At 41.2% G+C, this 104817-nt stretch overlaps 3 protein-coding genes across 3 annotated transcripts; 2 read left to right on the top strand and 1 right to left on the bottom strand.

Annotated features, from left to right (window-relative positions):
- Positions 1-23705: 23705 nt before the first annotated feature.
- Positions 23706-53675, top strand: LOC306739207 (junctophilin-1-like). The gene is made up of 7 exons (XM_079221173.1): positions 23706-24270; positions 37003-37762; positions 44654-44772; positions 48084-48347; positions 50304-50734; positions 51550-51646; positions 53175-53675. The coding sequence occupies exons 1-6, from the start codon at positions 23892-23894 to the stop codon at positions 51628-51630; spliced, it is 2034 nt and encodes a 677-aa protein (XP_079077299.1). The 5' UTR covers positions 23706-23891; the 3' UTR covers positions 51631-51646; positions 53175-53675.
- A 13782-nt stretch (positions 53676-67457) lies between these two features.
- Positions 67458-80812, bottom strand: tgs1 (trimethylguanosine synthase 1). Its single transcript, XM_079227420.1, has 16 exons — positions 80643-80812; positions 80387-80454; positions 80183-80313; positions 79985-80069; positions 79683-79760; positions 79325-79547; positions 78996-79213; positions 78255-78384; positions 77876-77962; positions 76601-76757; positions 72412-72799; positions 72044-72208; positions 71782-71928; positions 70420-70648; positions 70007-70085; positions 67458-68278 (listed from the first exon to the last, which is right to left on the bottom strand). The coding sequence occupies exons 1-16, from the start codon at positions 80753-80755 to the stop codon at positions 68162-68164; spliced, it is 2415 nt and encodes an 804-aa protein (XP_079083546.1). The 5' UTR covers positions 80756-80812; the 3' UTR covers positions 67458-68161.
- Positions 80813-82141: 1329 nt separating this feature from the next.
- Positions 82142-91997, top strand: tmem68 (transmembrane protein 68; the record flags this gene model as incomplete). Its single annotated transcript, XM_079217947.1, has 8 exons — positions 82142-82201; positions 83155-83328; positions 84173-84272; positions 85596-85763; positions 87809-88002; positions 88235-88295; positions 88891-89030; positions 91893-91997. 8 exons carry the CDS (start codon positions 82142-82144, stop codon positions 91995-91997), a joined length of 1002 nt encoding a protein of 333 aa, XP_079074073.1.
- Between the last annotated feature and the right edge of the window lie 12820 nt (positions 91998-104817).

The raw sequence follows: 104817 nt of genomic DNA, 5'->3' as shown, positions 1-104817 counted from the left end.
GTTTTATGTAAACCACTGAGGAGCGAAAGAATGATATCAAAATCTCAAAACGCCAAAATCAAACAGTAATAGACCCACCCTCCAGTGTCACATTTAATTTGGGGTATGTTGTCTCCTTGGCTTGTTAAGGAGAAGATAGGAAATTAGGAAATTAGCAAGCAAGAGAGATGCTCGCTACCTTTTACATGCTTTAGACATTCTGAAAATCAGAAGATCGTTGTAGCTCCAAGAAGATCAAGCATCAACAGAATGAACCATGTGGATCAGGCCATCAGAAGGTTTTGAAGGCCAGCCCTCTAAAGACATGTTGTAAACTTTAAGCATTGTACTATCTTTATCCGTATCCTTTGCAAAGATCAGCCAGTTTATGATATATTATTAATTTGGTATTCAATAGTGCATACCAATCCCTTCCTCCTGCTCTGGTACTCGTGTTTCTTCCCCGCTGTCACCTCCTGAGGTGGACTTTCACTGCTTGGTGATGTGTCCCATCACTGTTTCTCTACACTGTCCAGACACAGGAATGTGAGAGGAGAGGCTTGTGTGCAAATAAGTCCTGTATTTGTGTGGTTAGCTGCATCGAGAAATATCCATCCAGAAATTCCAAGGTGAGAGAAGAGATGAATTAATTCGCACCACATGTAAACTGGCCAGGGAGACACGTTTCAGATGAAGCAGCAGATGCTGAGGCTCTTTAGCGTCTTACACTTTCACTCTTTTAGCTTTTCAGCTGTGCAGTCTGGTTTGAACAATGTTTCTGTTTGAAAACATAAATATCTTTTGGCTTCTGTGTCCTGTGCTGCTAGGACTACATAATATATTCCAGCTGTGTGTATCTGTTTGATAAATACGTTTCTGAGCCTGGCTGCATGTGTGCAGTGAAGAATCCTTTTTAAATCTGGCCTTCAGGCTCTCTAGTCATCTAAATGTGTTGAGACAGCACGACTCCCAGCTACAGCTTCTGATGGTATCTGCATTGTCAAGGAGCAATGAGATGACACACACCTGAACCAGCATGGGACTCTTGATAGAATCAGAGGAACCAGCACTGAGCTGCGGCTTCCTGTGCTCAGTCAGTATTTCATCGAGCTTTCAAGCTCATGCAGTTCATATTAGCAGTAGTATGGTGGCATTATACACGACACAGCACACACACAGTGTACATGAAAAACAATTTACAAAATCCTCTCCAAATCGTTTAACTCATGTTTTTTTTGGCAACTGAATACAGTTAAACCCTCACATTTATTTTTAACATTGGCAAAATGTTTACTGTAACCAGCTACCTAATACTATGGTGACATATTTTGATATAAATTGACATGCAAGATGTTTTTACTGTGTTATTGTATGTATTATTTTATTAAATACAGGCTAATATACTTCAAGTTGCCTTTTAGTTTAGTAGACGACAGACTTATGAAGACAGGGTAAATGGATTTGCTCCGACATCCAAAGAAAAAACTGAGTGTTTTTTCTTCTCTCCACCAGTATTTTTCTATCCAAGAGTTGACTCTGTTGACTTTGTTGTCTTTGTTTATTCACTGCAGATTTAATTTTATTGTGAACTCAATGTTCTTCTTTAGCCTGCTAATGTAACCTTGTATCGCGTTCATAGGTATTAGTTTTGAACTGGCTGTGAGATTATATGGGCCATCTCATCCCTTCTCCTTCTGGGATGAGATCTTTCACATGGAATTCCTTTGAGGACTTTGCGTGCAGTAGTTGCCTTCCTCTATATTGAGAACAGATAGATGTACACATGTTGTAAGTGCTTGAATCCATATTTGTTGGCATTTAGCCTTGCAGAAATAACATTTTCACAAAAATAGTTTGCTCTCTGGCTTGCTTGCTGCCACATAACTGTACAGGCCTGTGTTATAGTACTTAATAATCTTTCCTTTATTAATCGTAGATGACACTCATTTGCTAGATCAATATCTATATTGTATATTGTATGTTCTGTTGTTTGGAACCGATTGAAATTGAGGTCCAAGAAAATCTATTGATCGTGTGAGCAAAAGTCATTATTTTAATGGTTACTTTGTTTTTCTTTCCAGAAATTGAAACAGCTGCATAAAAAAACACACACAGCATTGCAAAAAAATGAAGGTTTCCTATTTGATGTGTACAGGCTCAAAGAAATAGATTTTTTAATTGCAAAGAATTTTTCTGTAAGTGGCATTTTGTTCTCTGCTTTTGTTGCTGTTGCTACTGCAGCAATTAGTATAAAGTATTTAGCAGTATGTTCCATTTCTCCATCCAAACTATTTTGTAAACCACCATGAACTCTTGCCAACAGGGTGGCCATTGGGAAGTTTGATGAAAACTCTACATGATAACAGAAAAGACCTCTACATCTCAAAGTCCCCGGTTCAATTGCCGTCTGGTACATAATCCACTCTCTTTTCATGCAGGAATTGGCCAGAAAATAACAACTTCTCTTTTTATGTGTACTAGAAAGTGTGACACCATTACTATAAGGATAGACTGTCCGAAATGGTGTGTTATTACCATTTGTAGGTTGCATTGTATTGAGACTATTGTAGTAATGATCTAATTTATATCGTTTTTATTTCATTTTTTAGAGGTTGTAGAGTGAGATGTGGCAGTGAGGGTGGGTTAAAGTGGGGAACATCTGATGAGTGGATATGTGTGGGCTGTGAGTGATAGCACATTAACAAATCAGGGGTAATAAACAGCCAGTGCTCTATCAATCCTAACTGCATGCCGCTCTCCTCCTCCTTCCCTTCTTCCTTCCTTTCCCTCCCATGTTTTCTAATCTAATATTGACCTCCCACTAATTCTCTCTGTCTTCGTGCGATGCGTCATCATCTCTCTGTAGAACAAATCCCATCAGTCTTAACTGAAGACTGCAGCCTACAAGATGAAAGGTTGAAGAGGAACAAGAAGAGCAATCAGTGGGAAAAAGATTGGGAACAATAAGCACATATGGTCATTTGTATACAGATTACTCCGACTTTTATTTCTAGATATGAATGATTTTCATTATGTATTGTTGCACGTTATCAATGCACATCTTTTTTTCTCCATTACTGATATTTTCACTGTAGTACTGTTTCTGAGAACTGTTGAATTGACTGGTGACCACAGAAAGGGAAAAAAGCTTATTACAAACCAGTAGGCGGTATGAAAATAGCTCTTCAATACTTGACACCTGGGTAAGTAGTAACCACGTTGAGTATAAGGGGGCTGTCATAACTGCTGCTGTTTGGCTCAAATAAACAGCAAGTGTTATGATGATGACTGTTGAAGCATGGTGCGGGTGGTGGGTACGGCGGGACAGTTTATATTCTCCCAGCGAGACGTATAGGCTCTGCACTGGCTAGTCTGGACTCAAATATCGACTCTTGGGCATACAGCCCTCGGCGTCTTAATACCAGCACACAAGTCACCCTTTAGCTTCTGTATAAGACCTGAAACTAAATCCAATGTAAATCCACATCTGTCATTATTAGTCCCAGTAGGATTGTTGTTTTCATTATTGTAAGGAGGTCTATAGAGGCCACTAGCAGCATTATAGGCTTTGTCAGTGGTTCATTATATTGTTTACACATTAATTATCTCCACCAGGCATAGCCTGAGGAGATTATGTGTTCTGTCGTGTGTGTGTGTGTGTGTGTGTGTGTGTGTGTGTGTGTGTGTGTGTGTGTGTGTGTGTGTGTGTGTGTGTGTGTGTGTGTGTGAGTGCGTGTGTGTGTGTGTGTGTCAGAACATATTTTATTGACGACATATGTATTGACTGTTTTATGATATCACTGACTGCTGACTCTGTACAACTGGCCGTTAGGAACCGCATGTGATCACCGACTACTTCAGTTTACCAGCAGCCACAGTCTTTGCAACCTTAACTAATACGTTGTCACGGGTTAGATTGTGAAAATGAGAAAAATAACAGCTTCAATTCCTGAGGACCCACGTCAGCATTAGTGACAGTTGTTTCTCGTTAAATAACCTTATCATTCCCTCAAACGATGCATAACCAAGATGTGAATCCGAGGATTTTCAATGCCGACTGAAAACTAATAATAACACGACAGACACACTTGACAAGAATGAGTCTCACTCCACTCCACCATGAAATATGTCGGTTGTGCAATAAACTGGCAAACATCTGTGACGGGAGTGCAATGGACCGAAGGGCGGGAGAGGGCAACATCTATAGTGGCTGAATGTGATCAATGGCATCAATAGCACCTTTAAATGATTCACACATAGATTCCATACTGATTTTATGTCTAATGGAATTTCCTCTCACCCTTCTCTTGTCCCCTGCTGAACATTTAAACTGATTTATTTCATCCACACAATAAAGTAGAGGTGCCATGATCCCACACACTCTTCCACTTCAATGTCAGCCTGATTCACGTATGGTCTTTCACCCAGGAGACCGTTACTCGTGTCGCATGTGAAAACAAAAGTCAAAGTTTATATCGAACTACAGTACATAGGCTTATACTGTTTGTCCCTGGGCTTTGTCTATATTGTTGTATTGTGTGATTTTGTCTTTTTAGGGTCAATGTGTTTGTGTACCTGGCTGCAACCAATCTTTCCCTGGCGGGATAATAAAACGTGTTTACTTCCGGCATGAGTTGACAACATGGCTGGCTGTTATTTCTTTGTGGTTTCTTTGATTGCAGGTCTAGACATTAAAGAGACACATCTTTAAGAATGAGATGTTGATTGAATATTTGATGATCAATATTTCTATATGAACATATAGCTACTAGCTTGTTTTATCCAGACTTAAGGGGATATTGACTGTTTACATGCACATCCGTATTCCACCATTATTTCAAATATGACAATATTCAGAATTTGATATTCCATTTGGATATTCTGAATTGGATCTTACTCCTAATTGAGCGTTTTCCGATTAAGACAAGCGGGATATGTTGATATTATTCAGGTGTTCTGATCATTCTTTGGACATGTATACAGCTCATTCACAATGTGCGTCTCAATAGAGGTTTTTAGGGCACTCTTTCCTGTTCTCCACCAGCTCGGTGTGTTGTACACAAACCAACCAGCCAATAGTTTGCAAAGCTGGAGTGGAGACGCATTCCAAAAAGAAATGATGAGATGTCTGGTCGAAAGAAGAAACAGACCTACTTTTGAGCATTATGAAGGACTTGGATTGTAACAGGTTTTGGAGCTGTGCAAATATCGCAATGGCCAATCTAAGAGAAGGTGGTTGAAGGGAAGAAAGTGGGAGGCTGTGGGAGGCTGTGGGAGGCTGTGGGAGGCCGTATTCACACGGTCGAACAAGTCTGCCACCGAGGGGAAACTGGGACAAGCTGATACTTACTTTCCACTTTTCCATATTTTGACGTGATAAGCGACATGTCAGGGCATCAACCCGTCAAACACAGCTGAGAAGTGTAGATGTGGGATTCACTGGACCGGAGGTGATGAGGTCATAGGGTTGTTTTACATGAATCGTAATATGCATGGGTTCATGTAAACAGGAATATGTGTAGAATAACCATTTCCATTAACCATTTAAACATTGTATTTAGAATATGGACAAAAACTGGAGCAAACTGCAATATTTGGTGCATGTACAATGAGTTATTGTGTCTGGAAGAAAATGCTGCTGTTGAATCATTAAATGAATGAAATTGTATTCACCTCCATTCTGTTATGGTGGAGGCATGCACTCCAATTCAGTTCAAAGCCTGGACAAATAAAACCAAAGCTATCTGCATAGAAATAGAAAGAGAGGAGACATCTCTCTGATGAACTAATTACTATCAACTGTCACTTCCAATGAAAAGTTGTCAGAAGGTGTTTTTTATCAGCTTGTAACAAAAAGACCTGACTGCTGTGACATTGAGTCAGTCCTCTACAGTGGTGCAGATTACTCTCTAGTTGCATAGCTGGAGGCATGGACAAGACACAGGGCGTATGGCTGCCACCCTCTGACACACAGATGGCAAGACTAATTATTAGAGCACATGCCTGCAGCACACACACACACACACACACACACACACACACACACACACACACACACACACACACACACACACACATAAAACACAACACAGTTTCCTGTGAAGCGTCTGTTGCACAGCTAAACCCACGTACAGTGAGAACACCCCACATCCACTCCTGTTTCACTGGGGCACGGCCACTGGAGAGAAGAAAGAGGGAAGCTTTGTTAACGCACAATATCACAAAGAAAGGAGTGTAGGAATAAGGCCTGTTGTTATTGATTACTTTTATCAATCGATGGAAAATCTAAAAATCCATTTACTGTTTAAGTCAGTCTGAAGAAGATTCTTCCACAAATATATATAATTCCTGCTTTTCGGTGTTTAATGTACTTTCCACTCAGATGTTCATCAGGTTGAAGACTGCTGGGTTTCAGCATCACCCAGAAATCTACAGGAGCGACGTATCAAAAGGTGCTCATCATTTTTCATGCGTTTCTCTACGAAAGCCAGCAACCCGCGTGTGCAATCTGGGGTCCAGTCAACAGCCGGGCTCAAACGGCCGATCATCTGATTAGAGCACGAGCCAGTCCTAAAAACCTGTTTCCATGTGATCCAATACTCGGTCTCTCTTTCTCCCTCGCTCACTCTCTCTCTCTCTCACTCACACACACACACACACACACACACACACACACACACACACACACACACACACACACACACACACACACACTTACACATACAGATGGGACACAAGACATGATGGTGCATGATACCACTAAAAGTGGAATGACCCTGTTAATGCAGTGAAAAAAAATCATGAGAAACGCACCTGCTATGCATAAGTGCACGCACACACACACGCACACACACACACACACACACACACACACACACACACACACACACACAAAACAGATTTAAAGGAGTCAGGTTGCCAGGCAACACACCATAATGCTGCTTTTTTGGGTGCAGATTCAGGCCACTTGATAGAGGCCTCTGTCCTCTCCATTTCTTTCTGGAGGTTGACATTGTGTGCTGCTGCAAGACGTAGAATGGTAAGTGGTGGTGAGAAATCACAGACTCATGTTGCACTGCGAGTAGCTCCAGTGATTCACCATTTTATGTGAGGGGGCATAAAGAGTGACTAACATGTTCCTTATAAGGAAGTAATGAGCAGTTCTTTGTTCTGGGTCATTTAGCGGCTTATCCAGAGTTAACCCGAGTCATTTAGAAAGTATTCCGTATGCAGAGACAACGTCTCTGGTTCATAAACACGGCATTCAGTTCTAAAGTACATGTAATTATCTGCTCTCATCACTCAGTCAGAGTTCCTACATCAGTATTCACAAATTAGCAGTTATTACATGATTTATAAATAACAGAGGGTTGGTTGGGTCAAACAAACACAAGTCAATGTTGACTTATTTTACCGTAGTTTTAACTTATGTACTTATTTTACATAACAAACACACTTATTGTAACCCAAACCACGATATTGTCCGAAACCAACCAAGTATTTTTGTTGCCTAAGTAAATCTAAAAAATAAGTAAACCTATGTTGAAAGACTTTTTCAATACAGCATGATGATTTAGAGTCAAACAGACCATAAAAGCAGGGTATGCCTTAGGGAGGGGCTACTTTGTTAATGACAGGTCTCTACCAGAGACATATACATGTCTCTACGTTACTCCTCCGAATTCCAAATATGGTAACTTCGATTCCCTGGTTGCAAAAAGTCAAGACGACGACGTCCGTGATCCAAGATGAGGACAACTAAAACTGCAGTCCCCCAACCAATGGGTGACGTTGCGACGACTACAACAGTCTATGAGCTAGGCGGTAAATAGAGCGCCAAAGTTAATGAGTTAGGATTGAGATGTGTTGGCTAATAGTTACAAAGCAATATGTGGGTTTTATTTAGTTAGTTTTGCAACTTTGTTGGTATTGTAAAAAGAAAACAACAAGATGGTAAGAGACAAGAACAACTCTTAGGTCCATGTAAAGTGTTAGTGTATGAAAGGTTTCCCCTCAAGACAGTATTTTAGAATACCTAGTTTAAAGATGTACCTCTGAATCATCCTAAACTTTGAACAGCCTGCACAATCCATTTCTTATAGTCTTATATATTACAATAATAATTGTAAGTAACCCAATTTGTGTTCTGGCTTTAACAACAATAATGTTTGTTGATTTTGTTGCATGTTTATACCTGCCTTAAGTTAAATGTATTTTGTTTCCTGTTTTAAGATAAGATCCTTTTATTTTAAAGGAAGTTGCACTGTGTGCAGAGTTAATGTAAAACAAACGGAAAATATGGTCAGTAAGTATATGGAGACAGTAAGTTATTAGTACAAATAACTGATCAACTCAGACATCTAATAATGTTTAGCTGTTAAGTTTAACTGAAATAAAGTCCTCTGGGGAGGACAGTGACGATTTCAAACACACACACACACACACACACACACACACACACACACACACACATACACACACACACACACACACTCACACACACACACACACACACACACACACACAACCACCTCCTCTCCCATCTATTTTACAGCAATACAGCTTTGTAGAGCTGATATCCAAATGGTCTTTGGAACGTTAAATCCGCCAGCCCCAAATGGGTGTTTCTGTGTTGACGTAGGTGAACCTAATTAAATGTGCCAGGATCAACTGTGTGTGTACGTGTGTACGTGTGTACATGTGCGCATACGCATGTGTACTTTTTTAATTAAGTCAGTTGGCACCTCTGGGATAGTGTCAACGCAGAGGTGACAGAGACCTCCTGGACAGTGACTAAACACACTGTGTTTTCAATTACCCGCTCATGCAGTGTGTGTGTGTGTGTGTGTGTGTGTGTGTGTGTGTGTGTGTGTGTGTGTGTGTGTGTGTGTGTGTGTGTGTGTGTGTGTGTGTGTGTGTGTGTGCGTGTGTGTGTGTGTGTAGCTGTTAATGTGTGTGGGTATGCATGCGGGGGTGGGGGATAATGGCTTCAGGTGTCACACCATATCGGTCCGTCTTTTTATTAGACCCTGACTGTAACAAGTAATTAACTTCCCGCCGAGAACATGTTTGTTCCTCTGCAGATGTCACATAGAGAGATATTAGCAAGCCACGGGTCAGAATATACTTTTCCATACCAGAGGCGAGGGAAAACGTGGGGGTGGGGGGGTGAATAGAATAGGGCTTTAGCTATTGCTATACATTTCAAATGATTAGGAAATACATTATATTTCATTTACATACTTGCTTTGATTTTTCAAATTTGGTTTAAATAGTTCTGTTATTTATTATAAACTGCTTAGAGCTAGTGTAAGGACGTTAAACAGGTCATAAATCCTTCTCTAATATCTATTTTATTTTGCTGTCAAAATGTACGTGTCCTTTAAGTCTCGTTCTCATTCACATGAACTGAGGATGAAAAATGTACACTGAAATTGGCTATTAATGCATTTTATAACTTTTCAGAAATAATAATAATAATAACTGGAAGTCGATTTATTATCCGCTAACTTACAGATGTCTCGTTCCCAATGCACGTCTGTCGATTTGGCCGGTGAGATCCCATCGCTCGTTTATGTTTGTTTTTACAGGTCTTTAAGACTGCCTTTTTTTAATAATGTTTTCTTCCTACTTAACTGTGGCTCACAAATTTGTTTTTGCTTTTTTATGCTTATCACTTTAATTAAAATAAAAGGGTACCCCAATAAAAATGGTGCTATAAAGGACTAAGAACTTAATGTTGGATGACTATGCATAAATGTAACTGTAGCCAATATATTGTATTTACAAAATATAAAACTACAATTAGATGGAGTTGTGTTTTTAATGAGCTCTGTGTTCTCTGGAACAAACTTTATTCTAACTTGAGCCCAACTTCACATATGCGCATTTGCGCATTATAGTCTGCATGCTCTCTTCTGTGCTGAAACAGTATGTGAGATTAAACTCTTTTAACCTCCTGCTGTGCAAGAATAAACAGGAAAGTATTTTTCCTTTTCCTTTTGTCTGAGAAAAGCAAACACCAATACATTAGCATTCAAACGCATGACAGGATCAGAGCTTTTGTACACTATGTTCCTAATGCAGACACGTGCAAGCTGAGGACAATGTAAAGAAGAATAAATAATCATAATTGACCATTTGCAATTCAATGTGGACAATGAGTCCTCTCTGGCTCTGAGGTTAGCTTTTGTTCTTGAAAACTAACATTACTAATCTCTAAAATCTATCATTTTGTAAATAAAACCATTTAATCCGACTCTATAGCAGGTGATTTTATTACACTTACATGATGTCCATCTCTTCAAATCCTGCTGGCTTTGCTTTAGACAACACCTGTCCATATGCTGCAGAGCCAGTCACCCCTTCTTCCTCCATATGCTGTTGGGTCTCAACAACTTGATATTATTCTTCATAACAGTCGTGCCAAATATCAGATTCCAGCATTATAACATAGCTGGTTTTCGTCCAAACACAGTGGTGTCCTCTTTGACATTCTTAGAGGCCTGCCAGGAGATACGAATAGGTCCAAGTTGACCTATTTTACATAAATTACGTTTCGTAACCAAAAGTCATGTCTGACTTATTTTAAATTACTAAAATATGCAAATCCTTTCAACCCAATCTATGTCTATTGTCTTTCCTTAGACATAGATTGGGTTGAAAGGCGAAAGTCATTGTGTTACCTCAACCTAATTTGTTTCCCTGGTGACGGAACATCATGTCAACACATTACGTGCCACCACCAAGTTAAACGGTGGTGGTCATTTCACTACTACACACTGTACTTTGTGTGTAGTACTCAGTACAAAGTGGTCCGGGTTGAGCAGCAGGTTTAACAGCTGAGAGAGGAGAGGGTAGAGGGAGGAGATGTGCAACTTCAGTAATCTTCAACCCGATTCCTACATATTTAGTGTGGAGTGTATGTTTATGATTGACATTAACTGTTACTTCCGGATGTATTTGATCATAAACTAAAGTATTAGACACATTGAAACATGAACCTGGTGATGGCGCTACAGTGAAAAGTCAAGGGATAACCAACGCTATTTCAATTCATCCTCTACCAAATGTCACAGTTATCCAACCAGTTGACGTTTCCCTTTTCAAACCAAAAACGCCAATTTCGTGGTTGTCCGAGAGGAGATGTGGGGGGGCGGCAGCAGTGAGCATCAGATCAAACAGTCAAACTAGGCAATGTTGAACAAAAATTAACTAATATTCTGTTTCTGCATGGCAGAAACACATTCTAGTGGACTGTTTAGCTGAAAAATAATACATTTTGTCACCCGGCCGCCATGTTGAAAGCAGTTCAGCCAAAGACCAAATTATGGAGCAGCATCAAGGCCATGGAGTAGATGATAAGCATCTGATGGGCATCAACACTCTGGCTGGGTCGCCTGGACAAGACTGTCTGATGTTGAGACCCAATGACCTGCAGTTGCAGGACTGATGGTGTGCCCCAGTGCACAATCCTAAATGAGAGCAGACCTGGATTGATTTGTGGGCCACAGGCTGGACAATGGAGGAGCGATGACGAAAGGAAGCACACTTAGCTAAGTGGAAAGCACCAAGGGTGTTTCTTTTTGCTGAAGACATCGTCAATGAACAGAGACATTTTAGAAATACAGACATACAGTATAGGGAGACTGTCAAGATCACAGCAGAGCAGGTCGTCAGCTGGCGAATCTTTTCAACCAGTTTTATTTCCTCACATCCCATGGTGCTGCCTGGGTGGAAGACAATCAAATCTCATTTGTGAAAACCTCTCCTCTCCTCCAGCTGGGCTGTAATAGGACACTCAAGAATCAATCTGGAAGAAGAAGAAAAAACATTATTGCCGAAGAGACGACGTAAAGGGTTGCCTTTGGTTCATTGAAATACAGTGAGGGAATTATTTCAAATCTAAATGTTAAAATATATTAGATGTAATTTCTGTTCTCAGAAAGATTACCATCAATTTAAACCTTCCCATTGCTTCAACATTGGGGGTGAAAATGGCAACAAAAAAAAGAGAAAGAAACGGCAAAATTCAGGCGCCAGGCGACCATTAAAAATATAATGGAACATAATGGAGTAAGGCTTCCCTTGTCCTTCATCCTCCTCCCCACCACTGCCTCCAGACAGTGTGCTCTGTGCTTCCTGGAGAGGGCTTAGTTGTTGTGTGTCCACTCGAGTATTTTATTTATTTGGACCCAAGGTACCTGTATGAGTCCACCCTCTGGGACAGCGGGACTCCTATTCCTACCTAGTCCACCACCAGCTCTTTGGGCTCGCCTCATTGACCTTTAGGTGATTGTTGTTGCACCATGTGACAAAGCTCTCAAGTCAGTCCTCAGTACTCTTTAATGTCTTCAGTTATGCATCTGACAATCGAGGGCTCAACTGGAAGAAGAAGTCAGTAGAGTGTGTGGTGGTGGGACTGCAGCCAGACTGGCTGTGTTAAAGTAAAATGAATCAAGGAGATGGCGATAGCTCAGTCGTGACAGCAAAGGAAATGATGATCAGTCGGGTACACAATGACGGACTGGGCACTTCTCTTCTTCTCCTATATTTGCTTAGAGAGACCACTGATGATGACAAAAGGACGGTGGACGGAATTAGTCTGCAAGTCTGAACAAGAATCAACATGAACACTTAAAAGGACGTGATAGAAAGCAGTACCGTGCAAGTAAACAGTTTGTACTGCAGCAAGTTTGTGTGTCAGCTGTCGGAGAAAAGAGAGAGTGAGAGAGCGCAGCTGTTGCCGTGTGTTGATAGTGTGAAAAAGTGATGCACCAATATAATGTAATGATGAATGAGGGTTCACAAGTCCCAAATCTGCTGGTTTAAAATGTGGCGGAGGTGCTACCATCCTGATCATGTGCACACACATGCATGTAGCGTCGCTTCAACTGGCTCAAGCAAACACTTTATACAAGCAAAATAGTTTGGGATTCAATCAGGATTATAATGGTAATTCATTGATATTAGTCTTCATTTTCATTTCCAATTTTCTTTAGTGGTCCCACTAATATGTGTTCCTAGAAGTAGCATTTCATGACAAGATATTTTTGAGAAAATGACCACAAATACTGATGTACACAAAAGCTCTAATATATCATTTTATGTTACTGGCAAAATATTCTTTTTCACAATGGTAAATCTCCTGTTGGTATTTTAAAAACATAATTGTATTTTAGTAATCCACTACAAGACACTTTCATACTCTTTTTTTTCTAATCTATTTTGATCATTTCACTTTCTAATTTAAAATAATTTGCTTTTACCAGTGGTGTATGTAGCAGTTGTATTCTAAGATAGCAGGCTAGTGCAATTAACTAATGTCACGTTTTATAGATGTTAGCTAATAGAATGAATACAACTCCCTGTTCAGATAGGCTGCACGGCTTCGTAAAAAAGTGGAGTGATTGAGGAGTCAGCAGGCAGTCGATAAAGGATAAAAAAGCAGGAAAGAAAGGCAATAAAAGGGGTTTTGTGAACGTCTGAGCAACCGTTCCCACGAGAGGTCCTTGAGCCAGCAGCTGTAAATGGCCTCCCAAAATATAATGCAATTTATTGAAGCGGAATGCAAATGAATCATGGACAGACGCAGATGAGCACACTCTTTTAATCGCTCACTCACTCAGACACAAGCAATCAATCACATCATCCTCCTGGCAGGGATAATGACAAATCCACAGAGTGCAGTGCTTGTTAGAACAGTGGTTTCCATAAAGACACCCATCAGAGTTGTGTTAAAAGCTGGGGGTCGGGAATGTAATTCATTAAGCAGGATACACCTCTGGTGTAAATGCATTTCAAGTCCAAGTCGCAGACTCGAGTCCTGTGTGATGCTGGGATACCGATGATGTGTCTTTTTTGCAATTTTTTTTAAGAGGTAAAACCTTTTAACTTTTTACTTCAATTGTTTGACCCAGCAACTCTGTTCCAGTAATTCATTTAGCAGAAATAACGACAAGTTTGGATAATTTTCAGTCTTGAGTGTAGCATGGCGGAATTAGCCAGCTGTCCACTAGTTAGCTAGTCAGGTTGTTGATCCCACCAGGCTTCCATGCTACACTGATGACAGAAAATGAGCTGAACAATGTTGTCACTCATCTATTGATAGCAGTGTGCTTTCCTTTGCTGTGACAAGAGTGTGTGGGTGAAGCATTACATTGAATTCATGTTCTCTGGCTCTCTGTGCTTTGTAACATTTCAACCGAACTGCTCGATTCAGTTGTTTCTGTAAAACCTCCCCTCAGTGAGCCCACTTGTCATAAATCTGTTTTGTTTACTGCAACGGTCGCAATGGCAATGATACGCATCAAAATGGCCGCCACTCTGACCATCCAACTATTGATTTAAATGGGAATGTCCCTTTACTCCTATTTTATTTCTATGGTTTGAACACCATCCTGCTGAACTGGATCCTGGACTTTCTGAACCCGACTACTGCTCTGCTAAACACAGCTCAAACCACATTGTTAAGTTGGCTGATCACACAACGTTACACCTGTTAGGAGTCTGCGTTCAGAGTTGAGGTGAGGCGGCTGGCAATAATCTGATTTCTGATTTTGAAAGGTACATTTTTTACCGGTTGGATGAACATTTTTTCAACATAATCTTGTCCCGTCCGTCCCCAGAAGCCTCCTACAGTTCCTTTTTTTTTAAAGTAGTTTTTGCAAGCATTATAATTTATTGTTAATAAATTGCTATTTAGTTTATTCATCCTTTACCCATGACTCTTTTTCCCTGAGTTTCTTTACACTGTTACTCTGGTCATTTATTCTCGCTTCAAGGGAATTTAAGACGCATTTATACCACACAGGGAAGAAAAAAAATGTTGGCCACCTCTTTTTAGACATTTTTTTCATGCTTTGCTGCACATGAATTATTTCTATTGCGTGCCGTCTTTTGTGGCATAATATTCAGGGTTGTTACTGACAGGCATTTCCGTCCTATCTGTGAGCTGGGAGCAGGAAAGCTGACTTTAAGAAATTCAGCTATACTCATTCATTCACATGGGCTACTCTTAACTTCTCACAGACTGGCACCCACCCAACCCAAATTAGTCAGCACAGCACTCACAAATCACTTCCTTGTGGTCTTTGCAACATGGTTGTGTGCCGCTGTTTTGTGGTGGTGTGGGTCGACAGATGTGTCTCCTCCAGCAGGTTTCTAGGGGCGTTTTCAGCTGAGGCGCTTCTGTTTGTGGGGAAACCTTTTTGAGCGCCCATCAGCTCGTGGAGGTCGGGCGACCTCTTTTCTTTTCTCCAGCCGTGGACCCAACAGCTGAAGGCCAAGGAAATTGTGACGCTTGTGAGATCTTCTGGCCGTGGTCACTAGCTCATGCCATCTTCATTATTTTCATGGTCCACTTGTGCTTTTTAGTTGTTCTGATTAATAAGCGGCAAAAAAACAATTCCTCCTCAGTCATCACATCAGTAGCTTCAAGTACAATCTTCATTTTCAGGGCCGCTCTCGTTCCAACCCTCCAGTATCTCAGTGCTGCTTCGCTCTAAACCTGACAAGATCATGTTTCTGTGCCTGTGAGCTCTTACAAACACCCTGTTTCATCTGTCTGTATTAATTCGAAGAGACAACAGCGCCATCATGAGGCCAAATGGGAAAGCACCTGCCATCACTTCCATAAAAAATATTAACACTCTTACATGTTTTTGAGAAACACATTGGACAAACAATGCATTTGATATTTTTTAACACCAGAATAGTAGTTGAAACAAAGAGGTTGAGTCATATTTGAGCATTTGAGTGCTTCAGTAAAGGAAATTTATGAATCAGACAGGGTGAGTTATCGTCCTCGGTCACTAAAGACTCAAGGTGTTCCATTTATTGGCCTCCACACTTTTCTTTCTTTTTTTTCTTTCAAGCCAATCTCCAGACTCACTCTCCTCATAATCTCTCATATAGTCTCTCCTTTCTTGTTTAAATACAGATGGCTTGTTGCCGCCATCTAGTGTCACAGGTGTACTTTACTTCAACTAAAGCAAGGTAATACTACATTTGTTATCCTCCTGTCACTAACGAGGTAACATGAGCTAACATGCAGCTGGCTCTCTGATGTTCTGTTGCAGTAAGGCCTGGCTCCATCGCTGCATCCAAGATGAAGCTGGACTGACAGAGAGCAGCTGGACTCTGTGTTTATCTCATGATGTTGGTGCTCAAACACAGTCAGAGGTGATGGACAATGTTTTACTCAAGTTTAAATTGTAATGTGAAGATGTCGACCATAGAATTTCCCAGAGAATTGTTTTTGTTTCTGCTGATTCATTATGATAAAATAAAAAATAAAAATGCACGAAAGGAATGTTTCACTGTTTTTGTATTGTTTGTCAAGTTTTTCTTGAGTTGAAAATGGGTTACATCTCAGTGTTTCCCCTACCATTATAATAGCGGGGCCCCCCTGTAATTTTCTGGATAGCGCCAGATCACAAGTCGTCATTTAAGGTTCTCTTTCCTATAGAACAAGTCTACACCTTGTTCTGTTATTAAACAAACTAAACAGCCATATTTTATTGATCTTATCCACATGACAGTCATTTATGTCTCTCTACATGGTCACGTTAATACGTGTCCTCTGCCAGATTGTCTTGTCCATTGTGCCAAACGCTCCAGCATATCTTTGTACTTTTTGCCTACCTGTTCTGACCCCGTTTATGCCTGTCTTGCCGACCTTGGATTTTGCCTGCCCCTTATCGGATTTGTTCGCCTGTTTGTTTCATCTCCTGGTTTTGACCCCTGCCTGAATACACGACTAAAGAACTTTGCCTGCCACCTGCTTCTGAGTTGTGCTTGTGAACTCGATTGTCCACTGTGCCTCACACCTGAAGGTTTTTTCCTTTTTTCCCTGTGAAAGTTCAGTATGAATGGGTGTGAATAAATGAATGATGACATGTAGAGTGAAAGCCCTTTACAAATACAGGCCCATTTACTACATGGGTCCTCCAACAGAAAATCCAACTCTGTATTAACTAACAGCAGGGTAAGAATACGCAAAATTCAACCATATTGCGGAAACTCTGAGAGACGGTGCAAAGAACAGGTTATTTTTTAATCTTCTCGTGTAGCATCAGCCTAGTTTCCATTTGCCACCTGTGTGTTTACTGTGACACTAACCGGGGGCTGTACGACTCATGTACATTTTGATAGTTTGTTTATTGGGCTTCATCCAAAGTGACCAAAACAAGAAAACAACTCATATTTTATCAAACCTTAATCGTAGATGTGGACGAACAAATGCAAATCCATTTTCCATTTGATCATTTGTTATGAAGCTCTAACCCTAATAACCCTAACCCCTAATCCTATTTATTGTTTGAGTTGTGTTTAGAGGTTGTACATCGGGATTATATATTATTGTAGCCCTGATGTTTAATTTGATACCTAACATGTTTGTTTTTTTGGGGGGGAGGGATTTAGACCATGATTTTTTTTCTTGATTTTCCTGATATAAAAGGGTTCCCCAATTGGGGGAACAGAATTAGTCAATCTCGTGACAACAGATTGTATATATACTATACCAGGATACAATGCTGTTGTAAAACACTGCTTCGGTCCTTATCTTTAAACCCCTCTTGCCCTTTTTTATTTTTGGAGTGAGATAACTTCAACATGATGTAGTGTGTGTAGTTTTAATACTCTTCAGCCAAACCTGGCTACAGTAGAAAGCAGATCGGACGGGAAGGTTTGATTGCTGCACAGATCTGCTCCAACTCTCAGTGCTGTAGTTCATCAAGGTCTCCTTTGAGTCAGGTTTCTCCTCTTCAGATATGTCTCTCTCTGTAAAGAAGAAAATCAGGGGTTACATGAGGTTGGAGTCTACTGGAGCTGAGCTCCACTTCCTGACGTCCAAATACCGTGTTGGAGCTCAGCTCTGTCACCAAATGAAACGTTTGGCAACCATCCACTTTCAGGCAGTGTCACATGCCCTAATGCACAGAAACAAATGCCCCGCCGAAGAAGAGGAAGACACAAAGTCAGTCATTGATGAAAAATCGGATTTTAGTCGCTGAAGTCAATACGCAGCAGCAGGATCAATATGTTTGTCTCCAAATTGAGAGGTGCTATGGGCATTTTACACACATGGCAAAGCATTGCAAGCTTAATATTCATAAATTGAAATAAAATATGAATTAACTATGTTTTCATTAGGGTGTGTGTGTGTGTGTGTGTGTGTGTGTGTGTGTGTGTGTGTGTGTGTGTGTGTGTGTGTGTGTGTGTGTGGTAGGAGAGCTGACAGCCTCTACTTACTACCATAAAAAGAAAAACTCAGACTGTGTTGTTTGTTGAACTTTTTGGCAAAGTAAATATAAAAAAATCTGTTCCTAGACAACTAAATCATAGCAACTGCAAAACAAACACTGCCCTCTTGCTTTTACTTTGGCAAGATGCACGAGGTGACTGCTATCAGAAAAATGCAGAGTAGTGAGATCTCAATAATCTTTTGATAGAAAACCCAAACTGCTCAGATTTCTATGATCAGTAACTCTACTGGCGACTTCACATCTCATGTAAGCAGCTAGCACATAACCAGCAGGTTATTCTGAAGCTTTCTTTCTGATTTCCAAACCTAAGAAACCAGTGGTGGCCGGCCAATATGGGGCACCGGGGCTTGGCCCCACCCACCTTGAGCCACCAAAAAAAATTAACAAAAATTATAATATTTATAATATTATTAATTATAAAAAATATAATAATATTAATGAATGATACACATTGTCAATATTTGTGTTTTTGAGCTATGGAATATAATATACCCAGTAATATTTGTAAAATAGGATGTCTGCGCCAAATATATGCTTTTCCTGCTTTTCCTGCTCTGCTCATGCACGTCCTCTCTGCTCCAGTGCACGTCTCTAATGCTCGTGCACGTCGTGGGGCTCAATCGATTCTGCCCAAGGAAGATGGGTCTAATACGCAGTTTAGCCAATCACTGATTAAAGAAATTAATGAATGACATACAATTTATCCAATCAGCGTCCTAAAAAAGACTTCTGGGAGGGCTATTCTCATCAAGCCCCAGGGCTGCGCGTTCACGTGTCTCTGTCTCCTCGGGCAGACGAGGCGCGCGCCACCCATGATACCAACATGACAGCAGCGAGCAGAAGCCACTGGTCTTCACAGAAAACCAAACGCTAACTCTGTATAATCTCTCCTGCAACACCCGTTTGAGAGAAGATCTTTGACTGAGAAACTACAAGTAAAACACCTGGTCCCAGATCAACCGGACCGGTGGAAAAGCCGAAAAGCAATGCAGATTTCGGTCCTTGCTTTCTGTGCCTGAGCCGATTTAAATACTTCTTTTACACTACTGTGTAATGTTGCACAATACTAAAAAGGTAGCGCGGTACCCGTAAGTTAAAAAAAAATATGATTTTGCATATTGTTCGTATCAATACTTTTTTAAAATAGCACGGATCAGAGCACAGTCACTGCTCCCTCTCTCTCTCTCTCTCTCTCTCTCTCTCTCTCTCTCTCTCTCTCTCTCTCTCTCTCTCTCTCTCTCTCTCATACAGAGACGGGCTCAAGGGGGCGAGGCTGCAGCTCACAGAGCAGCAGTGTGTGTGCTCACAGAGTGATAGCTGTGGAGACATGCACAAGCTTTTGCCGTGCCGACCGTCTTCAACTTGTTGGAACAAAGCTCTCCCAGTTGATATGATATGATGATATGATGATATGATGGCGTGTAGTCCAGTAAAGCAGCAGTTTGTAGAATCCAACTGTTTCTGACTGGAGTTCTGTTGCACAGGGTCCCAATCAGGCCACCTGATGCTTGTGTCTGTTCTTTATATATATATATATATATATATATATATATATATATATATATATATATATATATATATATATATATATATAGTTTATAGTTTGAAGCTGTAGTTTGAAGTTAAGTGTTTTGTATTTATTTATTTATATTTAAAGTATACTTTAAATAGTTAATATATTGATCAATTTGAAGAAAAAAAATCTGCCTTAGTATCGGTTCAGGCACCGTCTAGGCACCGGTATCGTTTTAAAAGTATCGTTTTTGCACCGGTATCGAAAAGAAAAAAAAACTTTGCCCATCCCTAATTATAATATACTGAATTGTATTAATAAGATGTCCTTATTATGTCAAAGTGTTGGGATAAATGTTAAATATTTAACTGCAAAGTAGTAATGCGTGATACCTTTTTTTTTTTACATTGAATCATACTGGGATTAGATGGCCCCACCAAAAGAATTTGCCACCAGCCACCACTGTAAGGAACTATAGGAAGCTTTAATGGCGTGTTTAACTTGAACAATAACAGCATGTAACATTAAATAGCCTGCTGCTCACTGATGAAATCATTGTTTCTATATTAGCGCCATGACGCAGCTCTACTGCGTTTTCACTGGCTGATAAAATACAGAGGGAGAGTGAGTGGTCGAGAAACACTGAACAGGAACAGGAGTGTGCAGCTCTCTTACTCGCGGCTCCACTTCCCATTTTGACTTTGGTGATGGATGTCTAAGAACTTGCAGCCAAGTTGGCCCCTTCAGCTGTTCCAACTGTTATTAATGGGAATGGGAACAGTTACTTTTCACCTCGGGACAGAATCAATGTTTGAACCTTACTAAATACCATCATGAACAACACAAACTGAACTAGAGCAGTGCTGTTGAGCATGATAGCCAGAAAGCCATCACACTCATCTGTGTTTCTTCAGCTAACTGTCTTCCAAGGGCCAAAATGCATCTTTTATACACTTCCTGGTTTGGTTATCTGCTGCCTGGCTCGGCTCTCTGTTAAGTTAGCTATTTGCAAGCTAATGTTTAGCTATAAGTTAGCAAGCTACTGCAGTCTGCTTACTTTAAGGCACTTGCTTTTTTTTCAGAAATATCGTTAGCCTAAAGCTGACATTTTCTACACACTTAACATTAGGCATATTGAGATTCATTCTGCCCCACGTCTTATGGCCTGTATCCTCCATTGTTTGGTTTGGCTGCATAGCGAAAACTTGGTTCTGGGTTCTTTATCCTGTTGGTTCAACATTGCGGTTCGATCCCCTGCTCTCATGTCGATGTGTCCTTGGGCAAGACACTCAACCCCAAATTGCTCCAGAGGCTGTGCCATCGGTGTATGAATGAGTGTCAATGTGAATTAGTTTAGATCCTGATGGGCAGGTATCTTGCATGGTAGCCTCCTGCCATCAGTGTATACATGTGTGTGAATAGATGACTGATGACATGTAGTGTTAAGCACTTTGAGTGGTGGGAAGACTAGAGAAGCTCTAATGCAAGTCCCTTACAGCAGCTTTTAGGTTTTATTCTGTTGACAAGATGTCATCTACACACAATGCAAAGTCAATGAAGAGCAATACATTGTTTCCCCTCAGTATACACTTGTTACATGCGTAGTCTGTTTTCAAAATAAACTTCGATCTTCACAGGAAGTTAGACGTTAGGCTTGGGAAACAAAACCACTGAGTTAGATTTAGGAAAAGGCTCTCATGCTGAAGCTATTTGGGGTGATGTGCTAAGGGGATGCTACGGTCAACCCAGAAAATAAGGCATATTTAATAGGCTGCATAGTTTTGTTGTTTGTATTTTTTGCCTTTTTGGGGGTAATGTTTTGTAAAAGTAGTAGTAAAATAGTATTAGTATATAACATAACATTATATGACATTCAATCTGCATTAAAAAAGGTTTTGGGAACCGTGCAAATGCTTTGACAATAAAATGACACATCAACATACAGACGTGTTCCTCTAAATGTAATATCTACGTCACTGCAGAACATTTTGGAAAATCTGAGTCGGCTGAAAACTTGAGAACTCAGCAGCAGGCTGATCTGTGAAACTAGATTTTCCAGAAGATGGCAGTATTTGGCAATGTATTGAGATGACAGTCCCTCATTGAGTTGTCCTTGTATCCAGAGCAGCTGTCATTCTGTGAACTGTTGTTGTCTTCATTCTTTTGCTGGTTTGAGTTTAGAAGTCATGAATATGACTCCATTGGGCCGTACAATCTTCTTTTTGGCATCTATTACTTTTGACAGCGGGCAGCACAGAGATAGCAGGTTCTGTACTGCTGTATAAAGTCACAAAAAGTATAAACTAAGAGGAATCCAGAGGCCTCAAATTGTTTAATGTAATTTACCATGATTTGGGGAATGAAAGCAGTACTGTGGTTTTAGCTGGAGGCCTTCCTCATATGTTCTGATTGATCCTCTCCTGCAGTTTGGATTGTTAACACAGCAACCACAGTATCAGATAAAGTCATTATCAATATAGAAGTAACGACATACACTCTTGTGAACTTGTTGTATGGGGGGAAATGTGCATTGCTGGAATTGAATTAGCCCAAAAAATAAGATTGCATTTGAATGTATTACAAGTCCACCAAAGAATAAAACGGAATCTTTCATCATTAATACATATTAGCAATGACTTTCAAATGATGACAGGCAACAGTAGCTTAATAGTATTTACTACGATTCCTGGTACATGTAGATGTATGTATATATAATCATCAATCAACTAACATGGATGTTGGTGCATATGAAAGATCATATATTTCAGTGAAATATATTGTTCAGTTGCTTCATGCATTAGCATCTGTTACATACTGTTTTGTTTTACATAGCATTGTATAATATTAACACTGTGTTCCTAGAAATCGATTACAGATGTTTCTCTCAGCAATAAATTGATATGTGTATGTTCGTTGTTGTATACTAATTGATGACACAGATCTCAGACCTTCATGAAAACTGTTGATCACCCTCTTCTGTGATTGTGTGACAGGCCTACGGACTCGCATGAAGCTGGTCGCAGTTAGTCGGAAAAGTACAGGCTGAGTCCTTTTTCTGCTTTCAAAATAAAAGCACATTTCCTAATAAATAATGTTGCTATAGTTATTGCCAGCTATTTGAATAACAATGTATTTTTTCAACAATTCGTTTCTTGAAGGTGGCCTTTTTTCCACCGTCGTTCTGGTGGCCATATTACATGTGCAGTTTGGGTGAACAGTGAGAACAGCTGGTGTCATTTCTAAATTTAGAAATCAGCCATGTTACACAGCTTTGAACAGGGTAAGCCAATGTACATTTCAGTTACACACAATTTCTGCAGACAGAAATTGCCATATTTTTGAAAATGTTATTTTATCAAGCGATTAAAAAACAACAACTGAAAAACAAAGAAACAAGGCTGGATTACCAAACAGGCCAAGTGGATAACTGACATTAGGTCTTCTTACTCTTAGGGGTACTATAAGCTCCAAATCTCTAGAGGGGCCTTCTGTCAAGATACAATACCTTTAATCAAATTACTGAAAACTAATTCACACACAGCAATACAGAGGCCAGTCATTTTAAAAAAGCGCTAATGTTTGGATTGTGGACAGTTTATTGCTGCGTTGTAGTTCACATTGCTTTATTTTATGAACAACCAGTTTTTCAGTTGAATTTCCGGGTAATGTGTCACAATGTCACTATTGTGGTGATGATGAATCCCTATATATCCTAACTGTTGTTGTTTCACCTCCTGCTGTCAGACCTGAGCCTTGCAATACTCGAAAGCAGCAGTTGAATGGCCGGCTTTTATTATGAAACCTCACAAACAGGAAGCCCCTCTCGTTTCATCGCGTGCATTTTAGTAGCCTTCACTTCAGGGTGGGAGATTCTTCCAGCACTCAGCAGTGTAGCGACTCTGGCAGCCGTGGCGGCCGCCTCTCACCCTCCCACGTCCCGCTTTCAGTAGCCGTCACTGCACTGCTGATGCACCCAGCCGCCATCACTCCCCGTTCCCTCACACCTCCGCTGGGAGCTCCTCTTCACACCGGGGCTTCCCTGTCACCATCACTGCGCATCTGAGAACAACTCGCACACTCTGGACTTCATAATAAGCCACCGCGTAGCACTTTTTACCCTCCGTTTCTGAATGACGGGCGGTCGGTTCGACTTTGACGATGGTGGCACCTACTGCGGAGGCTGGGAGGAAGGCAAAGCCCACGGCCAGGGTGTGTGCACCGGTCCCAAAGGCCAGGGCGAGTACTCGGGTTCGTGGTCCAACGGCTTCGAGGTGGTCGGGGTCTACACCTGGCCCAGCGGGAACCTGTTCCAGGGCTACTGGGCGCAAGGGAAACGCCACGGACTCGGCGTAGAAACCAAGGGAAGGTGGATATACCGGGGAGAGTGGACTCACGGGTTCAAGGGCCGGTACGGACTCCGGCAGAGCCTGAACACACCGGCCAGGTACGAAGGCACCTGGAGTAACGGACTGCAGGACGGCTATGGCGTGGAGACGTACGGTGATGGAGGTGAGAAGGGGGGCATCATTGGGGACATAGATCCTGATGCAAGTAGATGATTTTTTTCAATGTTGGAACATATTTATTCTATTTTTAGAGACGACACTGTATCAAAAACATTGTGCTCGTGCCCACTGACCACACATCAACCACATGCCCTCATTAACAAACCCACGTTGACACGCACAAGTGCGACATTGGGTTTGTACTGAACATATGCTTATACTACTATTCAGTTCTATTAAGAAGCTGTAGAATATATGAGGCAAGTGATGTAATTAACTTAGGAAATTCTACATTTTGCCCAGGCTTGATTTGTTTTGCAAAATGAGGTGATAATATCAACCATAAACGTGTCCTATGGTGCAGTGATTTGTGTAAAGTATATCAATAACACTTTATAAAGAGACTGAAGAAAATTAAAACTCATCACGTTTTACACTTCATAAATATATATATATATATATATATATATATATATATATATATTGTATTACTCAGAATGCCCTTTACTATGGTATTTTGGCATATGGCATCTTTCTCGAAAATATTTCATCATGAAACACTGTAGAAGAAGAATATTTTATTATTCCCTCTGGAGGAAATTATAATTGTTTTGTCATTTTATACACACACACACACACACACACACACACACACACACACACACACACACACACAGAGAGAGAGGCCGGATATGCGCACATGCATTAATGAGAGATGTCAGAGGGAGGGGCCCCCAGCATCGAGGGTCCGGTGCCTTGCTCAAGGGCACCACTGTAGTGCCCTGGAGGTGAACTGGAACCTCTACAAGTCCACATTCTATCCTTGGTCTAAGCTGGACTTGAACAGATGACCCCCATTTTATTTTATTTTTTTAACTTTGCTCTGACTCCACTTTAATGTGTTGTAATGCTCCATTTTACCAGAGCCCTCTGGAAACACCTGTTGTGGAACCTAACTTTGACTAAAATGTAATCTCCCAGAGCTGCTGCCGCCCTATTTTTCCTAATGTCCCTTCTCATGTAAATAAACACAGTACACAGAGACAGAAAGCACACTTCTGGAGCTTTGAAGCCTCACGTAGCCTAACAAGTCTGCTCAGCTACCTAGCTAGGCCAGCTTATTACCCAGCATCAAAGAGAAGCGTCTGTGTTAGCATTGGTAGCTAGCTCCCATTGACTTGAGCGTTCACAGAGAAAGTCTGTCTGTCTTTTTGATCTTCAGAGTTGTGTCTTTCTCTGAGGAACATCTTTAGAATCAAAACACTATCAAGATGACTCTGATTTAATTAGCTTGTAACATGATGTGAAGTAAAAAAAAGTGACATTATGGAATAATAACAGACTTTTGAAAAGGGCATTTTGAAAACAAATGTAATCTAGTAAACTGTTATTATGAGAATAATATGAATAATTTTATGTACACAATGTATTATAATTATCCTGTATTTCATAACTATTGTTTTCTTGAATATACTGTAGTTTATTCATCCATTTACCTTTGCCACCACTTATTTGGTAGTTGTTTAGTTATTTGTATACCATATAAAATAAAATACGATTTTCCTGTATTAGTCCCGCAGTGGGAAAATTGCAGGATTACATTAATATAAATAAACAGTAAAACAGTAAATAATCCACAATAGCAATGTTATATATACAATAATCCACACAAGCAATGTTATTATACTGTTCTCTTGATCCACAGACTGTATGAGCTTGTAGGATTTCTTAATGTTCAATATGCAAATAAAATTCATCCATTTACCAACATTATTAATGATGTACCTCCCAATATTAACTTGTCATACATTTTTTTATAAATTCATTATCTTAATACCATTTAATAAAACTGCCAATAGTCAAAAACCAATAGCATTAACCAAGAGGTACAGCAATGAATCTGCCCTCAGTCCAGTCCAGAAAGTATAATTAACCAGGAGTGAACCAATACTTAAACTGAACTGAACTGAATGAACTGAGAGACACCAACAGGAGGTCAGCCATGTTCTGGAAGTAAAGGGGAGAGACTTTTTTATTTTGCAGTGGTCAATGTACTCTCACAATAAAAGCCCTAGACATATACACTATGTAACTGTTTACCAGAGGAAACTGGGGAGCATTTTGCTAAGAGGAAACTCTAAATCTATTTAAAATTAGTATCCATTCAAAAATCCTTTTGAAAATAGTTATTTGATAAATATTCAATGAAATATAATTGTAAGTTCATAAACTGCATTTTATATATTCTATATTAAATCAAACACTGATGGCACAGCGCTGTGTATTACATCTCATCAAAAAATGCTTTGCACTGGTCAGGGCGTAAAAAAAGGGGGTACATTATTGAAAAAAGGTTGAGAACCACTGGCTTAGGCGACAGAGCAGTTGACCTCAGACAGACTGCCATAAGCTGCTCTGGGACAACAGGATCCTTAGTTGGTCCTCCGTCTGCACAAATCTATTAATTTATAGAAAAAGAGCTGCCGTCGCAACTTTCGAAAATTTGGATTGCTGTCGGTATGAATTTGAATGTGAAATGTTCAAGTATTTTGCATTTTCGTGTTTATTCCCCATGCCCTCGCTGTGGAAAGGCCTTTATGCTAGCAGTAGCAATAGTGGTCACGAGTTGCATCATCAATGGTAACAGTTTTAGCAGTACGAGTGATGAGTCGTTTATTAAAATAGAACATTTAATTCAATTCAGTTTATTTTGTATAGCCCACAATCACAAATTACAAATTTGCCTCAGAGGGCTTTACAATTGGTACACATACGACATCCTCTGTCCCGGGACCTCACATAGGATCAGGAAAAACTCCCCAAAAAACTGAAAAAAAACTTTCACAGGGAAAAAAGGGAAGAAAGCAGCAGAGGATGATCCCTCTATCAGGATGGACAGAAGCAATATATGTCATGTGTACAGAATGAACAATGTAGCAGAGTTATGAATATGGCAGAAATGATTTAGTTAATATAGGCAGAGTAAAACAATTCATTGCTCTCCATTGATTTCTCTTGTGTGAAGGTGGCTCCTTGTCACTTTTGTCTGCAGACAGAAATAAACGCCTCAAAGCTGTTGTGTGGTGGGATGCACTAGCAACAGGGTAAAGAAACCAGAACTAAGTGTATATAAGCTTTTATATAAGCTTGTTTTACCGAAGCGCTAAGACATGAGTTCAGCAGGACGAATGGGAAAACTGCGGATTCCTGACACTTACTTTGTTCTTAATGTTACGTGTGCAGCAATTATTCTGTCCTAATGTCAGTTTTAGGTTAAACTAAATTTCTGTAAATGCTAAACTATTTTGGCAGTATGCAACTGGTGTTATAGTGGACTACACCAGAAAGCCTTGCAGTGTTATATTTGCAAGTGCCTTAACTAACTACAGTCCCTTGCTAAGACCTAGCTAACATTTGTTGTCTAACAGCTAACAACTGCATGCCTGGTATGTGGGATGCTAAAATGTTGTGTTTTTAGCTAGTATTTCAGTCCTTGGTTGCGTATTGTGGGGTGGATTATTTTCCCCTGTGATGGGTGTGGTTTTCAGGGTATGACATGTTGCGCTCTGTCTCTATTGAAAAGTAACAGTTTAATTGAAATTAGAGATGAATTCCTATTGGAAACTGCTGAAGTGAGTTTCACATGAGTTATTATGGTCTTATAATGAATGGAACCACTCCGTCATTGTTTTAACCTCCCTGAGGTTCCACTCATTTGTCAAACTCCATCATGGCAAGATAGTTCCTCCGGTTCCCTCCTCAGGTAAACACTGTTAGCTCTGTCAGTACCTTGGAATGAATTTGAAAGCAAAACATGAAGTGATTGGTCCTTGAGTTTGAGTCGATTCAGTCATTTGGGTGCAATTGGCTATGACAGACATGCACAGTTGATTTTGTGCATTTAAAGTGACACTCTGATTTGGCATTTTAAGAGCAGTTTATTAATTATGATTATAATACGGGTAGATCAAATCAAGCATTCTGATTGGTTGAGAGTAAGTCACGAGGTGTAGTTTATTCAGCCATAAAGTACTGTACAGCCTGTTTACATTTAGAGCGTTCCAAATCAGTGCGCACTTAAAATAACAGCTAGATTTAAATTGCGCAACCGTTAGTTGTTATTTCAAGCTTGACAGTTACCAAACATGTTTCACGTAAACTTTGATGTTGTAACGTCCGCAGTAACGACTCGCAGACGTTGGTTTCCTTAACTTGCAGGTGTATTGCTTGAGTGTTCACAGTATTGCAACGAGGCTCTTCGCTAACAGTAACGTTAGCTCAAACGGAACAGCTAACAAGCTCACGTAGCATCCCCCACACTAGCATAACGAACGACAACACAACGTCACTTCCTCCCTAAAATGAGATGAGGAATGAAAAGGGTTTGACAACAAAATTGTGATAATTTCTAGTGAGAGATAATTAGGTCGGTCATTTCCCGACGCGAGGCAAGTTCTCTAAACATCATGGAGGAGAAAAATGACGGAGAAAAGACGGACAGAAGCAGCGAGAGCACTTCTTTACATCGTTGGCTGCGTGTCATCCTCCACCTGCTTCCAACCGACCTGGTCAGTAAATCTCTGATTTCCCGTATGTGCGTCCCGTATGCGCCATACACATACGGGACTATTTTCTCTGTCGCTGAAATGCGATACACAACGTTTGGTGGCTACAACTATTTTGTGCTGAAAGGGAGCTTACTATTACTATTCATAAAGTTGCAGGTACCCGTATTATGAAAGCAATAAGGTACGAGAGGCAGTACTGTATCTACAATAATGTACAGTTCAAGAGTTTGCCGGCCCTGCACTGCGCGTCGGGCCTAACAACTCCCTACATTGTTGCACGACACAGTACTGCCTCTCGTACCTTATTGCTTAAATACAACTCCTCTTGCAGAAACACTTGACGTGGTGATGTCTTCGGAGGCTGTGGAGCAGCTTTGTCAAGTCTGACTAAACAATACTGATGTCTTCAGGGGCATCTCAGCTTTGACTTAAAGACTTTATCCTTTTGTTTTTGTGGTGAAAGTTGGGTGTGAACCAGGCAGGCAGGGTCAAACAAAAGATGATATTTAGTTGCATCATGAGAAGTGTAGGATCCAGCATTTTTGAAACTTGAGTTACATCATACTATTCACGCCAAACACAAAGCCAATTTTCACCTCATGTTACCAGTGCGAGTTTGGCCAGATGGACAATTTGTGTTTATCTACCGTATTTCTGTGAGAGGAGGGGCTTACCTCCATTTAGAGACCAACAACATTTCTTTGCCCCATTTCTTTCTGTCATCAACCATGGCCGAAATAACCGCTGTTGCTGCTTTGTTACTGTTGTGGCATTCCCAGATCTGTCAGAAAATCAAACGCTGTTGTGTCTAGGTTCATATCATCACCTGGAGGTGTTTTAGTAAAACAACTAAGAAAAACAACTTCTAAATTACGCATGCATATTTGCCAGCGACGGCATACATTACATACATTTTCGTATGGTCTTACAATTGTGAACTAAAGCTACAGTAGAGCTCTGAGTGCCACCAGAGGGCTGCAATACATGTTTGCTCAAGTTACTGACTCAACAACGTCAGAACGTTAGTGACAACAGGAGAATCTCAACGCTGATAGGCTTTCATGACACACTTTCAATGAGATTTCTCACTCAAGTTGAAATATTTCAATTATTGTGCCCAAGTAAAACCCTGTGCTGTATCACATTCATGTACTGCAGTAAAGGGTCTGTGGAGCTACTTTTACCCACTACTGGTTATATGAAACCATTTCTGGGGGCCCCTCTCTCTTCTACTCCCTCTAACTTTAGCTCTGCCCTGCACCTTGATGTGGCAGGAATTAATCCACTTTACTTTGACAAATTGTTCTTAGCCAAAGCATTAGGGTATTGCCAATCAGACATTGTCAGACTGCTCACTGAATGAAAACAGTGCTAGGGTAATATTAGCCTGTTGAGCTAAGATTACGCATTTACCATTTATTGTGTACAATTCAGTTTCAATGTATTGCAGGGGTAGTCATGGACTTTTCACTGAAACTAAGTTCATGTTTTATTAAATTTGTACGTCATTTTCTCTTAAGGAAATAAGGCAATTTAGCAAATAAAAAGGGGTGAAGTACTGAACCAAATGACTTGGCCTAAAACGGCTCACATGATTAATACAACATCATTAATTACTTCAGTTTAATAACAGTGCCAGGTCACTCAGCTGCTCTGACTCATCAGAAATGCAGTTCTCAAGTAGTCCTCTTTTCGTTTTGTCTCTGTTAAGATCCTGAACCTGCTGGAAGTTTTGAGTTTTGCAGAAACATGGTGTGGTGAATACAGTATATTAGTAATATTGTAGCCAATGAATAATACTGCAACAGTAAATAGAGCTACATAGAGTACGCCTGTGTTTCAATTCACATTCACATGGGGGTAACACTTGATACTTGACTTAGAAGTAGAGGCTGAAAAACAATGGCTCGACCAGAGGTTCCTGACCTGGGGATTGGGGTCACGAGTCAAATCTGAGGGGTCGCAAGACTCTTAAAGGAATTCTTCACCCCCGCAAGTGATCATTTCTCTATTAATTACTCACCCTGTGTTACTAATACTGAAGTCATTGGACATTTTTGTATTGAGGTCCCATCCAAATTGAGCTTTATACCTCCATATCTACTGGCTACTTGGGTGGAAGATTCATGGTAACTAAACCTGCCAGCAGACACTGAGATCCACTTCTCTTTTTTTTAGCAAGGATGCCGCTTAATGAATGAGTTCACTCCAAAATGCTTCCGGTTTTCACTATGTGAATTGCCCAGATGAGCTTTGTTTTGAGAGAAACCTCTAGAATATTGACCACTGTGGCAGAGGCGTATACCACAGCGCAAGATAGCTGCTTGGAGTTATGTTTGGGCAGCCAACATACTTCCCAGTGTCTCAAGTTACTTCCATCTTTTAAAATAGCTCATTCTCACATTCTCCAGTTGAAGCCATAAGGACCAGTCTGAGCTTTACTTACTTTTTTATCACCCAATGACGCTAACTGGTGGTGCTTTTAGAATAGACTAATACTAATACCCTTATCTATATTTCTTATCGGTCGGTTCCTGATCGATTCTCTTGTCAGTTCTTTTTGATTATATTGTGAGATATATTTTTTTACATGACTGTAAACAAATAGTCTTTCTTGAGCAGCAATACAAGAAGTTCCAAAATCTTTAAAAATCCATTTGTAGCTAAACAATTAGCAAAGGGATTTGTTTTTTTATTTATTTACCTACTCTCATTAGCAAACGCCTATGACATCAGTAATGTTACCTGCATAAGACGAAGATGGACAGCTGCTCGCCAAACAGTTGAAAATTGCTGATTTATGTTCTGCATGTTTGCCAAATAATTGTTGTGATAAATAGCTGTTATTACCTCCTTTACTTGTGATGGTTTTATTGCATTTGTGATAACAAATCAGAATCAGCAACTACTGGAGTAAAATGTAGCCTCACTTTCATCATTTTGTTCTCTCTGCCATGATGTGTGTCTCGCGTTGTAATGAGCCGGAGTCGGTGTGTGTGTCAATGTAGCACAACTCCGCCCTTCGTGCAAAGACAGAGACAGAGGGAGGAGGTTTGCAACCATAGACTGTGTATAAGAGGTGGACGTATTCATCGTGACGTCACTCATTGGCTTGTGGACTGCCGTTATGTGAAACATCGGTAGTGAACATATATACCTGATCAGGTAAAGAACTGAGTACCTCATCAGTAGTGAACAAAGTACCTGAGCCGGTAGTGAACAGTGTACCTCATCGGTAGTGAACAGAGTACCTGAGCCGGTAGTGAACAGAATACTTCAGCTGATAGTGGACGTTGGCCTTTAAGAGCTTTTTCTCTCAAAAAAGCTGCTGATGGAAACCAGGTTGAATAAGATAAGCCACTGGTTTGATTTTAGGTGTAATATAAAGAATTATATTATATCTGCCAGATGTAAGCCTAGTGGGAGATAATGTGTTCAGTTGCATGTCTGTCCGCTGCAAATCTTACATACTGCTGGACCCATCAGCCTAATATGTTTGGTGCTCATTTATGACTGTATCCTCAAGGACCTCTTGACGTTGCGATGATTCACTCTTTTTGAAGAACCTTTGATGGACAGTTTTAAGCCGTTTTATTGACTGCTGACTCCTCAGCCGGCATTTCTGGCAACCGGCTGAAAACAGGTCTTTCCTGTCTGTGGCCTTTGTTGAGGCTCAAAAATTGACATCCATAGAAAACGTTGGTCTTATTTTGAACCAGATCAATTCCATACCAGACCTGTTTGGATCCACTAAAGTTAGGGACAATACAAGAGGAATTCCATTTTTTTTTGTTTTCTTCGCCGCCAGACTGTAAAGGAGCAGGGATGGACAACTGAGTGAGATACAACTCTTCTTTGTTTGGGAGGGGATAGGGAGACACACCTGGTGGAGATCTGCCCTCTCTTCTGTGAGGGCACTTCTCTCGTTTGAAATGCTTCTTGTTTCATGGGCCCATTAAAATGCCAGTACATCAACACATGTGTTGTATCCTACAGTTGTCACTGAACTGCTGTAAAGCGTGTCAACACATACTTCATACCCTGATTTTTATGAAGGCGATAATAATATCAATATTTGGGACACCACATTTGGAGTGATACTTTTGACACAAGTAGTAGCCTACATACATACAGGCAAGGCTCCAGACCTTTTACTCCACCTCCTGAACCGTCAGTAGAGGTTATTTCATCCATCAATAAGTCAGTGTAAACCGTCAGATATTCTAAAAGTTATCCTTTTACATTGCTATTGTCTATAGTGGAGCATAAAAACACATGATTCGAATGAAAAGGCAATAATCATTGCAATTAATAAATACAAAATATATAAATATTTGCTTTAATAAAAAATCATCGCATTAGTAGTTTTAGATGATTATAGACTATGCTGTTATTACAGTTTAATTTATTCTCATAATATGTATTGTTGTATTTATCGCAACAAGATTTTACAAGTCGAGTGTTTACTTTTGCTAAAAGATGCGACTCATCTTCTCCTCATCAGTAAATACAAACTTCTATCAATTTCGAATGTGAACATATACCAGATGTGTGTGTTGCATGTATAAACAACATAACTCATAACTTGCCCAGCACTTTCCAGACCTTTTCTAGTCTCCCTCAGACACTCTGAGAGGCCTTTTATCTTCTGTATTGTTGGATATTTATTGAAAACCAGAGGACCATCTCTTGGAACAAATCAACATCTACATGATCGTTATTCGAAAAACATCTGAAAAGGACTTTGAATAGCAAAGTTGAATAACACTTCATGGATTTCATTATGTATCTCAACTTGTACATTCAAACCTCAATATTATTTGTTCATTGTATTCTCCTTACTCTTGAAATTGTGATGAATTATATTTCTGTTTCTTTGTTTTTATCTTCTTTCCTATTTGTCAGGTATGATTATTGATATTGAATTGATACGTCTGCTGCACTGTGCATTGTGCAAATCAATAAATAATTGATGTGCAAATCAATAAATATATCTCAATTTGAATCTGGGCAATTATTAGTTTATTTGTTGGAATGATCAGTCACTCATGAAATAAGAATCAAAAAGTAAATCTCTGTGATTAATATAAGTGGTGTTTGAACAGTTTTTTTTTGGATGAATTTTCCTGCATTGCAAATTCTGATTTGAAAGTTTAATTTGAGTGACCTCATTGTTACTTTTTAATCACATAAACACAGGGCCGTCCTGGATAATGTAGCAGAACTATAGGCAGGCCTATTAGGATGCTGCTGCTGCAGGGCTCCAGACAGCAGAGATAATGACGAAAGCCCAATTAAACTAAAGTGTTTATACAAATGAAGAAACACAAGAAAAAGCTGAACGATACAGAGTTGAGTACATATAGTACCCTCAGGCAGTACAATTCAATTCAGTTTATTTTGTATTGCCCAAATTCACAAATACAAGTTTGCTTCGGAGGGCTTTGCAATCTGTACACAAAACATCCCCTGTCCGGGACCTCACATCGGATCAGGAAAAACAGCACATGAATATGACAGAAATTATTCATATAATGAGTAGTAAGCATGGACCACGATCCAGATAACCACGATCCATGTCAGCAGAAGAAAGAGGAGGGGCATCAGCAGGGTCGCTATGGCAGGAGGTAGGAGACGGGAGCTCCATGGAAACTTGAGGCGAGGAAGCACAGAGGCTCCCGGAAAGAAGTAGAGTTAGTAATGTGCCTTGAAGAGACAAGGATTTATCCAGAAGGAGAGAGAGAAGAGGAGCGAGGAGCTTAGTGTATCCTAAGATGTCCCCCAGCAGTCTAGGCTAGCAGCATATCTAGGGGCTGAAATGTTTACAGTCCTAGTTTGAGTTAAGTGGTCCTTTAAATCGAGATGAAAATGTTTACTCTTTAAGATCACACTGTATGTATAATTGTGCACCTTTTCAACAATTATGAAAAACGATTTTAAAATCCAATGATCTTTTCTGCTAAACTAAATATTAGGGCGCTTATGTAATCTGGTACCAGCCTAAAATCATGATTTCCATCCATCAATCAATCTGCAGCTTTTAGCTAAGTTTCCCACCACATTCTGACCCACCTCTTAGCAGTCCAATCAAATGCAAATGATTTGATTTGTTACTATTATCCATTCAAATATTCTGTTCCAGTTGGAAATATGTCAATATGTTGAAGACTCTTATACTGGGAATACTGGGGGCAAAATTGGTTTTATTAAAACCGATTTTTGTAGTTTTAATAAAGCAGTTAAACCATCATCCTTTCTGTGGCAACTTCATAATAAAAGTCTCCAGTTAAATGCTTTTAATGTTTAGCTGCAGCAGTTTTTTCTCAAGCTGCCTCAGTGTTTGAGCATGTTGTCTGTTAGTTGTCCCCTGAACACTGAAGTGGAAGTCCAGCTTCACTAGCAGGAATGGCATTTGCACTGTATATTTGAATTGCTCAGAGAAACAGTGAAGGGGTCAGTAAAGTCAAGCTCACGATGAATCGATCAACATCAGCAAACGGTGGAAAATGCTTCTCAGTTTCCGGGTGCTGGTTGCACCAACAAGACAAGAAGGCCTTCTCCCTCTAAAACCGGGTGTAAATCTTCAGCCCAGTCAGCACCAGGCGGAAAGTCAAAATCGGAACAATCATTTATCGCCTCACGGCCGAAGCCAGCTGAAACCTCGGTAGTTAAACACTGTCTCTTTGCATCTGAATGACGTGAAACTGACATCTTATAAAACAATTCAATTAAATGTATTTTGTGTAGCCTACAGTCACAAATTACAAACTTGCCTCAGAGGGCTTTACAATCTGTACACATGCGACATCCTCTGACCTTTGGCCCTCACATCGGTTCAGGAAGAACTCCCCAAAAAAACCTTTAACAGAGAGAAAAAGGGAAGAAACCTTCGGGAGAGCAACAGAGGAGAATCCTCTTTCAGGACGACAGGAGTACAATAGAGGTCATGTGACCAGAATGAACAACGTAACAGAGTTACATCACATTCAATGCTTATAACAGAGACTGAACAGCAGTGTGTGACGGGTGAGGTGAGACTCCCAAACTACAGTCTAGGTAAACTAAATAATATACGTCACGATGAAAAGATATGATTGAAAACTATTGACACACAAGCAAACAGTTTTTCGTGCTCCGGGGTCGAGGGCTGTGCTGAGGAAATATTGAGCTGAATTTGATATCCAATTTTGAGTCGGCTTATGTCTTCAATAAATGAAAGGTTGCTTATTTAATAGCTTAGGCTCACCAGCACAAATAACACTGATGGTTTGAATGTTCATGATCAAGTGGATCTGGCCTGCATGTTATCAGAGGTGAAGTTAACATTTGTGTGGACAATTAGATACACGATAGTGAGATTTATGTTTGTTTTTCAGTTGTTTTCTGTTTTCATTACAGACCGCAAATGTTGTTGATCCAGTTTAAACTGTTACAATCCTTAGATTTCCTTCTCTCTTTCTCTGATCATCCATGATTATATATCATAATAATAATACTTACTGTTATTATAAATAATGTTAAAGAAACAGCACATCTGAGAAGAAAGAAAGGTAGTTTCTTATTGTTTGCTTAAAAATGACTCAAATGATTAATTGATTAAAGTTGTTGCTGATTAATTTCTGTTGTTGCATGTCTTGTTGTGTCAAAGTTGTTAGTTATTACATTATTATTATTAACCATAACGTCTACTATTAATAGTTATCCCTTTCATTCAAGTAATAAAACATAACATATTATCATCCAATATTGTTGGATGTAAAATATAATACTATAATATTGATTAATATCTAATACAATAGATAAATAAATCTTTTTTTTTCAAAACTCCCAAAAGCTGAAATTCTAAATACTTTACAAGAGTGAGCATGTGTTCATATATCAAAGCCTGCATGTCCCAGAACAGGTTCTGGCTATTCAGAAGGTTCATGTTTTGCCAGAGCAGATTTTTAGTTTTTCTATCCGATTAATCGAAAAAATAATCAACCGATTAATCGATTATTAAAATAAGCGTTAGTTGCAGCCCTAGTCGCCTGGTTGTTCCATGAATGCTTCCGTTCAATGACTTCTGTCGTGTATTTGTGATTCTGTTACCTATTCGACTCTCTTTTCTTAAATATCTGTATTTTACAGTTCCCTCACTGTCGTCTCTCCCTCCGTTCTCTCTGTAGGTACGTACCAGGGTCAGTGGACCGGTGGGATGCGTCATGGCTATGGCGTGCGTCAAAGTGTTCCATACGGTATGGCCTCTGTCATTCGTTCCCCTCTACGAACCTCGCTGTCTTCCCTCCGCAGTGAGCAGAGTAACGGTACGGTCCTGCGAGACAGCCTGTCCGACAGCCCTGCCGGTACACGCGGTGGCTTCGTACTCAACTTCCACTCAGACGGAGAAGGTTCCGAGAAGAAGAAGGGTCTTTTCCGCCGTGGCTCCCTCTTCGGGAGCCTCCAGCGATTGCGCAAGTCAGACTCGCGCTCGTCAATTTCCAGTAAGCGCAGCTCAGCACACAGTGACACCAACATGAGCCGCATTAGTTCAAGCGACGCCAACTCCACCATCAGCTTTGGAGACGGAGACCCCAGCGATGACTACCTGCCTCTGGAGGACAACGTGGACGCCACCACCACCGAGTCCTACATGGGCGAGTGGAAGAATGACAAGCGCAGCGGCTTTGGTGTCTCCGAGCGCTCCAACGGCATGAAGTACGAAGGCGAGTGGCTGAACAATAAGCGCCATGGCTACGGCTGCACCATCTTCCCCGACGGCACCAAGGAAGAGGGGAAGTACAAGAACAACGCTCTGTCCCGGGGCATCAGGAAGCAGCTGATCCCGCTGAGGAACAACAAGACCAAACAGAAGGTGGACCGAGCCATCGAGGGAGCAGTGAGAGCAGCAGCTATCGCCAGAACCAAAGTAGAGATCGCCATCTCCAGGTAAAATGTCCTGTATAAGATCATCTCAAAAAGCTTAGTTTCTAGAATAAATAAATGATCCTTTATTAATCCCCTTGGGAAAATTAGTCTCTGCATTTAACCCATGCTTAGTGATTAAGGAGCAGTGTGCTGCCGCGAGGCAGGGGTTCAGTGTCTTGCTCAAGGACACTTCAACATGCAAAGTATGGGGAGACCAGGGATCGTACCTTGTGGTTTCAAAACGACCAGCATGAGCTACAGCCGCCCCCAAAACAGGCCATTCTAGGCAATTTTTTTACCTTTATGTTTGATAGGGTGCTGTAGAGAGCTGACGACAGTAATAGGGTTTATCTACAATCCCTGATTGGACTTCGGCCGAATATGTTGCATTTACATTTTCAGCATTTCAACCCCTGCGCCATCTGAACACCTTTTGGCCTTAACATCCCTGAAAACAGCAGTCAGACAATCAGACTAAATGCAGCGCAGTGAGGAAACGTATGTAACACGGACCTGCTTATATCAGTCAGCTTATGTCAGTCAGCTCTCTCTCTCTTTCTCACCCTCTCTCTCTATCAGAATCAGCTTTAATGGCCATGGAAGTTTGCACATACATGGAATTTGACTCCGGTTTCATTTTGCTCTTCGTACTTTTACACACACAATATGCAGTAAACAAGATAAATATAAAAAAATATAAAAAAGACATTAAAGACAGTAGTGAAAAAAAAAACAGATAGTGCAGATGGAAGAGTCTAATTAGTTGTTCATAAGAGTGACGGCCGAGAGCGAGCAGTTTGGAGTCACCTCTCTTGGGCCTTGTGTTTGCAGAATATCCTGGTGATTTTATACTCTGCAATTGAGCGCTTTTGGCTTCATACGCCAACGAACATCTTTCATGAGAATGAGCTGTTTCCAGTTCTCTTCATACATCCATGGCCGGGTCGAGCAGGTCGTCCTCAGCGACCCTAAAGGCCGTGGCTCTTCAACATTGCTGCTGGATGTTTTAACGTGATAACTTCCGGGGCACTGCACTAGTTGAGTTGAATTAAGACACGAAGGAGAGCGAGAGTAGGGAGGGAGGGAGAGAGGTGGGAGGAGGGGGGGACCAAAGTGAGAAAATAGAGAGAGAGGACAAGCGAGTAGGTGTGTGGGCTGGAGGGAGAGAGAGAGAAGCAAGTAGGCACATTCTTGGCCAGATTGCCTGTGTGTGTGTGTGTGTGTGTGTGTGTGTGTGTGTGTGTGCGTGTGTGTATGTGTGTGTGTGTGTGCGTCAGAAGTAGTGCTTGTCTAAATAAGGCCAAGGAGGGCGATGCTTATAAACAGCTGACAACCACCCCCAGCTATACACACACGGTCACTCAGTAGTGTGTTGTATCTGGTATTCTCCTTGGTCAGTGTGGAAGAACACTGGTGATGACATGGCCCACCTTTGGACCCTGGTTGGGTTTGGGTCACACGGAGAAAAAGGGAGAAACCTTCGGCAGAGCAACAGAGGAGGCTCAATAGATGTATTAGTACAGAATGAACAACATAACAGAGTTATTACACATTTAATGAATGTGACAGAAATGATTCTTACAATTAGAGTAGTAGGAAGATGAAAAAGTACAAAAGATAACAGCAGCAGTGGATATAGTAGAATAATCATGGTAATAAAAGCAGTAATGGTATTGGCAATACTAATTGCAATGCAACTAGAAATAACAATGATAATAGCAGGAGGGGTCGGGCAGGACCAGGGTCCAGATAAAACCAAGATCCATGAAAACCTGTGAGGGGAGAAAGCACAAAGACTCCGGGGATGAAGTAGAGTTAGTAATGTGCATTGAAGAGACATAAATTCATTCAAGGAGAGCGAGCGAAGAGGAGAGAGGAGCTAAGATGTCCCCCAGCAGTCTAGGCCTATAGCAGCATATCTAGGGGCTGGACCAGGGCAAACCTGAGCCAGCCCTAACTATAAACCTGAGCCAGCCTAACTATAAGCACTATCAAAGAGGAAAGACTTAAGTCTACTCTTAAATGAGGTGACAGTGTCTGCCCCCCGGACTGAAAGTGGAAGCTGGTTCCACAGAAGAGGAGCTTGATAACTGAAGGCTCTGGCTCCCATTCTACTTGTTAAGACTCTAGGAACCACAAGTAGGCCTGCATTCAGTGAGCGTAACTCTCTAGTATATGATAGTGCATCACCAATTGATGGTGGGGATGAAAGGAGGAGAAGGATTTTAAGAATACCTGACAGAGAAAACAATCAACAGATAGCTAGGAGCCACAGCAGAAACAATACACCAAGTATCCTTCATTAAAATCCTCCAGTTTAAAGCTTTCGTTGATCATGAAACTATTATACTGCAGAGTGGTTTGGGGACCTTAATCATTGTGGCACCCAGAGCTAATGAACTGTACTGACAAAACACAAACACATGTCGGCTGGGTATAGACTGCAGAAACACTTTGACCAGACAGCAGACCAGGCCCGGCGCCAGGCACTGATTTGCCGGGGGGCCTTACGTTGCTTTGGGGGGGGGCACTTTTTTTTTTACAGCCTATGGTAGCATAGTAGTTCAACTTTTCACCTATAATCAAACTCCGGCACAAAAAGGTGACAGACGTTATTATTTAGAATCTCACTAGCTAATAAATAGGCCAGCTGAGCAGGTAGCTTACCCAATAGAATTAGACATGAACCGTAGGCCTATGGCAATCAATCAACACAGCAATCAAGCAACACATAAGTCCCACAATATATTGTATTGAAAGATCAGTAGATAGCAGATTCAGCCACAACAAGACATTTAAAAAAAATAGGCCTAAAAAGGTCTAAAATTATTTGGCTAACAATATTAACAACAACAATAACAATAACAACACACTCAACAACAACACACTGTCCGGTGTTTGTCCGAAACAGAGCGGAGCGCAGCAATGACGAAAAGGGCCTACCAACAGCTAGCCTACAACAGAAATTAAGAAGAAATTGCTTTGCATTACATGTTTGTTTGTTTGTTTTTCCAAGAAAGAACAAACACATAGGCCTACAACCAATCATTTAGCCTCGTCCATAGGGCCAGCAGGCTGGATGAAACCAGATAACTCACCATTAGTAGAGCGGGAGACGACGGTTGGCCGCCAAGTGAAATCTGCGTAGGACAGTGTCCCTCCATTCACTCCTGAACTTCTTTGTTAAGTCCTTCTCCAAAACATAATCAGGTTGGCCTTTCATTTGTGGAGCATCGACTGTCTGTGATCAAAATGATTTTGCTCCTTTTTTCAGGAGAAATGTAAAAATCTGGCAAGTATTTGTCATTATGTTATAAAGGCTTAAAACACTGTGTAAAAGGTTAAGAAATGTATTTGAATTTGTATCATATTTCTCTACTAAACAATTGAAAATGAACATGACCAAAGCTTTTGAGATTACAGAAATGAAATGTAACCTATTTTACATCTTCTCAAACTGTTTTGTTTGCATAGAGCATTCAATGTCCATGTTATAGGCTTTTATATGTGTCCATGTCCAGGCGTTTCAGAGATTTGTTTATCTCCCTGAAGCAGTTCCGGTCCAGCTGAAGACAGAACCCATTATTGCCCTCCTCAAACATCCAGACAGGCTTTTAGAGGCAGCTAGTACAGTGTTTCCTCCCCAAAATGACTTTCTGCCTTTCCTTTTCCCACTGTCCTTCTTTGTGTTTGTGTGGACAGAAAAGTGGCCTTTAGTGAGGAGTTTAGGTGGGCCAGCAAGTGGCAGAACTCTCAGAAACTATACTAATACTATTATTTACAACCACAACATATTATTTCCAAAGAAAACACCACTCAAAAGGCAGTGAAAAGCCAGTCAAACTATCTTCCCTGCTCTCTGCTGCTGCTCTGCCCTGCTCTCTTCCACCCCTCACCCACAGACAAGCTCGACGTCGTTTTTCTATACCATTACCGTAATGTACCGCATGGCATTGGAAAGCTACGCTTCTTAGCGTTCAGAATCCGTTGGAATTACGTCGATGGCGTAAATATTCGAGGAGTTACGGTAATCTTAGTTTTGCTTCATGTTTGCATATTACCTCCTGTGACAGCTCCTGTCGCCGGCGACAAGAGAGAGTTGCGCTCTTTTTTTTTTACGTGTGATAAGTGACTGACAGGCTTGTCCGTCCAGGGCGGGCCCAGCCGAGTCCGAGGGCGGGCCCGGCCCCCCAAGGCCCGCCCATAGCGCCGGGTCTGCAGCAGACAAGTTCAATCTTGGCCTTGTCATCACATTACTGTCCGAGCGAACAGGAATTAACGACAGCTGACCTACCACCTCGTCCGGGGGCATTGTGTTTTCAGAATTTTTCTCAAATTTAGCACAAAGGTCCACTTGAACTCAAGGATAAACTGATTAGATTGTGCTGGTCAAAGGTCCCTATGACCTCATGTGTGTGAAATATCCAGAGGCAGTCCAGGGTCCCCCCTACCTTGTGCTCTGGTGTTATGCTATAGATTTACATTGACTTCATATGCAATTTTCAAGATTTCATGAATGCAAGCCAGGGCTATGAACTAGGCAATGGCACACACAGTTTGCACTCATGTTTAAGGGTAATACAGTTAATAATTATTATTATTTTCCTAAACGTGATAGCCCACGAAGACCTGGAGGAAAATTCTTAAAAGTACTGATAGATTTTCAGGTCAAAGGTAACTCAGGAAACGTGTTTTTGGCAATAACTCAAAAATGAATATGCTAATTATGACTGATTTCACACAAATGTCTCATAGGATAAAATGATGAAGTGAAGATATTTTGGACGGACATGAATGTATTATGCAACTTGGCTGGTTAGCAGAGATATACAACCTGGAGGCGGTAATTCTAGTGTGGGTTTATTTATTTGTATATTGTACATTTGTGAATATTTTCCCTAGAGTCTGGACTTTCATGAGAAAAGACATCTAAGTAGTTTCTTTTTAGTCGTATTTGATGATTCCAGTGACATAAAATGCCTTCGGGGCCGTTCACACCAGACGCGACTTTTAAAAGCGCAGCCGCTTCAAAAACGCCTTGGCAAAAACGCACCAGCCAAAAAACTAAAAACAGCCCCGTGTGCCTGTGGAGCAGGTCTGCGTGCGCAACCGGGCGATAATTAACTGCCGGGCGGTAGCCGGGTGATTTTTGCCCGGTTACCGCCTGCATCTTTCTGCCGGGCGGTAGCCGGGCGATCTTTAACTGCCAGGCGGTAGTTAAAGATCGCTAATAATTTAAACAATTTTAACAATTTAAAAACGTACAATTTAATAAATAGATGCACTTCCGGTCCGGCCGCCAGACTGTCTTTTACGTACTCACTAGCTAGCTTGTGCACCTCACGTCATTTCATTCATTCAGTAAAATCCATGGAAATATGTTAAACTGGCTGAAATCGGGGAAGCTGTCAGTAATAAAAGAGGAGAGGGACAGAGAGAGAGGGAGGAACCGGAGGGAGAGAAACGGAGAGGTGCGTTGGGGAGAGACCGGGAGAAGAAATCGACCGGGAGTCGGAGAAAGAGGAAACGGAGCGGGAGCACAGAGACCCATCGCGGAGTCAAGGTGAAAAAAGAGGAAACGAGGGTGAGCATCAGACTGGGAAAAAAAAGAGGAAATATGATGACAATTATCTGGGTCTGGGCTTCACTTGGATTGGCAATGCAGATTGCCCGAAGCCACAGTGCGTGTTGTGCAGTGAGGTTTGGCTAACAGCTGTCTGAAGCCTCTTATTTGCGCCGCCACCTGAACACCAAGCATGCCAGTGCAAGTCAGAAGCCCCTTACATTTTTTAGATCAAATTTGGAAGAGTTACAAAACAGCCAAAAACAATTGCAGTCTCATTCATGTGTTGGGTCTACACCAGGGATTCCCAAAGTGTGGTGCGCGCACCCCTGGAGCCTCCTTATTTATTTATATCTATTTCTGAGCCTATCATGTGCCACTCTTTGTTCTTTACGTGGCTTACTGTGTTTAAGGAAATAAATGTGAAATGCTATCTGCCTCTGAGACTGTGCGTGTGTCCTCGCCATCCTTGTTGCTCTTTAAAAGTGACGCCTTGTGTAACTGAAATTTATACAGCGGACTAAATCTTGTAACAAACGCCACGCGCAAGCAAACAGTTCTCGCATTGGTCCGATTTTATGCGGCTATAAATAGGCTCTGTTGCGTTTTTTTTTTAAGGTGTAGGGGGTTGGGGGTGCGTGAACCCGGTCGGGATGTAGAAGGGGGTGCGTGGCCTAAAAGGTTTGGGAACTGCTGATGTAGACGATAGGCTCTCTGAAAATTCCTGTAACCTTACATTTTCTTTAGGGGTTCTGCTACCATTTGGGCTGTGTAGCAAAACTTGGCTTTGGGTTTTCAAATGTAGAAATGTAAATAATTCCCTCTCCTATATCTCATGGAGCAGTACGAGTTAATTCAATTCAATTCAGTTTATTTTGTACAGCCCAAAATCACAAATTACAAATTTAACTCGGAGGGCTTTACAATCTGTACATCAAATTGTAAAGCCATCAGTACATCAGGATCAAGAAAAATTCCCCCCAAAAAAGAATAAAAAACCCTTTCATGTGGAAAAACGGAAGAAACCTTCGCCAGGTTACTGGCAGTACCGACTGCATGTGCAAGCCCCTTGAAGATTTTACTCTTCTCTGTCTCACTCTTACTGAGTGGATAATGCACCATGACTGATTAATGTGCCCAAGGTTAACCTAAACCGTATACGATTCACACTGCACCTCTACCAGGCTTGGATGTCTGTTGGGGCAGGTGAGTAATGTTTACATTCTAGAATGTGCCAGTGTGAAGTCTTTCTTTGCCAAAAGGGAGACTTAAGAGAACTGGTAACCTGGGTTAAAACAGCCATATGTGTGTGTATGCATGTGTGTGTCATATTTGTGTCTTTTTTGCAGGACGTCCCATGCCCGGGCCAAAGCAGAAGCTGCAGACCAGGCGGCCCAGTCAGCCAGTCAGGACTCTGACATTGCCAGGGCTGTGGCCAGAGAGCTCTCCCCAGGCTTCCACCAGCCAGGTACTGTAACAGTAGCACCAGCACAGCGGAAAAGCATGAGGTGCCATGAGTGATTTGTAGGTAGTCAATCATGATCAAGAGTTAATTATCGCAGGATAAGAATCTTTTTCTTGTAATTACGGTTTCATTATCTTGTTATCTTCTTTCCTCTCGATTAAAGGGTCTCTTTGATAGGAGAAAACAACTTTATTATTCTGAGATAAATAGATCATTAACCTGTGATGTCAAGATAAGAGGATCATCAGGGGCGGTTTTGGGCAGGGGTTTTTGACACGTGGGGTGCGGCATGACCACTTAAAAAAAAAAAAAAAAATCATCTGGGCCGTGAAGCGGTTTTCCAATATCTATCATGTCACTGTGTGGGGGGTTGGCGGATTGGCACCCCCTGTGGCTGCTTGCTGAGGGGGTGGGGGGGGGCGGCTGTGGGTCGTGTGGGTGTGGGTGCGGCGACATGCGCTCGGGGGGATCCGCTATGGGCTATGGGACCGTACTCTAATGCAGTGGTACCCAACCTTTTTTGAGCCACGGACCGGTTTTGTGTCAGACAATATTTTCACGGACCGGCCTTCACGGTGTAGACGAAAAATATGACGTAATACGACCGGCATAAATACAATTATAAAATGTATAAAGATACACATCACCATGACGCTGCATTAGTGGAGCCCTGAGCTTGTTTCTCTGCTACGAGCCGGTCCGTCTCGGGGTGACGGGAGAAAAAGACCGAGCCCCTACGTCTGTGGTTTATGTCCAGTCTACTGACTACTCCGTACCTTAAACCTTTATATGCAATCTGTCACTTCATTAAAACCTGCTTCACAAAGACAGGATGTTGAAATGGAGGCAGGGTTTCAGAGCTTTTTTGGCGATCTCAGTAACTCTGCCTTGATTTTAATCCAGAACACAGAGTTGTAACGGACTTTTAAGTTTCACTTTTGAGGTAACGTAAGGAACCTCTTGACATGTGTCAAGATGTTAAATAAATATTTTTCCGCCTTTTTTTTTTTTTTTTTTTTTTTACCGGGGGAGGGGGCACTGAGGATCATATTTAGTTATTGCAACAAAGGCTTGAACAATAATCACCAGTGCAGCAAGAGCTGATGCTGTGTAGTGCTAAAGTGCAGGAGCAGATTACAAAGATCTTGTTTGCACGTAAATGCCACCTGCTAATGGAAAGTGTTTAGTGACACCTGAGTTTATTGGTGGTGTAACAGGATGCAGTGGGGAGCCATTCTGAGTGACATATGCCCCCTCAGTTTGTTTATTGGATGAAATTCAAAGTGAAAGAAACGAGAAAATAAATGTGTGTTTAAGTTTTGTCCTACTCTGTTAGCAATTAGCACTTTAAATTAAAGTATTCAAGGATAATTTATTGTCATTTTGCAATACAACAAAATGCTGTTGTAGCCCATTTGTAACACAACAAGCACATTAAACACATTGTTTTGATTTGCATCATAATGAATGTAAACTGCAGAAACAAAAATAATTCTCCAGTCAGATCATATGGCCAATATCTTCACATTAAGAAGTCAACTAGAGGAAAACATTGTCATCTCATGTTTGAGCTCCAACATCATGCTGTAAACAGAATCCAGCTCCTCTCGTCCCACCAGAGACCAGGGCCCCTTTCCTCGTACGTGGTTCAACTAAGTCAATCAAATCTCGTAAATAATAATATAATAATGATTCCTTGTCGGCAGAATCGATAGCGCTCGTACAGGAAGTCATCATGGTGTTAGAACGGGTCTTGGTGATCTGGAAGAACTCCCTCCCTATAAAACTAATATAACTAATGTAGGAGCCAAATGGGATCACATGTTGTTCCTGAATATGTACACTGGGTGGCGCTGTTCTGTGTTGCTGGGATTATCTATGAATACAATTGGAGCATGATTGACGGCAGGTGTTTGACCCCGGAAAGGGCAAAGGGTTTTGACCGCTTCGACGGTACTGTTGGGCTTAGAGCAACAAAGCGTTATTAGTCGGCATTCAGGGGCCAAATGAATGTTCATCCACGACATAAAAGAATAAACACGACTGATTCATTACAACGTGTCCGTGAATTACTAAATCAAATCAAAGGAACGCCAAGGGTTCGAGGCACAGCAGGAGCGCGTCAGCCAGGTCTATCCAGAGGGAAAAGCACCTCAGTAGCCCAGGTAAGGGACCGGGCTCCTTTAATAACTAATATCGCTCCTTCATCAATGAGGAAGGGAGCTGCCTTTTTTGTCCGGTGGGAGTGGCCAGCTTATTCAGTGAATTTCAGTTAGCCTGCGCTGGAGCAGGTTTACATTTTTGGCTGTGTTGCTATGGTGATTTTTCGAAACTTGCTTCGAGGAACTGAAAACCCTGACCTACGTCATCCTATCCTGAAAATTAGCCGGTTAACTCAGTAAGCCAGGTACAAAGAATAGGGCCCTGGTCTCTGGGAAGATGTAGACTCAACAGTCACAACCTCCCGCTGCTTTCATCTTATTTCCTGCAGCAGAACATCAGATATCAAGGAGCATGCTGGGTAGTGGAGTAGCCTCAGTCCTAGCTGGGTTAGTTTAGCTTCTATCTGGGCTCTCCTCCCTGCGGCAGTCTAGTGGCGTTTGGTCCGGCAGGTCTGGCTGGTTGGTCGGCCGTGGAGCGCTGATTCATGGGCTGCCGATGCCATAGCAAGTGATTCAGTCATCACACAGGACATCCTGCACAAACCCGCCATTGTTTTATCACTTTACCGAGATTTTTCTTTTAAATGGCAGCATGCAGAACCAAGAAAGAAATTAGAAGTTATCCTTTAATTAATCCCCTTGGGGAAATTCTTCTCTGCATTTGACCCATCCTTGGTTAGGGAGCAGTGTGCTGCCCTGTGAGGCGCCCGGGGAGCAGCTGGGGTTAAGTGTCTTGCTCAGGGACACTTTGACATGTGAACTATGGGGGGACTGGGGATCGAACCGGCTACCTTGTGGTTGCGGGACGAACGAACACTCATCCCCCTGACGAGGTGCAGACATTCCTCTCCCACCGAGGGCTGTCAGTTGGTTATGATGTCACAACAGTGAGACGAGACAGTGATCATTGTCTTGCACTCATCCACTGAATGATCGTTCCCAAAAAAAACTTCTTCAAGAACTTATTTTCATAGTTTCAGTGAACAATCCTATCATTATAATACAATTTAAGTCCAGCAGGAGAAGAAGCATGAGCGGTCACATTATCAAACAGGTTGTGAATAATCCTTCAGGTCACCCAAATTTATTTGGAAGAGAAAATGCAGGTGATCCTTGTGAAATATAACTTTCTTTACTTCTATTTTATTTCAGGCCCGGACTACATACGGCAGAAGTATAATGAGCCACTAGAGGTGAAGGAGGTTCCTGTGGAGGAGAAAAAGAAATCTCCATCAGGGAGCCCGCATTTCTACCGGAAAGGCACAACACCCGACCAGTCTCCATCTCCCAGTCCCACTGCTTCACCCACTGTTGTTAAAAATACCTTGTTTAGCAGTAAAACTCCTGCCGCCGTCGCTCCAGCGAAGCCTGCTGGGAAAGAGAACAAAGCCCCAGCAGCTGAATCTTTGACAGCAGGTAAACCACTTGGGTAATTCAAAGTTTGGCCAGCATATCTTTCATGTAACATCCTTCATCAGCTATTAACAGTAGTCTCGGTTACATGGTTTATTTATTTGTCATTTTACAACACAGGGTTGTACAATTGTACCCTTCAGACGAGACACAAACATAGAATATGTATTTTAATTATAATATAATACAATATTTGTTCAGTTACATATTCAGCTATATGTCAATTGATCGTTTTATAATTAACCGTATCAACAGACAATTTATTTGTATGTGTTGGAAGAGTGTCAAGATTAATTTGATGCCGAGGCCTTGAGCATGTCCTGCACAGCTAGCATGTCGAGAGAGGAATACTGTTTTTTAAGAGGGGCTGAATACATTTTAGGTGGCAAGTATAGCTACAACATGATGAAGTGCAACAATAATTTAAAAGGCTTCATGGCAAGCAACAGCAATAGATTAAAGAGCAACTTGCTGAGCAGCAGCAATTATTTAGATGCAACTTGGTGAGCAGCAGTAATACTTTTAGGAGCAACTTGATGAGTAGCAGGGGAACAGCAACAAAGTAAACAGCTGCAACGAATAGCAGAAGTAGTGCAACATGGTGTGCAGCAGCAGTCATTTTAGCAGCAAATATGGAATTTAACTGAGATGACTGCAGCAACAAGCAACCAGCGGTGTCACTTGTAAGAGAGTTATTGACTCAGCAATCAGGCATCTTGAGTAACCTATAAAACGTCTGAATAGTCACTTCATTATCAGGGCAAGGAGGATCTTGCGATCGGTTGCGTGTGTGCATGCGTTCGTGTGGCGTTATTATGAATCCCACTGTTTTCTTGGCAAGACCAGCCCTGTGTAGCAATCAAGCACATGGATTGGCCAGGCGTCTATGCTGGCCGAGGGCCAATAACCTGATTTGTTCAAGTCCTATCCCCTGATCAATGGGTTATCCTGATCCTAACTCGTCAAAGTCTATGCCTAACCCTAACCAATTGGCTCTGCCTCAACCAGTGGCACAGGGCGGGTCTTGCCAAGAAAAGCAATGCAATTCATTATTACATGACTGAGTGAGTGTGCACCTAGGTGTCTGTCCGCGGCTAAACTCGCATTCTGCTGCAGCAAACTACATAATAGTTATAGCCGCATGTTGAAGGATCTGTTGTGGTTGCGGTGACTCACACTTTCTCAAATCACCTTTTATCGCCTGTTTTACACCGTCATTGACTGCCTGCTGACTCCCCACTCACCGCTGTTAACCGGCCCACGATTGGAAGAGGCTAATAGTGATAGCACAGCTGAGTGCATGGACGACTCCTCATCTGCTACTCTGCAACCAGAGGTGCAGAGGGAGGGAGGACAGTTTGCTCCCTTTTATTATTCTGGGCGGTGTGTTTGGCTAACAGCTAACAATTAAAAACTGACGAAACTACAAGTAAACACACTGCTGAGTACATCGCCGCCATTCAGCCGCTGCTACGCGGGCAGACAGCTAGGTGAGTTTAGCTTCCTTTTTTTCAAGATTGTATGAATTGTTTTATTTAACGACTTCAAGCCGATTGCCTGCATATATGGCCTCTTGTTTTTGAGTTTGATGTTATTAAGTGAAACATCTTGCTGCTGTTTATGTTTTCCTGTTGCGCTGGTTTGCATAATAAAATGAGAAACAGAAAGTGTTGGAATGGAACACAGAGACCTTGGTTGCAATGGGTCACAATTAACGGAGAATCAGAAATGGACTACTTTATATTTCTGTTATATTTAATTGCGATCTAGGTACAATACATACACACACACACACACTGATGGCAGGGAAATCCCATGCAACATGCTGGCTTGAATATCAGCAACAATTTAAGGTTCAGTGTCTTGCCCATGGACACCTGGAAATAATTCCCCAACAATATATGTGTTGGTTCTTTGGTTAAATATTTCCCTTCTCTTCTCTTTTCTTTTAATCGGCAGGCATAAAAAAAGCAGCATCAAAACTTTCTCTCAGACAGGAAGTGAGGCTACAAGAGGCTCCTCCAGAGGTCAAACCAGCTGTTCCCACGACAGTTAGCAGTTACCCCAGCAATGGGCAGATTCACTCCCAGTACCACGGCTACTATGTCAAGGCAGATGTCAAGATGCCGCCACCCGAGGATCCGATTGGTGTGGAGGATGACCTTCACCCATCAAGCCTGGCGCGCTTGCCGCCACCTGCCAAACAAATTTGGTCACCCGCACCAAAGTCCCTGCCAGCCCCCAGCCCTTCACCAGCTCCACTAAAAGAGGACACCAAAGCGCCAGAGCCTTCCAAGCCAAAAAGACAGGAATCAACCAAACCAAAGAGCCTCGCAGAAACTAAGAAAGCTAGTATGGAAATAGCGCCTGCGATTTTAGAGGAGGAGTCGGTGAGTTACATAAAGTACCGTACCTGTTTGATTCAGATACTTACTTCTTCGTTTCTAGTGCATTGATGTGTAATTTGCCGAGTCCAAGCAGGAATGAAACAATTCCACAATCCTTTTAAATGAATGCCAGTAGTCTCCAGCTTGTTCGTGAATTGGAAAGACAAACTCTGGCAGTACTCTCATGGCTTTGGGGAATTTGGATGTTGTGCAAATAAGATTTAGTTTGATGATTTATATTGTGCTAAGCTGTTATGCATGAATAACATGCCCAGCCCAAAACAGGGTTCCAATACACCATTGTTTAGAAGAAGAGAAACAGACAAGAGAAACAAGAAGATAATGTGAAACCTATTGTAAACCAACCTCACGTTGTTCTAAGCTTAAGAAACCAAGGGAGCAAACGTATAAATATTCAAATTAAATAGCCATTTATTTCAGTCACTCTTAGTGCACCAAAACCTTTCTGGACATTTTGTTTAAAATATATATTCTTTAACTATATGCTCTAACATTCTCAGTTCTTAATTTGCATATTTCACACAAACTGTTGACCTGGCTATTTTTATATCTATCAACTTTGAGGGCCAGAGTCAGGATTATATCAACTAAATTTCAGGCCTTTATTGGTTGTATGAACAAGACATTTTCAAACGGACACACATCTTGTTTCTACATAGAAATAAGCAGATTAAATGAGCTGAAATTATCTGAAATTTCTTAATAATTTTCAAATGTCATGAAATTTGAATTGGCATTATATGTATTCATAACTGCTACATAGTTTTCCAACAGAAACCTTTCTTGTGCTTTCACAGGGCCCGAACTCTATCTTGGTGGCTCTAGTGATGCTGTTGAACGTAGGTCTAGCAATCATTTTTGTCCATTTCCTCACCTGACCAAGTCTGAACTCAGGTAAGATACATCAATACATCAGTTCGATAGGAACCACTTAAAATGTCAGACATCATGTTTGGGGAAACCTGTATTAGGCCCATGTCCCATTTGCTAACATGGAGGAGGCGGCGTTGATGACATGTACTGCATGCAGCCAGCCACCAGGGGAGCGAGCAAGATGGTTTGGCGACTCTTTAATTGTGTCAACAGATCAAAAAACAAAGCAGCCTCTTCCTAAAATATGATAAAATGTGCTTCTAATAAAGAAGCTGGGCTTGTTGTATAAAACATGAGCCCCTTGGCTGTCCGGCTGCCTCCATTGCATTCAGTGCCGTCGCTGTCTGAAAGATATCACCACTGATACTCATTGCCAGCTTTATATCTCATCCCGGCCGCTCAGGGCTCCAGTGATTGGTTGTCACTACAGAAGCCCTGAACCAGAAATGATCTTAGAACAGCTGCCTTTGCTGTGACTGCAGTCTTCTCATACCTCTCTGCAACTGCAAGACCATTCTCAATGGTTATTTCACTGAGCATTTTCTATTGTTATTTCAGTTATATTTGACTGCTCATTAAGTCTTAGTTACTGTTGCTATGCCTGTCGAGCTTTCCCGTCTCCACATGCAATTTACAATGAGAACAGCAGTAGATTGATTTCAGACACAGGAAGATACAAATAGACTTCTTGTGACACCTGACACTGAAGCTAGTTAGGTAATTGGCTAGGAGTTGTTAGAAAATGTTATCTCCGCTAAACATTTTAATGTCTTCCAGCTATCTTATTTAAAAATGTACAAGGATCGTAAATATGTACCTGACATTAATATAAGTATGATAAGGACATGGCTTTTCACTTTAGAATGAAGGCTCACTGATGCGTTAATCTAAGGAACCATTGGCTGGGGTTGCTGTAGCGTAAAGCTCCATGAAAGGGGCTTTCTCACGTAAAAAGTTAACTCTTGGCCTGTAATGCTAGTTCACATGCTAATGTTTTCAGTTCACGTTAGAACACTTTGATAAATTTGTCTTACTTTTTTTTTGGGGGGGGGGGGGGAGAGTGCTGAGTGTTGCTCTTACTATAGCTCAGTGCATGCAGAGAAATGCAAAGCTGGACAGGCCAGACTTAGTTACGGTAGCTGAGCTGTGATAGGACAATTGCTGTTTTGGTGAGGGATTCAGCGAACAGTTAAGTGGCTCTGTAAGTACATTTGAAATAAAGACATGCCACTAATAAGAGGCTGTCTCATGGAAAGGTCTGGTTTTCTCTGTAGTTAGAAAAATAAAGGCCCAAGCCTTTATGTGAGACCTTTTTGTAATAATTAAAAAAAATCCTTTTACTGCATGTTTGTAGTTGCACTTCAATTCAGTTTATTTTGTATAACCCAACACTTGTATTCCCTCACCTCATATCTGTGCTCATGAGACAACTAAATAGCAGTATATGTATTTGTATTAAAAAGTTTTTGCCTAAATAATGATTGTTCCTTGTACTTTAATATACTATGTACATAATTGTAATATGTCCTAACGCATCTATCCCCCGCAGTGGACTCATCCAAACTAGTCGCCCAAGCCACTAACTCTCCATCAGCCAAAGGGGCCTTTTAGGAAAATGGTGCCCCTCAGAATGGCGGACACTGGCAAAACGGAGGACTGAAAATAGCCGAGTGAAGGTGGAGAAGCGGTGGAGGGGGGGATACAAGGAGGAGAGAGAGGAAAAAGCAGAGAGAGAGAAAAATGACTCCTCCCTCCCTCCCTCCCCCCCCAACCTCACCCCCACCATCTCTCTCTCTCTCTGTCTCTGGATGGACTGAACGATGCCCAAGTTCAACTTGATTGGACTGCCGATGATTTGTGACTCCACTTAGAGTGCAGTGAAAGCTGAAGCAAGCAGTCGCCGGTGTAGAAATGCCCGCCCCCCGCGAGTGAGTGTGAGGCCTGGCACCTCCACTGCCTGTGCTTGTCCGTCTGTAGCTCCATTTCCACCCGACTGTTCGGCAAATTTGGCAAGTTTTGAAATGCTGCAATAAAAAGTTTGTGTGTTGTCCAGCTGAGTTGAAGATAATTTGTTTCCTAAATGATCCATCGGTGGAACGGAGAGCGCCTTGTTGAAAACTAAGCATTGCCTTTGTTGGTCATGTGCCATGAACTACCAGTCAGATGTGTCCACTTTGAATTGACAATATTTACGACACACTTGCAGATCGCGGCAATGAGTGAGCCCAGTTTGAACTGTAGTGCACTTTAATTGAACTGTTCAACAGGGCTTTTATTCTTTAGTCAATCAACACCTTTCTGCCGCCAACTGCTGCATAACGTGTTGATTGAGAAGCTATCCTTCGCTTCAAGTGAGCATGAAGAAGGTTTTGCAATGGCTGACGACCTTTCATTGAATTTGGATCTATTAATACTGAACTTGTCTCTTACATAAAAATCCACACAAAACTATTTGGATCTGACACACGTGTCTGCTTCTGCTGTGTGTGTGTGTGTGTGTGTGTGTGTGTGTGTGTGTGTGTGTGTGTGTGTGTGTGTGTGTGTGTGTGTGTGTGTGTGTGTGTGTGTGTGTGTGCGCGCGCGCGCGCGCGTGTGTCCGTGCGTGTGCGTGTTGGTGGGTGGTGGGCGGGCGGTGGACTGGATATGTTCAGAGATGCACTTTGAGCTGATGGAAGCCAACAGCTGCCTTACTATTTTACGGAGTGACGTGGCGGTGGGTGAGAAGGGCCCAGGCAGGAATGTGAAGCGCTCGGCTGATTCTTCCTCTGCCACGTCCTGGGAGAGTGGCTCTATTTCTATCGGTCTGTCTATTGATCCGTTCGTATCTGTTTCCGTGGGTCTCAGTGCCTGTCGTTTTATATGCTACATCAGGTGCAGACAATTAGAGGGGTTTGTAACGTTTGTAAAACACAGCCTCGTTGTCTGGTGTCTTTAATGAATGGATGTATTGCTTTTGAGATGGCCTTCACTGATACTTTGTGATGAACTATGAATCTATGTTTCTATATTTTCATTCACGTTTCCACAGTCCACATTACTATTTAGCTTCATTTAACATTGGCATATGGTGTATGATAGCTGTATATAGCATAACGTATAAGATTTACTTGAACGGAGCCCAGTTTACAACATTTACATCCACTAGCTCACTGTTTAAACATGTTTCGAATCTCAGCTGTGTTCAATTTCAAGCTAGGCTAGCTGAATATTTTCATAATATAGTAGTAATAAAGTCGTATTCTTATGAGTGACTGAATAATTGTATGAGAATGCCCTTTATTAAAACAAGAGTACCGTAAAAAGCTACAAAACTGTCTGATATTTGAGCAGCATATACCACTGTTCTGCTAGCATAAAGGTAACACCACTTATAAAATGCTACTTCCTGTTGGCAGGTCCAGATTATTCCACTGGCAGATAAGAACCCTGTGAATAGCTCACAGTACCTACTGACCTGGTTCACCTGATTGAATATCTGTGGTCAACTAAATGCGTGCCACCAAAACTCAAAAATGTCCACTTTAAATGTGTTGTCAGCTTTGGAAGTTGGATGTTCCAGGTACATAAAAACAGAAGTGCGCAGAGAAATTCAGATATAACATAATGTCATCCATAGTTCATAGAACCAAAGTTACATGTGTAACTCTTGTTGTAATATTAACAGAGAGGGATGAAGAGTGTACAACCCTCAAAAGCACAAGGCGTTATGCCGAGGACATAGACAGCTGTACTAAACAACTGAGAACACGGCTGAAACGGGGCGTGTTCAAGCTAAAACATGGTGTGAAATTGCTCTTTAATCACAAGGATATTAGGCCTAAATCTCTAACAGCTTCAGAGCTACAGGCCCGGGCCCTTTCGGCCCAGGGGTAGAACTTACTTACCAATAAATAAAGCGTTTATTTAATACATTATATCAGGTCATTGCCACACAACCTCCACCAAGGTAAACCATACAACCTTGATATTTCAATATAACTGTAACATCTGAAGTTAGGTAACGCTAAGCAGCAAATAACTTTTAAATGTACTAACCTTACATGTTTGCTAATGATAGCTGGCTATGTTAATGTCATTGGCAAACAAACGTTGGCACAATAACAGCATACGGGAAATAACATGCAAAAACCCCAATGTCTTCATTTCAGCTAACTTTAACATTAGTTTGCTAACAACATGAGCATAGCTAGCTAAAGTTAGCAAGCTATGTACTTTTCTGCTTAACTTTATGCTACCTACATTTCTCAGATAGTTCTATTAAAATGTTATGGTTTATAGTTTACTGTGGTGTTATTGGTGGAGGTTGTGTTGCTTGTTCAAAGTAATGAACACTAATGATGATCGTGTCCCGGTCAGCCTGAAGCTCTGCTGCTAACCCCTTCTTCTCAATCTCCTTTTCCACAACATTACCGAAAATACAATGAGTGCACCACACTATTGAAACAAATCCTTTAAAGATACTGAAACAAATCCTTTAAAGATACTCAAGAGGAATGCTGTCCCGTGACAGTGGCACTTCCACTGGTGTCTGTGAAGTGTACTGGTATAGAACAATACGGGATCCATGTACAACACTATGCTTGCTGATGTGTTTTTTTTGTTTGAACCATATTTTACTATATATTGGAATATGCAACAGACATACAACTGTTACTGTCTCATGATTCACTTTCAGCCAACAAAGTTGTTTGCATTTTTGGCATTATGGGAGAGGTGGAGCTGTTAGAAATGTTAGTTTTGTTGTACCATTTTAGTCAGTATATTTTTTTTATTTTTATGATCATTGCTAAACTAACAGTAAATGACTCTACTGTGGAGATAAATACTATTTATTGATGTAGAGTTGATGATAATGATTTCTCTTCTGTTGTTAGTCTCCACACAGTTTCAACAGACTGTATGTTGGAGCCTTTGTCACACACAGTGGTTATCATGCAGTAATAAACGTTTGTGATTTTAGTAACACATGCCATCCAAGCAATTATCTATATCTATATATTATATTTTTATTATATAAGTGACAGTCAGTCAATCAGTTCTTGGAATAATTCACTTAACATGGTTTGCTTAGGTATTATAGCATAAATGCTGTGATGCTGAATATATATTATTTATTTATTCATATTTTGATGTGAAAATATGAATTATTCAGCTTTAATCAGTTCAATAATTTGTTTGCTCATTGAGATGAATATTATTGGCATTTGATTAACAATCTGTGTCTACTATTTGATGTCATATTATCAATGGAGTTAGTCATGATACCGGTTCTGTGTAACAATGGCCTCATGATTCATTTTCAGTTATTGCTCAATATTCTGTACGTTAAAACAACAAGGCAAATTTCTAAATGTTGATGGTTGATACGCTTTATTGTATGGTATTGTAATGAACAAAGTAGTTCCATTAAGTTGTAATTCTTTCCAGAAAACCTTTCAGGACATAATTCATAAATTACGGATATGGAAAGATTAAGCATCACTGTGATGAGATGGGTTTTAATACATACAGTGTACAGTCGGTTTACCTTCAACAAGATTTATGGTGGGGTTGTTAATTGAAATCGATTTCTTTGTTAATGCATTTACACTCTGTAGATTGTTTCTGACGATTAATTAGGTGGTTTATCGCTCACATGTAAATCTGCGTGCATGCAATGAATGTAGATGATCACTTGCATTACTTTCAGATAACTGCTCAGCTGGGATGTTGTCTCATCGTTATCTTTTTACATTTTCAACTGGAACAATACTGCCTATTGGGATAGTGTAGTGACCGTTTGCTTTGGATTTTAAAAAATGAAATGTTGTATGCCCTAAAATATGATGACCAGTACTTTCGCTAGATTTTTTTTTGGCCATGTTATATTCCACTCAAGGTTTATGATCAACAACAGCGTCTGTAGAAGCCGAGAACGAGATTCATTTGGTGTTTGGTTCTATGTTGTTTATTTAGATGTTTTCATTTATTCAAAGCTGCTGGTGTGTGAACGGTTGATTCAAAATGAAGTTTTCGCCCATTTGAAATCAGCCACTACTAGCATGATGTCGTGTTAAACATACTTGTGTTTTTGGATAAAAGGTTTAGCTAGAATATTTGAACTCTTAAAAAGAAATTGTCTTAAATCTGTTTCCACCTTGATTACTCATTTTTCTTATGATGTGATGCCTAGGTTAGCATGCCGATATTTTGTTGTTAGTTGGGATGTCAAAGTAAATTATTATTAGTATAAAGTATTCAGTCAGTAAGACAGAAAGAGTTGAGTGGATTGCAGAAGTTAAAGTCAGTGTGTGAAATCTGTTTGCAAACTCAGTCCCAACAAGGCTTCACAATGCATTTTAGAGTAATAACTGCATAAAAAGCCTCAATCCCATTTGGATCCCCACTGGTCAAACACAGACTCTTCATCAGTGGCCCTAAGCCTTTAACCTAAGACGCTCTGTGTACCCTTCTATTATCAGCTTTGTATGTGTCAGACAAGGCGGTTCAATTTCCACTTGTGACATAGGTAGTGTCTGTTGAAATGAAACAAAAAAGGTAACATTTCTGCTCAGTACACGCATACATTCTCTTTTTAAAATAAACGTCCATGTTTGGTTTACAAAACTACATGGTCAGGTTTGGGCAACTAACGTAAGCAAGGTTTAGGAAAAGATCATGGTTTGGGTTAAAATAAGTAAGTTTCTGACATAAAATATGTACTTTTGTTGAAGTGTGTAAGTTAGGTAACAAAACCAAATATTGGCATAGTTTCACACGGGACATGGACAGCAGACCTCAGTTGCTCTGAGCATCTAAGAATGACGAGGATGGGTTTTGATTGGAGGATGGTTTTGGATTGGAGTTAGAAGAAAGCCTCCACAGACACTAAAGGGTGCTCTGTCTTGTTTGTTTTTTTTGTTGAAAAGGATTATAGTGCGTAGAAGCAACAAAGTTCTGAGATAAAGTGCAGATTGTAGTGGAGGACGATGGTGTAGTGTGGAATGCCTTCCTGTAGTCCGTGCTTCAGTGTGTGGCTCTTGTGAACAGTGCTGTGCTATTTTAATTAGTAGAAGACGGGCTTACAGATATTGTACTATAGTAGGTGAAATGAGTCAAGTGTTAAAGTAGAAAGTTCACATGCAGAGGTACGACAGTCCAACACGTTCTGTCTCCCAAATTATCGAATACAGCAGTGCGTCAAACTATGAGCCGCTACCTACCCCTCAAGCATAAGTTCCGCATGTGTCTTTTAAAAATTAAAGCATATGTGTTCGGAGAAAAATACTTGGTTAAGTTTAATCAACAAAAATACTTGGTTAGGTTTAATCAACTAAAATACTTGGTTAGGTTTTAAAAGATTGTGGTTTGGGTTAAAATAAGTCTGTTCGTTACGGAGTTAAAGCTACTACGAGAAACATTTATTTTGTGTTGATTCTGGCGGTCCCTGTGGACAAATGCGGTAGTGTTCCCGAGCACCAGGGTCCCTTTAGAAAACCTCTCATTTTACTGCAGCAGAGTCTAACAGTCTGCTCCAGCCAGTCCTGGTTCTGGTTCTACCGTGCCTCCCTTCCCCCCGGCAGGCCCAGCAGTACGACCTGGGTCTCATCTTTTAGTTTGACATGGGACACGAATACCAGTTTTCTGGGGTCCATCCATGCACCCTGACCTCTTTACTATGCAGACTTTAGGCGGTCGTGATCAGAGTCCATCCACGGGCGATTGCTGCACAATGCATGCTGACACGCAGAACGTTTGACGCTCGGGCCACTGACCAAGTTCTGTATTTGATGACTTGAGACTGAGAACAAGTCTGCTTTCAAAACTGCATTCGACCCACTCTCCAGCAAAGCGTTTCTAAGTGTGGCAACATCCAACAACGCGTTTGACTCGTGGTTGTCGCTACGAACAGCTCGCATTAGAACTGACGCTCTGTGTCCCAACACTGATATGCAGCGTTAGAGCCTTCGAATGAGCAGCCGGTGTTTCATCTTGTCATCGTAGCAACACGGAAAACAGACCCGGTTTAATACAGTGCTATTTTCAGCCTGAGCAGTCGCTCATGTTGTGGCCTCCATCGGCTAATCCCAGAGGGAGACCCGTGGCGGGCGCAAATACGTGAACCTCACAAATTAGACGTTGGTGATGTTGTTATTAAACCTTCAATTCCTTTTGCTGGAGTGTGGGCGTTGTTCAGTTTCAAGCAGAGATAACACTTAACACCACGCTTTACTCTGGTCTGATCTTAGAGAGTAAACAAGGCTGCTTGTTAGAGAAAAGAGGAAAGACAGGACAGAAACAGCACGGGTCTGATACAATGTTGTTTATCGAGGAGAGCAGGGAAGAGAAGGTGAGAGAGTCGGGTGTGTCTGGAAGGTTTTTTGCGCTCTAAAGTATAACTGGCAGCAAATTTGGTCATTAAGTTAACGAGAGCAGTTTGTGTTAAGGCTTGCCTGTGACAAATCAGAGGAGCCTTTAAAGTACATACATGTATGGAATGAGCTCCAAAGACTATTTGTACGGTACAGTTTCTACCGCCCCAACAGGACAATCTCTTATGGCTGAGATCTGAAATAAAAATGACAACCTTTTATTTTCGTCTCTGTATAAAATGTCTACATCGCTGTATATTGTGTTTGCTTTTTGAGGCATTTTAAGAGCCTTTTTTTCTAAAACTGTTCTTGACTGTATTTTGAATATTTGCCTTGATTGCTGAACGCAATGGATCACCTTGGCTGTTGCTGGTGATGCAGTGCATATATTGTCAGTTATTTTACATGACATTTGTTTGTTTTTTGGCAATTGTTTCTATGGAGATCAATTAAAAAGCAGGTTTACATTTTACATCCTGTGTTTGTGTGTTCTTGCCGTTGCTTTCCAGTTTCCAGACAGGATGTTCTGATCACGCCGATAAAATGTAATAAATGTGTAATCCTTGTGGTCGCAGTCTCATTCAGAGCTGCTGCCTATGCTGATCTGGGCCCCCAGCATGCAGCGTTCTATTCCATTAGAGAAGCCCCAACTAAAAAAACAACTAAAGTGTGAAAGTTGGCCAGGCTCTGCTATAACCAAAATAGTTCTGATGGCTGTCAGCTGCTGGCCTGCCTGGAGACTGACGCACACTACCGAAAGGTTTTGGAGCGGGAGCGCTTCCACACACAAAGGTAATATGACATTATTCTGATGGTAGTGCTGGGACAGCTACGATTTTCCAAGTAGTTTTCTTTTTTTTCGCAGACGTCAATTTAGAGGCCTGAAATCAATGGTAGAAATTCAAAGTTGGCACAGTTAAGCCACTTCTACAGGCCTGCAAAGTGAATGTAATGAACAACGAGGGCTTTTGTATCTCCACATGAAACAGATCGAATTACAGATTATTACTGGAGGATGCAATTTAAGCATCATCATCAAATTAAATCATTTTCATTTCATTCATAGCTCGTTACAAAGTTTAATTGTTATTCTTTTTTTTAAATTGTGTTTATAAGGCATGGTAGCTGATCTGTTTAGGGGCCCACTGTACCTGGTAGTGGCTCCTGATATTCTTTCAGGCGGATGTGGACTCAATTATTGTTCCAATAAATTGTGATTCAGGTTTGACCCCTCCGGCTCTGAGGCCCATCTCCATCGCCAGGACCCATGATGGAAAATCATGTGCGTTATCACGTGTTTATTGCTCTTCTTTATCAATACATATTGTACTACAGCCACAATATATGTTTCCTCCATTTCCGATTCATCATCAATTTGCATCAATTCACATTCGCGTTGACTTTTCATGTAATCTCGTGAGGCGATATTTTGCTGTTTGGTGTGAACGCAGCACTACACTTATGAAAGAAGTAATCACTGCAAACTAACTTTAATGTGAGCACACCAACATGGAAAAAGCTTATTGCAATCAATTTTAATTCATGTTTGTTTCCTAACGCAATTAAGTTTGTGTAATTTTTAGTAACTAAGTTTATAATTTACAATTATATCAAAATATATAAGTTGTAAAGTCTACCGTGGTGGTGTTGTTGGTGGAGGTTGTGGGGCTTTTTCATATTCTGGTGATCATCTCTGGCGACATCGCTTTCTTCTCCAAGCTCTGGACCGGAAAGAGTCTGACAGAGGAGGCTTCATTCTTTGACTTCATTCATTTTACAACCTGAGAAGACGACTTCTCAGTTTGTATCCTGTAACTTTCAATTACATACATCATCATGGTTACCCGCTTCACAATGCAGGAAGTCAGACAGGATGCTGAGGTACTGTGTCTACATGTGCCGCAATCTTGATTCCATGGAGCGACTGGTTTTAAATGCCACTATAATAGAATTATATGTGTGCATCAATTCAATGTGTTTTGTCTAAGCACATAAACTATTATTTCCATTACAGATTAATCTGCTGATTATCTTGTAGACGGAGGGCTCAGACATTTATCACCTTCCCTCAGCTGGACTCTGCTGGGCCGTCCTGTCAGAAGAGGGCGAGGGTGAGCTTAGTCCATGTTTTACAGTTTGGGAGGAACAGTATTTTAGTGTTACGAACGCCAAGGTCAAGTGCCCTAGGTTTCAGGCTGCCACCGGTATGTAAACGAGAGACAGTGTGAAACCTCAACCATCTCCCGATGCACACGTCTCCTATTTCACAGGTCATCACTTCTCCACCGCGGGACACCACACAAGCTACGTTTGCATCGCTTTCCACCGAGGAGAGAGCAAGTCGCCCGGTCTGACCGAGGACTGGTCAGCAGAGGACACATCGAGAATCACGCCTCGCTCTGGAGCACTCAGCTTTTCCGGTTCTAAAACTCCCTGAACATTTGGTGGATTTGTTAGAATTTAGTCTAAAAGCTAAATCTACAAACTATATTTTGTCATCATTGTGTCGATCACATTTAATCTAATAAACTATTATAATAAAGGTCTGGTTACCTACTTAGTACTAGAAATGGCACCTGGCTCAGTGATTTCATACACTCTAATTATGGATAATGGAAAAAAAGGATTGGTTATTAAATATTTGAACAGATAGAGAAAATAAAAAGTGAGGATTGTTGGAGTTAGTTTTACATTAAAAGGTAAAGAAGTCTTATTGCTTCCTAAATAGTCTAAATATTTTCTCCCTCACCTTCTCAGGCCGGAGCTTCTTCTTGGACCCTGAAAACGTTGAAACACACGAGTGTGAAAGCAGACTTTTGCTGCTAGCTAAACTCTGTATAGCTCAACTTGATTCCGCACGCACGCACACTTGATTACGCGCACACACACACACACACACACACACACACACACACACACACACACACACACACACACACACACACACACACACACACACACACACACACACACACACTGGTGTCTTGTTGATCCTGAGAAGAGTAATCATATCTGGAGCTAGAAGGCTCTTAATGAATGACAGCAGTGAGCAGCTGACCATGTACCTCGCTCACCCTGCAATAACTTTATTTATAAAGAGGTCTGCAGAAATAGATTAACAGCTAGACACCTAGAATATTTTCATCCGTCTTATACATCCGTTCTCCCTCCGTCCTATCGTCAACCGTTCAAACATGTCATCATCATGGGCCAGCGACTGTGGAAGCATTCCCTCACCTGTTTTCATACATTTAGGAAAAATATTTTTGCCAAAAAATAAAAGAAATTCCACCTGCTCTTCAGTTGTAAACATGAGAGAAAACAATCCAGATATGACTTAGAAAACGGATGACCTGAATTAGTTTTTCTTCACTTGCCTCTCAGGCTGCCGTACTAAAACCACTTGCTATATTACTCTTCAATGTTATGACACCATATGGTTACAGCGTTAAATGAAACAGTACATTCAAGACATTTTGTGCATCAGAATCAGAATCAGCTTTAATGGCCATGTAAGTTTGCACATACATGGAATTTGACTCCGGTTTCATTTTGCTCTTCGTACTTTTACACACACAATATACAGTAAACAAGATAATATAAAAAAAAGATTAAAAAAAGACATTAAAGACAGTAGTCAAAAAAAGTGCAGATAGTGCAGATGGAAGAGTCTGATTAACTGTTCAACAGAGTGACGGCCAGTGGAAAGACGCTGTTCCTGTGTCTGGTGGTTTTGGCGTACAGTGCTCTGTAGCGCCTACCAGAGGGGAGGAGTTGGAACAGCTTGTGTCCAGGGTGTGAGGGGTCTGCAGGGATCTTTCCAGCTCGCTTCCTGACTCTGGAGGCGTACAAGTCCAGGATGGAGTGCAGACTGGAACCAATGGTTCTCTCTGCAGACCTGACAATCCGTTGTAGTCTGACTCTGTCCTGTTTGGTGGCTGATCCAAACCACACAGTGATGGAAGCGCAGAGGACAGACTGGATGATGGTGGAAAACAAGATCAGCAGCTCCTGAGGCAGGTTGAGGCAGGCCCAGCAGCCTCTAGGCTTGCTGGGAGATTGTGGATCCCAGAAACTTGAAGGTCTACACCGCAGAAACAGTGCTGTTGTGTATGGTGTTGGGGGGCTCCTCCTGAAGTCCACTGTCATCTCTACAGTTTTGGCCTTGTTCAGCTCCAGGTTGTTCTCACCACACCAGAGGAACAGCTGTTCAACCTCCCGTCTGTACGCAGACTCGTCACCGTTCCTGATGAGGCCGATGACCGTTGTGTCGTCTGCGAACTTCAGGAGTTTAACAGATGGGTCCCCTGAGGTGCAGTCGTTGGTGTAGAGGGAGAAGAGCAGTGGGGAGAGCACACATCTCTGGGGGGCGCCAGTGCTAATAGGCTGGGTGCTGGTTGTGATTTTTCCCGGCCTCACCTGCTGCGTCCTGTCTGTCAGGAAGTTTGTGATCCACCGACAGGTGGGGGCTGGCACGGTGAGCTGGGTGAGTTTATGTTGAAGTACCTCTGGGATGATGGTGTTGAATGCAGAGCTGAAGTCCACAAACAGAACCCTTGCATATGACCCTGGGGAGTCGAGGTGTTACAGCATATGATGCAGTCCCATATTTATTGCATCATCCACCGACCTGATTGCAGGGTAAGCAAATTGCAGGGGGTCCAGCAGGGGCCCTGTGATGTCCTTCAGGTGGGTCAACACCAGTCTCTCAAACGATTTCATGACCACAGACGTCAGGGTGACGAGTCTGTAGTCATTTAATCCTGTGATGGAGGACTTCATGGGGACCGGAATGATCAAGGAGCGCTTGAAGCAGGAGGGGACTTCACACAGCTTCAGTGATCGGTTGAAGAGGGGGACACACCGTCTGGGCTCGGAGCCTTCCTGATCTTCTGTCTCTGAAAGAGCCGACTCACATCCGCTTCAGAAGGCAGTGTGTGGAGGTGGTGAAGGTGATTGTTTGGTGATGCGGGGTGGAAGTGAGCTTGTCAAACCTTAAATAGAAGACATTCAGGTCGTCCTCAGTGGGGGGAGGTGGTGGGGGACCTGGTGAGTACCTCCAGGCCTCTCCAAACTGACGAGGGGTCGTTGGCTAAAAACTTTTTTTTCCAGTTTATCAGTGTAGCTCTTCTTAGCTACTTTGATCTCCCTCGTCAGTGTGTTTCTGGCCTGGTTGTCCTGTCCCCACCTCTGTAGGCCTCCTCTTCAGCCCGACGAAACTGCCTGAGTTTTGCAGTGAACCAGGGTTTATTGTTGTTATATGTGCAGAAGGTTTTAGTCGGCACACACGTCCTCACAAAAACTGATATATGACAGTGTCAGTTAGCTCATCCAGGTCTGTAGCAGTGGCCTCAAAAACACTCCAATCAGTGGAGGCAAAGCAGGACTGTAGCTCCAGCTTAGCCTCATTGGTCCATCTCTTCACAGTCTTCACCACAGGCTTTGCATATTTTAGTTTATGCCTGTAGGACGGGAGAAGATCAACCAGACAATGATCAGAGTCCCAGAGCTGCACGAGGGACTGAGCGATAAGCATCTTTCAGTACAGTGTAGCAGTGGTCCAGTGTGTTTTTGTCCCTGGTGCTACACTTAATGTGCTGTCTGTATTTTGGCAGTTCTTTGCTGAGGTTTGCTCTGTTAAAGTCCCCAAGAACAATGAATGAGTCTGGGTGTTTGTGCTCCATGGTGGTGATCTGCTCTGCCAGGTGTTGTTGGAGTGCCTCACTCACACAGGCCTGAGGTGGGATGTACACACCAGCCAGGATGAATGAGGATTTGCAGTCTATTAAAAGTGTTTCTAGGTGCGGGCTGCATGATTCTTTTAACACTGTGACATCTGTGCACCAACCTTCATTAATATAAAAGCAGATTTCGCCTCCCCTCGTTTTCCCCGACAGAGACGCGGTCCGCTCGGTAGATGTAGTGCGCTTTCCGGGATGTGCGCACCGAGCCAGGTTTCGGTGAAGCACAGGGCGGCAGATCTGCTAAAGTCCCTATTAGTTTTGTTCAGGAGCAGCAGTTCATCTATCTCGTTCGCCAGAGAGCGGACGTTCGCCAGATGAATTAACGGTGAATTCCGAGAAGGGCCGCTGCTCCTCCAATCAAAATCTCTGTAAAGTATTCCGTTTCAATGAAAAACGGTGAAAAAGTTTGACCAGTGTTATTGACGGAAGTTTAAAAGTTCCTCCCTGCTGAATGTGATCAGAGAGGGAGAGCTGGAGACGAGACAAACAAACAAAAAGAGAAAAAGTACGAGAGCGCGAAGTACCGAGGCAGACATCTGCGGCGCCATCTATAATATATATATATATATATATATATATATATATATATATATATATATATATATATATATATATATATATATATATATATATATATATATATATATATATATATATATATATATATATATATATATATATATATATTCAAGACATTTTGCGCATTATTGTATACACATTTACTCCAAATTTGGTATCGAAGTTTTCTCCACTCAAACTTAAAATAACGGTTAGGCCTGAGCAATGCTTCACTGCATAACATGATTTTGTCCAGATGAAGAGGTAATAATATATGAGTGAGATATAAAACTGAAGTAGATATTTTACAGAAAAGGCTCAAATCCCAAGAAATATGATAAACATTCCTACCGAACAAACAACTACACATGAATTAAAGTATCAGACTGGAAACTCAAAGCAAACATGTTTCAAGTGTTGCTTGGATTTAGTTCATATTTGCACTAATAGTTCCCTCATGCACCTCAAATAGATATAAATATCAAAATATGTACAGTATTTATTATAAAACTAGATGCTTTCAGAAACAAAGTTGTTAGACAGAACTTTTACAAACTTAAAAAAAAAGAAAGCAGCTATGGTATGTTGGCAGAGTTCAGACCATCACACTGATTCAGAAACGGGACTCAAACATTAATATATATATATATATATATATATATATATATATATATATATATATATATATATATATATAATTAAAATAGAAATATAATAAAAATTATAATGATAATGCTCCACTGAAGAACTATGAGACTAACATTATGCTAAGATAACAGCATTTAAATGACATGACATGTCGGGTGATCAGTAATAACAACAGACATATCTCTATCCCGATCCATCCTTCTATCTAGAAAAAATAAAAATAAAAAAATAAAAATATATAATATATATATATATATATATATATATATATATATATATATACACATACACACACACACACACACACACACACACACACAAACATACTTTTTGATATTATCCTTTTCCACCTCATGTGTGAGTATACATTTCAAAGATGGACAAAGGTATTGATGGCCTTCCCTTTAATGTTTACAATAACTGTCTGTAAACATCAAGACATATTAAAGTTATGGGAGAAAAACATGGCTGTGCTTTGCTCTGCTGTCTACTGTTTTCATATCAAAAACGAAGATATGAACAATCAACATTGTGAAAAATATTTATTAGCTCTAATGTACAATAAAAAAAAATAGACAAATTGATATTTATAAAAAACCCTGTCTTTTTCTAGTGTGAACTTAAAAGGGCCAGTGTGTAACTTTTATGGAGGGAAATATCTGGCAACATGTTTTAATATAATTAAAAAGAATGTTTTCTTTTGTGTATAATCACCAAAAAATAAAAATGTGTGTTTTTCGTTGCTTTTGAACAAACAAACCAAGCGCTGGCTTTGAAGCGGCCCGGGTTTCAGTTAGTTCCAATCTGCTACGTCACCACTAGATGCAGCCAACTCCCACATTTAATCTGAAGAATACATCAAACTAAGAAACAACTGGGTTTTAGAAATACTTCACCCACAACATGTAATGCAATATAATCAAAGTCTACTTCCTGAACACATGCATCTTGAATAAAACCTTACGATTTAAAACACTTCGGCATAAACAGTTATTATTCCAAAGTTGTGTTTTCATCTGGACTTTCCTCCCTTTTTTGGATTCTCAGTCCCCCGTTGAAAGAAAATAACTGTTTAGGTCACACGGGGTGACACATAGTTAAATTAATGACCACTTTGGGAGTGAAGTATTCCTTGAACTCAAACACGCAGAGTTTTTGAGTTTTACACCTGCATTACAACAAAAAGTAGAAAAACAAGTTCAAGAGGAGGAAGAAATCCTTCTGGTCCTTTCGGGTTATTCGCTGTCGGACTTTATCAAGCTGCCAAAGTAAGCGGTCACCGTCTTCAGCTTGTTGTTGAGCATGTTCTGCTCCACCTCCACCTTCCCTCCGTGCCCCGCCAGAGAGGCGATCTGTGGAGAGAAGCTGCTGGTTAATGTTGTTGAACCCGAGCAGATCCATGTGCTGATCCAGGGTGGTGAACAAGCACGTGCAGGTGTTAGGAACCATATAATATTCACCTAGATTATTCTTATTATTTCCCAAAAATATCAGCAAATGTGACTTACATGTCACCCACTGATGTACTGATCATACATACATACCGGTCAAAATAATGTATTATAAATGTGAGAGACCAGTGCAGCTTGAGCTCACAGTTCCATCAGGTCGAGTTCAAATTGTTTTCTACAACACGCTGAATTATTAAAGTTATCTTGTGTTGTGCAAGCTGGGAAATATTACAGAGGGAAGAAGAAAAGTGCACTCAGAATGCAGATACATCTCCACTGCTGCAATGTTTGAATGCATACAAATCACAACTGACTCACAGCAAGCAAAGCAGATGATAAACTCCAATATTAATGTCTGCAGGCTTGGCTCTGCTGCGTCTCACGGGCGTAACCACAACCTGAGACATTGATTTAGGCTTGGAGCTTGGTGGTGTGTGACGTACAGAGGTGAACAGAAGGGTGCCAGAAACAGACTGCACCGCGCCACCTGACTGCTCCAACAATAAATGCTTCTGTGCAGCTCGAGGCATTCACATTGACTGAACTGTGAAGGTGGGCTCTTCATCGTCAAATGCACAACAATTACAGAGGAGCTGTTGTTGACAATAAGTCTTAGATCTCAGGCTCCCTAAAACAATGCTTATTAAATATGTGTAAAAAGATAAATCACTCAAGTATAAACAAAGAATCTAAGTCATAAGACATTCCCAGTCAGTGGAGAAAAGGGTGAGTAGCACATCCAGTAATGTCATGTGTAATGTGGGTGCAGAGGGTGACATCACACCCACAGGTAAATCCCATCAATGGAAGGGTCCTGTGTGCTCAGTGCTCCTATTGGTTGTGGACGAACTGTTTAGGTTGGTTTACCAAAGGTCTTAGGTTCACAAAGCAGTGGAATATATGAATACAATGGTAGATACATATAAATAAATGTCTAATACCAAATTTTGTATTATTGTTTTTTGAGTAGAAGTGTTGTCTGTCACTACTTTCATCAAAATGAATGTGCTTGTTTCAGTTTTGTTTTTTCAAGAACAGTTTTCAGAACAAGAACAACATATATACTCTTTACCAGTGCATGGTAAATATATATATATCATGTTGCATACCCCTTTGAAAGATAGTCCTGCACTTGACTGCTGATTTCAAATGTATTGATAAATTCCCAAAACCAATGTAAGAGCTGTGTACAAAGGCACAAAAACGATACTTATGTTTGCATTAATAGCGCACACGCACACACACACACACACACACACACACACACACACTGCTCTCGCCCGGATACTTATGCTAGTATTGTTATGCAATATCCAACAGCCTATTCACACACACATGCAGACACAGAGACTGAGCATACAGTGTAATGAAGTGGAGCTTCTAATGAGGACCAGGACACGACTTGTCTGAACGGAATCACTCTACTGGTGAACTGCAGTCTTAAAACTGTTAAAGCGATTGAGAACGCGCTCTTGACATGTATATAATCCACACGTAACATTCAAATTAGTTAGCATCAACAAGCACGTAACATTGTACTTTCTGCCTTCAAAGTAAAAGCACTTCCTGTTTCCATGCTCTTCAAAATAAGAGTAAATAATGTAATAAAACAAGTTACAACATACAGACCTGATTCATGTCAGCATTGCGAGGCAGGAAGTACACGATGTTGTCTGATATCAGTCTGGCCAGGCGGAAGATCTCAAATGTGTTTACCGTCAAGGATGAAAAACATTATCCGATGTAAACACAATCCACCTTTTCAAAATGTTCCGATCATAGCTGCTTTTCAGATTGAGAAGATGAAGATGATCTTGTGTCTAGAGATAAATAAACGGGTTCATTCCATGACAATCTGTCCACTAGAACAACACATTTCAGGTGTACATTTTGATCACTTGATGGGGTATCCTCTTGAGACCATGAATATCTACAGCAAATGTTAGGTCCAATCTGACTAGTATCACATATCTTAAAACACAAACATGGAAGGTAAACTGACAGTAATTGTCCCCCAGCGTCAGGAAGGCTCTCACATCTACATCAAAGGATATCCTTCAGGCTGCATCATGGTCTTGATGTCAAACACGTCAGCGGTCAGGTAGTCTGGCCCTCCCCATGGCGGTGACAGGAAGACAACATCGCCATGGAGACGGGGTGCCAGCTGAAGGAAGTCCCCTTGCAGAAAGTCGATCCGGTCGGCGACATTGTAAACCACAGCATTGTGCCGAGCCAAGTCCAACCGTACCGGGTCGATATCAATGGCCAGGACTGAGAAGGGAACAGAGCAGGAGAACGAGTCGTTTACCTTGCTGGAAGACTCCTGCCACTAGGACTCACTGGACCGTCGATCACAGGTGGTGTCCAAAATGTATGTTTTGACTCATCTGCCAAAGGGATACCGCCCAATACTAAATCGCCCCAATGACACCAAAACGCTGGAGACTCAGTGTAGCCGAGCACGTTTACTCGCCAGGCTCTGTTCTATTTTCTTCACACATGCTTCTTTGGGATACATTTATTACTCATCATAATCACAGCTTTTTATATGCTCATATACCTATAGTGATTAGATTATTATTGTTTTTGACCTTTTGAGTTAATTAATTCAGAACAAATTCGTATTTACAATGGCAGCCTGGGCAAATTTCTATTTTTCTTGCATTACTTCTGTTCTGGAAACTGCTCAGAAACCCCCTCATTGTCTATATTTTAGGAAAGCCATGCATTCTCTGAATGCCCTCAACCTCTTGTTTGTGGTTGTAAAGTGTCATGATGCTGTAACTTCCAGGTCCTTTGATACTGGGGCGTCAATCACTAACAATGAAATGGCTGCTATGAGGACCAACATCTTCACAAAGGAACGCATTGGGCTCATTGGGTCAACGAGAGTCTCAGAATTCTAACCCTGAACAGACTGTGTATCATGAAGTATCTCCTCATTGTCAAGGGACCCCTTTCAATACGGCCATGCCAGTTTTTCCTCACAGAATGTAGTCCAACCTCGGAGCATTACCTAGCCCTCTTCTCTACAAGCTAGCATGACGTGGTTGGAGCCAATGAGTTTGTTGGGTCGTCTCGTTAGCGTCATGCGAGTCCAGCTTTAAAACAGAGGCTCTGAAACACAGACGAACTAGTTACAAAAACACTTTGCGTTGGCCTCGGACCATTTCAATCCCAAATGAATCTGTATGCTGATACATGCTTATATTATTGGAATTATCTCTTTTTTTTACTGGATTATTTGATAAAACTATAAAAGAATTGCGGTTCATTCAGAATGTGGAAGCCAGGATATAAAAAGACAGAGAGAGCCGCCCAGCTGACAAATACAGCGCCACATATATCTGATTCAGATGAAACCAGCCGGTACAGTGGTCTGATGGATCAGTGGGAGGGCTTACCTCTCTTTCCAGCGAGGGCGAACTGGATGGCGTTTCCTCCCACGCCACAGAAGGCGTCGATGACCAGATGGGAGTCGGGAAAGCTGTGCTCCACCCGGAGGGCGATGTGCTCGGCGATCCTCTCCGGTGTGACGGAGAACCAGCCCTCTGAAAACACGCAGCGGTGTTGGGCCGGATGCAGTTGGCTGAATATAGTGATGACGCTAACAAGAGCAAATTGAACATTGCTCGCCACTTTCTCCCATAAATGATGTAGACTGACCTCGGTCCAGCCGGATCCCTTCATCGAAGCGGGAGAAGAGTCTGTAGCGTTGGGCCCAGTACTTAGCCAGCCCGGGTTCTGCTGCCATCTCTGCTGGGACCGGCTGCCTCCTGCCCCGCTTGCCCTTCCTATTCTTTGGTTTCTTTACATTTTTCCCACTCAACTCTAGACAGAAACATGCATGCATGCACGCACACGCGCACACACACACACACACACACACACACACACACACACACACACACACACACACACACACACACACCATTAGCAGGCGACTCCAATCTTCACCAGAATGGTCTTAGATTTCGAAGAAAACAAAAAAAAATGCATGGCATCAGGCTCATCTGGGAGTATGTTATGCTTACCACCAATGCCTTCAGGTGTGTCAGACATGAGAAAGTCAGGAATTTCTAGACGTGTTAACTGTCTGCCGGGCTGCTCCTCCTCCTCCTCCTGATCCTCCTCCTCCTTTCTCTGACTGAGCACAGTCCAAGTGGTAGAGTTGAGATTTCTCTCTGCATCTAAACCGGACAGAGAAGAAGAACCATCTCCTTCTACAGACTCTTTGTTTCCCTCTTCAGTGCTTTCCGTCGTCTTCCTCCTCCTCCTCCTCCTCTCCCCTTCCTCTCCCGTCACTTCTTCCAGAACTGGAGGCCTGTCCTCGGGTTCCTGTGTGCTCTCTCCTCCCATCTCATGCTGGCCACACGGACTCATCGGTGTCTCTCTCTGGTTCTGTTCAAGGAACTTTTTGACCTGTGAAACAAACGTCTTCACTTAGCGGGTCTCCTATGTTACATTCAAATAAATAAAAAAGCCTTATACCACTTTCCATTTCTAACTATTTCTGGTCATAGTGAATACAAAAGGGAGGTTTAGGTCTGAGAGGCGGCTGTTCTAAACAACAATGGAGAGCAGCATAGATGCTGCTAAAGCATCACTTGTGTAGTCGAGAGTTTTTCTTTATTGAAAGAATAATAATACTTTAATTTTACATAGCGCTTTTCAAAATGCTCAAAGACACTTAAAAAAGAAAGAAGAGCAGAGAACTTCACTGAAGGCTCTCTTCTCCCGACTACTGGCTATGGCAAGAGTTTGACAGCTGTGTAAACTTGTTCAAGGGTAAACACTGCTTTACTATATTATAAATCAGAGGATCCATGATGTTGCCTATGATTTTATGTTCCGCCTCAAATATTAATTCCCTGTTCCCATTTGTTTATTATCCTGTTATTTTCTTTTTTTTTTTAAATGAATTAAATTAAACCCAGAATCCCCGTACCTCCCTTCACTTCGGTGGTACGGGTACACCGGCAGGTGATTTAGCCAGAACCAATGAAAGAGGAGCTCTGCTGAGTGCAACGATGCCTCCCACTAGAGTCTACGATCAACTGTTCATGGGTTATGAAAAGGTTGGGGTTTGAGTGTATAGGGGCGGGGCTTGGACCCTTACCATGCTTGACAAGTTTGGACAAAGTACACTGAACTCACAACAACTTCCTGTTAAAATGGCAAAAGGTGCTTCTTTTGCCGCCATGCCACGGTCAAAAGGAAAACACTAACTTTTGATAACTTTTCATCACGAAAGTCTGAAGATTGTATTGACTATACTTGAAAGTGATGTCATCAATTCTGCAAAAGTTTGTTAAAATCAAAACCCACCTCTTCTGAACTGCTTTTAATGTGTGCTCCATGTTCTTAATTGTACACACTGTAACAAGTTTCTGTAGTTTTCACAGTAATATTACTGTATACTGGCCATATTCTTACTGTAGAACTCCTATACAGCATGTTGCTGTAGATCTGCATCATGGTCAAAATTCTTTCCCAGGTGAATCTTACTGTAAATAAATGTTGCTGTGACTCACAATACAGTAATAACTGTTGCTGTGAATCACAATACAGTAATTTTGAGCGGGAATACACCATAATCCGTTTTAACATTATTTTCAACACAGACGTTAGGTGTAGCTGTCACTCAGACAGAAGGGAAAGCAACATTCAGGGCTCTCAAGTGTCACGCATTTCGGTCTTAAGTCACGCCCTCCCGCCACAAATCGTATTTCTCGCGCTGAAAAAAAACTCTAGGCTATTTAATGTGTCGCAGCACACAAACATGACCTGGTCGAGCTGCCCTCACCATGGAGGAATCAAGCACGTCTCCCCCGAATCCCCTGGAGTTCTGCCGCGAGGTGCCACTCATCAGCCAATAATAAAAAAAAAAAATGGCCGACACGAATAGCCAATCAGAAAAACGTATCTGTTGTATCTGGGTGAAATGTAATCCAGCAACCAATGAAAATAAAGCTAATAATAATATTGGGGGAAGGGGGGCTGGTCTGTGGGCATATGGCATGGGCAGAGGCGCGGCCGGGCGTTGGGGGGGAGAAGAGGACATGTCACCCTTACCTGTCTTAAAAACTTGAGAGCCCTGAACATTGTATTTCCTCCGTTGTGTTACACAACGATGACATTAGACTATAACGTTGTGTACCGATGGACACTTGCTTCTCGATGAGGAGAGGAAGGAGAGGCTTCTCTCAACATTTTGGAGCAAGAGCTACAACATTTCTGACCAGAGTCCACTTCAACTTCAGCAACAGCAAGGTAACGAAGCTCATTATTAGTCCTTCATATTTCCTTTTTGCCAGCAATTTGCAAATGTACATTAATTACAGCACAGTCTTCTCAAGTAAAGTCACCGTGTAACGCTGCGTGACTTTAAGAGGGAAGTAGAGACACTTTCCTGCACTAGTAAGCTAACGTTAGCGTTACTAATATTACCAAAATATAGTATTTGCACTTTAAATTGTGATATAAATCATTTGGCTTCATATAGTTGATACATGGCATGCGTTTAGTGTAACGTGTAAATTAATTAGAATCGTTTATGTGTGACGCCGTCACCGTGTGTGTGTGTGTGTGTGTGTAATGTGTTGCTGCTCGTTAGCTAAGGCTAGCTCGTAGCTCCATGGAGAGGTTTTGACTCTTTTCTCTCTTGCTAGCTACCGTGCGGCACAACGTGACTTGGGTAACGTTACCGTGCACCACATAAGGTGAACCACAAGTACACAACAGGTCAGGTAAGACTTTTACACACACAACATGGCGTGTGTTTTCTGAGCTAACTCTACAGGGCAGACTGCACCAGCTGGTATAACGTTGATACGTTGCTGCTAGCTTAACCCTCCTGTCGTGTTCGGGTCTAATCCGACCGATATGCAACTTTAATCAATCATAAATATTGTATTTTACATCTGATTGCCTCAAGACCTTGTGATATCCTCCACACTAGGCATTTGAACATATACAAAACACAACATAGGCTGACATCGTCAGTAGTAGACACATATTGTGGTATTTCTAATGGGAATCGGTAACCAATGTCTCTCTGTTCTTCCACTGCAGGGAAGAGGACTCCTGCCCAGGAAAAGACTCCAGTTCAGGAAGAGACTCCAGTTCATGGAGAAGACGACCGCCCAGGGAGAGGATTCAGTTCAATACAGTAAAGTCAGTCATGGACTTTTTATTGTACTACAATTACTTTTTTCAGTTCAAATTGTTTTTATACATTTCCCCCTTGACCTGAATATTTTATTGCTTCCAGTCCTTGAATTTTACTGTTTACTGTTAAATTACTTTAAAACATGTTTAAATTGGCATAGTAACTTGAAGAAAGAGGAACATTTAAAATGTTTATATGTTCAAGAATACCATAAAAAAAATGTTGTTGTTTACAATTATTTTTTTTTACAAACTAAAAACAAAATGTAAATGTTTTATTCAAAATGTTGAAATATTAAAATAAATGACTTGTTGAAAAAAACTGTGTCTTCATTTTACAGTATTCATTTACAGTATTAAAATGAATACAGTGATGCATGTTACAGTAATCTAGGATTTGCTGTAAACTGTACACGGTTACATGTGAAGTACAGTATTTTCATAACTACTGTAATAACAATGACGGTACTGGGATTATTACTGTAAAAATGACTACAGTATTCCAAAGGTACTGTGATTAATTTTACACTAAGCATACTGTAAAATATACTGCAGCTACTTACTTGCTAATTGCTGCCAGCTACTTACTGTAAATTCTACAGTAATCTTGTTACAATGCAACTTATATGATTATTTTAAAAATGTTTTGTCAAGTGCCTTTGAGTACCATGAAAAGCACTATATAAATTAAATGTATTATTATATTTTTACCACAATTATATACTGTATGTATGTATGTATGTATGTATGTATGTATTTATATATATATATATATATATATATATATATATATATATATATATATATATATATATATATATATATATATATATATATATATATATATATATATATATTGAAGTTTATATTATATAGGAGTTTGTTAAAGTACAGGCTTGTTGTGGTAAAAAAAATTGTTCAAATAACCAAGAGGATTTTCATGTTCCAAATAGTTGACGAGGATGCGGATTGATGAGTCGGCAACCACAGAGAAGCCCATTCACCCAATGGAACCGGGACCTCCTTTACCCTTCTTCTCTTTACAGGAGGTACCTTGGAGAGGGAGCTGCTGGACTGCGGCCGCGCGTCGTCTTCACTCGTCTCTGAGAACCTGGTGTGTTTGCGGATGCTGCGGACTGCTCTCTTCGCCCAGCGCGGCTTCTGACGCATCTCACCAGCGCCGCCTTTGAAGCTCAGCACACTGTAGAACCTGAGATATGAACAGACAATACGTCTTGAAGAGAGAGGCTTCACCGTGTGACGAGCACTATGTACACACCGTGACCCTTCACCTACACACAACTTGGCTAAATCATATGGCAGATTGCAACCAAAGTGAGTCAGAGAACAAGGGTGGCCTTCAGGTTACGTGATGTATTGACCACACTGGTCATTAAAGGAACCCTACAGCTCCGATAATGGCTTTCCCACCCTGTTCATGTCCAGGATGAAGCATGTGTTAACTAGATATTTTCAAAGCACACTTTATAGAAATGCAAATACTGATTTGAGAGCAAACACTCAAATGTTTCCCTTGCCAATGTTATATGTAAATACTGTCACAGCATTTCTCATTTCAAAACTAACTAAATGTGTGTAGTTGCTTTGGGTTCAAGATAACATCGCTGTCAAAAAGATATTGGAAATTATACAAATGCGCTGATGTGTGAAAAAAAAACAATGTCCGCTAAATATGAAAAGCTGCTCCTGTGGAAAGGCTATCATGTGTTAAATTACATATATTGAACCTATGATGATCAGATGATACCAATAATGTGGTCAGGGCCATGGAAACACTTCCTCTTTTGTCCAGAGGGACCGCCATAATCAACACCAAATAAAAGTTTCTCGTAGTATCTTTGACATTAAACCAATATTGAATGATGTATTTCACTTGTTACTGACTTGGCTTTCACAAATATACAGAAGAACTAGTTATTTCTTCTCATTGTGGACAAGTAGTGAGAAAGAGAGAGATGCTGTTCCTGTTACTATTCAGGAAATAAAGACACTAAATGGCGAGCGGTAGTACGGTAGCTAAACCGAGTACAGACATACTTATACACATAGCATCTGTTTGTTAACAGATGCTATGTGTATGTGTATACATATGTCTTTACTCTTGATGACAAATTCTTAACATTCTGAACAACATGAAAAAAAGGCCGTACAACTACTGTAATCAGCATCTGCTGAAAAATAGACTGCTGGAAAAGCTCCTCGCTTCTGACACAATTCCAGTGGACGTTTATAGCACAACAGAGCTTTTAAACAACGAGGTGTAAACAGAACACCCCCCCAATCAAAAAATAAATAAATCAGACTTACAGAGGGTCCGGGTTGTGCTTGAGTCCCAGTTTACTCCAAGCTTCCTCAGGGGTCAGATGTGGGCTCTCCTCCACATCCAGTTCATGACTGCAAACACAACAAACTGCATCAAAATGTACTTATGATTATTATTTTCTACATCTCTTTAGCAGTTTAGGCCCACAGGATGAACATTTCCTTATGTGTGCTCATTTTGTTGCATTTCTTTGTGAACACGTTTGCTTGTTGCACACATTATGTCTGACGGGGGCAAAGCACACCTATACAAACACAAGCGGGTTCGTCTCCAAGAGTGAAAAACAGAACCCGTACCTTATTTAAAAGGTAGCTCGGAATTTCTTAAATCAATACATTCAATACACATGCAGCACAAACTCGCCTGCGTTTGACTTTGGCCCGTCCTCCTCCTGGAGGTCTGTCGTCATCGCCATTGTCATCGTCTTCTCTACTTGGCATCTTATCCCCTGAGCCATCCCATCTGTCAGGGCTGCCAGCAGCCTGCTGGGAATCTGAGTCCAAACAAGATATTGAGCAGAGCAACTCACAACAAATACATACAAACTCCACACAGAAGGACCGCCCAGGCTTGGGGATCATCCCCAGGCCCCTCTTGCTGTGAGGTGACAGCAACACCATCGTGCAGCCCTTTCAAAATACACATTCCAGGACAAAAGAGACTCAAATTATTTAAACTGAAATCTGTGCACGTTTTTCCTTCCAAATACACATTAAAAAAAAAAACACTACAACTCAAATATGGCATACCCCATCATCACAATGAGCAATTGCATGCTCATGGAGAAATGTCCGTTCTATACGAGTAAGATGAGATATCTTCAGTTGTGATTTGGACTCGACTAAACCTGAAATAAATTTGCCAAATGAATGCAATAACACCTGTAACCAGATTTAAATAAGAATATATTATATATGACACATCAAATAGCGGATACAGTGCGTAATAAACGGGTGTAACGTTCCTCTCGGCCAGTGTGGAGATGTGATCAACAGATGAAGGAAAACGTCCGGGTGAGCTCACTGCTGTGAGAGACTTTGAGTGTTTAAGCAAACAATTCAACAAATACACCACAACATGTTATTGTATCCACTCAGTTCCTACCTGTGTGTTCAGCAGCATTCTGCTGTGAGGAGGCTGCAGGTCTCTTGCGACCGCTCCCCCCATCAGAAGGCGAATTGGAGCCACACAGCTCTCCTTTAGCCACGCCCACACACTGTCGGCTCGCCTCCGAGTCACTCGCACGTCTCCCACCGACTTCCAGTGTGCACTTCTGTCCGAGCAGATCGTTCAAATCCTCGACGTCGTCGTCTCTCTGTTGGCTGTCAGTCCCGGTCGGCCCAGCCCTCTGGTCCTCTGGGTGTGTCTCTTTGTCTCCGCCCACCCCCCCGCCTGCTGCTGCTGCTCCTGCTCCTGCTGCTGCTGCTAATGCTTCTTCTCCACCAGTGTTCCCACTACACACGGACTGGTCAGTGGTCCAGCCCTGTGCCGACCAGTAGGAGTACTGCTCCCAGTAGGAGTAGTAGGTCTCTGCGGCGTGTTTGTCCCAGAAAGCTTTTGTGTCCGGGTCCTCCCAAGGATCGGTTACTGTCCCTGGGTCAGCCTCTGGGTGTTTCTCCAGCCAGCTGCTCCACAGCAGAGCTTCTCCCTGCTGAGCTGCAGGACATATATAGAGGAAACCATCAATCAGCTTCATAAGCATGGTGCAACATACAACGTCTGAAACATATCTATATTTTAGATATAGTGATCCACGTGTCGTTTATTCGTTGTGTTCATGTCCTCCTTTACCCCAGTAGGTCTCCCAGCCGGCAGCTTGGGTCCCTCCTGTTCCTTCCTCCGGTGGATCACACGCCTCCTCCACGCCAACTAGGCATCGTCAAATAACATTACAACAATGACCCCATGATAATTGAGTTATTGACGATAATTAAGTACTTTTCATTTGATTACGCTTAATATTCATGTTCAGTCTGCATAACAGAGCATGAGCTCTCAGCCAGATCACGAGGAACCGGGTCGAGCTGCTTGCTTTACAATGCATTCCCTCTGGCCCGCTCATATTTGTAGATACAATAAGGGAACGCTCTTACCTGTGTGGTCAACCTTGACATCGTCTTCCTCCTCTTCGGCTGACTCTGCTCCGTATGTGGAAGACTTCCTGTTGGACCTCCTCCCCTGTCACATGACCAAAGACATGCTGGATCAGCAGCAGGAAGTGCTCCAGACCTCGAGGTTAACCTCCATCTCATAGAAGGTGACTGAAACACACCACACACAGATCCACTTACCGCTCTCCTCCGGCCAGAGGAGCAGACGAAGGCCACGGGCAGACCCATGCTGGCCATCAGCTGAGCCTCTTCATCCAACACCTCCTTCTCATCTTCATCTTCTTCTTCTTCTTCTTCATCATCATCTGCTTCTGTGAGTGGAAGACAACTGGTTTCAAAAGGTTTCCTCTCTCCATCTTCACCTAAAGACATTGTGTCATGTACCTTTGACTCTGGTGTCTGCCAGGTCAAATGGGAGCAGTCTGTTATCAGAGCGATACAGCTCCCGATCCCTGCAGCCAGAGGGGGGAGAGAGAGAGAGAGAGAGAGAGAGAGAGAGAGAGAGAGAGAGAGCTGATGAAGATCTCTACAGCTTCATCCACCTTCATCTTCATCATCATCATCATCATCATCATCATCATCATCAGCACACACACACACTCATGGCAATAACTGCCAACCAGACTCATGAGAGACTTACTGCACGAAGGCTCTGGAGCAGCAACAGTGAATTCTCTCCTCTTCCTCAGACGAGAGTCTCCTGCTGAACAAGATCTCCGCCACCACCGTCACCCTGCTCCTCTCCAGCATCATGCCGATCGGCTCACGGAGCGGCGCGCACACGCAAGCGCGCACACACACACACACGCACACACACACACACACACACGCACGCACAAACGCGCCCGTGTCAAACACCGCCTTCACCCGAAGTTCACGTCTGTGTCAAGAGCGGCGTGGCTTCACTGCAACATCACACTCGCGTTCCGGAAACAACTGCCATGTGTTCCGCTCGCTGGCAGGGACCGTGGACTGATACATCCGGCCATGTCTTTTCAGAATACAAGTGTGGTAGGAGGATACGGGAGTTAAAGTTGTATTTGTTTGGACGAAAATACAAATAAAACTTGAATAGCAAAACATGCAAATGAACATACTGTAAAATGACCTATATGGCAGAATTTATATGAAATAAAAATAAATAAAATTGAACTAAAACGTGTTAGTAATTTGTACAACAGTTTTGAGAATGAGAGCAGCACACACTGCAGTTCTCTTTACATTGCTACTTTATTAGACGTATTGGATTGTGTGCTACACTAATACTAGACACATAATCTTATTATTGGATAGTTTCGATTTTTTTGTTTTGTTTTAAATATAAAAACAAACCGGACTTTTTTGTTTTTGTGTGCTTTTATTGTGAAGTATATGTGTCAAACAGGAAGTCTTCGTTGTGTGGCCGCTGAGTGGAACTCATCTATCGGTACGCTGTTTTCCAGGGACTCAACACCCGTAGTGTCACACTTAAAGCGTTCCGGAGTTAGCGACATGATATTTGTTAGCTAACAAATATATATATATATATATATATACATATAACCTATACGTTGGGCAAGTGAAGCTAGCATTAAATAAACAGCGGCGTGTTTTGTAATGGCGGTTTTCACAGAGTAGCTGTCTCGGTCTGAGGTAACGTTTTTCTCTGTGTATTCTGTGTTGACTGTAATTAGGTGACGTTGACGTTAACGCTGAAGGCTTGCTGTCAACTCTCCCATTCTCCGGTTTTGCTCGGTTAACGTGACGTCAGTTACTACCTCAGCTCCCGTACTCAACACTAAAAGTTACACTGTTAACACTAAAGGTTACTTCGAGGAAACCATATGCAACACAGTTGTCATTGGATTCAGTGCCACAAACAGGGCTTGGTGTCGTGACTCGTGACTATCGTGCCATTCAAATACCTTCTTTTTTCACAAAAGGCACGTTCAATAAAACGTCATTGACAAACAACAAAACCCCCTCAGATGTACATGAACTCCCCTCACACAGACAGCTGACCACAGCCTATATTAAATGCAGTATCACGATTGACCTCCGTGACTGGTGTGCTCCTCTCCTCTCCTTTAGTTACCTATGTGTCAGCAGATGCTTTCCATGCAGTGGGATCCTTCCCCTTGAGGCTGACCGCAGAGCAGGATGTCGGACAGTGGGAACCAGTCCTGTCTGATGGGAGCAGAGGACACCGTCTCCTTCCTGGTATGAACCCTGTCCATTTAGTGTTTGCACACATTTGCTGTTCATAAGAAGAAAAGAAAGACGTACTTTATTGTTGATCCCTCTTGGGGAAATTCTAATTGGTTTTCTGCTCTGTTAGTTTAACACACATACTCACACACACACACACTCATTGGAGAGACACCATGAGTGACAGGGCTGCCACATAATCTGTGCTCCAAGCAATTCGGGGTTCAACTCAAAGGACCCCCCGGCGGTGCCCAGGACATGAACCGCCACCTCCTCAGCCACCAACATGGTCCGACATGGACTTGCAACTGCCACCCTCCAGACAATATTTGTTTCATTTTTAAGGAATTGGATGCTCCCCCCGTTTATTTCAAATTGTCTGAATACATATATAATATTTTTTTTAAAACGTAGACTCAATCACATACAGATAAAGCAATAAGAAACGCGAGTAAATACATCACATAAACGCTTTAAAGATATTGCATAAAGTCATTGTTCTTTTATAGCTTTTTTTGTTCTGTGTGCATGTTAAACTGAGCAAATTTGTTATTTGTGAAAGTTATAATCAAAGATGAAACCTTACATAAGAGCCTCTATCCTTTAGGAAGCTGTCAGTCTCAAAAAGGTTGGTCTAACAGAAATGGGTTCAGATGAAAGACAGGTTTGTCTTTCTAACGATACCAAAACATTTCTATTTGACATTCATACAATCAAGAATATAACCAAAATCGCTGGTTGAAATTAGTGAAGATGTCGGTGCCCTTTTATTACAACTATTGTGGTGTTTTTTATGGACAGAAAGCAGGGTTTATACGAATCTGTTCGTACGGATTTACCCCGTAAGCTCAGATGTGTTCCGTATGGACATGAATGTGTGCATAAAAATTCTCAGGAATCCGTCTAATAGCTGGTGAGACGTGTCAGTCTGGACCGACGTGTTGACCCTCTGTGTCGGTCCACAGGTGTGTGTGTTCCATGCGTGTGAGGAATGGGCCGGCCTCGGCCAGCTAGAGGACTACCTGAGTGTTCTGGAGTACTTGGTGTGGGTCTTCACCCCTCTGGCCATCGTCTTCATCTTGCCCTTCCTCATTGTTATCCTCCTTTACCTCTCCATACTCTTCCTTCATGTCTACAAGGTATGCAAACGCTTTACAGCAGTTCATGTCATTCACCAAACGTTGCCAGCACCGAGAAACCATTCATAATGCCGCCCTTGGTTTTGAGGTATAAATAAATGGTTCCTAACCTGACATGGTCAGACCGAATGTGTCAACATGTCATTTTACAAAATGGCAAAACAAGTGTGAACAGCAGGGACATGCACTCTTTACATGTTGGTCTCATTTTTGAAGAATGCAATGTGATGTTATCAGTTCTGGCCCTGTGTCGAAAGTTACATTTAATATATCGATGGCCGAAGAGCAATTTCCTTTTTTCAGAATACAAAAAAAACGTGTTGTTTTCTTGCAGAATGCTATTTGTTAAGGATACCCAATACATAATACAAAATACAAAAAGAAAAATACACAAAGGTAGATAGGAAGTTTTTCACTTTGGCCATCGATATGTGTTTGCAATGTAATGTATGAGAGGGGTATATACGAAGAGAAACCAGGTCCTGTTAGCCTGACCGGATCTGTTATTTGACCTTGACATCCAGTCACAATGGATAACACAACATCCCTATCCCTATTTCTGATTGAGCTGGATCATGGTGCAGTGCAGGATGTAAATTGAAAGTGTATTTTACATTTAAATGCATTCATATCTCTAATTAATATATATATATATATATATATATATATATATATATATATATAAATAAATAAATAAACTGAAAACTCAGGGTTAATCAACTCAGAGTTTAGAGTAGGGCGAGGCTAGCTTGTCAAACCTGCTATCTGAAACAGGGCCCAGGTTGGTAATAATCTCTTGCTACTGTCCTCAGCTCATGTCTTTTCTGATGTCTTCTTCTAACAGAGGAAGAATCAGCTGAGGGAGGCTTACTGCAACAACCTGTGGGACGGAGCCAGGAAGACTCTGGCTACTCTGTGGGACGGACATGGAGCCATATGGCATGGTAAGACGCCATGGGCTTCCTTTATTGAAGATGTTTGTCATCCTTTTGATTCTGTCCCAACAGATAGCATTTCTTATGAATGTTTGTGTTTATCAGTGTAGTATTTCATCTTGTTTTTCACAGTTAACAAACCTCTAATGTGTATTTACTTGTGGCTTCTTCTTCCTGTTTCTCTCTCTGAGCTCAATATTCTTATATTTTTGTATGCTTTATTTTGAATTATTGTTTTTGTATTAATCTAAACAGGTTATACATAGATATGTATTTATGAAAAAATTAAAATAAAACTTTAGGATTTCTATATTTTGTGCGCTTGCTAGATATTATATGGATACGTTGGAGCAGTTTATGGACGGGTCATGACTTTGCTTCGTCCCTTTGTCCCTAGGGCAAAAAAAAACTTGCTGTCCTGAAGACCATTTTTAAGGTCTTTGAAGCTTCAGGGGAGGGGCACGACATGATGAAGACAACAAAAATACTTTCTTCAAACTCCATTATTTACTTGTAGTGTACTTTACTATTATTATTGTCTCATGGAAGATGAAGACAAAAGTCACACTTTAAAAAAACAAAACAGTTTAATGAAACAAAAACTGCAATAATTTGAGCGATAGCCCATAAAAAATAACTTACCTTAATAAATATATAGACCGTATCGTGCTTTTCACTCGCACATCTCACACAACAGCTTTAATGCAGATATCTGAACTAGCTGTGTGCAAGCCTCAGCTCCGTCTCACTGTTCTAGGGTTGAAGTGTATTTTTTCAACAGTGCACGTGTAAAAGAGATGTCGATGCCCAATAATTATGTCTTTGGCCACATAGCGGCGCTTCCGTTAGCTGATAATCAAACACACCGTCAAAAACAATGCACTTGTCAGCTGTGGGGAGATTATGCATTCAGTTGTGTGTGAGTTCACGTGTGTCTGTCTGTCTGTCCACAGCTAGTCGCCCATACTACTGGATCCATCAGCCTAATATTTGTTGTGCTAATATTTGACTCTACGCTCAATGACCTCTCGTGGTTAACATGATTCACACTTAAAAAAAAATGTTTTGCTTGTTTTATACTGTCATTGACTACTGCCTTCTCTTAACCAGCCGGTCTACGACACTTGTAATCAACGACTGCTTCAGTAGCAAAAGGCCTTTCAGGAAAAATAGCTTGTTCTTTGTAGGCTACATGTTGGCCTTTGTCGTTGCTCAAAAACTGTCATCCATATAATTGTTGGTCTGATTTTGATCCAGAGCCTCTGCAGATTAATTCCATAATAACAGGAATAATAGGAATAACATGTATGCCTCATGTACTCTATGTTCCAGGTTATGAGATCCATGGCATGGAGAAGATCCCTGACAAAGGACCAGCACTGATAGTTTACTATCATGGAGCCATTCCCATAGACTACTATTACTTTCTTGCCAATGTTATCATCCAGAAGGGCCGGCCCTGCCACTCTGTAGCTGACCACTTCCTCTTCAAAGTCCCAGGTACTCACTCACGAATGCAAACACCACCAATTAGCACTTCGCGGAAGAGGCACAAGGTTAGTTGAAGTTGTAATAACTGTGTGTGTGTGTGTGTGTGTGTGTGTGTGTGTGTGTGTGTGTGTGTGTGTGTGTGTGTGTGTGTGTGTTCATTTTGATGAAAGTAGTGACAGACAACACTTCTACTCAAAAAACAATAATAAAAAAATTGGTATTAGACATTTATTTATATATATCTACCATTGTATTCATATATTCCACTGCTTTTGTGAACCTAAGACCTTTGGTAAACCAACCTAAACAGTTCGTCCACAACCAATAGGAGCACTGAGCACTCAGGAGCAATGTTCCCTCTAATTTTTTTCAGCACTGAGCAAATGTTTTTTTTTTCTGAGCGCACATTTCAGCACTGTGAGCAATTCGCAACCACGCGACCTGCCGAAAATGACCACAAGCCTGCGTTAGCTATAGGGGATTCAAAGAGATGACAGCAAATGCATCAATATGTATACAAGGTTGATATTTATTCAATATCCTTTATAATGGCTGGACTTTGGGAACATTTTAATGATGGTGTTTTACCAGTCAGTTTAGTTGAACTTAAAGGATCTTTGTTGAATTTCAATAAGGGGAGGTTATGACTGGTTCACTGGTTATGACTGATAACGATATATATAAAAAAATAAAAGTATCAAAGGTGTTTAGTCATTTCTCAGCAGGTACAACATTTAAGTGGAACTTCATTGAAAGAAAAATGCTAATGCAGTGCTTAACAATAATTATAGGCCTATTAAATTGACATGGTGTCTTTTTCCTAAAGGTAGCCTATATAAACAATTTAATAACTTCATATTCTTCATATTTAAATATGTCTGAAAGTGTCATCCTACCTGTGTCAGTTTGGACTATTTCATCTAGCCACTCATGTTTGAACGTTAGGCAGACCTTTTTCTGGGGCACCTGCTCTGCCTTTCTTTTCGCCATGGTAGCCTATAACTGCTGGAGCAGGGCCGCCAAGAGGAGCCTAAACAGCGCCGGCCCGAGCTCATGTGGCGCTCTGGGCGAGCTTCACTCCTGGCGCCCGGAGGAGGACAGCGGGGGTGGGGGGTGCTAACGGAGGCAGAGCGCTAGCAGAGGTACAGAGAGCGCATGTCGAGAAACGGGACGCTGATTGGTCAAGAAGACTCGACACATCAAAGATCTTATTATTGTGGAGATGGCTCACTCCTATCTCAGAAACACTGGCGCAAAAAAGATTTTTAACCCCTGAAAAAAAATCGTTTGCGCGGTCTGAAAAATCTATTGCGCGGCCACTTCGACTGGCCTGCGCGGCCGCGCACACACTAAGCTTAAAGGGAACACTGCTCAGGACCCTTCCATTGATGGGATTTACCCGTGGGTGTGATGTCACCCTCTGCACCCACATTACACATGACATTACTGGATGTGCTACTCACCCTTTTCTCCACTGACTGGGAATGTCTTATGACTTAGATTCTTTGTTTATACTTGAGTGATTTATCTTTTTACACATATTTAATAAGCATTGTTTTAGGGAGCCTGAGATCTAAGACTCATTGTCAACAACAGCTCCTCTGTAATTGTTGTGCATTTGACGATGAAGAGCCCACCTTCACAGTTCAGTCAATGTGAATGCCTTGAGCTGCACAGAAGCATTTGTTGTTGGAGCAGTCAGGTGGCGCGGTGCAGTCTGTTTCTGGCACCCTTCTGTTCACCTCTGTACATCACACACCACCAAGCTCCAGTGGGCTCGCCTCCTCCGACACGTGACCATCCCCAGAGACCGTCGTTCTCTAGTCTTACTCTGGCATTAGCCCTCAGGAAAATTCTACAAGCAGTATGTGACGACATATTTCAAACTAACTTTCAGTTCTTTTTCAACCCCCAATATGTGATGTTGTGAATTTTAGGTGACTCATGAAAAACATTTTGGTTTATGTATTTATTCTATTTTTTTTAAATCTTCCCCTCAGCTCTTTCTTATTCCAATGTATCCTCACCTTTATCATCCTGTCCCGCTCCTCCAGGTTTCAAGCTACTGTTGGAGGTGTTCAGTGTGATCCACGGTCCTCAGGAGGAGTGTGTGCGGGCTCTGAGGAGTGGCCACCTGTTGGGGATTTCTCCAGGTGGAGTGCGGGAGGCTCTGTTCAGTGATGAGACCTACCCTCTTCTCTGGGGCAAACGCAAAGGCTTCGCCCAGGTCGCCATCGACTCTCAAGTGGTGCGTTCTGAAATCCAGCGTCACTGTGTTTTAAACTTAAATTCTGGCCACGTTGCACATTCAATAAAAAATGATCAATATGGAAAAATATTGTTTAATTTAATTGTTTAGATAGCTGATGGCATAATTACCCACTGCAAATACAAACAAGTATTGGCTGTTTCAGTCTCCGACATGTGAATGCTGCCCTCCTCTCTAATCTTCTCTCTCTCTTAATCTCCCTGTCTTCCAGCCAGTAATTCCAATGTTTACTCAAAATTTGCGAGAAGGCTTCAGATCTCTGGGAACACTCAGTAAGTGTAAATGCAACTTTAAATCACAAAGATAGCTCCACCAAGCTGACGGAGTCAGTGATGGACACACATCTTGAAGTTCACAAGATGAAGGACGTACTTTATTGTTATACAGTCAGGAAGACACAGCACCTAACATTCCATCCCCATGTTGTATCCAGCTGTATGGAGTGTGTGGTGACAAATGGAAATGGGGATGTTATCTCTCTTTATGTGGTAGCAGGAAGGTGTGTGTGGGATTGAATCCAAATAAACTACAGTCTGTGTTCATGGTAATGACGGAACATGTCACCTAGTGCAACAGTGTGGCTCATTGCAGGGTTGGCAATAGCTTTTGGACAACAATGGAGCTCATTTGATACACACACAATACTTGTTGGTAGATACAATGTGTGTAATATAGAATATTACCAGACTTGTCCTCGTGATAGTGTGGTAGCAAGGGCTGTGTGCTGACCTGACAAAATTATATGAAAGATGATGCTAACCGGTTTTATCTGTTTACCTGTTTTTTTTAACAAATGGGTTACATTTGTTCATCTAAATCTTCAGTTTATATTTCTTCATGTAACATGCTTTCTGTCTTTCTTTTCAGGATTTTTCCGCTGGCTGTATGAGAGGTTTCGCCTCCCTTTCGCTCCTGTTTATGGTGGATTCCCTGTGAAGTTTCGGACCTTCCTTGGTGACCCCATCCCGTACGACCCCAACCTAAACGCTGCAGAGCTGGCAGAGAAAGTCAGTATTTATTCTTTTTCCCATCCCTTTTCTTCTCAAATCGTGTGACCATTGACCATCACAGTTTTTTGAAAATGTGCTTCGAGTCCCCATAAACTAGAGGTGTGGATTTTCACTGGCCTCACGATTAGATTAAGCTGTCAACAGAATGTTAGTGGATTTTTAAAGGTTGATTGTAATAACGATAGTTTGGAGGAATAAAAAAGCCGATAACTCATTAATCGTCCAATACCTATCGAGATGCCGAGGGGAGGAAGTTGTCTGATTTTGGGACCTCAGAATTGCGACTCTGCTCTTTGGAGATGATGTGGTTCTGTTAGTGGCGGGCCGTGGATTTTCTATCTGTGCCAGCTGTTCGCCGCACTTCTCTACCATAGAGAGAAACAGAGGTGAAATGTGATTGGACAAGAGCGTTAAGCAGAGCGTTAAGTTAAGCAGAGCGTTAAGTTAAGCAGAGTGCTTAAGCAGCGTCAAGCTGCACCAGCGCGCTGGCCAGAAGCAGACAGACAAAGCAGGAGGAACAGACAAGAGAAAGACAAATGAGAAAATAAGCTAATAGGGAAAAAATATTATAATACATGTAGTGTATTTGTGAAAAACAATTACATTATAAAATATATATATAACTTTTAATTATAAAAAAAATGTAATTAAAAAATAACTTTGTGATTCTGTTTAGGCCAGCAGGGAAGGCTTAGCAGGCCCTAATGGCCCGCCACTGGGTTCTGTTGGCTCCTTCAGAAAGTGATCTTCAGCATGCACTGGGGGAGTTTGCAGTGTGAAGCGGTCGGAATGAGCCGTAAAACGGTGGATTGCACCCTCCGGGTTGGGAGTGAGTCGCTGCCCTGAGCGAGGGAGTTCAAGTATCTCGGGGTCTTGTTCATGAGTGAGGGTCAAATGGAGCGTGAGATGGACAGGTGGTTTGGGGCTGTGTCAGCAGTGCTGCAGGCGTTGTGAACTAATGTGGTGTAGAGGGAGCTGAGCCGGCGGGCAAAGCTCTTAATTTATCGGTCCATCTACGGATCCCAGTAAACTGTCCATACCCTCAACCACACTGATAAGCTTTGGGTAGTTAACAAAAGAATGAGATCACAGGTAGCGGCCAAATGGGCTTCCTTCGTAGGGTGGCTGGGCTCAACCTTAGAGATTGGGTGAGGAGTTTGGAGTAGAACCGCTGCTCCATTATGTCAAAAGGGGCCAGATGGAGTGTTTCGGGTATCTGATCAGGATGCCTCCTGGACTCCTACGTTTAGAGGTTTTCCGGCACATCCAACTGAGAAGCTCCGAGAACACGCTGGAGGGATTATACATCTCTTCTAGCCTGAGAATGCGTCAGGGTTTCCCAGGAGGAGCTGGAAAACGTTGCTGTGGAGAGGAATGTCTGGAATACACTGCTCAACTGGCTTCAGATAGGCAATGGACGAGGACTTTTTTTCCACAAGAGTTTTCCTGCTAATTTCCTCGTCTCCACTTGGGGCATTGCTGCTAAACTATGGAGCAGGGCTGTGTTTGATGCAATGTATTTGAATCAATGTTGTTGGTAATTATTAACATACCCCACACTGTCAAAACATTTATAATTTAAAGGCTTAAGAATCTGAAGAAAATGTAACTGGGTTAAAGTGACAGGAACTTTCAATATATAGTGACATTTTTTTCAGCAGTTTTAGGAAGAGGACAGTTTTTTTTTTTTTTTTTTATAATCAGTAGGAGGCGTGGCCCACAATCCATGTCAGCAGAAGGAGATAGAGGGGGGGGGGGCATCAGCAGGGCAGGAGGCAGGACCCAGGAAGCAGGATCGGCTCCAGATAAAACCACGATCCATGGAAACTTGAGGCGAGGAAGCACAGAGGCACAGGAAGCAAGTAGAGTTAGTAAGGTGCATTAAAGAGACATTAATTCATCCAGAAGGAGAAGGAGAAGAGGAGCTCAGTGTATCCTAAGATGTCCCACAGCAGTCTAGGCCTATAGCAGCATATCTAGGGGCTGGACCAGGGCAAACCTGAGCCAGACCTGAGCCAGCCCTAACTTTAAACCTGAAACAGCCCTAACTATAAGCACTCTCAAAGAGGAAAGTCTTAAGTCTACTCTTAAATGAGGTGACAGTGTCTGCCCCCCGGACTGAAAGTGGAAGCTGGTTCCACAGAAGAGGACCTTGATAACTGAAGGCTCTGGCTCCCATTCTACTTGTTAAGACTCTAGGAACGACAAGTAACCCTGCATTCAGTGAGCGCAGCTCTCTAGTGGGGTAATATGGGACTATAAGCTCTTTAAGATATGATGGTGCATCACCAGTTAAGGCTTTGTAGGTAAGGAGAAGGACTTTAAATGTGATTATTGATCTTACAGCAAGCCATTGGAGAGCAGCCAACACAGGAGTAATGAGATCTCTCTTCCGCGTCCTCGTTAGTACACCAGCTGCAGCATTCTGGATCAACTGGAGAGATTTACCAGAGCAGCCTGATAATAAGGAGTTACAGTAATCCAGTGTAGAAGTAATAAATGTGTGAATCAATGTGAAGCATCGCTTTGAGACAAAATGTGCCTGATTTTTTATTTTTTTTTAAATGCCACGGAGGTGAAAAAAGACGGGAGTTAAAGGACAAATCCTGATCACAGATAACTCTGAGATTCTTTACGGTGGTGGTGGATGCCAGTGCAATGCCATCCTGAGGAACTATATCATTAGATAATTAATTTCTGAGGTGACTTTTTGCGGCATTATGTAAACAAACTTGCATGTATTTATTTAATTATCTATTAACCAGGCACAGGGCCTATATCACCACTTTGTGGTGTCTTGCAGGATGTTTGTAATACGGTGAACACCAACCATTCATCCACAGTGCTGTTGCTCTGCAGGTGCAGCAGGGAGTTCAGGCTCTGATAGACCAGCACCAGCAGATCCCAGGGAACATTCTGAGAGCCTTGTTGGAGAGATTTCACACCAAACACAAAGACCAGTAACATAAGCAGTACAACAAACTGTCCCGTGTGTGACCAAAGCAACACGTCACATTGGCTCAGATGGCTGCAGTGTGCACAGGTTTGGTGGAACGTGTTGGAATATTTGCACAACTTTCATCACTGCTTCCAAACACCACCGGCTGCAGCTGCTGAGGTTCCACGTATGCATTTTTGTTTCTGATACGTTTTCTTGCTTACATTGACTGCCTTTTCCATCTGAAGAATCTGTTCGACTTCCTGAAGTTAAGATGTTGGACTCAACATTATCAATATCTAATTAGTTGTATATCTTAATTGATAATGTTGAGTCCTGACTCGTAATTAATTACTGTATGGTGATAATGTATGGTGATAATGTTGAGGGCAACTCGTAATTAATTACTGTATGGTCAGATAGTACATGGACCTCATGACTGAAAATGGGATTCAGGCAATTTCTTTTTTGAAAACTGTGATATAAGTACGTTAATGTCAGCAAGAGATTCTTAACCTTGGTTAGTCAATAAATTAGGTAATGCCATCTTCAGTGGTTATGGTGTGTTCACACCAAACACAAAGTGAACTTAGTGTGACATTGTGGTCTAGCAGCGTGGAGATTCCCCTGTTGTCACTACCTTGAATCAGAAATGGAGGTTACAGGATCATGTATCTTATTAGCCCTTCTATAATACCTCTAATTTAATAGAAATTGGACAAAACTAAGTGTATATATGTACGTGTGAACAATAATTTTGCTGCATGTTTGCTCTATACACCGTAGACACAGCAATAGGGAGCAATTAGGGGTTAAGTGTCTTGCTCAAGGACAACGACATGGACAAGCAGGGCCGGGGTTCGAACCACAGACCCTCTGATTGAAAGACGGGTATGCTAACCACTGAGCCTCTGTCGCCCCATTAATAGTGGCTTATAATGAACTACACTCTTCCAGCTGACATATAAACACTCAACTGAGCACCTTACACCTTAAGCTCGTCATTCAATAGGTACATACTACTTACTCACACAAGTTCCAGGAAATCAATGAAGCGAATAAAGCGTTACCTAAAGAAGCTGAAGGTTATGTATATATATATAAAATTACATCATATTGTAAGATGTTCCTATTATTTTGTACAGAAGCCCTCAGAGTGAGGAAAAGAATCCTAGGATCCATTCTCTCACAGTCTGATAGTTTTCTCGACTGTGTTTATGACATAGACTGTATATAAGTGGACATAGTCACTGTGACCACACACATTGGTTTGTCCACCACAGTTTTGAAGCCTCAAATTTTGTATTTTGGCCGTTGCCAACTTGTCTTTTTGCAACCAGACGTGACAGGAGTGGGTGAAGCTTAGTACACCAAACACTGAATATGTCATTTTTAGGCAACCAAAATGTTACAATTAACTGTCAAACTGACAAAAACACAGATAACTCCCAGATGGTAAAAATGCTGTGGCGGCGTCCTGTCAATCACCTTGAAGCCCCGCCCTAAAGCATCCCCTGCTTTATGTCTATTTAACTCAAATGCATCATAATTTATAAAATTAACATAAACTCATATTTACAATGTTTACTGAGAGAATAAATCAAGAGAGAAGTAGAGTCATTTTCTCATAAACCTCTATACAACCAGAGGGGTCGCCCCCTGATGCTCAGTAGAGAGAATGCAAGTCTAAGATTCCTCATTACATTCACTCTTTGAAACAGAAAAATTAAATTCCTTAATCTTTTTTTTAATCTGTGAAAATGGTGGGACGTAAAGTTTTGTTCTGTGGAAAAATAAGTTTTGCAGGGCAAAATTTGTGAGTTTTTTTCTTCCACATAATACATGTACTTTGTGGTTAGTGCATGGAGAAGCTGGAAGAAAAACATGTCGTGAACCTTGGCTTCTTGAGACCAAAATTGATATTACAAACAATACCAGTTTTCACAGATGATAAAAAAAAAAAAAGAAACTAAGAGTAATGATTCTGGCAAAACCCTTTTGAAACATAGAAAACTATATTAAACTTACAAAATGGATCACCAGATTCTTTCTCATTTGCCTCTCAGGGCTTCTGTAACTATTCTGTTTTGCACAAATAGTTGTGATTATTTCCAATAGAATCCCAGATGTATATGGAAGATAACTCATCGTATGATTATTTCTCATTTTATTGTAAATGAACCGTCCACTGTTAACTGAGCGAGTGTTTCTTTGAATGTGCTGGTGTAAATCCAGACTCCAGTCTGTGAGGTCTCTTGAGTTCCCTTGTCAGACCATTTCATGCTGTCGCTTCCATTACAGTGCTGCAGGAATGATGTATTTTTGTAGGCCAACTCCAGAGATGGAACCAGTGCGTTGCTCAATGGAATTGTTCTGAAACCGTTAGTTGATTAACTCTGAGGCATTCAGTCCCTGTGAGGATTTGATGCTTTTCTCTGTTTTATAAGTGTGACATTGGGCAAAACAAGACGTATGAAGACAGGAACTTATAATATGCATTTTACACTATTTTATGTTTTATATTTTACAACTTAAACAAGGAATTGATTAATTGAAAGAAAACATCTATTGATTAATCAGTGATGAAATGGATCATTAGTTGTACACCTACAGTTAGCAGTGGACCCCATGTGCTATACTTCTGAAAATGCCAAAGAGATGCGATGGTGAGCTGGTGAGAGGTCATTAGTTTGGCTAGACCAGAGCTATATTTAGTAAAAGAGGGAGAATTATGCGCACACAAAACTGAATATGCTGAGATGTAAAGTGTATTCAAAATAAAAAACAATTATTGAAAATGACAAAATAGATGAAGCAATTTTAGTCCTTTATATTCTCTGTCAGGCAGTTCAAAGAGCTCAGATATGAGAGCCCAAAGCTCTCTTACCAGATGGGTTTCACTTTGGAATAACTCTTGAGGTCATAAAGGCGTACAATTATTTTTAAATGGATTTTTATTTTTTTAAACAGGCAACCAATATGAAAAATGTAAAACAATGTGTGCTGTCCCTCCGACCTCAAGGCATCACTTCGCTTAGCATGAAAAGTATGCATCTGCGTATCTGGAGTGCCTTCAGCATTGTTCCTCAATACTGGATCAATTTAGAAACCTCTTGTTCCTGTTAGTCACAAAGACACAAACTCATGAGAAAAATGGGGCTGAAAAATACTGAAGTTTCCCTTTTTAAATAGAACTGATGATCTGCAAAAGAGTCTTGAGCTGAATTTGAGAGAATAAACTGAACGATCACTGCAAGCAAACTGATGTTACCCTCGGGTCTGGTTTCTGTATGTGTAGGGCTGCGTGTGTGTTCGTATGTGCGCTCTCACGGCCAGAAAGACGGCCCGTCGTGATGCTCGTACAAACCTTCGCCGTGCCCTCACAAGACTTCTTCTCACTGTAGTATTTATCATATCTGTACAAATACTGATCGATCACTTTATTGTGTGCATGCATGAGTATGTAAATATTGTGATTCAACAAATAGGTTTTTTTGCGCACGTAGTTGTCAAAGTATCACTGTCAACTCAGATTTTTCTTTTCTTTAATCTTCTAAAGAAGCCTTTGTGAGACCAAGTGTGCTTTTGATTGATGTCTAACTGGATGCTGTCCTTCTGTGAACCGGATGCCTTTTTCCATATTTATGTTGTTAATTTTGAGATGATCTAACATTTGTCTTTTAAATGATGTCAATAAATAAATGTTGCACTTTTAAATATGGAGATACACTTCAACCTGTTAATAAATCTATTTTTATTAAGATGTGTATTTCTTTAGTTGTTCTTAATGCCTCCAGGTCGGATTCCGCACAAAGTCAGATGAAATCATGCAGGTTCACCAGAAACTCCTTCAGCTCAGACTCCAGCAGAGCCCAGCTCTCCCCTCTGGCCTCTGCTGCAGTAAAATGAGAGGTTTTCTAAAGGGACTCTTGTGCTCAGAGACAGATATTTGTGGCCATGAAAGTTCCTTGTAGTAACTTTAAGTAGCAATACTACAGTTTAAAAACACTTACAAGTAGAGGTCGAACATATTAGCATCAACATATAGTAAAAGTATTCAATGCAGAATAACATACATTAGTGCAGTGGTTCTCAAACTTTTTCTGTCAGAATAAAGAAAATTGCAATCTATATCAAGTAAACCAGATTCGCTCCATCAGACAAAAACTATTAATATGTGCAATCACTTTGTTAGAACATTGCAAATAAAGTTCTATCTGTGCAAATAACCTGTTTTGCACTGATTATATTTTCAAGATAATAACAATAATGTTCAACCTGTGCAAAACAAAAATGAGTGCAGATGTGTGAGCATCACGTTGTATCAGTATTAGTGGCTGCAGTGAGCTGCTTTCCTCTACAAATATTTTGATACGGCCGCTCTCAATTCATGCTCAATGTTGAGCTTACATCTATATTCTGTTTTGAGAGACGCAAGAGCAGAAAAGATGATTTCACGGAGGCTTTTAGCAAAACGCCAAGAATCGTCGAGTCGCGCATGCGCAGCGTAACCTGTTAACGCCGTAACGTAAACATTTACATGAAAGTACAGGCATTTCGCCATATATTTATTAATGACGTTTTATGTCCGTGTACTTTTTACTTTTGTAATATGTAAAGTTATCATGTTCATGGAGGGTGTTCGTCCTGAAACCACAAGGTAGCGGTTCATCCCTGTTCTCCATAGTTTCATGTTGAAGTGTCTTTGAGCAAGACACTGAAGATATATGTATATACATATATATACATATATATATATTTTAAATATATTTTTAAAAAACAGCATCACTGCATGTTCTACCCGTGTCAGTGTGTTCTCAGTGTTCCCGGCTTCCTCCCACAGTCCAGAGACACAGATTATGTCAGTTGATGACTCTAAATTGTGTGTGTGAATGGTCGTCCCTCTATGTGTCAGCCGTAGTCTGGAGACCTGTCCAGGGTGGACCATGCCTTCACCCAATGTCAGCTGGGATCAGCCAACTATTTATATTTGATATACCAACTTCTCACCATTTTGTCACACTTTTCAAAATATCTGTTCCTTGTTGTAGGATTCTGTATCCTCTGCACAAGTGATGAAGCCTTCTGCAAACTGTGAACGAAGTTTGGCCCTGGGGTAGCTGGCTAACCTCTGGTCTTAACATCTGGAGGGTTATTGCAGTGCAATATCGTTCATAATTCTAAGAGAATGAAATGTTGTTATTTTTTAAATTTGGATGGAAATATAACTATGTTACGACACACTGAACTTAATTTGTTGCAAGGTAAGTGTCACTCCTCAAAAATAAGAATGCAAAGATAAATAAATAATTCTAACTTCAACCTCACAGAATAAATGCAAGAACAAATGAAAAATCTTGAGGCCAGAAAAATTACCACAGTGTACTTTATTAAATTAATTTTGGTAGTTTGTGTTGCATTAGATTTAAATAAAAATTTACAAAAATCCCATATATACAAAAATGCAATTTTGATCATGTTTATCACTCGGTTTATTTTTTGAATAAAATGTACTTTTTCCCCATTGAAAGAAGCACTTCAGACTTTCATCACACAATGCAACTTACTGAAAAGACCATTTTTTTTGTCTTAAACATTTGTATCTTTTTTAAATACACCACATACACCACATTTATCATTTTTTTCTCTGTAGTAAATCGTCATAGTTACAGCCATCATGGTGGCATCAAACCTCTAAAGACACCCTTCACAGTCAGAACTCAAAAAGAGAGGAATGTTCTTTTTTAGCGTGTACACTTTGCATACATTTATTTACAGATAAGCTTTTAAGTTGATCAGTTCACTATCTGTGGTATCCATGTTCAACCATCTCTCTAAACATCTGTACAGAATGATTATACAAGTGTGACTGAAATCCTAGCAGTATTCCCCTGCTGGTTACTGTGCTTCTACTAAAGCTGAACTATCTCATCTCTAACTGGTGCACGGATCTTCTGCACGGATGGTTCTGACCATCCAAACTAAATAGTAATTTTCTCTGGTTACACAGCCGTGAGCTGAGAGTTAAAAAGTGTACTTCTCTTTTGTGATTGGCTGGTGCATCCAGACCTCTACAGCAGAGCTTTGATCCAGTACAGCTGGTGAACAGACAGCCTGGGGGCCGAGACGCTCACAAGAAACACGGCCTGTTCACGTCTCAGAGAGCTACAGAGGGCATACAAACACGATACATTACAGCTTAGTGTGTGAGTGGAGTGATCAGTGCTAATTCCCACTGTGTCGACAGCCACATGTCTCCTCAGATGAGTCATCATACTTGACTTGACTTTATTTGATATGGACATCACAGTGGCATTAGAATTGTAATATACATCTATGCACAATAACTAGATGCACTGTGTTGAGTGTTTGTAGCGAAACGATAATTTACAATACGTGTCCACAGGAGGCATACCTAAATGACAAAGTTGCCTTTGTTTGGAGTCTTTCAGAAAGACACATGAGCGTTACAAAAATGATGAACATGACGGTTTTCTGAACTGCCTAAGCTTTAGTAAAGTTTAGGAAGCTAAAACTATGTAGCTAAGGTTGTGGCTCTCAACCCCCTTCTGTATGGGAAAACTGTCTGATAAAAGTCCAGCAATAAAGACATGATCCCTCGATGGCTTCCAACCATTAACACTTGAGACCAAAGACATGTGTTGGTGTGTTGTGCTTGATGTGGGACAGCATGTGACATGACATTATATCACATGCTGTTTTGTTACATGACATCACTGAGTCACATGTTGTTATGTCTGTAGCTTCAGTAACATAACAAACGCTAACCAGGTGTAACAACGTTAACCGTGTCTGCTTCACAAAGCTAACCACGCGTTACAACGCTAACCGCGTCTGCTTCTCAACGCTAACCAGGTGTAACAACGTTAACTGCACGCAAAAACCTTCCGTGTTGAGATACTACATAAGACTGGCCGATTAGTAGTGGGGATAGGATCTAAAATTCCAGAGGTGGGAAATAATGGATCATGACACAAATTAAGGCATACTATGATCATACTTATTTGTTATAAATATCTTGAACGTGCATGTTTTAATACCACATTATGAATGTATTATCGTGTCCCTGATGTTTGTACCCTGGTGTTCCTTCTGAAAGTTACTGAGTTCAAGCACAAGCCCCAGAAACAATCAATTGAGATGTTCAGGAATTTGCAAATAACCTTTACTGTGACTTAGTTTGTAGATAAATGAAGAAGTGCAGCTAAAGCAAGCTGAGGCAGAGAAGGATCAACGGAAACATTGTCCTTCAGTGACTAAGACACAAAGGGAATGTAATGGGAAATGTTTTCCAGTCGGCCATGTTCCCTTCAGCTGGACACAAAGCTGTTCATCTGACAGGATGGCGGACCAAAGTCTATACACCCTCCCTCTGGGACAATGGCTCAGTCCTAGTAAAAGCACAGTAACTGCTGCTGACACATTATTATTGAATAGTGTAAAAAGAACACACACACACACAAATCCCCTCCCCATACTCACACACAAACACTCACTCACACTCACACACCACGGGTTAACCACAAAATCAAGCTGTGCTTTCAGTACAGACTCAAACAATGTCTTAGGTGATGAGGTTGAAATAAAGACACAAATAGAAATATATTCTTTTTAAGGCAAACAAAACATAGAAAGCAGCTTAGAGTTATGACCAGAGTGAGGGACGGGCTTTGTTGATGTGTCATGTCCTGCAGTGAACAGAATACTCACCACCAACCAGAAGATGTGGGATTTACCTTTCTATGACAGAGCCTCTTTTTTTCTTTTTCTTTTTAACAGTGAATTTAAACTAATCTCGAGGCAGACCAAAGCCCTCCTTCTTAAATGGCTCTTTTCAATGAACGTTGCTTTACTGACAGACATATTAATCCAAGGACCAGATTCATGAAAAACTGTGCATGGGAGTTCAATGCTGACATGCGTGTTCATGATTTATGACTGATTAAAATGCAGAAAGAGAATTCTTATCGACAGATTTAAAACAATTTAAAACAAAAATGAATGAATGAGTGAATCCACTTTAACAAAATCGAAATAGTATTTTTTCATGGGCATCTGGAAAATGAGTCATAATTAAAACTCAAGTAAGAAAAAAACAACAGTTTGCCATTTCAGTTTGACTCTTGTCTGCATTCTGTTTTCATGTGTTAAGCTTTGGTACAGAAGCCTTGAGAGGAAGTTAAAATAACATTCTGGTGATCAATTTTGTAAGTCAGATCCAAACAGATTTATCTCCTTTCTTTATGACTTAGGAACAAGTTTTTCCAGGATAATATTTCTAAATTTGCATAATTAGACTTTTCATCTGTGAAAAGAAGAACGTTTTGCCCGGTGAGGGAAGTGTTTGTTGTTGTGATACTCATTTTGTCCACAAGAGGCTGAAGTGCACCACTATACCATGTGCTAAGTAGGACTAAAAGCATTCACATTTTCTTCCAGATGAGTTTTATCCATGCTCTTTCAACTCACAGTGCATACATTGTGTGTTATAAAGTGATGTTAATAAAGCAGCAGTCCTATTTAGAACATGGGGTGGTGGTTGTGCACTTCAGCCTCTTATGGCAACAAACAATTAACTGGAGGAATAAAAGTAACTTATATACTCTTTTTTTTCCACCTGGCATGAAGGAATTCCCCACCAGGTTCACAAGATTAAAACAAAAAAACTAAGAAATTTACAAAAGTCTTCCTGGCCAAATGTTTTCTTAAGATACATGAGAGAAAAAAGTTCAGATCAGACTTTTAGCGCTCACTTTCCCCTCGGGGCTTCCGTACTTTGGAACACTGAAGATTTGTTAACGTATTTTTCCATTTCATTTTGGGAACTTGTATTTTCACTCTTGACTTCCTTACAAAAACAGGGACCTGTGTATCGCCTGCGTTACAGAAGAAAATATATTGCCACGGTGGAGGGTATTCTGTCCATGAAACAAACTGAGGTAGCTTTATGTTCAGTAGATATCAGTACACATCATATACAGTATATCAGTGTACGTATATGTTAGTTTATGAGATGGTGATGAGTAAACAAAGGCTACACTGGATTTGGGAGACGCTGCAAATAAACTTCCAAATAATATAAGGCTGCATTTAAACAGAGTAGGCTACAAAGAAGAAATGCCCCTTTCTAATAAGTCCATGATGATGCTGTCCACTCATTGTTTCCTTTGCGTAACTGTCTTGCAAACAAACAGTACATTTATTGCATGAACTTTTGAAGTTTTTCTCTTCTCACAACCGGAATGCTGGCAGATAAACCCGCGAGGACCTCTGCTGGTGAATTAGGCCAACACAGATAGCTTTATCTGCTATAGTTCTACGAAAGATTAGTCATCCTGAAACCTATGTTATGCTTGGGGCTGGGTATCATTTCAGAAATAAAATTATAAAAATACCTGTACCCTAAAAGTGATACCAATACTACTAGAGTGCGTTATGCGAAACTGTGTCCTCCTGGCTAGCTAACCGCCATCGCACTGCACAGCGCTCTCAAGCAGTTATCGCTGATAACGCTGTCCTGTGTTGTTGCAAAGAAAAATCGAAATCCAAGAAAGCTTTCAGTGATTGGCTGCGAGCAAGTCCATACAAATAGTCATGTTAGTCTATATCCAGGCACAACAAGGACCAATAGCAGGTATTGTTTGACTGGAGAGGTTTGATACTACTTGGTACTGGGTTATTTCGGTCGATACTTTAGCGATATCGAGTGTAGTCTTCGGCCCAATCAACGCTGACTCAACTGACTTAACATGAGGCAATTAATACAATTTCACACGGCTTCCCCTGGCACCACATAAGGCTTTAGATAACATATATTCACCAGTAGGCGACTCCACAAATCCTGTGGACTTTGATGTGTTCAATTTGAAAAATAGGTCAACTAAAAGAAACAGGACACTTGAAAACATGATAAACATCTATTGTAACATAAAATTACCTGAATAAACTAAACCATATTACCGTTTTTTCCTAAATACACATTATACATGTTTTAGAACCATTTTCAGATGCAGGCTGTACATTGCTAGATGTTTTAATGTATTTTGCTCACAGTTCCAGGCCTCCATTGTTTCTATTAATTTCTTCACAATATGAAACCGTAAGTAAAAGTACAGATTGATTTTTAAAGTCTGCACTGCATTACCTTACAACAATAACTTTGACAATAATTACTAGATGACGTTCACTTGATTACAAAGATTAGCAATAATGTATACCGTATTGCAATAGTGTTGACATAATGCTCTGGAACCCTCGAAAAAGTACATTAAAATTTCTAAAACAAAGCAGCTTGGCTTTCAAAATGATTGGCTGTGACATGACAAGGCAAGAACATGCAAAACTGCTGGTATGGTTGGTTCATGAGCATAAAAATATGTTGAAATCATTCAAGATACTACAAGGTATTACATGTATCCCCCCCACACAAAAAAAATGAATGTAAAAAAATAACATAAGCTATTGAAAGGTATTTCTAATGAGAAAAGCGCAAATAAAAGCTCCAATATCCCATATTTGCTGGGGAAGTGTATTACGTAAACACATCCATCTGGTTCTTTCTGTAGTCTGTACATAGCATGTATATGTTACTACACACAAATCCTCTGTTTAGTGCTATATATTTTTAACCAAAAGGTTTTTGACATTATCTATGATGACTTGCAACAGAATTCAGACGTCATACTCAAAATGAAGGACCAGCTGAGGTTAGAGCAGCTCAGTGTGTCTGGGTCTGGTTTGGTTAAGCAGGGTGAAGAGGTTTACAGTCTCATGCCATCCCATTGACTAGTTTTGTGCTTTTTTCTCCTCTTGCCATCCTTAGAAAAAAGGCATTGCACTTGTGACAGAAATCAAGAAACCTGGAAACCTTTCATTTGTGCAGACATTTAACATTTTAAAGACACACTGTTACCATCTTCTACCATCTTCCCAGCATTCCCTGAAGTCACGCTGTTTGGGTTGGTAGTGTGTAAATGGTGCAGCTCTCCAATGTCGGCAGTCTTTAGTTGTCTCTTTGCACTCTGATTCAAATCACTGGGGACATCCGAGGGTTTGTTTTTCATACACACAGCATTTTGAACAGGACACAGTGACAGTTTGACTGGTACTGGCTCTCACTATCAGAGCCTGACTTTTGGACAATGCTCCGTCTGAACAACATTTTGAACAGAACTCGTGGCATGGACAGTCATGGTCCCTAGAAGATCACTTTAGCAACCTTCTGACCCTACATTTCAAGACACCATTCAGTGAAAAATGTGATCATCACAAAGTATCTTGAAAACAAATGTCTGGATTTGAATGAAAACTATGTAATTTTATGTTTTCACCAGAGATCTTAATGTTGGTCGTGTCTAGAAGATAACCCTCGATTTGCGAGATCAGGCATTGACTTTGAATGGTTGAGATTAGGATAGTTCATCAAACCTCTATTAGCGAAACTCTTGCAAGATAGTTTAGGTTAGGCATTGACATTGAATAGTTAAGGTAGTTCATTGAATGTCTTGCGAGGTGATTGAGATTAGGCATTGATTTTGATTGGTTACGGTTAGGGAGTCTCGCAAGAGTTTTCGCAAATCTATTTCGACCATCTAGACACAACTCTTAATGGTGAGGACCTACAGTTTCCTCCAACTTTACATTTTCAGTATAATTATGACCTCAAACACGTCATGACATGACCTTGTCTGAAAGTGCCACTGACAGGAACTTGAGAACTTTAGTCTTGTTTCATCATCATCGGGTACTGTCCTGGTCTAGGACATCTATACCACACTGCTGATCGTGATCTAATGGAACCTGAACATTTCAGTCACACAGACGTCCATAAACTTTATGAACAGAATGAGAAGAATGTTGAAAATAGGAACTCACTGGATGACAGGATGGTTGTAATTTTATGATCTATTTCAAAAGGTGTTCAGTAAGAGCCACATCTCAGCTGAAGTGCCCTACGTACTTCCTCCCCTCCCTCTGTAGAGTGTACATCTGTGCTACTATTTTATCCAAATTTAGCGCTTTCCCCTTGTTTCTCTCCCTTTGACTTGTAAGTTATAAAGGTAAACTCTTTTTGATGAATGTTCGGGTCTATTTTGGTACAGCATTACCAATATTTAGTGTCCTCACAGATGATAAGTGACAAAAAACCTGACAGTCTTGTCATTTCTATATCTTTTGGCCACCAGTTATAGCACTTAGCCCGTACCCAGACCGTGATAGGTGGTCAAGCTTTTATAGTGGCACTTCAGTTACCAAAAATCCCTTTGTTAGCATTTCTCACTAAAGCCAGTGGACACTACCAACACCATGCTGACTTGTGTTGTATGGCTTGGTGTAACATTGTTAAAAGCTGCTGGGAAAAAACAGGACCATGTTCCCCAGAAGGTGACATGTTTATAAGAATAAGCAGACTTGAAGTCAAAATGTCGCCTATTGCAGACACATACACACTCACACCACAAAAAAAGACACATAATGACTTCAGGACCTTCTACATCATCTCAAGTATAAAAAAAATGCTGCATGATGTGTCAGAGTACTGTACATCCTGGTGGTTGGTTTAGGTTGACTGAGATGGCTGCTGAGCCTCTTCTTCTCCATCCTCGACTCATTTCCATTTCCTCACATCCTTTCCTGCCCCCCCACCCCCCCTACACACACACACACACACACACACACACACACACACACACACACACACACACACACACACACACACACACACACACACAAAACAAGACGAGCAGAGATCAGCATCACTGCACAACCAGGTTTATGAGGCTGGACTGCAAATAGTTGAGTTGAGCTGCCAGGAAGATATTTTTC

The sequence above is a fragment of the Taurulus bubalis genome, assembly GCF_910589615.1.
Source record: "Taurulus bubalis genome assembly, chromosome: 1".
Lineage (NCBI taxonomy): Eukaryota > Metazoa > Chordata > Actinopteri > Perciformes > Cottidae > Taurulus > Taurulus bubalis.
The sequence above is the reverse complement of the archived record's forward strand: the minus strand, read 5'-3'. Positions and strand labels throughout refer to the sequence as shown.

Bases quoted from the DNA above. Each gene is read 5' to 3' on its own strand.
- tgs1 (XM_079227420.1), bottom strand. From the start codon at position 80,755: ATGATGCTGGAGAGGAGCAGGGTGACGGTGGTGGCGGAGATCTTGTTC. The intron at 80,070-80,182 runs GTAAGTGGATCT...GTCATGTGACAG, and splicing joins CCTCTGGCCGGAGGAGAGCG to GGGAGGAGGTCCAACAGGAA. The intron at 68,279-70,006 runs GTCTGTATGTTG...TTCTCTCCACAG, and splicing joins GCAATGCTGACATGAATCAG to ATCGCCTCTCTGGCGGGGCA.
- LOC306739207 (XM_079221173.1), top strand. From the start codon at position 23,892: ATGACGGGCGGTCGGTTCGACTTTGACGATGGTGGCACCTACTGCGGA. The intron at 37,763-44,653 runs GTAAAATGTCCT...TCTTTTTTGCAG, and splicing joins GTAGAGATCGCCATCTCCAG to GACGTCCCATGCCCGGGCCA. The intron at 50,735-51,549 runs GTGAGTTACATA...GTGCTTTCACAG, and splicing joins CGATTTTAGAGGAGGAGTCG to GGCCCGAACTCTATCTTGGT.